The 118015-nt window shown below is 33.2% G+C and overlaps 9 protein-coding genes across 11 annotated transcripts; 7 read left to right on the top strand and 2 right to left on the bottom strand.

Annotated features, from left to right (window-relative positions):
- Positions 1–13496: 13496 nt before the first annotated feature.
- Positions 13497–17654, top strand: LOC125049663 (mannose-6-phosphate isomerase). Of its 2 annotated transcripts, XM_047649061.1 has the most exons (7): positions 13497–13752; positions 13883–14209; positions 14301–14442; positions 14851–15024; positions 15688–15855; positions 16607–16809; positions 17231–17654. In XM_047649061.1, the coding sequence occupies exons 2-7, from the start codon at positions 13892–13894 to the stop codon at positions 17432–17434; spliced, it is 1209 nt and encodes a 402-aa protein (XP_047505017.1). In that variant the 5' UTR covers positions 13497–13752; positions 13883–13891; the 3' UTR covers positions 17435–17654. The 2 variants fall into 2 exon arrangements, with proteins under 2 accessions (XP_047505017.1, XP_047505016.1); XM_047649060.1 differs by having other exon boundaries at positions 13497–14209.
- A 25968-nt stretch (positions 17655–43622) lies between these two features.
- On the top strand, positions 43623–68320 carry LOC125049291 (peroxidase). The gene is made up of 14 exons (XM_047648430.1): positions 43623–43756; positions 47252–47407; positions 50839–50915; positions 52701–52791; positions 56739–56930; positions 57242–57438; positions 57801–57974; positions 61002–61080; positions 61439–61584; positions 62871–63112; positions 64366–64498; positions 65681–66143; positions 66567–66713; positions 67108–68320. Exons 1-14 carry the CDS (start codon positions 43743–43745, stop codon positions 67238–67240), a joined length of 2244 nt encoding a protein of 747 aa, XP_047504386.1. The 5' UTR covers positions 43623–43742; the 3' UTR covers positions 67241–68320.
- On the top strand, positions 67534–71156 carry LOC125049701 (putative uncharacterized protein DDB_G0289963). The gene is made up of 2 exons (XM_047649123.1): positions 67534–67539; positions 68404–71156. Exons 1-2 carry the CDS (start codon positions 67534–67536, stop codon positions 70564–70566), a joined length of 2169 nt encoding a protein of 722 aa, XP_047505079.1. The 3' UTR covers positions 70567–71156.
- Positions 71157–71251: 95 nt separating this feature from the next.
- LOC125049294 (prefoldin subunit 6) lies at positions 71252–72046 on the top strand. Its single transcript, XM_047648435.1, has one exon. It carries the CDS (start codon positions 71361–71363, stop codon positions 71727–71729), a length of 369 nt encoding a protein of 122 aa, XP_047504391.1. The 5' UTR covers positions 71252–71360; the 3' UTR covers positions 71730–72046.
- On the bottom strand, positions 72040–77494 carry LOC125049292 (testin). 2 transcript variants are annotated; one of them, XM_047648431.1, is made up of 6 exons: positions 77273–77494; positions 76890–77019; positions 76339–76491; positions 75769–75848; positions 74762–74920; positions 72040–74300 (listed from the first exon to the last, which is right to left on the bottom strand). In XM_047648431.1, exons 2-6 carry the CDS (start codon positions 77017–77019, stop codon positions 72750–72752), a joined length of 2073 nt encoding a protein of 690 aa, XP_047504387.1. In that variant the 5' UTR covers positions 77273–77494; the 3' UTR covers positions 72040–72749. The 2 variants fall into 2 exon arrangements, with proteins under 2 accessions (XP_047504387.1, XP_047504388.1); XM_047648432.1 differs by lacking the exon at positions 77273–77494 and adding an exon at positions 76743–76763 and having other exon boundaries at positions 76890–77002.
- Positions 77495–77652: 158 nt separating this feature from the next.
- LOC125049293 (ras-related C3 botulinum toxin substrate 1) lies at positions 77653–80320 on the top strand. The gene is made up of 6 exons (XM_047648433.1): positions 77653–77812; positions 77910–78025; positions 78135–78284; positions 78604–78686; positions 78762–78922; positions 79149–80320. The coding sequence occupies exons 2-6, from the start codon at positions 77910–77912 to the stop codon at positions 79224–79226; spliced, it is 588 nt and encodes a 195-aa protein (XP_047504389.1). The 5' UTR covers positions 77653–77812; the 3' UTR covers positions 79227–80320.
- A 608-nt stretch (positions 80321–80928) lies between these two features.
- Positions 80929–84157, bottom strand: LOC125049564 (leucine-rich repeat protein soc-2 homolog). Its single transcript, XM_047648934.1, has one exon. It carries the CDS (start codon positions 83777–83779, stop codon positions 82085–82087), a length of 1695 nt encoding a protein of 564 aa, XP_047504890.1. The 5' UTR covers positions 83780–84157; the 3' UTR covers positions 80929–82084.
- Positions 84158–87711: 3554 nt separating this feature from the next.
- LOC125049768 (cleavage stimulation factor subunit 2 tau variant) lies at positions 87712–96661 on the top strand. The gene is made up of 10 exons (XM_047649214.1): positions 87712–87917; positions 87994–88262; positions 88550–88675; positions 88951–89058; positions 90596–90686; positions 91747–91800; positions 92819–92945; positions 94355–94458; positions 95696–95781; positions 96501–96661. The coding sequence occupies exons 1-10, from the start codon at positions 87854–87856 to the stop codon at positions 96618–96620; spliced, it is 1149 nt and encodes a 382-aa protein (XP_047505170.1). The 5' UTR covers positions 87712–87853; the 3' UTR covers positions 96621–96661.
- A 1597-nt stretch (positions 96662–98258) lies between these two features.
- On the top strand, positions 98259–117439 carry LOC125049850. Its single transcript, XM_047649321.1, has 4 exons — positions 98259–98486; positions 99346–99519; positions 113877–113987; positions 117160–117439. The coding sequence occupies exons 1-4, from the start codon at positions 98432–98434 to the stop codon at positions 117387–117389; spliced, it is 570 nt and encodes a 189-aa protein (XP_047505277.1). The 5' UTR covers positions 98259–98431; the 3' UTR covers positions 117390–117439.
- The last annotated feature ends 576 nt before the right edge of the window (positions 117440–118015 follow it).

A 118015-nucleotide genomic window follows, 5' to 3' on the forward strand; every position in this document is an offset into this window, starting at 1 on the left:
AATAAAAAAAGTCTTTTTTAATATTGGGTACTCATCTGTTATTAATGTATACACACAAATACTCTAATATACCTTGAAACAGTATTTCTCTTATAATTAACGTAACGTCTTTAAATTTTAGTGTCAGTTTTTTGAGTTTACAATCTGTAGGTTATATTTTGACTTTTAGTAAAAAAATATTTGACATGAATTTGTATTGACATAGTATTGGCAAGTAATGTATGACATATTTGTATCGAGGCTTACTTAAAATTATCAATATTAAATCGAAATCTATAAATTGGAATATGAATAAAAATATGTTCGGATCTACGGTGACATGGATGATGGTGCTTTTATTTTTTCATTTAACATTCAGTCATACCATTCCGTTAAATAGATATTTTTATCAGAATAACAAAAATGGTAACTATCAGTCATATTAAATAACGATTTTAATTAATCTAGTTAGCTACGTATTTATTACCACGTTGCATATTGTTACATGTTATGCAACACGTAAATAGGGTACTAAAATCACTACGTTTTTTACGCTAAGTACGATTTTGAATCTTACGCTGAGATTACAGTAGATAAAAGTGTAATCTCAGCTCAGCTAAATATCTAGGTTGTTTTTAGTAATCATACCTAGTTTCTCGTTTCAGGAAGTGGTAACATACGCGTATGCAAAGGTAGTATAATTGAAAGAAGCAAGAAAATGGTAGCCAACCTAGAAAGTGCAATCCGAAAAATAAAAGACACAACCCATGAGTTCGGTAAAAATATTTCAGCCAGATGCTTTTTAAACGATGAAGATCGTAAGCAATATGAACAATTAGTTATCAGGAAGAAGTATCCATACTTGGACTTTAAGGATTTAGAAATGAAATTAAACCCCACGAATAAACACGTTAGGCATAATGAAGCTGTTCACGAAATATCTTCTTTCAATGAGGCGAACGCTTGTGAAGCGAATGACGAATCAATTAGCGTGGAAATATTCAACAGAGGGCTTTCTGGAGTCTCCATACCTAACAAGAACACGGGACCTTTCGAATTCTCTATTAAAAACGTGAAGGAAGTAGAAAGTTTAAGCGGAAAAACCTCTGAGTCAGTTTTAGATACCTTGAAGATAGATATTGATGAATATTTAAAACGTAAAGGCTTTGATCTTACTTAGGGAATAAAACAAAATAGTTTATTTTTTTAAATTTGTTATGAATTTATAGATCTATATGCATAGTCGCTATGGAGAAAACTTAATACTTTTTTATTTATGCTACCTACCAGTACAGTGCATAAAAGTACAACAAGAAACAAAACATGACACTCTTGTTTATTAGACCAGTGCAGATAGCCTTTAAAATAAATAAAAAGTGAAAAAAATTACAGTAGGATGAAACCCATTAGAAAAGCAGGGGAATATGATCAAAATGAAAGGAAAAATAAATTACGGTCGATCTGAGGTCGGGAAGGGGTAGGGGGGGGAGTTTTAAGGGTAAAAAACGGTTTATCTCGATTTCCGGCAAAACTACAAGTCCTACCGAAGAAAGTTAAATGGCAAAGTTGTAGGTAATAAAAAGATCTAAAACTTTTGTATTCACACATTTTTCACATAACGTCAAAATTTATGTGAAAAATTCAAAAAACCAAGTTTTTGGTTTTTTATTTTTATCTTTAACAAAAATATATTTTTTTTTACGAAATTTGGTGAAAACTTACCTTTCTATGTCCCAAATACACTGTAATTTATTTGATTAAAAATATTTATTTGTTCACCTTATTTTGAATTAATATCGAAAAAACACCCTAATTTTCAATCGAAAATTCTGACGTCAAAATTTCAGCTTTTTTCAAAAAGTTGGTGTGCTTTCAGTTCGTTGAAATCTCTACTTTCCTATGGTAAAAAAATATATATATATTACCATAGTAAATCTTCTCAGAAAACGCAAAAAATCGTATGCAGTAACGCCCAGACTTGTCATCCCCTTCCCTACTTCTCTATAAATCTTCTTTAAATTATAATCAGATGCCTATTTATTACTATTTTAAGATAACTTATATATACCTGAGTGACCTAAAAAAAAATTTAGCCTTTAGATGGGCTAAAATTTTCGTATTTCATAGAGAAGTAAGGAAGGGGATGACAGGTCTGGGCGTTACTGCATACGATTTTTTGCGTTTTCTGAGAAGATTTACTATGGTAATATATATATATTTTTTTACCATAGGAAAGTAGAGATTTCAAGGAACTGAAAGCACACCAACTTTTTGAAAAAAGCTAAAATTTTGACGTCAGAATTTTCGATTGAAAATTAGGGTGTTTTTTCGATATTAATTCAAAATAAGGTGAACAAATAAATATTTTTAATCAAATAAATTACAGTGTATTTGGAACATAGAAAGGTAAGTTTTCACTAAATTTCGTAAAAAAAAATATATTTTTGTTAAAGATTTTTTTTTTTTTTTTTTTTATAAGTCTTTATCTTGCAATCAGTCAGCTAGACTATGAGCAGATGTGTTGAGAGCTGTTAGGCGTTCAAAGCAAAATCTCCATCGAGATTGCTCCTCTCTTTCAACCGTGTCTATCAAGACTTAGGATTTGTCGCCTTTTAAGCCTATTTATTAGGTCCGGTATGGTTAGTTGCGTGGCAAGCTTATTAGGATGCATTTCTAGCCTTTTTTTGTATTTCATACTCCAGGTCTTGATCTCCTCTTTGACAGTCCTGATTTTGAGGTGCTCATGAATTTCCGATGTTTTTATAAACCACGGACAGTTGGATATTTGTTTCAAAATGTAATTTTGAACCCTCTGTATGATACTTATGTTAGAGTCACACGCCGAACCCCATAGTTGAATCCCGTATGTCCAAATTGGTTTCAAGAGCATTTCGTAGATGAGTAGCTTATTATCTACTGACAGTTTGGAATTTCTGCCAAGAAGCCAGTAGAGTCCTCTGTATTTCAGGTTGATTTCTTCTCTCTTCTTCTGTATGTGTTGTTTCCATACGAGTCTCCTATCAAGGTGTATTCCCAAGTATTTTACACAGTTTTCTTGCGGAAGTTGTTGATTGCACAGAGTTACTGGTGGACAGTCTCCTCTACGGAGAGTGAAGGTTACATGAACAGATTTTGTCACACTAGTTTTTATTCTCCACTTTGAAAGCCAGGTTTCAATTTCTTGCAATCCAGTCTGTAGGAAGTCTGAAGCTTCGATTGGGCTATTACTACATGCCAGTACAGCAGTATCGTCTGCGAATGTTGCTAATGTGACGTGTTCGCTTTGTGGTAAGTCACATGTGTAAATGGTATATAAGACTGGGCCCAGGACAGACCCCTGCGGTACTCCAGCTTTGATTGAGTGAAATGGCGATGTACAATCTTCTTCTCTTACTTGAAATATTCTTTCTGTTAGATAAGATTTAATGATGGGGAAGAATGTACAGGGTAGAAGAGTTTTTACTTTATACAAGAGACCTTTGTGCCATACTCTATCAAACGCCTGCTGCACGTCTAGGAAGGCAGAGGAGCAGTACTCCTTTCTCTCTAGTGCCTTCCTTATTACAGAGCAGATTCTATGGACTTGTTCCACAGTGCCATGCTGCTGGCGAAAACCAAACTGGTGGTCCGGGATTATGGCTCTTTGATGAATCTCCTCCAATAATCTGTGCTGTAGGACTGACTCAAAAAGTTTTGAAGTTACGGTTAGCAGACTAATCGGCCTGTAAGAGCTAAGTTCGTTCACTGGCTTCCCTACTTTAGGTATCATAATTACTTGTGAGACTCTCCACAGCGATGGAAAGTGTCCAGTTCTTATTATGCCATTAAATAAGATGGTAAGAAAAACTATGCCTTTTTTGGGAAGTTCCTTCAAGACTTTTTTGTCTATTAAATCAAACCCGGGAGCCTTTTTGTCCTCCAATTTTGAGATTGTTGCGACGACTTCTTTCGGCGTTGTAGGCCTAATCGGCAAATCAAGCTGGAAGTCTTGACTTAAGACCGAATCTATGAAGGAATCATCAGTGTCTGGGTCAGCTTCATTAGGCGTGAATACTTTTGCTAAGTGAACAGCGAAGGCATCAGCTTTTTCTTGTTTTGTCTTTGCCCAAGTGTTATTCTGCAATCGTAACGGCGGTTTGGGATCTATCGGTCTATTATAGTTCTTACAAGCTCGCCATAGAGAGTAGTTTGTAGCATTTGTTGCAGTTAAGGAATCTAGATAACATTCCATAGTTTTGTCCCTTGCATTTTTTATGGCAAGTTTAAGATCCTTGACTGCTTTGTTAAGAGCTCTTTTATCTACTGAAAGCCTGCTAGTGTGCCATACTCTTCGCAGTCTTCTTTTGTTCAGAATCAGTTCTTTTATTTCAAACGATATCTTATTTTGCCGTGGCCTGTTATTCAAGTGCTCTGGAGAGGTTTTCCAGCAGGCAGCTTGAACTGTTGTGGTGAAATGCTTTGTAGCTTCTTCGATATCCTCTTCTGTTTTAAGTGCTATTTTTAGGCTTAGATCTGTGTCAACTATTTCCCGGAAGCTATCCCAGTCTGTGTATTTGTTGTACAATGTTTGCCGAGCTTCTTTCTTAAGAATTGTGGTGCTCACTGTCAATATTACAGGAACATGGTTAGATGAGCTATCGAGGCATGACTCAACATTGAAGAAAAGTCGAGACAGCCCTGTTGTGATGAAGAAGTCTAGAACGTCTGGCAGTCTGTTCTGGTCTGTGGGCCAGTGTGTTGGTTCCGGAGTTGAGACAGTAGTTAGGAACTGTTTGTCTACACTTTTCTTCAGCTCCCTTCCACGTGTAGTTATTAATCTAGAGCCCCAGTGCGAATGCTTCGCATTCCAGTCACCCCCAGCAATAAATCTGTATCCCAAGCTTACAAAGTAGTCGGAAAACTGTGCTTCACTTATTTTATGTTTTGGGGGACAATAAATTGATGATATATTAAAGTCTCCATTTCTGTCACTGACTGCTACTGTGGTAGCCTGGATATGTTCGGTACAGTAGTTTGGTAACACATGGTGTATAACAGTGGCTTTAATTATTACTGCTGTCCCGCCGTGAGCTGTACCGTCTGGATGATTTGTGGAATAGATCTTATATCCTTTAATTCTTATCGAGCTGCTGGTTGTCATATGTGTCTCTGAAATTAGGAGAATGTCTAGACTATGAAGACTGATCAATATTTCCACTTCATCGATGTTGGGTGCCAAGCCATTGATGTTCCATGTAGCTATTTTTAGTGCAGTCATTTTGTTAACTTAGTGACTAGTACTGCAATGAGTTCAAGTAATGTACTCATTTGCTGTAATACAGTATCAATCTTTTGGGATTGTTGTATAAACATTTGTTCAATGACTTTATAAGAGTCAGGTTGATGGATTGTATTATTTTGATATACCTTAGATCTGGCTGTATCGGCATACAATTTGTGCTCATGTGCTTTCCTCTGCTCCTGCAGCGGTTCATTTTCCTCTTTATTCTGATTAGCAGAGGTTTTATTATCAGTTTCTTCCTTATCTTTTTGAGGTTTATACTCAAATTGCTTATGTTTACGAGGTAAGTGTTGCGTGGTTTTCCTTGATAGGATTTCCTTGTAAACCTCACAGCCTTTATAATTTGCTGGGTGGGGTCCTAAACACAACGCACATAAAGCAGGTGTATTACGATCCACTTTTGTGCATTCCGAAGTTTTGTGCGGTCCAGCACACTTGACACAGCGATATGGTTTCATACAATAGTTTTTAGTATGTCCATATTGCTGACATCTTTGACATTGCACTACAGTGGACCTTTTTCTGGGTTCTTCAATAGTAACAGCTTGATGGTATATAAATCTAATATCCCTAGAGGCTCGATTATTAGGACCTTGAAGCAAATTTACAAAAAAGGTAGAAGTGGGTTTTTTGTCGGGACCAAATTTGGCATTAATAATCTCGCCTACTACTGTGTTGCCACTCTCTTCAATAGCCTCTTTGATAGCAGTAGTAGGAGTAGTGTGGTGAAGATTTCTTATAACGATCCTGTAGCATTTTTGGTCTTTTCTATTAAAAGTGTGTCCTATTAGTCCATGTTCTCGTATAACAGTTATTACCTTCTTGTATATCTCCAGGTTCACTGATAAAACTTTAAGTTGGTTTCTGCTAATAATCTTATAAGAGAAATTAGATCTATCTGTTGCAGTTTCTAGGAGTTCAGTGAGCTTATGAACATCCTCAATTCCGTACAAGATTATAGGGGGAGGTTTATTAGGTTTCTTGTCTTTTGCATCTCTCGCCCTATATTCCGGTTGATCTATGGGAAGTCCGCTAAAGCTATTTGTTGTTTTTATTAATTCGGGAGAAGGTGTGGAGGATAATTTTCTTTTTTTTGGATGGCGTAACATGGGTACTCTTTGCCAGTCTGGTGGTTTTGATATGTGGGAGCACTGGGTGACTATTTCTAAATCTGATTGCTGCATTTCAGCGTCCAGCTGAGAGGAGCTTTCTTTGGTGTGGGTGTTTGGTATGTTGCTCAGAGACATACTTTTTGCCTGGCCTTTGGTAAATAATCCTGGCTGAAAGGCCTGCTGCACTAGTTTCTTCTTGTTTCCATAATTATTCCTATCTTTGTGATATTAGATATGACTCCCAGATTAAAGACATTTTTTTTAAATATTATTATTATTATATTTTTTTTTTTTTAATATTATTATTATTAAGATAATTTGATAATTTTGTTAAAGATAAAAATAAAAAACCAAAAACTTGGTTTTTTGAATTTTTCACATAAATTTTGACGTTATGTGAAAAATGTGTGAATACAAAAGTTTTAGATATTTTTATTACCTACAACTTTGCCATTTAACTTTCTTCGGTAGGACTTGTAGTTTTGCCGGAAATCGAGATAAACCGTTTTTTACCCTTAAAACTCCCCCCCCTACCCCTTCCCGACCTCAGATCGGCCGTAATTTATTTTTCCTTTCATTTTGATCATATTCCCCTGCTTTTCTAATGGGTTTCATCCTACTTGTTGATGCCAACCCCCACGACACCTCAGAGACTCAGGCCTGCACAGGATTATACGTTTAGATGTTCGTTTGAGAACACCCGTGCAGTAACCAAAGTAACCTCGGCGCGGCTTTGAATACCGGTGGGGTTTGACTTCGTACGTACTACTGTTCTAGCCAATCCCGACGTCGCCTCAGAGACTCGGGCCTGCACGGGATTAGACGTTTAGATGTTCGTTTGAGAACACCCGTGCAGTAACCAAAGTAACCTCGGCGCGGCTTTGAATACCGGTGGGGTTTGACTTCGTACGTACTACTATTGTAGCCAATCCCGACGTCGCCTCAGAGACTCGGGCCTGCACGGGATTAGACGTTTAGATGTTCGTTTGAGAACACCCGTGCAGTAACCAAAGTAACCTCGGCGCGGCTTTGAATACCGGTGGGGTTTGACTACGTACGTTTTGTCGAGACGGTTTGACGTATCGCTGGCACCGCCTCAACCCACGCACCCCTGCTAGTGCGTAATTGTAGGATGTTGTCTTGAAATGAAACTGCGCCTTGTTCTTGTTTCTTGCTTCGCCGATTATTCTTGGGTCCCAGTTCGTTGCGGAGGAAAAAGAGGATTTTGCGTAGATCTCGCCGAGCTTAAGTACTTCGACAGTATACCGCGACGAGAGCTGCGCTTACAGCCATCTGTGCGCGTATACCGCGACGAGAGCTACGCGACCCTTTATTCGGCGAAGCATTTTATAATTTATTTAACTATATTTTTCTTTACATATTTTTACCTAACTTATTTATATATACTTTATTTCTACTTATGAGCTACTAACAATATTCCTATTTTTCTTATAGCTCATACCTACTTAATTTATACTGTATATATAGTCACTAACACTAACTTATAATAATCTATTCCTATTTATATATGAGTCGCCAACATTCTCCCCCTCGTGCGTAGCACCGTTATTCCTGCACGGCGACTTCGCAGGCACCATGATTACGATACTCGACGATGGTCTTCGCAGCATTCCTCCTTTGGTTGCGACGTCCACGATCCTGGTTCTTCCGTCGGGCCCGGGGTACGTGGTTTCGATGATTCCCCTCGGCCAAGTTCATGGTAACGTGCGATCCAAAATAAGAACCACGCCGCCTGGCTGCAGCTGCTCGCCTTCCCGTCGTTTTCCTGGGCAGAAGCGTGGGCAAGTTCTCCCGTAGCCATCTCCTCCAAAAGTGATCAGAGAGTCGTTGGACGGTCTTCCAATCTTCTCTGCCCACCAGCTTTGCGTCAGGAAAATGCCTTATGCGCGCAGCTCCACCGGATCGTCCAGTGAGAAAGTGATTAGGGGTAAGGTTACTGGTTAGCGCCTCCTCTTCCAAATTATAAGCTAGGTTCGTTATTAGTCTAGAATTGACTATGTGTTCTGCTTCCAACAAGGCTGCTTGTAGTTCAAGCCTTGGCATAGAGATATATACTTCGGCTGCATACGACGTCTCCTTCGCGTCAGTGAAAGTATGCAGCTCCCCCTCAGTGCAGAATGTTGTCATACATCGCGGCAGCTGGATGTCTTGTTTTCTATCGATTTGTTCTAGGTAGCTCTTCCGCGCTTCGGTGTCGTCTTCAACGATCTCTATTTTGTTCGACGCCCATCCTCGTAACTCGAAGTGTGCCTTCTTATGGATCAAGTCGACTTGCTGTATTACTCGTTGGTAATCGTCGCTGTGGCTGTGGAAGCTATGTAAATGATCATGCATATAGTGCTTCCGCTCTATTGCTTGCGCCGCTTCTTCATATTTATGTAAGTAGGTCTTTGCGTTCTTGTTTTTTATATAAATAGCGGTGCAAGGCGACGATGCAGCTCCAAATATCACTGATGTCATTCTATATTCCTTCACTGGCGCTTCCTTGTCTTTTCGACATAGGAACCTGAGACTGTCTCTATCTTCTTCGCGTATTTTCCCTTGCAGAAACATTTCTTTTATATCGGCCGCTATTGCTACAGGGCCTTGACGGAATCGCAGTAGCACTCCAAATATTGACTGTAGTAAGTCCGGGCAGGACAGCAGAACGTCGTTGAGGCTGACTCCGTTGTATTTGGCCGCAGCGTCGAAGACAATTCTCAGCTTCTTTTTCAGAGGGTGAACCACTGGGAAGTGAGGCAGGTACCATTTTTTGTTCGATGTGTAGTCGGCTGGTGCTTCTTGGGCGTAGTTGCTTTTCAACAGACCTATCGGCGCGCTATGTTCATTTTTTAATTTAGCGTCCTTACGTAGTTTTTCTTCTATTCTTTGCGATCTGTTGAAAGCTGCTGCGAAATTGTTCGAAGGTTGTATGTCTTCCTTTTTCCACAACAGTCCGACCTCGTATCTGCCGTCTTCCAACTGTCGGCTGGTTCTTTCCAATATGTCCAGTGCTCGCTGTTCGATATTCGTTGAAGGCTTCTTCGGCTGAACTATTGTATCTTCGACGACGCTTACGTGTGCACATGTGTTTACATAATTGATCGGAGACACGCCGCTGCTGTCGGAGCCGTGGAGAACCCACCCTAACTTTGTTCGTGACGCCACCGGCTGCCCTGGCTTTCCACGTCGTATTTGTAACGAGACAATATACTCCCAATTGTCTTGGCCAATGAGCAGCTTCGGCGCCTCAGCTTCGTAGCACACGTCTTGTAGTAAGCCCCGCAAGTGATGACACTTCTTTAGTCGGGTTTTATCAACGTGTTGTGGGGTCAATTTGAGCTCCTTGATCGTTCTTGCCCGCTTAAGTGTGCTCTTCTCGCTTTCGTTGATCCCTTTCAGTTCGATATCTAAAATCATGGAGTCGTGATTTTTCATTTGCCCTCCGCCGATAGTTTCTATATTCAGGGCTTCGCGAGGACCCTTGATGCCGATGCTCGAAGCCACGTTTTCGTCAAGCAGTGTCACCGTTGAGCCTTCATCTAGCAGCGCCAGTACTTGTTTGCTCCCAGCCGGTCCGTATATCTCGACCTTGAGCATCTTAAGAATAGCTTTCGGTGTGCTTATTGTATTGACCGTCGCTGTCTCGGGCGGTGCCTCTTCGTGACATTGTTCGCTCTCCGACGTCACATGTAGTAGGCTATGGTGCCATCTTCGACACAACTTGCACGGTGGTCTTCGGCATGTTTCTTTCCGGTGCTTCCCAGCGAGGCACTTGAAGCAGACCTTAAGCCTCTTAACTGTTTCCCATCTCTCGTTGACTGCCGCTTTTAGGAATCTTTGGCAGTCTTTCAGTTTATGTGTACCTTCACAGTCTGGGCACTTGATTTCTTCAGGTCTACTCCTTTCAGCGATATTATACGTAACTTGCTTCACTGGCCTTCTTATCGCTGCGCTCGGTCGTACGCTTTTGCTGTCTTCGAGTACCGCGAATGCGCCGCATTTGTCCGCTTCTAAATTGAGGAAGTTGCTTATCAATTGGATATCACTGAACGATTCCTCTTCCCTCGCAGCCGTGAAATCATACCATCTGAATCTGAGAATTGGAGGCATCTTCTCTATTATAAGTTTCACGATTTCAGGTGAGTAGAGGTATTGCGGTCTCTTCAATCCCTTTATGGCGGCCACGCTGTTATTTATTTGGCTAGCGAAGACGCATATGTCCCTGGGATTTTCCGTCGTTCTGGGAAGCGCCTTTAATTTCTCCAGTTCTGCTAGCACCAGCGCGTCGGGTCTACCAAATCTTCGGCGTAAAGCGTTAATAACTTCTTCTGGCATCGCCTCTGAGTACAAGAGGCTCTTAATGCTTTCTCTCGCTGTGCCTTTAATCGCTTTACGTAGCCGCGCCATATTCTGAATGCCAGAGAACATCGGAGATGTGTCTTCATATACGACTCGAAACGCCGTCCATTCGGAGCTGTCGCCTTCAAATATCGGCAGCTCTTGAATGTACTTCGGTTGCGGCGCTACATGTGTCGTCATGGCTTCCTTTATTGCGTCAGCTATTGCTCGAATGTCGCTCTTTGTTTCTATTTCTTCTGGCCTTTGTGCCGATGAGCGCATCCAGTTTGCTACCTTTTCTTCATGGTTATCATTGACGTCTTCTATAAAGGAGTCTTCCTCTTCCGTTTCTGCTTCTAATCGTAATCTGGCCAGGCGTGCTGCTGCCTGCGCTTCCCGCAGCTCGCAGCGAGCCAGCTCTTCTCTGGCCTCGGCTTGTCTTCTTGAGCTGGCTCTGGATACGGCTCTCGATGCGGCCCGCCGGGTGGAACCCGCTGGTGCCAGAGTCAATGCTTGATCTGGCTGGCTGGCTGCACTCGTCGACGTGGACTGCTCTATCGTTATCTCTTCGCCTGTGGTCCGGACTTCGGACGTAGTGGCGGAGGTAACAGTCGTCGTCGATTCCCCTCGCTGCATCCCGTTCTGTGACCTTGTGATTGGCATTTTCTTTTCGCAGTATTCACTTCTTGATGACAACCGTTGCAGGATCCGGCTCGAAGGACCACTGTTGATGCCGACCCCCACGACACCTCAGAGACTCAGGCCTGCACAGGATTATACGTTTAGATGTTCGTTTGAGAACACCCGTGCATTAACCAAAGTACCTCGGTGCGGCTTTGAATACCGGTGGGGTTTGACTACGTACGTTTTGTCGAGACGGTTTGACGTATCGCTGGCACCGCCTCAACCCACGCACCCCTGCTAGTGCGTAATTGTAGGATGTTGTCTTGAAATGAAACTGCGCCTTGTTCTTGTTTCTTGCTTCGCCGATTATTCTTGGGTCCCAGTTCGTTGCGGAGGAAAAAGAGGATTTTGCGTAGATCTCGCCGAGCTTAAGTACTTCGACAGTATACCGCGACGAGAGCTGCGCTTACAGCCATCTGTGCGCGTATACCGCGACGAGAGCTACGCGACCCTTTATTCGGCGAAGCATTTTATAATTTATTTAACTATATTTTTCTTTACATATTTTTACCTAACTTATTTATATATACTTTATTTCTACTTATGAGCTACTAACAATATTCCTATTTTTCTTATAGCTCATACCTACTTAATTTATACTGTATATATAGTCACTAACACTAACTTATAATAATCTATTCCTATTTATATATGAGTCGCCAACACTACTGTAATTTTTTTAGGTTTCAAAAATTATCGGCACTGGTCTATATCGACAAATACCAATTACAAAATCCAATGGTAGTATAATGTTTCTTCTTTTGGTGTTTCTCTACTACTGGAGGTTGGCCGTTAGTCTCGTGGAGCGTGTCTTGTCTGCAACTCTTCCGCAGTCACAATACCCGTCCACTCCCTAATGCTACCAAGCCATGACTTTTTCCTTCTAGCAACATGCCGCTTATCTTGGATTTTTTACCCATTATAATTAATTGATGGAGGTGGTAGCGGCCTTGACGTTTACGTGGCCCAGGTCCACAACTTTCCGGTGTTTGATGTTCTGCATAAGTTTTTTCAATATTGCTACTCGATTAAGAAATTTTTTGTTAGACCTTCTGGATCCAGCCTATTGAAGCATGTGACGATAACACCACATCTCAAATGCTTCTAAGCGCCAGCGGGTATCTTCTTTCATTATCCAAGGCTCACAGCCGTACAGAACAATTGGCTATATGTAACAAAGGAAAATTCGTATTCGGTATTCAAGTGACGACAGCACCAAACTTTCTTCATTTAGTTGAAAAATCTTTGGGCAATTTCAATTCAAGACCTAATTTTTTGATAAGGAAAATTCACTCGTTCGTAACCTAAGTTCCTAAATACTTGTATTGTCGCACCTGTTTTAACGTTTTTCCAACTACAGGTAGATTAGGCCTTAAAATGTCGTTTCGAGAAATGACCATCACCTTCGTCTCTACTGCATTAATTTTCAGACTGTCTCTTTCACTAGTTTCATGCACTCTTTAAACAATTATTTAGGGATCGTCCATTGATGAGGCTATTAAAACAGTGTCGTCTGCATAACGAATGTTGTTGATGATATTTCCGTTAACTTTTACTCCAACCTCTGACCCCTTAATGGCTTCTGATATAGTTGCTTCGGAATACACCTACATTAAATAGCAACGGAGGCAATATACAACCACCACGGAACACCACGGTAAATACTTATCTCATCGGTTTTCTTCTGATGTACTTTCAAGGTTACAGTTTTGGTCTTTGTACAGTATAATGCACAGCACGTTTATAATATATGGGGGTAAGCCCCGTTGTGTCGGTCGTAGCAGTGGTTTCTTCTTTCTAGAATTGTAGGTACCTATAAGGGCTCGTCTAAAAAACCATTACCAGTATAACACGTAGACCGTAGTCATATCTACAAATATTAATAGTATAAGAATAGTATTAACATACAAAGCACATTTTATTGTAAAATTTCTAAAAGCTTTTTTTTAGTAGATATTTGCCGTGAACACAATTTTAAATGAACGGGGTCTGGACATATTGCTGTCATTTTGACTTAACAGTAAGCATTTAATGTAAATACTTCACACTTCGACAGCCGACAGACTTGACAACAAAAAAAAATAATTCGAGCGCTCCGTTCGCTACTCGGGTGACGGGTCTCGGCTCAAAATTTAAATAAGTAGTCAAAGATATTTTCATTGTAAAATATAGCTAAACGTATTGTCACTAAGTTAAAACTCAAATAGCAAAGACATACATTGGAGATAAAAAGCAAGAACAGAGGATCAATTTAAACAATTAGGGTCATTCAAGAAATATCAGTGGTTGGTACATGACGTGACTATTATATTAATAGCTCAAGATTTTATTCATCTCTTTATTGAAATATTTATTGTAAGTATGTATAATAATTGGTACAATTCGAATCGCCAGGAATAATATTACAAATTGCATGCTGCTGAAAGTACTTCTATGTGTTTAAAGGTTTTCTAATACCCTATTTCAAAAAAAATATACGCTTCAGTTTGTAAAAATGGAGCTACAATGCAAAGTACAAAATTATGAATGGGGGAAGCTGGGACAGGATAGTACAGTAGCAAAGCTAGTTGCTAGCGCTGATTCTTCAGTATCTATTGATAATGCTAAACCCTATGCTGAGTTATGGATGGGTACACATCCAAATGGACCATCAATTATTATAGAAAGAGACATACCTTTGTCAGAGTATTTAAAGACCAATTTAGATGCTGTTGGTCCAGATGTAAGAAAGAAGTTTGATGTTTTGGTGCCTTTTCTGCTTAAAGTTCTATCAGTAAGAAAAGCATTATCTGTCCAAGCACATCCTACAAAGGTGAGCTTATATTTTGAATCTGAATGTATATGTAAAAAATACTTTAAATACTACATTACATGTTAACTGTTTTTATATGCAATTATTTCAGGAACATGCGGAGGAACTGCACAAAACCTTTCCAGATTTGTATAAAGATCCCAATCACAAACCGGAACTAGCTATTGCACTTACACCATTTGAGGGTCTATGTGGTTTCAGACCTATTTCTGAGATCAAGGATTTTATTATTAGTAAGTTAATGTGAAGAAATGCTCTCCACACATAGAAAATGTATTAGGTGTCACACAGAACTACTCTTAAACTATTTTAGAGATGATACATTAAGCTCTAACTCCAATAATAGCCATTAGCCAATTAGTAAAGATTTATATTATTTTACCATAGATTTGATAAGAAGCTAAAAAGGCCTTTCACTGGCCTGTTCTTCCTTAAATTCATTGTTCAGTAGGAGGTAAACATTGTAGCATGGCATTTTAAAGATATAATTGTAATTATTCATCTACCATTACATTTAATGGCTCTGTATGGCATTAGGTCTAATAGCTTACTGAATGTATTTTAATATATCAATAATAACATGCCATTATAAGACCAAAGATATTTTGGTATATAAATGTGTTGTGTTAACCATATTACAGATTTGCCAGAACTACAACAAATTTTGTCTCAAGGTGTTGTGAACCCAATACTTAACAGTGGAGATGGTGACTGTACAAAGTTGCTCAAAGATGCCTTCCATTCTTTAATGTCATGTGATAAGAACAAAATCGTAAATGGTCTCGAGTCTCTGCTGAATAGATTGCAAACAGAAGGTAAGTTGGACAAAGTAAAATTGCAACCATAATTTTCTGTATACAAAACTAAGAAAATTGTAAGTGCGAGGTAAATTAATAAAGCAATTATGTAGTAATTTTCTATGACCTTGCAAATTTATTTTATAGATTATTTGTATTACATTGTATGTATGTGTAAGCATACATAAAATATATTTTGTAAGTTTCTAATATTTTATTTAATATAAAATATTTTCATAGATTTAAGATATACATAATATATTGTTTATAGTTATGAAAAAAACTTGTATTAAAAATATTAATTTATCATAATATGTATATGTAGATGTGACCATTGCATTGTCGTCTCCAATATGCAAATCAAGCCCAATAAAACCTAATAAATCCCTAAGTGAATGGATTAACCATTGTAATTGATAAGCTATATAGAAGGACAAACAATTTTTAATGATTAAATGCTCATTACCTTAAGCCTTGCAATAAAGTTCCATATACCGCCTGAAACAGTCATAAATCTGTGTCTGTAACACTGATAATTTCCTTCATATGCAAACAACATTCAGCACATTATTTATTAAAATAATAATTTATTTACCTTCATATTTCTTTTTATTATTCAGTTACACTATATGTTACTTCTAAAGAATATAATTAACATAAAACTTTTAAATAAATTAACAGAATCATCAACTCAGACATCACTTCTTTATCCACTACTAAAACGGCTGCATTCAGATTATCCCGGAGATGTAGGATGTTGGGCTCCATATTTCATGAACTATATGCAACTGATTCCTGGCCAAGCAATATTTTTGAAACCCAACTTGCCCCATGCATATCTCAGTGGTGGTAAGTATTTTAGAATTTATTTTATGGCCTAAAACTGCTTTTATTACTCTTACAAATACAGGTTTAACTAATTACAACCTTTATTATACCCACTAGAATACTATTAGTTTTATGCATATAGTTGTCACCGTAAAATTGTAAACACCGTTAGATTGTAATCTATCTCGCGAGATTATAAACTGTCGAAAGATTGTGAACCTCAACGAACTGCTTACAATTTAACGTATTATTATTCGGTAGATTGTACAGTGGTAACTTGATATATGAGTGCCCTAATATATGAGTGTTTTGAGATATGAGCAGTCGAGCGAGCAATACTTTGCTTTAAGATGAGATCAAGATTTTTTTGTGATACAAGACAGACACTTCTCAAAATAAATGTTATATTATATAATGTGTTCTTCACAGCATATAAACTCATTAATTCCCAAATATATATATAATTTAATTTTATCTATTACCATCAAAAGTGAATATATTTTTAACTTAAGTTAAATTACTTTATTGAATTCTATTTAAGTTTTGTAATATGTATCCTGTTGAGAATGTAAAACGCAAGACGTTGCGTTTGATTCTGATTGGTCAAACGAACTTATTGACATGACGCATCATGTCGCGTGTCAACTGTCAACACGTATCTGACTAGAGATGCTATAGGAGGAGATAATAAATTCTATGTGTATTTTGTATGTTTTAAATACTGATTATAAGTGCCAAAAATTTCTGATCAGCCTCTAATATCTTTTTTCAGACTGCATAGAATGTATGGCTTGCTCAGACAATGTGGTTCGAGCTGGTCTCACCCCAAAGCACATTGATGTGGCAACACTAGTTGATATGTTGGACTACAACAGTTACCACCCGAGTGAAATGTTGTTCAATCCACAAATAGAAGACCCAAATAGTTGTATTTGGAGACCGCCTGTTCCAGATTTTGCTGTTGTTAAAATCAGGGTAAGCAACTATTTATTAATTCCTTTTTTATTCAGTTCCTTAATAACGTTTTTTTTAATTTTCTGTTAATACAACGCCTAGAAGAGTGTCTTAGCAATAAGGCTGACCATTGCCCTAATGATTTAAGTTTTGTATGCAAAAATAGCCGATATTGATGACGTCATTAAAATGTTGCCATATCAGCAAAATGGAACAGGATCTGTAAAAGCCAAATATTTTTTGAAACTAATGCTATGATTAAAATTACTACTTTTATACATAGGTTTTTTATCGGATTAAAGTTAAACTTATAATAAGCCGTGTCACGCTGTAAAGCACGCGAAACGTCGATTTTTTTTTTTAATTATGTAAAATAATTATAAGTTTACATAGTTTTTTTTATGATAACTGCTAATGTGACCATTGTTATATTTTTTTTCAGGTGGCACCCGGTGATTCCTACAACACAATAGTGCGACCTAGCCCTAGTATCATGATAATAATATCTGGATCAGGGGAAGCCTGTGACACGGAACCGATATTAATTCGCCCTGGAGTCGTTATATTCTTGAAGGCGAGCCGACAGCTGACTTTGACTTCCACTGAAAGCTATATTGAGGTGTATCAAGCTATTTGCAATGTTTGACAAAATTGTTCTAATTTTAAATTTGTTTTGTTTTTTATGTAGATCTACTGACACGAATATTATATACGATTTTTAAACTGTGGAACATAATATATTTTTTTAAAGATTAGACAAACTAATCCATTTTGTATCCAATGGCCATATATCCACGTTTAAAGTAATTTAAAAAAATGTTTGTTAGCAATTTTTATACGGAATAGATAAATATGGCTGGAAGGGCTTTTTGTCGATTTTATTTCAATCACCATTTCACACATATTAGCAAAATTTATGAAGATGTTTAATGATTGCAGCACGCTTGCCTACATAACCCTTCCATCCCTACTTAAATATTCCGTGAGTAATTTATTATGTTTAATTGTAAGTAAAACAAGTTGGCTGTGAAAACAAAGCCTTCACAATGTAGGTATAAAATTAGGTATTAAATATTAACTTAAATTTATATAAAAAAAACTGAATTCCTATTGATTTGATATCGTAAAACCTAATTTTCTCGAATCTTCCCAAACTAAAAATACAGACCAGATATTTTTTTTTAATATTTGACCTAGACTTATTTTAATATGCGTTTAATAGTTTTTCAAGACTCACCGTACAATGTGATTAAAATCTTAATACAATAATGAAATTTCTCTTATATAAATTTTTGTGAAAATTAGTATTTTACTACCCTAAGATGGTTTTTCATTGTGATAGGAACAATCTAGAACCTGACCAGGTTGATTTTATTCCGATAATTTTTTGTCTAAAAATTTTAGTAGATGTAAAATAAATAAAACGGAACATATTTAAATTCCTAGATAGTATTATTGTTATTTAGTTCCTATAATGTTTATTTTTATGTAATATCATTATTTTAATAAAAGTATTTACTTTGAAATATTTGTTTTATATCGTATTGACTATAACAGTTACCACTGTTGGGTGGGAACAGCGAGGAATGGTTTATATTACCTTTTCACGTCCCCATTGAACGTCTTCTTCGTAGTCTTCATTACTAAATGTTGTGCCTGTTGAAAAGCCCTTACGTCGACTTGCTGTCTCCACACCGCGTTATCCCCAGCTTGTCTGAGGGCATTAGGGATGCTAGGACCCATAATTGTCTTAATTTGGTCAGACCAACGTAGGCGATCGTCCCGACTTCTCTGGTCATCACTCCATCGACTGGTAATGGTAGGGCATTACCAGTTTGTCTGTACTATCCAGTTCTCTCCTGACAATATGGCCAAAGTCAAAAACCCGTCTGTAAATGATAGATGACAGTCTTGTTAAGAATGGACCTATTGGTTCTTTTTGCAGTCCATGGTTGAAACATTCTCCTCCAACACCACGTCTAGAATGCAATCTTTTTTCGGTCCGCTGCACGAATTGTCGAGGACTGATGCGTACAAAAGAATGGAAAATGGTACCAAAGTTCTGACGAGCCTGCTCTTAGTGGAGTATTCAATACGTTTTTGTTTTGCAACTGGCACACTAGTAGAAAAGGTGACGATGAATTATTTTAAGGAAGTAATTAAGATTGCACAGTTACTTCGAAATAAATGCTTACCGTGGCAACCTGCAACGTAAATATGCTTACGGGCCAGCCAGCTGTAAAGGTTGGTACGATCTTTTTTTGAAGTCAAAAATCATTAATTCATATAGGTAACACAATGTACACTTATGAACGTCAAAAAAGAAGACTCCTGCGAAAAAATCTTTACGGATAGGTACCACAAATAATGGTGCGCAGCAGAGAGTATCTAAAAAGCACTTTGTAGTGGAACGCCCGGCGTCGAGGTGATGATGATAGTATTTTCTAATTCATATAGAAATTTGGAGTTACCTAGGACCTTATAAAAAGTGCTTCTCATCCAGTTTGGGCAGTTTTACCAATTGACTCCGTATTCCGTCTGCCTATCGTTAACCTTGGACGTTCCCAAGTGTTGTGACAGGCGGTTTGATTTTATATGTTGAAAAAAATTACATTCATAACAAAATATTTGCTATTCGGCGTGTCAAAACTATTTAGATTACGTTTTGAGCAAGAGTTGTGGTTGTAATTAATATTCAAAGATATTACTTACGCGTAAGCACCAGAAAAGTTGTCAGTTAACAATGTTCTGAACCACACGATTGCGAAATGTAATCAATTAAAACCTTTAGAACTTAAGCAAGACCCTTACGCAAGTCCTAAGGGCTCAAAAATAATTTTTCGATTAGACCTTTTGTAGAAAAATTTCAAATACATTTTTTGGTATTGCATTCCAGTTAATTCGAAACTAAGTAGGTAGGTACCTATTAAGCGTGTTAATGTGTTTTAGAATATTTTCGGGTTTTGACATTAATCTCTATCAATGAGTTAATAATAATAATAATAAATCGTTTCTTTGCCAAGATAGTGGTACAATTAGATCAACTACGTAAAAAAACCGCACAATAAGCCATATATAAATAGGCATGCAAATGTCATAATAATAAGTTAAGTTATTTATAAATATATAATAAACTCTTTACTCTAGTAATCTATCATAGCAACACTCAACTTTTTTTTGTCTATGAAACTTCTTATTTATGGTTAGAGACGCTCTGATCAGTATTTTAATTTTATTCCTAAAAAATTCCTATCTTTGTTTATTGAAACAGAAAACCGGCCCGTCACACTGTTAGTAGCAATTTTAGTAAGAGATATATTATTATTAGTCCGGTCAATTTAGACCAAAAAATGAGAGTGAAGAACTACATAAAGTCCCAACAAGCTGAATTTCTGTGAAATTGTTCAAAACATAATTATAAACAATGTCTAGAAGTTCCCCATCATTCCCGTGTAAGGAAAAATTTTTATTCAGGGGCAAAGGTAAAAAAATGGGTTTTTGCGATTTTCAGCAAAACGGTAAGTTTTATCATGAAAGTACCTTCGACAAAAATTGTAGACCATAAAAAATGTATAAATACTTTTTTACTTACGAGCCACCGTTGCTGAGATATAACGATTCAAAAAGTTATAAAAGTTGTTATCGTCATAATATGCACACGTCCACGCCACCTATGAGGTAGTGTATTTAGCGCGTTTTTTGCATGCTATGAATACAGTTTGTGACAAATTAGAAGATATCGCTAATGTTAGGATGGATACGACCGAGCAGCATGTTGATGCAAGTGATTCACGAGTAAAAAAAGATGCTAGAGATATACGAAGACTTTTAGAGTGGTTCTCAACGCATGATCCTTTTCCAGAGGTTAACAAAATTGTTTCTATTGCGAGTGGTGTCGTTGGTGACGATAAAATTAATTGTTATAAAGCTCGTGAAGTTGGACTTGCTTCTATTGCAAAAATGACAGGACTGACATTCAATAATATTAAATTAAAACGCGGTGATATAGTTGTTCCTCTTAGCTATGACTATTTCCCTACAAGTTCATGAAGAAAAAGTACCTATTGACCCTGTATTATTGTTCCAACGCATGAGTATTACTGCAGCATTTCAAGATGAAATAGAAAAATATTTTGAATATGAATTATTAGCTCCCTACCCTTTATCGTTATTTGATGACATCGGGATGCGTAAAACACAGAAATCTACCATTTACGATTGTTTTGAAAAAGTAAATATTGATATTAAAACACTAATGCGACATACATCATTGACGGAGGATACTTACTACACCGCGTTGTGTGCATATTATGACGATAACAACTTTTATAACTTTTTGAATCGTTATATCTCAGAAACGGTGGCTCGTAAGAAAAATAGTATTGATACATTTTTTATGATCTTATGATCTACAATTTTTTTGTCCGAGGTACTTTTATGATAAAACTTACCGTTTTTTTTTTGAAAATCGCGAAAAACTCATTTTTTTTGACCTTTGCCCCTGAATAAAATTTTTTCCTTACGCGGGAATGATGGGGAACTTCTAGACATTGTTTATAATTATGTTTTGAACAATTTCACAGAAATTCTGCTTGTTGAGACTTTATGTAACTTCGAATGTCTAAATTGACCGGAGTATATTGAGACTAGCCGTTATTCACTTTATCAAAGCCAAGGTGAGTAGGCACAAATTGCAGCAAGCAAAACGACTTCAATACTATGCGTTCAAGCAGTTCTTTCAAAAATGTGGTTACGTGTTTTACATTAACATTAATTACCTATAGGTGTGATTATTTAAGATGTCAACGGTTTTGCTAAAGTAAACAACATATATCTTACATATTTAACTTAGAAACTTGTAAATCACTATTTTGCTAAGTAGTCAAACTAGAAAACCTAATATATTCGAATCGCCGCAAGGCAAGTCTGTTTGTCATTAAGGTGCAGCGGGTTTTCTCATATTTTGGACTTATAAAATAGCCAAAGCACTTTTAAGGACCTTTATTGAGTCATGAGTGTGGTAGTAAATTACGTGAAAATTATGAGCAATATTTTACTAATAAACATCAATAAAATACTTGCCTAGGTATTGATTTTGTTTTCAAGAATTTATCATGAACAGTTGTGTACTACTAGGACTTTAATATCCCTAGCATAGTAGTGAGCAAGCATTTATAAAGTAAAACTACTCTGCTAACGAGCCATTTGTTTAATATTTGTAGAGACATCATGTTTACCCACTCTGTATTGAAAAAACATCTCTACTTCAGCCACGGAGGCCTTTGGGTCGGTCAGCCCGGGGTGGGACTGGTCGAAAATTTCCTTTAGATTGGGGTAATGCGATGTATACCAATTAAATGGGGATAGTACCTACAATTTTCTAAACACGTAAAAAAATGACTGTAGCTTCTTGACTTGACCTTTAAGACCACATGTCGATCAAGACTTACATGTAAATAATTTTATGTAAAATAAAGCAACCCGTTAACCCTAAATGTAAAGATAGGGTTAGGGGGTTAGGGTTGGTGGACTCATTTCCGCAATTAGACACTTAATTGGTCCGTTGTGCGTTAAGTCCTGGCTAATTTAGCCAGCCTAGCTCCTTCCAGAAGCACAGAAAATAATGTAAAGATATAAAATTAAAAGTTAAAGTTATTAAAGGTTAAAGTTTTATATATTAAATTAAAAGTCTTTGAAAAAATTTAACATTTCAGACTTAGATTCAAACAGTTTCAATTTTGAATAAGCAGAACTCAAGGAATTCCTGAGTATTTCGGATAGTTGGATGGCGTTACTCAAATCTCCACAATATTCCCATATTATGAATCCCGCCCTACTTCAATACATATCTTAAACGAGTCGTTACAACATCTAATATGTTGATATAGTATTAACATTGTATAAGGCTATTGAAGCATTGCTTCATATTAAGCTAAATATTACAGCATCCGATCACGTACATCACGATGTAAAGCAGAGCGAATTCGTTTATGAAATACCAAGTGAAGGCTCAGTTGTACAATTATATTTAATTAATGTACTTAAGCGATATTTATGATATAATAACTAAAATTGAGTCGGCAATTATCAATTGCAGCAAAGCGGTTGATTTATTTTATTTTATTCAGTTTTCTTGTCTGTCGGGAGAGAATCAGACAGAGAGAACGCTAGTTTCTAGTTAAAAAACTTATAAAAAACTAGTTAAAAATATAATTTATTAATTTTTATAATTAATTAATATAATTTATTGAAGAGACAAAAATATGTCTGCCCACTGATGACTTAGTAAAATCAGTTACGATTTCACTATTCTAATTACGAGTCGTATAATCAATTACTCGTAGTCTTTACACATAGAAACAGAACTTGCTTTCTTAATTGGTAATTTTTGGCCTAGAATGCTTTTCTAGGTTATATGTATAGGTAATTAAGTATTCTTCGGAATACATGTTCATTAGTTTTAATTAAGCCATTAAATTTGTTATATGTAATTGATACGCAATGCTCAACGTAGGTCGAAGTTATGAAACTGCGTTTAACACACCCATATTGAAGCTTTTTAGTTGATATATTAAATACTGGTTACAAATTACTCGAATGATCGAATGGCCTCTGCAAAACGGATATACCTTTCGCCGACTAAAGCGACTACGTTTTAGGATCCGAGATACTTATTATAAGCATTTTAATAACATTTAAGTGATATTTCAAAATATATATTTCTATAATTTATTTCTCTCTCTTCTATCTCCGTCGATCATGCCTGCAAGTACCCTCTAAGTACCTCTACCTCTAACCGAACGGCGCATAGACAATTGTATCATGAGATTTAATAATGTAGAGTAATTAACGTTTCACATACATTTAGAGCCCAAGTTTTGTTTTATTAATAGTTCTACCAATATTCGAAAAAGTCAAATTATTTTATTCGTGATACAATATTAATACACTGTGGACTGCAGATTTTTTTTATTTAATTATTTATTTACTTACATACTGCCTTAAACTACTAACAAATTTCATTACTACTTCAAAAATTTAAACATATAATGCTTTTATACAACAATGACAGCTTTTTAAGTTCTCACAATTGTAAAATTTTTAATGCGATTCAGAAACAAACAGCCGACTAGGAGCTTTCATCAAAAACTGCACCTGAATCCGTTGACATAAATTTAACAAATTACCTACGAACGGAACAATAATTCCTCTTTTATCTGTATACAATACCTCCACCTTCAAAGAATTGCCTAATCATTGCTAAAAATTGGTTATATAATATGTATAAACTATTTAAACGTAACATTACGCGATCCCTCAAACATTACTAAAATTACGTACTTCATACATGTGTAGAAGAGATATTTCGCCATTGAATGAATTATAGCAAGCTGTTAATTACAATTTACAACTATAGTATATAAATAATTGGCAAATGATTTTCGAGTGTGTTGCGAATTACTAGAATGTTTCGGCCTTCATCGTCACATGACTGAGATTCATATTGATCCACTTTTCATATCTCAAATGCCCTACATTACTTATCATTCCGATCTTAGGAGGATTATTTGCTAATCTCGGTTCGCAATTTATTTAATTTGCGAAACTAGATGTTAATTACAGTGTAATAAATCTAAAGTCTGGTACAATGAAATCTTAACTATGTGTGAATGAGAATGAAGACGTAACCAGTATAGTTACTGTGAACTGAGCTTAATAATTATGCACTGAATTAAATATATCAAGAAAATCTACATCTACGTCTGTTATGATAACTAAAACAGAGTGAGCCTTCCATCCCAACAAATGTTATATTAATCAAACTAGGGAACTTCAAAATGTATTCCATATCATACCAAAGCCAAATGGCGGTTAAATCTCGAACTCAACCTATTTTATGAATGAAATTTAAATTTGTTTATTCATACATAACTACGAGAGTTCTGATGTAGTAAAATTTAATAGCAGTCGGTCATAAAGGTACATATTAAATCAATCATCAATAAATGTATAGTAAACAGATTTTCATAACATATTTAGATTTTTAGAGTCTATTAATCAAGAAGATAAAGATATTCACTATCAAGTTTATGAAAGCCTTTTTTTATTAAGTTAAGTGCTACCCTGCCCATTCACATTTCCAGAGGGCTCGCAAGTGCGTTGCAGGCCTTTAAAGTCCTTTGTAACAAACATTTATTAGCTTCCCGTTTTTAATCTCATCCATTATAGAAGGGCCAGAAGCACCCACAAAAGTAATCTTGTTTCATTTATTTTTCATTCGCGTTGCCTCCTAAGGCGAGTCTAGTTTTTGTTGAAATTGTGAAATTGAGTTCGCGATTTTCGCGGTAGGTCACGGTATTAGCAATTAGATGAAATATACTTGACACAAAATTCTTATAAGGAAGTGCAACGGTCTAACTAAGCCTCACTCATTCAATTATGTAATCTTGAGTTCGAATACTATGAAAAGATGAAAAATAGCTAGTCATTAAAAAGTACTCTAAGTTGCCGTAATAAATCAGTTCCATATTTCTAACTTATTAATTTGTAACACAGTTTTGTGTCTGTGTCATTGATATTTTTTTGTTTATAATAGTAGGTTAATATGCACACACCTCGATGTTAATGGAATTGATTGAAATGTACAATTAACTTATATGTTTTAGTAATAGTTTATATATTTTTTTCATATGATCCTAACAGCCATACAAACAGCTACTGCAGCCTATGGGCACCGATGTTAGTGGGTGTGTTGCCGGCCTGAAGTACAGTATTTTCGTAATTTTATTATGTGACTTTATGTCCGCTGCGTTAATAAGTATGTAAATAAAGTGTAGGTTTAAAAAGCAGAAATAAACGAACCATAATTATAAACATAGTATATCAAATTATTAATTGGCTACTAACGTGTCTCTATTAGTCTAGTCGACAAGTTGAAAATGGAACAAAATAGAGATACTACTCTTAAAATTATGTGCGATAGCTCATTGGATCCGGAATGACGTCTAGAAAAATGTGCTAAAAGCGTGTATTAGCACATAAAAAATTGCAAAAGTTATAGACAATTAAAGATGAAAAAAAAATGGCATTTAGTTTCTTGCCAATATTTAATAAACTTTTAATATTTAAGAAATTTCAAATAAAGATTCTGAAAGAAAAGGAAATTTCCAATAAAAAACTCCTGACTCCCGGAACTCTATCTCCATTATTTATAATGTTAATTTAACGCTGAAAATAGGTCTGCGGGTGACATTTTTAGGATTCACGCGTGGCGTCAAAAGCGTCTACGGCACATTAATTAATTTATTTAAGGTATTGAATATTTTTTTTTAAATTTGAAAAAATTATGGTGTGTTCTGAACACTATAATTAATTTATTCCCGTTGAAAATTTTACTTAAAGTTAATTTTTCAACAAGTTAAATAATTGTTAACTAACGAAATTTTCTCGAACGACCGTCTTAATTGTAAGTGAAAAAAAATGTTTTAATAATGGTCGTAAAAATATTTCGCTTCGTAGAGCCTTTCTTACATACATACTTAACAAGATCGTGCCATAAAAGTTAAAAAAATATTTATACTTTGTTTATAACAATTTTTTTACTTAAACAAAAACTTAAAAATCCATGTAATGTTGTTAAAAAAATTTTTTTTTTTCTAAATCATCATATAATCGTTTTTTTATTAATACAAGATATTTATTGATTTGCAAAAAAAAAATTCCCGCCATTTGTTGATAAATTTTTTTTAAACAGATTGATTAAATCAATGTTTTTTAAAAAAAATTTAACACAACTTTATTACATTAAAAATTTTATGATTTAAAAAAAAAAAATTCCTTAATAACAATTTTCAATTGTTTATAATCGTTTTTTTTAATTTTCTATTGTTTAAATAATTAGTTAAGAATTTTTTTTTTCTAAAAATCATAATTGATAGTCCTCTATAAAGTAACAGAAAAAAAATTTTTTTTTAATCAACAATTCTATTGTTTATTAACTTTAAAAAAAAAAATTTAATTTTAAATAAAAGTAATATTCATGATAATCAAAAAAATTTCAAAAATTTTTTTTCTATACTTTGTTATATATGGTTGTTTTTGTTAATTTTAGAAGTTTTAGAAAAAAAATAAAAGAAAGTTGAATATTTGTTTATAACAACTTGGTAAGTTAATAAACAATAGAATTGTTGATTAAAAAAAAAATTTTTTCTGTTACTTTATAGAGGACTATCAATTATGATTTTTAGAAAAAAAAAAATTCTTAACTAATTATTTAAACAATAGAAAATTAAAAAAAACGATTATAAACAATTGAAAATTGTTATTAAGGAAAAAATTTTTTTTAAAAAATCATAAAATTTTTAATGTAATAAAGTTGTGTTAAATTTTTTTTAAAAAACAATGATTTAATCAATCTGTTTAAAAAAAATTTATCAACAAATGGCGGGAATTTTTTTTTTTGCAAATCAATAAATATCTTGTATTAATAAAAAAACGATTATATGATGATTTAGAAAAAAAAATTTTTTTTAACAATATTACATGGATTTTTAAGTTTTTGTTTAAGTAAAAAAATTGTTATAAACAAAGTATAAATATTTTTTTAACTTTTATGGCACGATCTTGTTAAGTATGTATGTAAGAAAGGCTCTACGAAGCGAAATATTTTTACGACCATTATTAAAACATTTTTTTTCACTTACAATTAAGACGGTCGTTCGAGAAAATTTCGTTAGTTAACAATTATTTAACTTGTTGAAAAATTAACTTTAAGTAAAATTTTCAACGGGAATAAATTAATTATAGTGTTCAGAATACACCATAATTTTTTCAAATTTAAAAAAAAATATTCAATACCTTAAATAAATTAATTAATGTGCCGTAGTCGCTTTTGACGCCACGCGTGAATCCTAAAAATGTCACCCGCAGACCTATTTTCAGCGTTAAATTAACATTATAAATAATGGAGATAGAGTTCCGGGAGTCAGGAGTTTTTTATTGGAAATTTCCTTTTCTTTCAGAATCTTTATTTGAAATTTCTTAAATATTAAAAGTTTATTAAATATTGGCAAAAAACTAAATGCCATTTTTTTTTCATCTTTAATTGTCTATAACTTTTGCAATTTTTTATGTGCTAATACACGCTTTTAGCACATTTTTCTAGACGTCATTCCGGATCCAATGAGCTATCGCACATAATTTTAAGAGTAGTATCTCTATTTTGTTCCATTTTCAACTTGTCGACTAGACTATATATGGAATTGAAAAAATCTTTTCATATAAGCTATTTCTATGACCAAGTTAAGTCATCAATACATTGGCTCGTTATATTTTGTCACGTTTACAAATGCTTCACTAATTGTGGTTTTAATTATGGATTCAAGTAACAAATATTTCTTGATTAATACTGGGCTCACTTGCCGCCTATAAAATAACAAGTAAAAAAAACCGATCAACGATCGTTGTTCTATCTGTATTTACCGAGTTTTATAACGTAAAATATACAAAAACGGACATTTTTTTTACTTTTTAAAGAATTTATTTTGCCTAAAGTAAGAATTATTAGCTCCATTTACGTAACGAAATGCAAATCGGTGGACAATTTTCAAACTAGGTGACCACTTGCTGATATAAAATGAGTCTTATGTTGTTGGCACAAGGATAGAAATTCCTGTAAGTATATTTTTCTTCATGTCCAGACCTCCACACCTTTGTATGTAATAATTGTTCTCGGTTATAAGGAATGCAACTAGTTTTCTATTTCGACATACAGGCCCTTATAATAGACAAGCAACTAGAATTCATAGCTCACAGTTAATAATTATGGTTATAATGTACATATAAATGGTAGATTTAACCAATGCTAAGAAATCTCAAATATGGCCGGATGTAACTCATTAATACAAAATCATTGTACTACAACATTTACAATATAGAGCCCGAAGATGACAGCTTTCTCTAAATTGTCTTAAATCAAACGACTAGAGAAATGGACTGTTGGGCACAATCTGTCAGTTGCAAACAGGGGCTCCGAAGCTACATGCGTGCGAGCGAACGGAGAATCCATCGTAGACGTAACATTCGTAAGTTAACATCTGTCCCGCTGGGTCCAGGGCTGGGAAGTCCTAACGGGGGTTGAAACCCTATCAGATCACCGTTATATCCGGTTTCCGTACTCTCGCCCCGTCATCGTATCCGGAAATCAGCCCGAGTTTGTTAAAACTAGGCCCAACCTGGGCCCTTAGAAGCCTAGATAAGGAGCAAGCGGAACTAGCCATAACTGTTCAGGCTTGGTGCCCCAATCCAGAACCTATAAATACCGAGGACGAGGCAATGTGGTTTCGTGACGCTCTGACGTGCATATCCGACGCCGCAATGCAAAGAAGCCGCCCTGGACGTCGCCGACAAAGTGTATTCTGGTGGTTGGTGGAGCTCGCCGAGCTACGGGCTGTCTGCGTTACCACCCGTCGCCTTTACACTAGGGCTCGCAGACGACGTCCCCTATGTGCCGAAGAGGAAAGCCGAACCCACTGTGCATTCCGAGAGGCTAAACAGGCGCTAAGAATTGCGATTGCTGAAGCAAAAAAAAGGGCATGGCAGGAACTACTAGAGACGATAGAGCGGGATCCCTGGGGGCGCCCGTACCAGATAGTTACAAATAAACTGCGCCCCTGGGCCCCACCTCTTACAGTTACAATGGAGCCAGACCTGCTAAGCACGGTGGTGGCAAAACTTTTCCCCGAGCGGAGTACGCCAGATCTGCACCAAGGGACGCGCATCGAACACGTTGAAACCATCCCTGAGGTATCCTCTTCGGAATTAGAGACGGCAATAGAGCGGATGTCCACAAAGAAAACCGCGCCGGGGCCTGACGGCGTGCACGGGCGAATCCTGGCCCTCACCCTCACCGCTGGTCTTGGCGTGCGATATCAGTGCCTCCTCACAGAATGCTTGCGAAAAGGCCACTTCCCGTTGGCATGGAAGACTGGACGACTGGTGCTATTAAGAAAGGGCAAAAAGCCCCCAGAGTCACCCTCAGCGTATCGCCCAATAGTCCTGCTAGATGAAGCTGGCAAGCTGTTCGAGCGGATCATTGCCGGTCGTATTTACAAGCACCTAGAGTCTGTGGGCCCTAACATACACGAAGCGCAATTCGGGTTTAGAAAGAGGCGATCAACAATAGACGCTATCGCTCGACTTCGAGCAGTGTGCGAAGAGCAGCTGTCCCGCGGTGGTGTGGCCTTAGCAATATCGTTGGACGTCGCCAACGCTTTTAACACACTGCCCTGGAATAATATCGAGGCAGGCCTCAAATACCACGGGCTACCGGAGTACATACAAAAGTGTATAGCATCGTATCTTACAGGACGCCGAGTCGTTTACCCATCTAAACATGGTCTCAGGGAGCGACTTATCAAATGCGGTGTTCCACAGGGCTCCGTTCTTGGACCGTTGCTATGGAACATCGGCTACGACAAGGTACTCAGGGCGGAACTAGTCGCGGGAGTGACAACTATCTGCTATGCCGACGACACACTCGTGGTTGCTTGTGGGCAGGATTACAAGGAAGCGCGATTACGCGCAACTGCTGGAGTAGCCAGAGTTGTGTCCGAGATTAGAAAGCTTGGTCTCACAGTCGCCCTCGCCAAATCGGAGGCGATATGTTTCCACGGCCACCGCAGAGCGCCACCACAAGGTGAAAGCATTATAGTCGGCGGAGTATCTATCCTGATCGGCTCCACACTCAAATACCTGGGGCTTGTCCTAGATCCTCGGTGGACGTTCAAGGCGCACTTCACGACACTTGCCCCCAACCTTACTACCACAGCAGGTATGCTCTCACGCATAATGCCAAACCTAGGCGGGCCGGGTGGAGAGTGTCGCCGCCTATACGCTAATGTAGTGCGAGCGAAGGCATTGTACGGGTGCCCAATATGGGCGGATAAGCTGAATCGGTAGAACAAAACCATCCTCAGGCAGTCGCAGAGAGTAATCGCAATTAGGGTCGCGAGGGCGTACCGCACGGTTTCGTATGACGCAGCGTGTGTTATAGCCGGGCGTGAGGAGGCACCAACCTGCCACCATTGTGACGCTGGTGTTGTTGATGATGCGCTCCACACCTTAAAGGATTGCCTAGCATGGGAGGTGGAAAGGAGGCCTCTACTGGGCGTGCTACAGGGCGAGGACGCTACCCTCGATAACATTGTGAGAGTAGCAGTTACAAACTCGGACAGTGACGGCATGTGGGAAATCTTCCAGAGATTCTGTGAAGCCGTCATGCACCAAAAGGAAGAGGCGGAAAGGGCCAGGGAGGATGATCCTGCAGCCCACCCGCGTCGCCGTAGGAGACCACAGCGCCGCCGTTGCACCGTGCAACCCCGTGTGTAATCCTGGGCACGCAGTTGCTCCAGCGGGGGAACAGGGGTTCATGCGTCGAAAAGAAGGGATGCTGACGCATCCCTGCAAGCATCGTGCCCGACCTCCCCCAGCTTTATAAACAGGGTGAATTGGCCGATGTGAAAGGCCCTTGCTGTGCTAAGGTCCATTCCACATCGTTCGTGGCCGTAGAGGACCGTGATACTAACGGCTGATCGCGTGGCTGGATGCGGACAAGGCTACGCTGTTACCGTGTCCTGCCCCGGGCGATTGCTGGTGGCGCCGTGGGGTTTTAGTGGGTATGCACTGTTGTGCGAGTCCCACATAACCCTTCCTCACCAAGGTCAACCGTGCCGCGGGAGGGTATGCGTAAAGCATTTCCCCACGAAAAAAAAAAAAAAAAAAAAAACGACTATGCTTCTATAGATACATACGTTATTTAACTCTGAATTTAGGCCCTTGTGACAAGATTGAAAAGAGAAACCGTGTATATTAGTGAATTAGTATCAATGCAATTTCGTATTAAGTTTTACACAGTGGTAAGTGCAAAAACACAAGAACAGAGAGTCTTTCCTTTTATAGAGACTGTAAGTGTTATTAGACACTTTATGTTATATAATAGTAAATTACAATAGACTTATACACAGATTATAGTCAATGCCTCAATAAGAGACAATAAATAAAAAACTTTTAAAGCTTTAATTAAAAAAACGCCTGACAATTAAACAAAAATAGCCAAAAGCGTACTTCCGCTGTTTTTTTCTCACGTAATTTAAGTTATTCAAATTTCGCGTTACATAATTCGCGAATGCCACAATTACTCGAAAGTCAAATACAAAGCCAAACATGTTTATCTTAAGTACTAGCCTTGTTTCTTAATAGCTTTTGATGTGAAGCGATGCGCCTTCCGTAACATTTCTCCTTATTTGGAACAGTGAATTTCTATTCGTATTTATTTGTACAAATACTCACTTGCGGGCTTAAATCCAGATTATATAATACGGTTCTATAGTTAGTAGTCTATAGAACTAGTGCGATAGTTGATTCCAATTTTAAATTACCAACCACAGATAAAAAATTAAAGCAGGAACGAACGAAACTAACTAACACTGTTCGCTCATTTGATCAACATTCAATGTAAAAAAATTTTTTCGTCATTATGGTATCTTGATAATATGAAACATTAAGTGAAGTTACTTACTCAAGATTAAAGAAAGTTGTGTTATACTGTATATATATATATAGCTTAGTATGACGATTACAACTCTTTCAACTTTTTGAATCGTGATATCTCAAAAACGGTGGCTCTTAGGAAAAAAAGTATTTCGACATTTTTTATAGATAAATATCTGATCTACAATTTTTGTCTGAGCTAATTTTATGATAAAACTTACCATTTTGCTGAAAATCTCGAAAAACCCGTTTTTGTGACTTTTGATCCCGAGTAAATTTTTTTGCACGTGCCGGATCGATGAGGACATTTCCTTTATAATAGTGTATTGAACAATCCTACCAATTTTCATCCAAGTGGGAGTTTTTGTAACCTTACCCCTATTTTTTAGTCTAATTTGACCGGATTACTATCACAGGCCACGACAATACAAAAATGTTATGGTGGTACAATCTAAATAAATTGTTCGCATATTCTGCCACAAATAATGGCGTGCAAATTTGTCTGCATGCGAATTATATTATGTGTTATTACGAGCTAAAATTTTATAATTTACACGGTATTTAATTTCCAAATACTTACTTTTATTTCATATTTAGTACATAAACACTTACTTTTTAATCTGTACACAGAGACAATGTTTCAAACAAATGTAAAACATTTAGATAATTTCGTTGCGCAATCCATAGACCATAAATAGCTACATAATCCAAAGCATCAGTTTACTTAATCTATTACCAAACTTGGAAAATGGAAATACCAATAATGCATAACCCAACTGTCCCAATAATAAAAACAAAAAATAATTGAATTATTTGGTAAGAAGTATTGCTTTTAATTTACAGTTCACTGGCACCACTAACAACCGTGAAAATTGGCATCATGTCATCTTACTTTTATTTGACGACTAGTTTATACCCGCGATTTTAGTTCTATTAAGAAAAATATATACAGCTCTATAAGAGTCAGATATTCAAAGAGAATGCCTAAATATTCCACCGTGGTATTTTTGTTGTTGATAAAATAGTATTGCTAATTTCAATCTACGAAATTAAGGTATTTTATTGGGATTAACGGTGTCAAACAAAAATTTCTTCTAGGCCGGTTTATTAAGTCTTCATAATCATTTCATAGCAGCATTTGGCCTAGTGGCTCATTCCTGATGTCGTATGTTCGAATCACGGTTTAACAGCAATTAAGTTTTGTTTCATGCGCAATTAGCACTTATTAATTGTTAAAATTAATCCAACGGTGAAGGCAAACATCGAGAGGAAACCGGCATATCTCACACCCAGAAATCGATGGCATGTGTTAGATGTGTCTGACATATGTCATCGTGGAGGCAGAGGAGGAGAAGGAGGATCTAATAAAATAAAAATGTTCGGAGAATCGGATGCAATCTGCCAGGCTGTATACTGGATTATGATTGTTATATTTTGCCTTATACAATATACAAACACGTAGATGTAACTATTTTATTATATTGTATCAAAATTTTCGGTAATTACGGTAACGGTTTGAATAGAGTTTTGCAATGATCTTATCTCAACCTTATCAGATGTTTAATAGTGTTCTGCCATGCTTAAAAGTTGAAAGATATAACAATTATTGTTGTATAGGTACATAGTTAAATGTGTATTGTAATTCATGAACCGTAAGATTAGCTTTTAGTTATTAGTTTATTTTATTTTAGATTAATTTTGGTAATTGTATAATTTTTCACTTTTGTTATTTATTTTTTGTGGGTTGTGCAACTTGTTGCAATTACCCCAAGTATTTCTTTTTTAGTTTTTTTCTTACTTGGTTGCCTGGAAAAGATAGCTTGTTATCAATAAGGTCGCCCGCTCCGTGTCTAATAATTTATGTTACTTGTTTTTATTTGTAGGTAATGTAACGAAGTGTTAATAAAAATAAAATGAATATTGCGCTCGTGTTTTGTTTCTTTTATGTTGGCAATTGTGTTGCAGAAATCATTTTAACAATACTTCGAGGAAAATTTGATGAAATTTCTGGTAACGTATCTGTTATGTTGTATATTAAGGAAATGAACAATTTAAATTGAAATTTGGAGTAGACACACGTGGTCGTGGGTTCAAGTGCACAGACGCTAATTACAGATTTAAGGTGACGCTTGGTATATAGCACCGGTGACCACAGAGATGGTGATTTCCTCGCTCAACGAATAAGTATCGCAATACAGCGAGGAAATGCTGCTAGCAATAAATACTACCACAGGGAACAACTTTTTAAATTTGTTTAAGTTTTATTTTCATCTGTTTTTAATTTGTGTAATTATTATTAAAAAAAACTAATGTTTCGAATATTCAGAATAAATATTAAATTAACAAACATTTATATTTTAAAGATATCAAGACTTAGTCTTATTATACTAGCAATTCACTTTAAACTGACAAAAAAAACGTATTAGTTTATTTATCTTAATGCCATTTGATTGAATAATGTTACAAAGAAGAATTTTGTATCCCGAACGATATCCAAGACCACGTCAACTTCATACAGTGCTAATTCAAAAGGAATGTTCACTAACAAACAATTACGATTGTCTATATTTAGATCCGGGATTTACAATATGATCTGCGATTACCTACATGTAATTATTTAACTCTATTAAGCTCTCAAACAATATGTATAACAAATTACACATAAGCAGACACTAATCTCCAAGTACACATTATTAATTAAATCCTTTCTTATTAAACGACTCGTGTGACGTTTAAATCAAAACATGGCATTCAGTCAGTTTTAATTGGCTTATGAACCCACAGATTTCATAAGCCATTGCACGATTATGGTGCAATTTTAGCCTAAAATGTAGTCTCAGTATGATATGTCTAAATTGTCATGACGTAATTCTTATATTTTACATATCATGATGGCTCAGGGTATTTAAGTGTCTATGACCCTATCATGAGTTTGGCCAAGTATTAAACTTGGACACGTGCTAAACTATGGTATTTTATAGATAATATATTTAAATTGGATTATTAGTCTAAAACTTTAAAAGGTTCCGTTACTTTAAAAAAATTGACTAAAATTTTCTTTCTCTCCGCCAAGTTCAACATGGCTTTTACTACTTTTTTTTTCTTGTTTTTCATATCTATGTAAAACGGCTCACATTCTACTTAACGTTTGAACGTTTTCTACTAGTAGCAAATATCTTTATTATAATTAGAGCCGTATTTTGACTGACAACTGTCTGACGAAAAGTGTACGTAGGTACTCCCTTTTTATATTATTTATTTCAATATTCAATTTATTATTAATTTTTGGTTTTCAAGCCGTTTTAGTAAAATATCGAATGAAACTGCCAAGACACAATACATCAGTATAATTTCATTTATTGCATTTCATTGTACCTATTCAGCGTATTAAAAAAATGCTAAGCTTCTAGTAACTCTTTTGTTTACCGCTAATACCCCCCCGCCCCTGTTTACCACCATAATTTAAAAGTTCATTTACTTTATCTTTAAAAGGTATTGGAGGATTTTTGTTATACCGACGGCTGCAGGAAACCAAGACCCCTCAGGAATACGTAGCGAAGAAATTGCAAATGTATCACCATAAAAAATAAAATAACTATTATGGAATATAAGATATAGGTACCACTTATTCCACGTCATGTTCTATTCTAGTAAACTTATTGTATAACTTGAATACATACATAATATTTTCATAAATAGGTATATTGCGAGGGAAAGGTAAGTATATTCATTTCCTTGAATTTATCTCTCAGAGATTCCCTACATTTTTAATTATAGATTGCACGAATAGCCCTCTTCTGCAGAATGAAAATAGTATGACCCCATAATAATAAGCCATAAATCATTAAGCTGTGAAAGTAACCAAATTAAACAAGTCTAGCTGTATCGACATCAGTTAGTGAGCGAATCTTTTTAACCGCGTAAGCTACAGAACTAAGTCTCTTCGCCAATCCGTTAATATGAGGGGACCACTGAAGTTTTGGAGGATATACTATATTGAGGACAAAATAATATGTGTGCATAAGTATTACAATTATACCACGTATAATTTATACGTCTTACCGCGTGACTTAAGTTTTATATGAATCGACATAAATTAAACTCAATAGGCAATAACTAATGAATTTCATTACTTTAAAAAACAATGTCAATGCCGTTACACTTACACATGAAACACATTATAGGTAGAAATTTTATGTATCACAGTTTCTTATAATATTATAAAGGTAATATTTTGCGGTTTCTATATTATGACGGAAAACGAAGAAGAGGCCGACAACGCAGAAGATGGGAGGACGTACCAATTAACAGTAGGCTATAACTAAAGAAGAGTCGCAAAGGATAAAGCACAGTGGAAAGACCTATACCAAGAGGCACCACGAGCTCACGAGATATACTGTAGTAAAAATATATTAAAGATCACAGAGTTTCGCAACATAAAGGCTGTATTATTATGATTATTATATTAACCATAACATTAAAATTACACGTTAAGAAAATTAACAGTGAACCTCCCAATAAGACATCGGGAGTTTATGAGCAATATTCAAGGTCTAGGATGAAGTCCATTTCATTCATAGACTAGCAGTATTATCTATAATTGTCATTGCAATAGATTTCCCCAATGTTCTTTATTCAAAATACTTTTATGCCATAGATAGTATTAGACATTCGATCTTTTCTGCAGAATCTCAAAAAATTCTAAATTCAAACAACAATTACGATTTAATAACGAACGAGTGCTTGAACGATTTCGTTTGCACTAATCCATTCTCTATGAAATAAACGAAATTGATTAATGATACAAGACCCGTTCCCGAATGACGACATATCGATAAGACTCGATGTTAGCTGGCTAATACAGATCGACCTCGGTCTACATTCCGACAGCATCGTGTGTTACCCATTTGAATTTAATTTCCCAAGGCCATCTTATACCACCTAACAATGATTTACACCTATTTAAGCTAATTACATATTTAATCAGACAAACAAATATGTTATGGGGTTTTACTGAATAAATCATAATACAATAAAGTATTGAAAGATTTTGCACGACGCTAGGCCGGATATGATTATTAAAAATGTACGTGAACGCTTAGCTCTGTATTACTGAGGGATTAATTGTTGCTTCATTTGGCCGTAGAAAGCTATTCACTTAGCTTACATTTCATTGTAAAGTACTAGATTTTTTTTAAATTCTAACCCCTATCAAGTAGAGACTTATTGCCAAGTGTGGCACCCATATGTCAATAAATACGTTTTTTAGGTTTTACTTAGCGCTTGAAGCCTATTATGGATCGTTTAAGTAAAATAAAACAAAAAAGTAAATGCACATTTATTTAAGTACAAAGTAATAAAAATAACCAAACCTAAGTAAGTAAGGTAAGTTAACCTATTTTAATATTCAAAACTAAACTAAATCTTAGGAGAAGGTTTTGGGAACCATGGATTGGATTTTTGGATTATCGTACAAAATCCTTTAATTGAAGATTTTCACCAGATAAATGCATGTATGTATGATATGTGCTACAGATTTGTTGTGGTGCACCTTATATGGCTGTTTTCAGCAGCCAATACGACGTTACACAAATTCTAAAACCATAAAACTTAAGATAATTTCACAAAAAATCATAATTTATAACCCAGAACCATCTTCGCACAATCGCCTTAATATTATAAGACTATCTACTCTTAATCCCTTTTCTTTCTTATTATATTTTCGTTTAGAAATCTCATATTAAATGCGCTACATTTTTGTATTTCGAATCATCACACCCAGCCAGCTTTGCAGAGTTTCTTTAATCGTTTGCCTGTAAACCCCAAAAAAGAGTGTGTTTTTGTTTTTGTTTAAAATGGCGTGGAACTCTTAAAATAACGTGCAAGGGTTGAGTTTACACCTATGTTATGAACATTGATTTGTAGTCACATTGATCATAGTCATATGCAACAACGCCGAAGGTCACGAACAAATTAATATTTATATTTCCTCTGTATAAGATCAACTGTGTGCAGATATTTCGTAATACCAGTTTGTTTTGGTATTTGTCGCACTTTAATAAATATTAAAATTTGTAATAGTTTTCTTATGCGGTGTTTGAAAGGTGTAATCATTGAACGCTCCAAGCGTTTTCTCTCGAAAGAGGTCTTGCTTAAAATTAATTTATCGATGAAGTAATTTAAAGATTTGTTCACTAATTCTTTAATTTTAAAATAATAATTTGATGATAGGTTAAGAAAATTGTAAATACTGTATTTGTGTAAATAAAATTTAATAATCTAAACGCCATAAAAAACATATTAAATAAGTTCAGCACTCTAGACGCGGTGACATATATTGTGTTTAGAATCATGAGAAACAATATTGTACAAATTGACAGAGGCGGATCAAAATTTAATTTGATGATGAGTTTTCTTCAAGAATTCGGTTTTTTTGTACCTAGGGGATATATGCGAGGGCGAAGGCCAAGGTTGTTTGCGATACCAAGAACCAGTCTGTTGCACAGAGCCCCGTTAACAAAGACTTGCGCCTACTGATTGATGTTGCCGACACAATTGTGTATTTAATATTATGTATATATTTTATTTGTTCGACATTATCTTAGAGCTCATTTACACGATGCCGACGGCAGGAGTTCGCACCCGTTTCAATTTTATAAAATGATCTCCAGTGACTAGTAGTAGTAGACTACTTGTATTTGGAATTATAAACAAGAGTAAATAAAAAACAGAGCGCGAGCGGCTGTAAACAATGAACCAAAATGCATTGAACCCACAATGCACGTGTGTTTCTTTTTCGTTTTTGTCGAGGCCGACGGAGTAAAAGCAATAATAGTGTTTCTTCTTCTGAATTCATTTTGCAACTGGCTCCTGTACAAAGAGAGCCTCCGACGGCTGCCGTAGAGCTTCAATTTTGACATGTCGACGGCTGCCGCAGACGCGTTGACGGCAGTCAATTTTGTCGTGTCGACGGCTGCCGTCGACGAGTGCAGTTCCCCTGCCGTCGGCATCGTGCCGCCGTATTTGAGCCCTTACTGGCTTAGTACTGTAACAGTAACAGGGTAGTTTTATTTATTTACAAAAATACATACGTAGTGTATGTATTACATGCTGATTCGCCTCTGCTGTATATATCTAGGTAAACCTGACATATTATACTGCACTGACTACAGATGTTTGTGCACAAGTTCATTCTCTCTTCCATATCTTTCATAGCACCTACCAAACGAGCACCAAGCCAAACATATGACATGACCCACCTCAGTAGAAACTTTCATTGTGCGTAAAGTACGTTGTTATTCGACCTACTTTTACTTGAAATATAAGTTCAGTATGTTTAAAAATAATCATATGCTTAAGAAAACGACCTCATGAATGTACTCTTGTTACTTAATGACCAGACATAAATAACAACGAAATTATCAAGTATTTTAAAGGTCACATTTTTCATTAAAAATACGAGTATAGTACTTGTATATTCGAAATTTAAAAAAAATCTTGTCTTGTAAAATCCTCTGAGAGCATAAGGAATACATTTAAAAATAAATTGTTAAGTTCGTCTCTTAATAAATAAATATATTTTAAGTAATTTATACTTAAGTTGGGAACCCTGACACAGGTATTTCTTACTTAAAAGGGTTCTCAAATCTTACACATTGTAATGCATATACTTAAAATGAATAAACAGATTTTTATTATTTCATTTTTATAATAAAACAGTCTCACTGAAACATTTATAAAAAAAACCAGAAGTAAATATTTTTTAATTTGTATAATTTCATTACAGTCAGATTATAAATAAGTATTGGAATATGTACAAAAGCCAATTTATTATAATAACGAAATTTACTTATTTATTTCTGTATTGTTTGTATTGCGATACTTATTCGTTGAGCGAGGAAAGCGCCAGCTCTGGGGTCACCGGTACTATATACCAGGTGCCAACTTAAATATTTGATTAGCGCATGTGCACTTGAACCCGTGGCCCAAGAGTCTCTACTCCAAAGGAAATAAAATTTGGAGGAAAGACTCTTATATTTGAACCGTTTATTATTTTCTAATCCTCCAAGCTTTTTTGATTGTCCGAAGGAGGTGAGACGGAACAAACGTGTCCACACAAGTAGCATCACATACCAGCCCGTCCCATCTTCCAAGGGATCAAACACGGGATGTGTTTGTACAGCTGCTTGCCATCGCCTCTAGCGATGCCTGTTGGCTTCAAAATGGCGTATGATGTCGTAGAACGGGGCGTGGCGAGAAAAACGACCTGCACTCTTTTGGCAATGAAGGCCATGGTGTCCAAAGCTACTTACTTCAAAGCCACAGGGACACTTATGGGGAGTACATATGGGCAATGCGAAGTGATTCAGGGTCCAAGACTTCCCTAGACTCACCAACCTTGCGCGGTCTATTATTGAAGATTATATTTTTGCCAGCACTGCGAGTGGGTAATAATAATAATAATAAAGCCCGTTTTATTTCTAATCATGACAAAAACAAATTATAATACACAGCTTAGATAATTTTACATTTTTACATATATTTTTTTCTTTTGCTTGTTATCCTATATGTAAAGTATAAGTACCTACCGTCGATCGGAACCCCTTCACGGGTAAAGGCCTCCTCCAGCTTTTTCCAACTGACCACGTCTATGGCTCTCTTTCTCCATTCGTTTCCTGCTACCGCTTCTATTTCTTCTATGCACCCTTTTTTTCGAGTGGGTATCGTAATAAAAAATTGTAAATATAACAGTAAAATATGAAATGTTTGCTTTATAGTAGCTAATTCAGTGAAATATGAAGCCAAACCATACTGGTTTAGTATAAGTGTTAATAATTTTAGCTAACAATAAACCGAAATGTAAACATAGACAATATCGCGTCGTCAGGTTTAATTAGTAAGGACAACGACCTCTTGTCACTGTCAACAACAAATTCAACAAAATAATGAATGTGCGTTTCGCATAAATTTCTGTCTTTATGATATTTTTATTTAAAAACAATCAATTTTGGTTATGTTAGGTGAACTAACATATATTAAAACACGTCTTCTATTACAATTTATCTTTTGTATGCATATTTACACATGTTGTACATATAGTATTTTTAAATACATGTCTACGCAACAGAAACTGTTTTATCTTTTACTGATTTGATATTTTATTTAGTGTGTTAATCAAGCTTTTTCCTGTTTCTTTAAAATTTTAATTCATTAAAAATAATGAGTAATAAATTTAGCATGCCAACTATCAATAAATTTATTATATACGTAACTCAATGTAGAAATTATTAATTATTCATTTAATGTTTCTGGTATTTCTTAACGATCTATTGCGATTTTCGTTTATATGAAGTAATTGACAGGTTCGAGATATCATACTATTTGAATATTATAAAAATTTTATGTAACACTATTTAGTGCATGGAGCCGGTATGTAATAAGAATACTTTCTATTTTATTCAAAATTTTACGTTGCACTTCCTTCATCTAAATAATACGCAATAATTGAGTTTGTATTTAAATTAGATGACAGTTTTATTGACTAGCCTTTGAAATATTAGTTAGTTTTTAATTAATGTTTTATTTATATACTAATTAAGAAAGAAATTTAGACTAATTAATATTTAAAAGAAAGTGACAAATTCGCAAATTAATTTCATCTTTTTAAAAATTATCAACTTATTTTGATATAAATTGTACTTCTTTATTATTTTTCTACATTTATAATTATTTCTTTAGTATGCAGTGTGGGCCTTGACTATTCTGGCCGTGATATTTCGAAAACTAATCCTAAGTATGCTATGAAATAATATTCAATCCTTACATCTTATAAAATTAAGTCATTCCCCTAGCTTCTGTCAGATGGCGAAAAATTCAAAAACTACCGGACGGATTTTTGTACAGTTTTCACAAATGGATTCTGTGATTCATTAGAAAGGCTTAAGTGTAAAATCATGATAGTTTTATGTAAATTGACTGTAACAATCCTTGTTAAAGATATGATTGTTGATGTTGATGATTGTTTTTTTTAATTATATTTAAAAAAAACAATCGGCTTCCGGGTGCTTCGCGCTTAGTAAGCATTTTATAATAAACGTTATAACTAAAATACGATGCAATTTATTGCATTTCCTCGTAACTCTATTTAATCTGGTTTGCACAATTCGTTTGTAAATCGAGTGACAAATTATTCTCGATTCGCTCACATAATCAATTGTTATGTCAACGTCATGGTTCTCGATTCGATATTGATCTTATGAAATTTTGGCGCTAATGAACATAGATTTATCCTAGAATATTTTTGAATAAATGCATCGGAACTGGCACTTTCTATTGTTTGCGCAAGGAAAATCGCATTAATATTTTTTTCCGATTTCAATTGTAAAATTAATAGCAAAAGTGTTATAAAGATTTAATTTAAATGGTTGTGTAATGCTATTCGGCTTATCATATTATACATAATGTTCATGGATTTAACAGATAATAATTGTTCAGAATTTACAATATATGGTAGGACATTCATTAAATTTCAAATTATGTTCGTGTGACAATTCTTTTTTTATATAAAGATATTAAAAATCAAATGATAAATTCATATGTCGTTGGAACATTTTTCAAAAATAAATCTTTTAACCTTGTCATCGATTTCATTACAATAATAACTAAAACTCAAACATTTTATAACAATTACCATTAAAAACTCAGATATATAATATTCGTGTCTGTATAATATATAACAACTCGTTATACTTAATATTATATGTTTGGAACAATCCAAAAGCTATTCTTAAAACTTCCTAAGGTCCAATATAATGGAAAGGATTATATGAATCGTTGTAGACTTACTGTAGTACTTGGAAACAAGTTCAACTTCTCACTTTAAAATGTAAGATGTATTAACGTGGTCAGAATTTTAAATTCTGACAACCCGCCTTTTATAAAATAAAGTATAACTTGAACGACGCTTGCAAAAAAGGTGCGCCACATTTCACTTCAAAATGTGGTAAAAATGTAACCTTTCTGAGTTTCTTGGTTGTTATTCGATCAGCGTACTTTTCAATTGAGAATAATAAACAATTATAAATCATGTAAGCATTTTTGTTTTATTATGTTCATTATATAGAACTTATACCTACATCCGATGAACACACTTTACAGTATAAGTATACCCATGATGGAGCATTTGAAAGTAAATAGCATTTTAAAATAGCTTGCCGTATTAATTGGCGTTAAAGTTGGGGAAGATCACGTGTCTTAGACTTTCATGGAGGCTTCGTGGACCACGCCGCAGCCTCCGACAGCAGTGCTATCACCGGCGCTGCATTGAAAGCACGCCAAGAATGAAAATAACTGCCCTAATTCTGTGCATACATTGTGTTTAACTGTGCTGTGTCTGTGTTGTGTGAATGATGATTTCAAGGTAATTTTCTATTAGTTTATAATCTTTGATACATATGAAAACTGTTGAGTTGTGATATGAAAAATTATTTATTTGTTAAATTGGATATTAGAAGAGTTACAATTTGATTGATTAAAATCAGGCCATTTTTTTCAATATATTAATTAATGATATATGTGAGTGCCGTTTAAATCTTTTATATGACGGTTAGCTACGAATGATGTCTACATTCGTAGCGATTTGCGTTTGATGTTATAAATTTTAATATTTAGATATTGATTGCTAGAAAATTATCATTTTATTAGATAAAAATTATTTGCTTACAATTTTATTGACATTTTTTACATGATTTGGTACAATTACAATTTTTACATGTATCGCCAATTTTATTTAATAATTTTAGGCGGTTTTAGGTGAAATTTTTAAGAAAATATTTAACACCTGTTTTATAATAATTACCTTTTAATGAATTAAATAATTACCAAATGTTTGTTAAATCAATTATTAGGATTATTCATAATAATTTTACCATTTTAATTGCTTTTTAAATTTTAATACATTTAAAACTATGTTCTAAAAGTATCAAAATTCATTTGTGAACCTTGTATATAATGCGGTCAGAGTAACGGGTGGGCGATACTAAATAAATATGTACTTAACTTACACCGTCTAACCTAACCGACGTGAATTTCCCAATCAAATACCACATGTCTCAAATAGAGAGGAAACAAAACCAGAATATGTCCAATCACAAATATACCGCTATCTGATATTCGTAAAATCGGGTTAACCATAAAACTGTCATAATTAACAATATATATTCACAGATTAGCATAGTCAAAAAATTGAATTCAATTTTGCTGAAGAAAAAAAACCTATTTTGATTTAACAATATCAGAGTTAATTAAGTAAATGAATAGGATATTGCAAATTAATATTAATAGATTCATATAAAAAAAAATCTTTGGTATAATGTAAAACATTTCATTAAATAATTTGTGATTAAAGAAAAATTTAATATGATTAAATAGTAGGTAGAATTTATAAATGTAGTAGATTTCGTGGTTACTTTATCACAAGTTCCCTAAAACTAGGCCAGGCTTCACATTTCTCCTACAAGGCGATCGAATATTTAACTTACTTCGCAACAAGAATTATAAAATTATTTCTGACTGTCGAAATTCAAAAAAGTAATTCAAGGTCAAATTTTAAGGTTAATGTTTACCAAATAGTTCCAAAGCTGTTAACCCAAAATGCGATTCCGAACATTCTACCAGTACGGCACCAAAACGACTAGTTTTGTATAAGTCGCTTAGGACATTTTTACTCGTTTTGATGATTAACATTACTACAACCTTTTTCCATTAGCTATTTTGGCGAAGGCATGCGAATACATGGACCTTCTTAATTGAAATGATCGCCATGGTTCACATATTTAATCGATTATAATTACTTGTAATGTTTATATTAATATAAATATTCATTTAGACGTCGTAAAACAGTCATTGACGACTCATTGCTCTAGTGGTTAGTACCCCTGACTGCGAATCCATGGGTCCCGGGTTCGATCCCCGGCTGAGACGAACATCGATGTGATGAGCATTTGTTGTTGTGCTTAGGTCTTGGGTGTTTAAATATGTATTTATATGTCTATCTATCTATAATATGTATGTATATCCGTTGCCTAGTACCCATAACACAAGCTTCACCAGCTTAGCATGGGACTCGGTCAATTGGTGTGAATTGTCTTTTAAAAAAAAAAGTGTTTATGGGCCATCATTGTTAATATCCAAACATCAATGTTATTATTTCGAGACAAAAATTACTGAAATAACTAGAGAAACTACGAAAAATTAACCTAGATTTTTATGCATATGAAAGTTATTGTATTTAAAATTAAGTTAATGCGTCATATTTAGTACAATAATTGTAACAGTATCTTTTAAATACAAAGACGTAGTTTCCATATTTCATTCAACTTATTGTTACGGAAGTAGGTGATCACTGTGGATGACAGGTCGTTTCTCATCGCTGAGTTCTTACGGTTAGTGGGGCATAGACACGAATACATTTTATTATACAAGAGCTTTACCTTGATTGTTAAGTAATGTTTTGTTTGTTCGTAGACTGTTTTACATAACATACTAATGTTAAAAATATGTTCTAATATATTATTTTGATTTACACGACTCCCCTAAATTTATATTTTTATTGTAAACGCGTTTATAACGTATAAAGTTACTGTTGAGCTATGCAAATCATGTGTTAAATCCGATGGAGAGCTGTTAAGTTGAACCAGTGTTTCAAAAACCAAGGTCGATACTGCTTGGTTAATGGTAAATAGGGATCTGAGCGTAGTGGTGTCCCTCAGATTAATCTCATGGTAGTAGAATTTAAGAAGGAAATGTATAATTTGTTATAGATTTTCTATATATTTATTTGGTTAGAAATATGTAATTATAATTTTAACAGTTTTTCGAGCAATTCATTTTCAATTTAAGATTAGTTGAAGTATGTTCCAACGAAATAAATAAATTGAAATTATACAGTAAAACATTACTAACATATGGCGTAAGTCAAATAGATTTATTTCACGTAAGTCTGATTTATTAGAGGTTCAATAAAATCAAGTTATATCAGTTTTTGCTATCAATAAAATGGTAGCATAGATACATTATTATATACATGCCAGTATCTCTGCGATTTTAAATTGTATGTAGATAATAAATTCAATCTAAGAACTATTATTTTTAAAGTAAAAGACAATTGCTTAACACTGTTATTTATTGTAATTCTGCATATGTTTCATTAATTTTTGAACATATATATATATATAGCTTAACTATACCGCTGATAAAACAAAACTTTCACATGAGTGTAAACTATATAAGCTTGTGTTGTATAGATTTTTAAACATAAAAATAAAGTATGACAAGAATTTAATTTATTCGTTGTAATAATTTAAACATTTATGGTTAGGATCTAATTGATTCGCTCTTTTTACTTAACGTCGAGTTATAACATATATAAGAACTAAAGTAATTTGTGGAATTCTTGTAATAAAAATATCGAAGTAAAACAATGTTAGGTATGAAATATCAAATTTTATCACTCAATCGAAACCGTCTTTTGTTTCGACGATATTGAGTAAACATTGACGAATAATATCATGGGAATTCCTAATCCTATTTCCTCTTTTCGTTATTCTTTATTTACATTGCCCATTTATTTAAAATCCTACAAAATAAACATTAATTATAAATATTAGGATAAGGTATATTGGTCATTCTGCTGAGAGCAATTGCTTCCTGGCAACCCAATGGATTAAAAGCTCTTTGTAGAACACAAAAGAATAAAGACAATAATTTCAATATAAAATTAAATTGACAAATTTTATAACATTAATTTGAGGATCAACATTTTCTAAGTTATGGGTTTTATTAATTATATAATGGACTTTAGCTTAAGTATATTTTTATTTGGTATTACTTGGTAATAAGGCAAATATTTTTTCAGAGCGCTTATTATAGCGCTGTTTAGTGCATATGCTACGTCCCTGACGCCCATCGCCCCCATTGCAGCACCAGGGGATGATGACTGTGCGTTATATTTGACTGGACCTGGACGCTCCTCAGCATATGACTACAGCTTAAATCTTTTAAAAGGAAATTTGTAAGTACATATGATTAATTTATTATTTTTAGCACATAACACATGTTTTTTCTTTTAACTCCTTCACCTCTACTTAACCATTATTTAACATGGAGAGTGCTCCGAGGATTTCTTCGGATTAATACGTCTGAGTTTTCTCATAGGACGTCGAGGTAGAAATTCCACCCGTATCACCTCGACGTCCGTCGTTCCACAACTGTATTTGCCTTAAATGCCGCGCACCACCACTTTGTGATCCAGCCACCCACTGAAGTATTTCCGAACTTATTCAACTAAGGGTCCTTTAAAAATAGAGTACCGATTGTTAAAAGGCTGGCAATACATATTAATATAGTATAAAACAATGTTTATTCGAGCCGACTCTATGCTAAATCGATTTAAATAGGCTTTTATGCAAATGAAATCATGTGCACCAGCTTACTAATCTTTATTTGTATAACTACAATAGCAATACAATAGTATTTTCGTACTGTAGTTACGCTAACAATAGTTACAATAGGTTATAATTAAATATTTTTTTGGAATCAGACATTAAACATTAAATTATTAAAAAATCTATATAATTTGTCTGTTCATTACATACACATAATCAATTTAGTAGACAACAGTTTAAAGGAAACTCGTCGACTGGAAACAAACCGATGGCTGAAACTCTTCTACATTCCCTCTATGGAATCGGCTTCCAGTCGTCCAAATAAAAAACAGCATACTCCTCCCCAAAAGGCCGCAATGCACCCAGTAACATTAGTGGGATGCGCTAGTTGACTCTTATGGCTGTTCCGTAGTCACGATTAATATAAAAAAGTAATCGTATATTTTATTTATAATTTACTACTACTCTGTATAGAAGGTAATTTAATAGAATATAAAAGAAATTTCAGCTTTTTATCGCCATTATATACAAAAAGCATAGAAAAAGTTATGCATTATATGTAATACAACTTATACGTAACAATCATAAAGATGCTGTAATACCTGCTCATCAGTAAGTTTTGAGACAGTACGTTAGGTAACAAGCAGAACAACGTTCACTTTCAAAATCCTTTCGCTTATGATGACCGGTTTTGTGAATGTAAGTAAAAGGATCATCCGGATACTGTCTAGTAAAGGGCGTGTCTAATTAACTGTTCACTTCGATATTATACTTTAACTGGAACAACTGCCTGTCAGCTTATTTATTTATAAAAGCTTGGCAACGCTCGGCACACTGATACAAGAAGAAAGCAATTATAGGCAAAGATAACAAACACGAAGAGATAAAAAAAATTAAACCAAAAAATGATATTATAAAAACTAAAGTCAATTTCCATTTTAAATTTCAATTTTGCTTCCGCAACTATGGATATCAAGACCTAGCTCGTTTATCAGAATGCTCGATCTAGATATCGGCGAGTTTACATTAAGTAATGGCCCATAGGTATTTACCAAGCCGGGAGTCGTGTGCGTTGTTGACCTTTGTTTCGATAATAATATTATTTATTATGAAAAAAAAGAAAACACTAATATTGTAGCTTACACTTTACCCTAACCTTTTGTATTATTTATAATTTAGGCATCTAAAGGTGGCTTTTTAAGTTTTACCTAAACATATTCGTATATACATAAAATACAAAAGAAATTTACTATAATATTACAAATTCGAAACAAAGTTACGACAGAAAATAACTGTTAAAATATAAATATACCTACATAACAAGCGGATATCTATAAAATAAAATTAATACGCCGTAATTAATATTATATGTTCAAAAAACAACGCAATGACAAACAAGGCTCAAAGTTGTCAAGTGAAGTAACGGACTGACCTTCTCAAATAGTTTGTCCACGATATTCACAAATACATTAGAACTATAAATTACCGTTCGAGAAACCTACCATATAACGGAAACAAGTCAAATGTTATCGGTAGGAAGTTTAAAGTTGATATGTGAGCTTTCTATGGATCGACGCCCGTTTAGGCTTGTTTGTGGAATTAATTTATAGGCTGTTATGAATACAACAATGTTAAAGAAATAACTTGTTTAAGCGAGGAAAATAATTTTGCGTATGTTTAAAATAATAATAATAAAATAATTGATAATATTATCAATAAAACATTATACATTTTATACTTTCGTTTTTAAACTTATTTTTTTTATTTCAACCGAAATATATGACGTGTGGTATTGATGTTTAACGAAAATAATAACTATATCAGTATTGATACTTTTAGAAGTTTAAAATATATCTTAATTGTTTAACAGTATTTCACGTGCAAAACTGTAATAAATATAACTGAGAATTAAATTTCGGGATTTCATTGTGTATGCAAAAACAATTCATTGTCATGTTAATTATAAATAAAAGTTTTTATCAAGTAGTACATTAAATAATTACTGTGGAAGCCGCGAGTGCCAACATGATTAACGAGTTCAAGTACTTACGTAAAAGTCTAGACATTTTCTGCGAAACGGCGTACGATGTTCCTCGTAAATCGTGTGTTTTTCTTGATAATTTAAACTTGTATGCTAATGTTATGATTAGTATAAATTGATGATTTAGTTATTCATATTAAAATACGTTTATTTGGGAATAAATAATTATAATTAAATAATAATAATTCGAGAACTGTTAGCATAGTCACCAGTTGTACTGTTATTCACAAATTGGAAATCGCGCGTTCGAACACTGACTGTGTTTTGTTTTTTTCTATGTGTACATATTGGTATGCATCCAACTTAATGTGTGTCAAAATAAATGGCTAACCAAAATCTCTATTAAAAATATTCAATTCAATGAAAAGGATAAATAAATTCTTTAGACATACTAAAATACTAAAATGCCTGTTCGGTCATCTAGTATTTTTGTGATATCAGACACCGGAAACAAGATTAGAATAATGAGACGATTATATATTATTTGTAGGCCAATAGACTTTATATTAAATATTATTGTGCTCATGTATATTTATTTAACCTACTAAAAAGTGGATTGCCATTTAAAATGCTTAAAATTTACCGTTTAGTGCTTTGTTGTGGGTGTGGATAAAGTTAAGTTACCTCTAACTACCTTATTATTTACATAAACCACTTATAACTTTCTCGTAAACACCCGAAACCATTGACAGCATCTCTGTATACAAAAATGAGGCGCAACGTCGTTAAGCGAAAAGTTAGTAATAAAACAATTTTTCCGTAGTTAGGCTGATTATTGAAAACGAAAATCATGAAGTTGTTTCCATATAGCAGCGAAGCTTAGTCAAAAAAATAATAATTGACACAATTTTTTTTTATTACGGAATATAAGAGACAGGTATTACTTATTTCATGTCATTAAATTTGAAACGGTAGACATTAACTACTCATCGGCAATGAAGACAGAGACTCGTCCAACCATTCACACACAATTAGGTACAATTTACATCCATAGATTAACATATTTTATTGTTTCAGTGCATATGATGGCCAACACACATGTATTACTTACGAAGCGATAAACCAAGCTTATCTGGATGCGAGATCGAGAATATGTAAGTAATTTTGTTTTAATGAAATGCGAAAGCGAGTTTGTTACGCTTCCATAACCTTTGATGTCTAAAGAACGGATCTTGAAAATTTTGGGTGTAGGTTATGATGTTCTACTTTTAGTATAATGTTACTAATTTTATTTATTTAAAAAGGACGAAATTATCACTATCATGCAAACGCTAGTCCCCAGACTAGACCTGTGTTATGGCTAACCACATACTCATCTGTGTTTATATATACGTCCAACAAACAATACAAAACAATTAGTCATTTTAATATAAACAAAAATCTAACATGTAACACCTTATATCAACAAAAATTGAACTTGAAACTAGATTTGTTTTTGCGTGAATGTTATCCAACCCATATGAGATGGTATTAGATCCTTTGATCCTTAGACCCTGAATTATAGTTAATAGGGAAAGAAGCTTATGGCGTTTGAATGGACACTAAAAACTGAAAACTACTATTTTGCTACTTACGATGTAGGTATTTCTTAATATTTCTATGCAACGAGATAATTTTTAAAAAATAAAGTACTGATAACAAAAATCAAAGGTTCGTATTGTTCCTACGCTTTTAACATGAGATTGACAATTTAATCAATGCTATAGTTTGTGTTAATAGGCTACTTGGCCATATGAAAAATAAATGTTATTGAGCGTAGTCTGTATAATGCGAGGAGTAAAATTACTCAAAAATAATCATTAGGTTATTGTTACGTTTGTTTAAGTGGTACATCATAGTACTGGTGGGACTTTTCCTACGGAAGGGTTTTAGCGGGTTCTTGAAATTATGAATGTTTTAAATTAGAATTTTAAAATTCTTATTCAAAATACTCCGAATATCTAGGTTTTCTAGGCTATATACGCCTTAACGGAAAGAAAAAATAGCGAAAAATGTTTTTTTTTCCAAATATTATTATGTATTTAAACTCGAAGATTTTAAATACACTTTACGCAATATTAGTTGAACATAAAAACTGTACAAACTGGACCTTTTTATTATCATTTGACCTGGTAGCATTTTATTTATAATTACATTTTGACATGTTTGTAGTTTAATGATAAGCATATTAACGTTCCCTTAATTATACTTCAATATAAAAATTCAATATTAAACATTTTAATCATAAATTAAATTTAAGAAAAGTTTCGTTTTATGACCGTAGTATAACCATTTATAGCAATTATTGCGGTGTCTGGCCCGTTCTATTGATATTTTACCGTATCTTATTGTAAGTTATGTAGACTCACGTAGGAGTAAATTTTAGCTTTTAAATTGATATAAGAAATGTACGCTTTTTGAAGATAATAAGGACATATGTTCATAGCCACCAGTGTCTTAACAAATTGTTTAAGCCGGGTTTAAAAGAAAATAATAGTTCTATAGACTGTATTATGAATTGTTTATTGATAAAAGCTTTATTTACCCTATTCAGGACTCTTAAACATATATAGCTAACCGTCTTAATTTAATTGTTTTATAGATTTTATGGATGTCGCCAAAAATCTATACGATTTTGTACTCTTAAACTATCCAAATAGGATACAAACCACAGCGGTTTTCTAATATAACTTATTATGATTGTATTATATTTTTTTAAAAATAAAGAATATCATTGTATGATTATTTTTTAGTCATTTTATTCTTTTATATTTATTTACTCTTTATTGTATTATTAACAGTAATTACACATTGACAAGCGTTTGTACAAAGTAGCAATTTTGTACTTTACTTTTGTATTGATTCGTGATTTCATTGTCAGCTCTAATATTAATTTGCAGTGGTGTCTCAACCGAAAGGCGACTGGCACGCTGAAGACTTTGCCAGTGTGGGCGAGCTTATTCTTGACATTTCTATCAGTCTGGCGCGCACGTAAGTACTTTTACTTCTGTTTAATGTCTTTGTTGACTGTGAGTCAGATGACATTTAAACTAATGTAGAATAATAATAGAATAATGTTTAATTTTATAATAAAACTTATACAATTTGTATTATAATTACTGTTGTGATATGTCGCGTGATTAATATGGTCACGTGGTCAGGAATGTGAAGTTTTAATAACTGTAGGTATATTGTGACAATTAAACGTGCATTATAAAGATGCGCGTTTAACGTACCTATTATACTTAAAAATAATTATATTCATATGAGTTATAAGAAATTTAACGTAAAAATTATTTTCTATGATAATTTGAACTTGTTATGGTATGGTTTTGTTTGCATAATTAAAAATAGAGAGATAGAAATAGAAGATACTTAATTTTCATGTGACATTAAATACATTATTTGGTTGGGAACAATTTATCATATAACTCAAGTGAATATAATGATTATAAAGTATTCGATGTGGAAACGTAATAAAGGAATTTATTCAAAATAAAATTGAATTTTGCTTGCAAAAGGATGCTTCTAATAATTGAAGCAAAATACAATTTATTGTCGTATGTTCTGTTTTCATGCAAATTGTTTCACTTTTCTTATTGAAGAAAAAAAGGGGAATTAGGTAAATTAGGCATAAAAGGTCTCAGAGCTAATAAAGGCAAAATAAATTACATAATATGTAATAAAATAATTAATTTCATGATTACATTTCATCGCCACAGACTATTAAATAATTATTTGAATCGCGGTCTTGCTGACAGATGACATTTGCATATACGGCCTTTACTGAACATTGATTAATACGAATTTTGACCTTAAGCCTGTCTTCAATCTAGATCCGTGCTTTTGTCCAATGAATCTTGACCATGATGCCATCACGATGCGGAAACTACCAATTACAATTAACACATTTAACTGATAGATGACATCTATTTATCTCATTTTTTATTTTGTTAAGAACATTTCTGCGTATTTAAACCCGTATAGTTTTTTAGTTGGTTTGACAATCGCTGAAGTAGTTATCGTATTGGCTTCATCAATCCAAGTAAATTTTAATTCAATCAAAAACTAACTTCTTTTTAACTAGACATCCTTTTTATTTTGTGTTATAATTATGTGTTTCTTTCTTAAAATATACATTATACACTCTTTACGAAATTTATTTTTAAATTAGAAAATATCTATTACTAATGTTCGGATTGCGCCACAACAAATTAATTAATCTTGTATGACGTATCTTCATAATCTAAACGTTGTAATTATAAAGTCACTTGTGTAATTTCTTTCATCACCACAGGTGTAGGTACATGCCCTTTCGCCTTGTTCAAAAATTAACATCAAGGACAGACATTTAGATTAAGAAATTATATTTTTACTTGCCAGTTTTTGAAATAACTTTAAATGTTAAGTTTTTTATCTATGAGTAGAGGATAGTGTAAACATAAATAAAAAATAAATCTAATTTAAAAACTATATAATGTGTGCATATGCAGTGTGAATGAAGAAGAAGCGTAGAAGAAATGAAGCGTATTCTTTCCATATTTAGGTTTTTTTAGGTTAATCCAAAAAATTCAAAACACGCTTTAATCTACACCAGATTTTTGTTATATTTCATTAGTTTAACATACGTTTACTAAAGAATGGTTAACATAAAGATATCTCACTTTTTATTTACTAATCTTTTGCCAACATTTAATATAGCTCATAAAACACAATCGTAGTAGCACATTGTCCAAGTTTCATTTAACCGACATCTTGAAGGTGAACATAACGCCAGGGGCGATCGTTTGATTGACATAAGTGGGTCTGGATCTTATCTTGTATTGTTTCTAAATAATCAGATGTATTGAATGAAATATTGATAAGCAACACTTTCGTTATTGTGCAATGTTACTGGTTTGTTCAGAGGATATCCTTTGTGTCACAGATACTAAACGAATCATGACTATGGATTAATTATATAAACCACATATTGATATATAGGAATACTATCCAAAAATCAGATTTTAAAAAAGTCTTGCCCAAAAGTCGTATTTTTATTTATTTTTCGAAAATGTCGAATGTCACGAATACCGAGAGACTTTTAGTGCATAGTATATCTATGATCTAGCCCTCTAAAACATCTAATTTCTATGCCTATATTGTTAAGGTCTATTTTCGAATAAACACACATTTTGTTTGTTGGCGGAGTTTCTATGAAGTTTGCTTACAGTAGTTAATAAATAGTTTTAAATTTAGATATCAATATGAAATTTATTATGTCACTTTAACTGAAAATTCGTGGTTACGGTTCCCCTTGAGCTGGTTTAAATTTTTCATTGCCCTTGCTATACTCTTTCGTGTAATAACTTGCAATTACTGTTATACATTGCAGATATAATTGGTAATAAAGCAGTGTGGAGATATAATTTGCTTAAAATACGTATGAAGGTCATTGTGTATACTCGGTATTTTATATTTTAATCGTCTCGCATATTTCACATATCCCATATTATTAGTAGTAACCAACTGTTTTTTTTTTTTTTTTTTTTTTTTTTTTATGTAATAGGAGGCAAACGGGCAGGAGGCTCACCTGATGTTAAGTGATACCGCCGCCCATGGACACTCACAATGCCAGAAGGCTCGCAAGTGCGTTGCCGGCCTTTCAGGAATTGGTACGCTCTTTTCTTGAAGGACCCTAAGTCGAATTGGTTCGGAAATACTTCTGTGGGCAGCTGGTTCCACATAGTGGTGGTGCGCGGCAAAAACTGCCTTAGAAAACGCTCTGTTGTGGAATGACGGACGTCGAGGTGATACGGATGGTATTTTGTATTTTGCCTTGACGTCCGATGATGAAACTCAGCTGCAGGTATTAGACCGAACAACTCCTCTGAACACTCTCCATGGTAAATGCGGTAGAAGATGCAGAGAGATCCCACATCTCTACGCAACGCCAAGGGATCAAGCCGCACTGAAAGTGACTGGTCGTCGACGATTCGAACCGCTCTTCGTTGAATACGGTCAAGTGGAAGGAGCTGGTACTGGGGAGCTCCCGCCCAGAGGTGAGAGCAGTACTCCATATGGGGCCGAATTTGAGCTTTATATAGTTGCAAGCGGTGGCCCGGAGTGAAGTACCGTCTCGCCTTGCTGAGCACACCAAGCTTTTTGGAGGCTAATTTAGCCTTTCCTTCCAGATGACCGCGAAACTGAACGTTATTCGATATGTCAACGCCCAGTATTCCGATGCTAGCTGAGGCTTTAAGGAGAGTGTCTTCAAAGAGGGGAGTAGCGACAAAGGGAGTTTTTTTAGCGGAAAACGCGCATACTTGTGTCTTCTTGGGGTTAAATTGGACTAGGTTTTGTCTGCCCCAGTCTGAGACTCCACGTAGAAGAGTTTCGACTTCAGACACAAGTTTGTTCCGGTACTCATCGACAACAGCCCGAGAAATACCTGCCCGGCCAGTGTAAAAAGTATCCCCAGTGCTGTCGTCCGCATAGCAATGAATGTTGCTAAGCTGCAACATATCATTGATATGCAGAATAAACAGGGTCGGGGATAGGACACAGCCTTGTGGGACACCAGCATTCACAGGTTTCAGGTCGGAGCATGCTCCGTCGATGACGACTTTGATGCTCCGATCAGCGAGAAAGCTGGAAATCCAGTTGCATAATTTCTCAGGGAGCCCGTAGGCTGGAAGCTTCGAGAGCAGTGCTCTGTGCCACACCCGATCGAAGGCTTTCGCTATGTCCAAACTTACCGCCAGCGCCTCCCCCTTGGACTCAATTGCCTCTGCCCACCTATGTGTAAGGTATACTGAACTACAAATTCCTATGAAATAAAGATTTTACTGTACGTAAACTCCCCAGGTTGTCTCTGTTGAGGCAGACAACTTCCAATATCACTATTACTTAATTGTACATTATAAATTGCATATAATACAATAAATATTATTCCTCAGGTACGGTCTCACCTACGAAGAGATAGAGAAAGGTCTTCCTCTCATAGACACATCCCGAACTCTAATCAGAGAAGTTTGCCCACCAGTCTTCTCCCACGTCGAGTGTCGCGCTGGAAAATACCGAAGACTTGATGGTCTATGTAACAACCTTCAGCATCCAACATGGGGTGCTACTATGGCGCCATTCCAACGGTAAAAAATATTTTTATACATACGTATGTATGTACGTCTTGATATCCATCAATTGTCCACAAACATACACGCAACAATCGTACTTTTTAGAATAAAACTATATCATCATTTTTCAATTCAATATTTATGCATCATTTTCATACGTTGATAATCCTAAAGGCTTCAAAACTAAACCACTGAATGGAAAATAATGAGTTTAATTAAAGAGATAGAGTGAGAAAGAGACTCTTCTTCTTCCGCGCCTAACCTATACTGAATGAGGGGGCAATTTCTGTATGAAACATTATATTATATAAGGAAATCTTTTGCAGATTAATTGGTCCGTTATTCGCTGATGGCATTAACGCACCCCGTATTGCCCATACGGGGCGGGACCTACCGTTATCCCGGGTTGTCTCAAGAACCATGCACCCTGATGATGGCTTCCATGACCATGCTGGAACAGTAATGGTTATCGCGTGGGGACAATTCATGGATCACGATTACACTCTTACTGGAACACCTTTAGGTAATTCTAGTTTTACTATTTTCCACACAACAACTTCAACGTTTACCCTTCAAGTTTAATACGATTTCTTACAAATACAGCCTTGCGATTCTGTAACTCACTTTTCGCTAACAACAATAAACTACAAGCTCCCTCCTTATCAGAATGCCAAATCGTAAAATGACTGCTTTACGACTGATATGAGCGCGACCGCCGCTGTGAAAACCGCTGTGAGAGTTCGAAAAGTGAGTTACAGAATCGCAAGGCTGAACTTAAATTTGCGGAGTGAAAACATACGAATTCCCTGAAAATATACTCAATATTTCTCTTTTGTCTATAATCTTTCTCTTTAGAGCAAGAAACTAATTATTGTATTTCTATAGACCCGATTAACCGCAATGACCCTGAGGAATGCTGCAAGCGTCCTCCACACTTGAAACATCCCTACTGCAATGAGATCAGAATACCTGATGATGACTACTTCTACCGTCTGTTCGGTGTTAAGTGCATTGACTTTGTTAGAGGCTTTCCATCTCCTAGACCTGGATGTAAGCTTGGTAAGTTAAACAAATTATATTACAGTAGTAAGTTTCGTACAGGCCTTACCAGGCCAGACTACAAGCGATAAGTTGTGTCTAAGCTATTCAGTATTTCAAACAAATGCATAGAAATGGATCCCCAAATTTGTAAGTAAAAAGGTATATGGATTTTGACGTACTGAAGTACTGTAGTTCTGGTCTAAGTCTCGACTAATATTAAATTCAAGTCGAGAAGTGCGTAGAAAATTGTCGTTAAATTAAATCGGCATTGATACGAATGAAAATACCAGCCGCCATAGTTAGCTTTACTGCGTATTAAACGTTATAGCAATATTATAAAGCTCTTATATCTTGTATAAAATAAGCAATTTAATATTCTAAATAGATTCACTGTATTGATTATGCAAAGGTTTTTCTAAACTTCTAAATGTAAATAGTAAAAAACACATTACAAAATATTTTAATGACCTCGTAATTGTTCAAAGTTAGCTGTCAGCTGAAATAAAATTAATCACTTTCATCATACAGTGTCAAAACGTGGTTTTATTGAGGAGATGTTTTTCTTCAAAATCTTGTGAAAGATCGTAAAATAAACCTTGTTAATTAATAGAATTGTGGAAGTAAATGGTAATGCAAACAAGGGCGAATATATTAACAAATTCTAGTTTTGCTAAAATAACGTTAAACTATTGAGGACCGAATCGTACAATTTTGCTATTAATTTAAAAATAGTTTTCCTTTTTCGTCCTATTGCTATCTATTCTTTAGGTTTATGATTTCGACATTAACTATTATTGCTATTTATTTTATTCTAAAGACGCTTGTGTCTTGAAAAACTTTTCACAAGACTCGTCTAAAATCAATCTCCATAATAAAAATTCTAGAAAAAGAAAGAAAGAAAAACTTTATTACACATGGCTAAAAAGAAGGTACTATTTAACCAATTAAAATACAGAGGCTTACCTCGTTTATTATAGATCAAGGAACATGAATTTGTTACATTTATCCGTTGGTACAAAAGTGTACGTGGGCAGAAACATGACATGCAAACAATTTCTCAATTTTATCAATAGCCATCTGGCGTAAGCGGTTTCAACATTAAAATAGTAGTAGATATATGCATATTGAACAACCAAGTAGAAATCAATAGTAACTTATTTTAATATCTGGCACCGTAGTCTGAGTCGACGCTTGGATCATATAAACTCCTGGGAGTACCTAAGTTAGATTTCTACAGAAGGCCTATGATGACAAAAAATGTAGAGAAATAGATTTGTATCCAGGCACGGAATAGATTTTCGGCGTCAATTTGGTAGGTCAAGTAGAAGATGGACTTTATACTTCCTGAAATATTTTCCGGGAATCCATATCTTTCAATAAGTGATCGGGTATATTCGCCTTGTGCACTAAAATATGAAAGCAGTATTCGCATCTGGAATGTTTTATACTAAAAACATTCATTATGAAATGTTCGTCGCGCCAAACATTCACTTGAAGCAAAAGTACCATCAAAAACATTATTAATTTTCCGAAACGTAATCCGTTCAAATTGCGTGTTATTCAACAACATTCAGATCATTAAATGTTATATCATATTGTACAGTCACTAAATGTGACCGGTTCGGGAATCGCTTAGTGAAAGCAAACATAATGTAGTGCAAATTTTCGATTCTATATACATACTTATATCAGACGTAATATCGAGAGTGAAGATGAAGATCAGTTATACCAATTTCACTGCTAAACTGTTACAAAGATACGGTACGGTTAGAAAAAATACTGAATAAGAAAGTTCAGGCATATTGTATCTACTAATAGAAGGCAATATTTAAGGTTAAACGGTACACATTGTATAAACAATTTACTTTATAGAATTTAATTACATTACATTGTATAAAAGTAGGTTTATACCTCAATAAGAAAATAAATTATTGACACGTTGCTAATTATATTATTAATTTCTATCATGGTGTAGAATTAATAACCCATAAAAGACAATATTTGCTAAAATAAGCCTGTTCAATCCAGAGCTTTTTTTGAGAAAACAATAAATATTCAAACTACATATAAGTTGCATTACTTCACGTTGATAAAATATTACTACAGAATTACTTCTGAGTATATTATTCTTGATGATTCTGTCCTTGAAAAGCCACTTATAAATAGCAATCCCACTGTAAATTGTTAGCTAATGATGCGTGTCCAGCTTTATTGCAATAAGAAATATATAAAGCCAAAAATTACCATTAATAATATTAGGTAAATAACTGACACATGTAAATTATTACTATGTGTGGCAATACAGATTTGTTAACATAAATATTACCAAATTAGCAGCATATTTGGAATATTTTCTCGTGTGCGTTTGTATCACGATATTATGAACCGTTTTCGGTTATAATATGGGTGTATTGTATAGGTATTATTGATAGGTGTGATAAGCGTCTGTGTTTCCCAATTATTTGTAAAAGAATGTATGATCGCATTTGAACATTGTACTTTATTCAAATAAGGATAGATTTATAGACGTACGCAGAGTCGTTCATTTACTAAGTGCTAAATGGTTCACTAGAGATCAAATCGGAAGCTAAAAAATGTCTTTCAATTTTCTGTCTGCTATTCCTTAAATCAGGCGTTCACTAATCTAGCATTAAGTGTTGAGTTCCACTGTTGACAGATGACTCTGAGAGTGGCTGTAATGTTTACTTTTCACAAATGTATCTTAATAACTGTCTAAACAAGATAAATGCCAATTTATTACATTTCACATCACGCTTTTCAGAAATCGTTGTGAGCGAGAGACTGTCACATCAGGTTGTCAGATAACTATTAGATATTATGATTAGAACTTTGAAATGTTTTCATATAACGGGACCTACTGCAGCGCAGTCGCTTAATAATAGTTTCCTAATAAGATTACTTTGGTCACATACCACCCACATTCTAGTACCTATCCTTTCGAATAACATCTGAAGATCGTTTTATCGTACTGATGTGTACTTTGCAGTTACGAATGATTGAACTTCAATTTATTATGATTTATAGGTTCGCGAGTGCCGTTCAACACATTGACAGGAGCCATTGATGGTAACACTGTGTATGGTGTTACGGAAAAGTTTGCCAGGTAGTCATTTTAATTATTTAAGTATACTTAAGTAATAATAGAATAAGAGTTTACTTATTCTATTATCTGTATTGTATTGTAAAGACTTCGTTTGTGTCAAGTAATCTGTGGAACTACTGAAAAAGAACGAGATAAGTTCTTTGGCCTAAAGGTCTAGATACCAGGCCATAAACTCCAAAAAAAAAGAAAAAAAGAACGAGATAAGTTTCGCGCGGGAAAAGCATCTTCTGCAAATATATAATTTATTAATATAGTATTTAATAATAAAACAAGACGTATGTTTCTTTTATAAGCTAATGAGTCATTATTTTGCATCGTTGTATCTAACTAAAATTAAGAAACCTTTATTTGTGTATAGGAAATTGAGAACAGGCTACGGGGGTCTTTTAAGAATGAACCCGGTCTTCAAAGAATATGGACTAAAGGACTTGTTACCATTGAAACTCGACATCCCAGATGAAGGTTGTACAAGGCCAAACAAAAACATGTATTGCTTTGAAGCTGGTAAGCAACACTTTTTAATATTTAGTAGTGCATATGTATATATTAATCTCAGGCAGCAATTTCAGGTTTAAAACCTTACAAATCTTTTGTGTATAAATTTGTTGTATAAATTTAAGTGTAAAATCGGTGTTTTATAGTCAGGGCAGAGGTTCCTATTAGAACAAAAGTATATGGCTACTTGTATACTATATATAACAATAAAAAAACTTGAGAGGTGTCAAGGGACACCCGGATGGAACGAAGTTCCTTTCGATTAATTTATATTTTAAATGGTATCATAACAGTATGATAGATTTTCTCGACACCAATATTATATTTCATCGTCTATTAAAGTTTTAAGAGACCAGGAATCTAGAAGAGGAAGAAGTATGATGTCCTTGTGCTACGCTGGGATTAAATAGTAAAATAACCTAAATATAAAATTAAGTGGCACAATTAATAAGCATATTTCGTATTTCGTGGTTCAGATATTTTAATTCAGTCTCATCTGGTTCATCTCCTTGTATAAGGTGTTCTCGTTGTTGTATTAGTTCACTAAGTTTTGAATTCGCAGAATTACAATGAATATTTTTTAAAGGTATTGTATTTTGCAAGGAAACTAGGGACCCCGCATTTATTGTACAGGGATTCTGGTGTACGTTTACTACGACTAATTTAGTTAAGAGATTCCAAAAATAATTTTAATTTCTTGTCCCTACGAAAAGAAAAAAAAAGCCAACATCACGAGGTGTTTCCAGGCGGTCATTCATCCAAGTACTGACCTCGCCCGGCGTTGCTTAACTTTGGTGATCGGACGAGAACCGATGTATTACAATAGCAAATAGCAAAAAAGTGTCGTGACAACTTTTCGTAAGAATTTTTTCCGTCTAGCCCCCTTTCACATCGCGCGATAAGGAACTTCGTTCCAATAAAAAAATACTTACACCGCAGGGAGTAGCGATCCATAAAGAGCTTCCAATTTAAGAGCCTTAAAACATTGAAACGTGTAAAAGATTTAGGATAATTAAACCGATTAAAATACCTATCAATATTATTTGCTTTAATATTACTTTACTCTACGATACTCATAAATCAAAAACTACTAAACCGATTTTGATGAAACTTGGTATCAAAATCTAAAAAGCCTATAAAGATCAGTTAGATCGGATATCACATGCATACAGGTTATTCTCCTTCTTCGTAGTCGCTTAATAAAATAATAGCATTTTATTCAGGATAAATTGTAACCCCAACGTATAGCTTCAGGTATATAATTCATTTAAAGGAACCTTAAAAAATGTTTTCAGGCGAAATCCGTGTTAACGAGCAACTCGTACTGACTGTGATGCATACATTGATGGCCCGAGAACACAACAGAGTAGCCAAAGGTTTAGCAGCGGTTAATCCGCATTGGGACGACGAAACTCTATTCCAAGAAGCAAGAAGGATTAATATCGCCGAAATACAACATATTACATACAACGAATTCCTGCCTATACTCTTAGGAAAGGACGTGATGGAGAAATTCGGTTTGGTGCTTGAAAAAGAGGTAAGATTTCTAGGCAATATAAACGTTTTACGAAAATCATCGAGTTGTTTTGAGATCTGTGCACTAATAATAATAAGCTGCGCTTGCTTATTCCATTACAAGATATAATATTGTCTTTGGTTTACACACACTACTTCACTTTAAAAAAGCTTATGAAGTATTTATGCTTATATTAAAGTATTAAATTAATTCAACGTTTATTTATTTAACCGTATATTAGTAATCACTAGTTATTAGTTTATAATGATTTGCAGCGGTCAGCGCATGGCTTATGTGCAAGACTTATAAGTCACTAATTATTTTTGATTTATGTTCCTACGCAATTATTAAACGAATGTCCGATGTTAATCTTGCGAATTTAACAAAATCTTCCAAGAACTAGAACAAATTAGTTAGATTTGTATGCTATGCAGGAAAGTGGCGACTCGTTAACTCTCGCTTTTCTTCTAAGGGAATCATGTTACATGTCTTTCACCTTTCATACTAGAAATTAACTTTCAACAGCATCGCTAGGATTATGACAAGTCTAAATCATCAATAAGAGTAATAGATAGTTTAGTAATAAGTCCACACGTTGCTCTGTTAAGTAGGTATAACTAGACTGGGTCATACTATTTTAAACAGTTTTAAAAGAGCATTTGTATAAGATCCATTTTTATTATAGTGCGCACGCGAGCCGAACTTACCATGAGTTTGATAGGTTATAGGACTCGAATTTAAATGTTTGTAAATTTTAAGTTTGCACGTAACTTAATAGGGAACGAATGCCTATATTCATACATTAACTTACATACATTAATATAAGATAAATAATTATTTGTTACATTTGACAACCACTGTGTTTTGTAATAATGTAACCATAGCAGTCTTGTTTAGGAGCGCGACAAATGCATATAAATATAGTTCTTTTACTTACTTTTTAGTTGTTTAACCTTAGCCGAACTTGCGTTACAGCTCGGGTCTGTACGTCATGCTCAACTCGATTTTTATGTCACCTCTAAAAAAGTGCACGACTAGAAGACATTTATTACTTTTTATGTTGACAGTATTTTGCAGTGTTTAAACATTTCTCTATCTTCATTTTTACATGAGTCGAGCACATTTCTTGATACAACATATTTGAGGACTTAAATACGTACGGAATGAGTATTGTAGAAACGAACTAATAACATGAATTTGTATAAAAGCTCACTCATGTCTCAATTATTGTTCAATGTAATCTAAGAAAACTAATGTTAAATTTAACCTTTAAGGGTTACTGGAATGGATATGATCCAGAAGTAAATGCAGATGTGATCGATGCCTTTGCATCAGCTGCTTACCGATTCGGACATTCTTTGCTGCCCACAGCTGTAGAGAGATGGTCCAAAGCGCATAAGTTTATTGGTAAGTATTATTAATAATAATTAAATGATAAAACAATTGTGGATAAAATCAGTGGAGCAAATATTTTAAATATATGCTCCACCCCTGGCTTATTGGTTAACAATGAGATAGGTGTCACAGATAGCTATTACATGTTTGGAAATATACTATTTCTCTTCTCATTTTTGTAACACGTCTTAACCCAAATATGTAACTATGTATTACGCTACTCTGATAGATGCATTTTGGAAATTCCATCTTATAGTTCATCCTATGCAAGCTTTTTAGGATCTCCGCCATAAAGTTATGGAATACGCTCTCCGATCCAATACGATTAGCTACCTAATCTAACGCCTTTAAGTCATTTACATAAACACCTCTTAACCATACCCTTTCAATCAATTTAATCTTGACTATTGTAATAATTATATATATTTTTTTGAAGTCAAATTTCTTTGGCGCATGAGGGTAACATTTTTTACGCAATAATAATAATATTAGCGTCACGAAGATGTCCAGCGTTTTTGTCGAAGCAAAGGGAGAGAGCGAATGAGACCGATTGAGAGAGCGAGGAAGGGCGAACGTAGCATGAAGCAAATAGCCATGGAGCGAGAGTAGGGAGCAAGCAAGTGAGAATGATCGACAGAGAGAGTGAGATAGAGCGCACTTCTTATCAGGCACAGTACCATGGAGGAGAGAGCTATAGTGAGAAAGATTGAGAGAGAGAGTATTATAGTAATTATCACGTATACAGTGTGTAAACAGTGTGAATATAGATATACAAATACATGGAGTGATCATATACTGGTTGGGGCATTTACCTTAGTCATAATTAATTTACAAAGAAGTTTCACTTCTGACATGTGTACTTTGTACGCATGCACTTTTTTTATTGTATGTAATATATTATTTTGGTGTATTTTAGAAACTAGCATTGTTAATTGTTGACTCTTAACATTAGCTTTTCGCTTTTTTGTGTTTTAATTGTGTAAGTCTACATTGTTCTCTGTTATTTATGTATGCATTTTATTCACATTACTCTTAGTATTTCCTATTCTTTTTAATATGTACCAAATACTATGCCATACATACATATAAAGTGTTAATAAATTAAAACATTGTCTATACAGCAGCGAAATATTCCCCGCATAATAAACTACTGTAATGAAATTCTTATATAAATTAGAATTTTCCGTTTTCCAGCTTCAAAGCGCTTGTCAGATCTTATTCGTAGACCGTACGACCTCTACAGAGCTGGAGTACTCGACGAATACGTCATGGGACTGATGAACCAAGTTGCTCAAGCTATGGACGACTCTATCACCCAAGAGGTCACCAATCATCTTTTTAAGAAGGTCGGAGCCCGGTTTGGAATGGATTTGGTTTCCCTCAACATGCAGAGAGGACGGGAGTTTGGTATTCCCGGTTACATGGAGTTCAGGAAGTTCTGTGGCTTGTCAGATGCTAACACCTTCCAGGATTTGTTCGGGTCTATGCCAAATGAGACGTTAAGAAAGTACGAGACAATATTCGAGCATCCGATTGATATAGATCTGTGGTCGGGAGGAGTATCAGAGAGGCCCCTACGTGGTTCTATGTTGGGACCGACTTTCGCTTGTATTATTGCAACACAATTCTCTTATTCACGAAGGGGAGATAGATTCTGGTGAGATTTTATTACTGTAATTATAATAAAAATTCCGATAGAGTTTTATCAAAATAATGAAAATCGGTCTAGTAATTTTGAAGCCAATACGATCTCCATAAATAAAGCAATAATCAACTCTTGTTTACGTAAAAATCTGGCTACGAAAGGCTTTATCACAGGAGTTATTACATCAAAAAAATCAGAGGCGCTACAGGTACTACAAGTCTGGGCCTCAGATTCTGTATCTGTTTCATGATCATTTGTTAATCTAATAGGCAAGTTAGGTGATCAGCCTTTTGTGCCTGACACACGCCGTTGACTTTTTGAGTCTAAGGCAAACCGGTTTCCTCACAATGTTTTCCTTCGCCGTTCGAGCGAATGTTAAATGCGCACATTGAAAGTCCTTTGGTGCACATCCGACAAACAAAATTATGTATACAGGTTCGAGCTGCCAAACCAACCGTCATCTTTCACACCAGAGCAACTGACAGAAATTAAAAAGTCCCGTCTCGCACGAGTGATTTGTGACAACACTGACATCATTGACACAGTCCAGGTTTATCCCTTTGTCCTACCTGACCACGAATTGTAAGTACTATATTTCCTATGTAAATCTCTTTTTGATCGCTATGAAACGGCTCGACGGATTTTGATTAAATTTTTAACATATATTTAGTAGGAATAAGTTCGTAAAGTATATTTCATACCTCTAGGCGGTGGATCCAGGGCCTTAACTAGTAATAATATTTTTTTCTCACTTCCTACAATAACATAGTAATTTACGGGTAACAGTAAGATTTTCAAATTATTATATTACGAAATTTTTTTGCAAAGTCAATGTATAATTTGTCCCATAGAAATGTTAAAGTTTCTAAAGAGAGATTTTATTCACAAAAGACACAAATTGTTTCAAAATTTGGAAGTTTTCTGTTGCACGTCTTCCCGAGGTCACAAATTTATGGAAATGTTTTCATTATTTTAGGAACCCAAGAGTACCTTGCAGAAGTGGTATTCTACCATCTATGGACTTTTCTAAATGGGCAGAGCCGGTACCATTCGGTGCCGCAAAACAATACGTGAGTAGTTTCGGGTTTAATTCCTTTCACGGGAAGTAGTAAAATAGCACAGTAGTAATTTTGTAAGCATTGGATATTGTATTTGGTTTGAGAAATTAAATCTCTTAGTGACGACTGTTTGGTACCGAATTTTCGACTTTCGATTCGAGTTTATAAGTTTTAAAAAATTTCAAATATTGACTCGATTCTACTAATTCCTTAAGTTTAATTATATTTCCCCCCTTATTTTTTAAAAGTAAATCAGTCAATTCACTGTTTTAACTAAAGAAAAAAAAAGAAAATGAGACAGCACACTACAGAGATAGAGAAACATGAAACAATTAATTGGTCAAATGAGTGTAATTAGACGGATTCCGTTTATATGAATAAGGGGGTAATAAATCCATATTGAATATCCAATGCGTGTATTATATGACGTATACTAATGCGTAGTCAGTAGATTAAGGTAATGTAGTTATGGAAATTATTTAGAAAATGCTCAATGCATTCTTGCATACTGATTTGGTGATGTATGAAAATATAAAGTAAAAATGTACAAGTCCACGTCCGAATAAATTCAGTTATTTATTGGTAAGCACACTATTAATTGTTATTTAACTTTATGTGATTTCCATTTTTTTAACTCTATTATCTAATTCACCCACACATTTTATTTTGAACTGGTTACATTCTCTATTTTGTTATTTAAGCATATGAACGAAATTAAATGTTGCCATAAATAAATACCTGCAATTCATAGAGCGTAGATATTTTTGTAAATATTTATTATTAATATATTGCCCCCTTAAAAATAATATTTTAAATATTAATGTTAAATTCCTTTAATATTAAAGAACCTATGACAATCATTTTAACCCTTCCCTACAATTAGTACAGATTTATTTACGCATTACATTGTGTTGCTTTTGTTTTATCAAAAATGTATTAAAAAATTGTAGTTCACAGGGATATCATTTATAACTTGGTTTAACAAGCACTTAAAAAGAGAAATTATGAATTAGGAGTATTTAGCTTAGATATGTAGATGTTAAAGTATGTGCTAGTATGTTTTCTGTAGAGAATTACACAGTGTAAATAATAGAATAAGCTATTTAATTACTAATAAACATTGAAAGTAGATTTGTGTTTTATTTATCAATTGGTTGGATTCTATTTTGTCAATGCGAGTTGTCAACCAATCTATTTAATATGAATATTTACAGATTACGGATGCAATTGTAGTAAAAAACAATTCTCTCACTAAACAAGATAATGGGACAGAAAATATTACAAGCAATACTGCTGCTGACACTGGAACTCGAAATAATATAACACAAAGTTATGAAAACTCAACAGAATCTATAAATAAAAATGAGATTAAATCAAATACTCAACTTGATCATGTTAACATAAAGATAGGGAACGTTAGCCCTAAACCTTCCAAAATAGCAAACAGTAATAAGGAAGTAACCAAAAAGTCAACAGGGCACTACAAAAATACCTTAAGAAAAAGAAGATCAACACCACTTATTTACGATTACGTTACCCATCATGACCCAAAAAGTAATAGAAAATTGGAAAATGAAGACATTGTACTAAATTCGAATTTAGCCGACTTTCTAATAAAGACATCCCATGATAGATTAACACCTCGTGATACAATCGAAATCAATCAAAGTAAACAATCAGAAGAAGAGAACAACAATGAAAATGACAATTTTAAGCAAAATTCATATAAGCCGCAAAATAAGAAGAGTCAAGAAATAGACGAAAGTAGTGAAAGTTCTAGTGTATCAAAAGAAGATGAAGAGAGTAGAGAACTATCAAACCATAAACAAAATAATAATGATGATTCTAGGGAAAGTAAGTACAACGGTGATGTACGAGACGAAATATCGAATTCCGAAAACTACAACAGTCGTGAGGTCAATAGAGGATCATTCAACAAGGATAAATCTTATTTAAATGATGGTGAAAGTAATTCGAGAGAAAGTGAACATATCAGAAAAATTGATACCTCCCGTAAAGTAGAAGATGATCCCCGTTCAGAATCCAACAGCTCTGAAAGCGACGAAGAGAAATCTTCTAATTCAGAAGAAAACACATTAAGTGTAGACCGAGATAAAATACAATTTAAACTACCCGTAAAGAGTCACAATAGTGAGGAAGGTACAAGTGATAGTAATGAAAGTATAGAGTTGAAAATACCCAATAAACCATTAGTGTCTTCAAATAGTTATAGGAATGATAATAAAGATAATGGAGAAGATGAACTAAATAGTGAGAGTAACGAAAGTGAAGAAAAAAAAGATCAAGTGCGAAAGGTAAATAAATATAGCGATGATATCAAGCAAAGTGAGGAAATAGACAATGAGGAAGAAAATAATTTACGAGATGAAAACAACAGTAAATCTGAAAATTATGACTCTCCAACAGCTAAATTTAAAAACAACGATCCGAATTTGAATACCAACGTTAGTGACGAAAGTACTGAACAGTCAAACGATGACAACAGCAAAGAGTCGTTTATTTCTAAAACTATAGTTCCTGACGTAGGCGTTGATCTAGAAACTTTTGATGCTGGCTTGAATCATTCTTTACATAAAAATAATTCTAAACTTAGAAACATACATGATGATGAAGTCAAACCAGTCAAGGAACTTAATGAGGAGAGTAGTACTGAATCGAATGAAGAAAGTGAAGAATTACCACTTTTAGAAAATTTAAAAGACAGAGAAAATAAAAAAGATTTAAAATTAGACGTGGAACGAATTCCGTTAGATTATAAATATGTACAAACAATGCCTAATAGAAATGTCAAAAGTTCAAAGACTTATTCACCACAGTTAGATACCAATGGACAAACATCACCCAAGCCTCAAGATGACGAATTTGATGAAAACTTGAACATTAAATTCAGTGACATATCCATAAAATTACCTGAAATTAAACTACCTGATGATATTTTATCTTATAATTATGAAAAACCAGTTTATCCAAAGCAAAAAACAAGTAATTGGCACAATGATGAGTCTGGAGAAGATGAATCGGAGACGGAGAAAACTCCAAAGGAACATGACGACGATAATTACACGTACAGAGACACCTTTAGTAAGAATTACAATACGAACGGTAAACAAAGTTCTGGCAAAAAAGATGAAGATGATGAAGACGAAGATTTGTATGAAAAGTTTGTTCGGGAAAGATTTGGAAAGCGAAAATTAAATGAGGCGAAAAGTTCTAAGTATATAAAGCCTAATAAAGAGTTATTTAATACTATACAAAATGTATTAAGAAAGACTGAAAAAATACAGCAGGAAGCAGAAAAGAGCGGTGACCCTAAAGCTGGATACGCTTGGACGTTAGAATACGGTGAAAATCTGTAAATTACACAATAAGTTTAATAGTTATAGTAAAAATGAAAACAGATTTTTTTCAAATTTAAAAGAGTCTATAACTTTACCTTCTCATTCTTAACCTTAAAATATTGTGTTGAAAAGGGAACTATTTATTAGCTTTATGCTGGTTTTTAATAATAGGAAACATAATGGTACCCTATAACTTCAGCGCATCCTGGCTATTGCATTATATAGACCAAGAAATTATTCCTAAACTAAAAACTTAATCCTGATATTATAAAGAGAGCTATTAGAATAAAAAACGGCATGAATATTACTGTGAGATGTAAGCTCTTAGTAAGTGGCTTGAAAATTACTGGGCATTTTCAGCTATTGGAGGAAAGGGTAATTTATGTATACATATATATCTTATTTGTTCTGCGCAAATAAAAAGTAATTTAAAGTAATTGTTTGTTTTGCCACCATTAAGCAATATTTTATATTTATAGTCAATAACGTAAATCAATTGGTATCCCAATGAAGTTTACATGAACCATCAGGGATTGGTGTCGACTGGATGACAAAATACGTTGTCTTTTACATAAAATTAGTTTACTCTTTATAGCTATATACTGTAACTACACTGACAATTAACATTCAGAAACTGAGCAATATCTAACGCCATTAATTTGAGTACTACAAAAATATCAAAAGATTTGTCAATTGTCATCATCATCATTAATCCGTCAAAAACTAGACTAAAATACTAAATATAACCTCAAAGTTAAATCTACAAATTTCTCTTTAGTAGCTTTTTATATTTTAAAAGAATTTAAAACAATATGGCTGCAGAAATTCAAAAGAAATTGCAAAAGGAACTCGAAGTGTTTAATAGCCTTCAAAAGGAATATCAGAAGGCAGTTTCGCAAAAGCAGCAACTAGACGGTCAATTAAATGAAAACAAAGCTGTTAAAGAAGAGTTAGCGCTCTTAAAGAAAGATTCTGAGGTATATAAACTTATTGGGCCCGTATTAGTTAAACAAGAATTGGAAGACGCAAGACAAAATGTAGCTAAACGAATGGAATACATAAGCAAAGAAATTAAAAGAACAGATGTTCACATCTCCGCATTAGAGAACAAGCAAGAGGCAATCCAAGAAAATGTTAATAAGCTTAGAAATAATCTTGGCAATTTAAAAATTTCAGCTTAAATCAACATCTTATGATAAACTATAAAATTAAACTATAGAATTATATTGTATCTATTAATGTGGTATTCTCACGTCATTTTCCTTATTTGGAGTTCTAGGAAGTAGTAAAAAATAAGTTTCTTTCAAAATAATTATTATATAAAACCAGTCAAATCAAAGTGATCAATTCCTCTAATGACATAGTTGCAAAGAAACTTATAAAAAAAGGCATGTATTAACACAACTTACAAGATATTATATTGTTTTTCTGGTACAATTTATACCATTATTTGTCTAAAATTAATGTTAATAATTTAAATAAAACATTTAGTAAGTAATTTATTTGTTTTATTTTTTACTGTTTTATAAATATAAGTATAAATGCATTCAATGGCACAAGATAGAATGTCCTGTTATGTCTGATTAGTTATCACATATTATAATACTTTACATTACAACATAAATTAAAGTACATATAAATAACATATTTAGTATCATAATGGCCAAATTTTTAACTTATTTCAAGCTTAAAGATAAACCTTTTTCATAAATTAACAGTATTATGATTAAAAATTTTTTTTAAATATAAAATTTTCCCATCTATGATTATCACAACACACAATGTTCTATTATATATATTTGTAAAAATATAATACTTATCCTAAATTGTTGTTCCCATATTACCAATTGTCTTAGAGGTACTACATATTATGGTATCCTTATATATAATATCTTTATCTAAACCTATAAATCCATCTTTATATTACTATAATACTTATTAAATTACACAAATGGAATAGATTTGTTTGGGTTATCAAATTGTAAAGCATATTATGTATGATTTATTAAATTTAGAATCAGTACTTTATTATAAAAAAATGGACCGAATTATAAAAAAACTGGTTTAGTTTTTTTATAAACTATGTGAATTCGGTCCAACAAATAGATGCTAAGATATAAAATTATTATTTAAGTATACCTAGAATTATATATTGTATATTATGTAAATATAAAAACTGTTTATACAAAACTCTCTATATCTCACTTAATTTTACTTTGTACACATGGTACACTACAGAAAGGCATCTCCTGTTTCACAACAAAACGGCCGCTCAACAAACTTTTCCCACACATTCTTCCTGAACATATGAAGCAATTAGCGTGCCAATGCATGTTACCCCATGACACACCTTGTTGTTCTGGACCAATTACACCCCCACAGGCGCGGCATCTTTCGGCATAAAATTGATCATAACAGGTTAAACAAATTGGCAATCCTGTTTTATCATCTGGTACATATTTCTTTCCCCCCAAAGGGGCATCGCAGTGATAGCAACAAAAGTGCTGCACATGAAAAGCCCGTCCTTCGGCAGCCGTGTAAGGTCTAGTAAATATCAATTCATCACAACCGGCGCAACGTGGTATTTCAAGAACGTTCGCCAAGTCTCTAGCACAATATATCTCTCCTTTGTAGTAAAAGTACACTAGATCTGCCAAGAGTTCACCACATTTGCAGCAAGTGAAGCATTGTGGATGCCAGATGGCGTCTTGGCCTGCCCGTTCCGCTTTCACTGCTACCTCACCCGCGAACATAGGCTTTTCACAACGCTGGCAAGGCACTCCCTCATTATATAGTTTCCTGTTAAACTCAACTTCGGCTGGATTAAGTGACATATCAGCAAATTGAGTCATAATAGGATCAAGTTGCTCCATATAATTCCCAACTTGTATGGGCACATCTGAGTGCATGTCTGTGAAAGTATTAGGCATGTTTCCAGGGTGTGTATTGTAATTTGGCAGTGGTGGAGGTGCATCTTCTTCTGAGTGGCTCCTGACATATTCCCTCAAAGGAGCTGTTTGCTGTGGCTCTACTTGGTTCAAAGGTTTCATTGTTGTAGAGTACTGAGGACTTATTTTTGTAGAACAAAGAGTACCACTAAGTTCAGGTGTTGTTGGTTCTTGTTTCCAACTCCAAATTTCTCCATTTGGAGCAAAAATTGTTCCCTTTTGCAATCTACTATCAAGGAGTTTGGCTGTTCCCATTATATTGTTGTTTATGACTGATAAGTCAGGTATCATTTGAGCCCCCAGTGATTTTTGGGCAAACTCATTCACTTCCTCCTTGAATTCAGGGTTTCTATTATATTCATCTCGGAATAACTTGATAGGTTGCAAGTAGACATCATTTGTCACTGGCAAGTTAAGATCACTCAGGTTCTTCAAAAGCTTATCATATACAGGGCCATGTTCAACAGCGCTCTTAATTCTATCAGATTCAATTCGCATAATATGGAGTTTATCTTTGACAATACGGCTAAGTATGGGGCTTGACTTATAATCTGGCAAATTGGCGGCACTTACAACATTACCTTGGGAATCCAATACAAGTTTTTTATCAGATGCATTTTTGGGAACAATATTATACTTGACACCCCTAGATATGTTGGATATTTTTAATGGCAGGGCATAGGATTTCGGTGCAGTATGTACCTTGCTATTTTCAACTGAACATATTTCGGCGCTTTGTAAGGGGCCGACCCTGACGACGTTGCCCATGCCCACCACATGATCCTTGATACGGGTGATGTATTCCTAAAACAGAGAAATTGGATATTCACTTATGTACCATACATTATTAATTAAACTTTCACAATTATCTTATACATACTGAGTGTATATGCATAATAATAATGAAACGAAAATTTAATTAATAAATTTATAGGTTGGAAGTTGTTAGACACCTGGAAGAAATTACTTGAAACAAATTCTATTACAACAGTCCCAGTCAGAATATGACTAAACTGGAAATTGTTCCTGGAAACTAAGTATTAGCAGGAATAGGATTTAGTACAAAATATTTCACCAAATTAATAAAAGCGAAATCTGTCCAACAACAACAAATACAAATTTTAGATTTATAATAATAGTTTAATTATTATAAATCTAAAATTTGTATGTTAGGTGAAAGGTACTAATCTCAAAAACAAATGGTTCAAATTGAAAATTCTGTTTGTGTAAGATATACACAGTTCAGTATTACAATAAGTACATACAGTATGTTCAGATTTTTCCTGGTCACTTGCATGATGTCTAGCGGCTGGTGCCACATCGTGCGGTGGGAGTTGGGTCCGGAGTTGTGCTCGACGCTTACGAGCGGCATCACTGCCGGACACAGGGGCCAGTGGTCCAAGGCACGACATGTATTCTGACACCTAAGTCATAACAATCATAGAGACATTGAGTCTATAAGAGAATTATTGTTAAATTTTTTACACAGCTAGTATACATTTCATGTTTAGGTAAGTAGGTAGTTCTATGTTTCAGTACCTGCATTTATATTACCCTTTGCAAAACTCAAAATCTTTAATTTACTTTAGGCATCTTGTTGCTGTAGTATAAGGAAGTTTAATTGCCTCAAGATTCACATCATAATAACCAAAAATTTAATGAAGCTAAATACATATTATAATAAGGCAGTGGTGCTAAACCCCTATATGGGTTTTGGCCTCCAATTTCATTCTTGATTATAGAATTATTATAGAATTATTTTGGTCTTCTGTGCTTGACTTTCTTAGTTATTTTTAGGGGCAAGTACTAATTACAAACAAAAAGTTCAGTTTTCAGCTGTGAATTGAATGCTCAATCTTAGGGTTGAGAGTAAAAAGGTGGAGAATAATAACAATACTTTGATGATTACTATTAATTAACTAATAAATATAAAAACCTTGCATTTAAAAGACAATAATTATAAATAAATGTATGATTATGAAATTTAATAATGTACTTTCATACAATATTATCAGGATTCTGATAACTTATCTAATACTTATTGGAAATATCTATACATAACAAAATATCCATAGATAACAACAACAGAAAAAATTGTAACAAATCAAATGTGTATTGTGCAATAACAAAAACAGGGCAAGAGTTGTTGCTTTAAGATTTTATTAAACTCAAACTCAAACTCAAAATATCTTTATTCAAGTGGGTAACCAAGTACACTTTTGAATCGTCAAGTTAAATTAATCGTAAATTTACATTATTGAACCATACATACCAATTCAGTTGAAGCGTTAGGAGGAACCCAGTCAAGTTTAACAGGCTTGTCTGTGACTCCACGAATTTTTATTAGAGGCACTGGAAAGATTAGAAAATATTTTGAGAACAAAACCTATACTACCTAATATACCTGTTTATATTTATTAATCATTTTAAGAGTGGAAACTCTTAGGCAAAACTATGTGGAGCAAATTAATTATAACATGAAGGCTGCACAACCTTGCTTAACAATTGACATTAACCCATAAAGTAATCTAATAATCCTATAACATACTCAAAATACTTAGTGCTGTTACTACATACAGATCAAAAGTTTTGAAATATTAATTGTTATGTAAAAAAAAATATTTTCACTACAAATCTAAAGGCAAAAGAACTAATGAAGTAGTTATAATAGATTATAGTATTTAAGATCATTTAAGTGACATGGAAGAGCTTTAAGAGCTCATGTCCAACCCTTATGTGCAATGAGTACAGAAAATAGAAATTGAATTGACTTTCCTTTGATACTAAAGTTTGAGAGTTTGAGTTTCTAGTGCTTAGTAAAAGAGAAGTTCATAGAACTTACAGGAAGCCTTCTTAGGTTTAGCTGTACCAAGAAGTTCAAACTGGGCCCATCCAGATAAATCATCATCTTGAACATCATGTACATCCTTACTACAGTGACATGCTCGGCACACTTTTCTCCAGAAATGAAGATCTAATCCTGGACATGACGATCCTGAAAAATATAATAGTATATCTTATAGGTATAAATAGAATTATATAATTAATCTAGATAAACATTGATCACTTAGCAAGCACACATACTAAAGAACAACACAATATTTTAAATCTAACAAACTTAAATATTGGCGTGGAAAAACATAATGAGCTATTAACAAAAATCTACATAATGTAAGGTTTCTACATAAAATGTATTTAAGGCTGAATAAAAATGCTATTTCCGTATTATTGACTAAAGTTACTTACTAATCACTTAATTCCAGTAATCTAGACACACAAATGTAATGGTTAAATGTAAAAATTAAATTAATATTCATTCAAATTCAGTATGTATCATCCACAAAAAGAGGAATGGTATTTGGATTCAGTGGAGACAAAATGTTTAATAACTACCACAAGAATTGCATGGAGCTCCAGCACCACTGTCGTGTCCTAATCTAGCTTTACTTAGTTTTTCTCTCTGGCTCTCAAGCTTGGATAACCAAGCTGGTGCTTCAGGCGTTTCCACACATGATTCACTCATCTAATAATAATAAAAAAAATAGATAATTGTATCGTCAGTACGCAAGCTTAATAGATTCATAAAACTTGAAAGATGAACCGTGAACGACAGTTCAGTAAGGTTTCACCCATTCCGTTAAATGTAACGACAAATTTAATTATTGTTTAATCAATAACATCGATAGTTTTGTTGATAGTGTTTTTATCGCGATGCTTACGATAATGTTGGTTTTTGTATTACTCGATATTAAATTTACACAAAAATATAAACTTACGATTTAAAAAACCATAAAACAACAAAAAGAAAAAAATAATCACACAAATAATAAAAATATTTGTTTAAACTGGAAATAATGGAATGATCAATGATACACTAGTGGACATGGGAGAACGTTCAAGATTATGAACATTTATGATTATTCCCCCTATATTACTATACTCTATGATTATGAAGTTGCATAGAAATTAGAAATAGAATCAAAAATGCACACTGCGGTCTGCTACTGCAGTGAGCAGTCTGTAGTCTGACTAAGCCTTTGACAGTATGACTGTCAGTTTTAAAAACGAGATCAATAAACAGATAACCCTCAATCTTTAGTAGCACGATAAATTTTTTAGTCTGGCAAATTAGAAAATAATTTAATATTTTGCATCTGGTAATTAATTATTTATCTATCAATGTGTTTCCTCGGGATGGATATGGATTCTACGCTTTTTATTTGTTAGATTAGTTTAAGTCAATCCAAAATACCGCAGATATATAACACAAAATAGTTTGATAAAAGAAACAATTTATAACTAAGCTCAAATTTAAGGTGAAGCTTTTTGTTTGCTTAGACTCGACTTTGGTGCCCACTTTTAGTGAGTCATATTCTGGTTTTTATTTTTCACCATAAATTTACGTTCTTTCAGATGTCTTCTGGAAGACCTATTAAGTGTGTGGTGGTTGGTGATGGAACAGTGGGAAAGACCTGTATGCTAATATCTTACACGACTGACAGCTTTCCCGGAGAATATGTACCTACTGTGTAAGTCTACGAATATAAACATTCGGACTTAAATGTTTAAATTGCTGTCTTCGATCCCTATTAAGTACAAAATTAAGGTACCATGACTCAACATATGACGTTTTTGTAGATTTGACAACTATTCCGCTCCTATGGTGGTGGATGGTGTTGCTGTGTCGTTAGGGTTGTGGGATACAGCTGGTCAAGAAGACTACGATAGACTGCGCCCATTAAGTTATCCTCAGACAGATGTGTTTCTGATTTGTTTTAGTGTTACAAGGTATCTGTTTATATTTTTACTTATCATATATATTTATAGTATAAATAGTATATTTCTATTTAGTTAAAATTTTTTTACTCGTTGCATATTTCTTAATCCTTATTAATCATATTTCATAATTCAGGAATTCTTTTCAGTCAGCAAATTCTAAACTGAATTTTTTACCTATTTGAGTATGTATTATAAAATGGCACCTGACAAACAGATTCAATCTGTCTATCTGTAGAGACCCTATTTAGTACAATTGAACCGTTTTGTTGTTTGTACAATAAACACAATTAGCTAAACATTAGTGGTTTAAATGTTTTTCTTATTACAGTCCATCATCGTATGAGAATGTGACCTCAAAATGGTATCCAGAAATTAAACATCACTGTCCTGATGCCCCTATTATTTTAGTTGGTAAGTATTGACTATTTGTGTAAAATAAAATTTGCAGTAACACCCATTATACTTATAAAACATATTTTTTATTAGGTACAAAAATAGATCTAAGGGATGACCGTGAAACTTTGAGTTTGCTCTCAGAGCAAGGAATGTCACCGCTGAAAAGAGAACAAGGACAAAAGCTCGCAAATAAAATAAGAGCTGTAAAATATATGGAGTGCTCAGCATTGACTCAGCGTGGGCTTAAGCAGGTAATTTTTAATTTGAGACTATGATGAAAAATCAAATGAAAATGGACACCACCTGGTACTTATTTTATTAAATTCATATTATAAAGTTTTAAAATGTGTATATTGACATTAAAGCTGTTTTGTCTTTATACTACTGACAATGAAGGCAGTTAAAGTTTGAAAATTTTCACATAGAATTTAATTTGGTGTAAAGTTGTTTTTGAGATAAACATTTTTAACATTTCAGGTGTTTGACGAAGCTGTTCGTGCTGTATTAAGACCCGAGCCTCAGAAAAGACATCAAAGGAAGTGTCTGATCATGTAAATATGATGCACAAAAAGGCAAAATAATGTCACATTTATATGCAGGAATCTCAAGGTGACAGTAATAATGTGTTTCTATACCAATTTAAAAACATTAAGTAAAAAACCTTGATTTACAAATATTACAATGGAAATTATGTAGATATGATTTTTTTTTCTAATGTTATGTGCCATACTGTTTCCAGGTTTACAAAGTGATCATCACAATATGTACATCTCTAATACTTGTATACATATGTATATATTCATTTCTGTCTTAAATAGATATGCCAAAGATTTATGACTAGGTATAAGTTTGATTTGTAACTTAATGTTAGATAACTGGACCCATGGTTGGAAACAAATTGTTACTGTTGAATATTATTGAGTGACAATGTTATTTTTGTATAATTACACTTATGAACCTCAATGATGATATTCAAAGGTTTTTGAAAAATATTCATGATATTATGTATGTAATTTTTTAATAAGGACTGATAATAGATGCTAGTAAAATATTAATATTGTAAACAAACACAAATAGTAACCTTCATTAGTTGCATTAATGATTTCTTTACATGTAATCAAAATCAGCAGCATTTAATAGCATTTTTAAAGCTTTAAGTTTAGTGATTTAAAGGTGACACAAATTTTGGATATTTTATTAAAAAGACTTACAACTGATATACATCTTAAATTCCACTAAATAATGTGTAGTGCGACAAATTAAAACCATCAATAATTTAAGTTTTTGTAAGATGTATAGATTGTAAAGTTGGTTTAAACTTATATTTATTCTAGTATTTTTGTCTCATTTTCTCGAATTTTGTATTGAATTTATTCATATTGTCTAAGCAGGCAAATGATGTATTGTGTGTTTTATAGCGATTTATTAGGGTGAATATTTTTGTATGTAAGCTTAGGTTGAATAAGTGCGATAACTGCAACGCAACGATTATTGTTCTTTAGATATATTATAGATTGCTTTGTATTACAGGTGATGCTTCAAAATAATATATTTGTATATAACTTCAATTATTTATATTGTAAGAACAAATGCGCAATCTAACGATATTATAAACTTGTGTAACTGCACTTTATAAATTATTGAATTTACCTGTTGTTTTCTTGTATGCTGCAAAATGAAAGCCACAAAGGTAATTATTGCAATGTGTTAAAAATTATTAAACGAAATTTCTGGTATATATTTATTTATAACACATTGAAGAGTACATAAATCTTACACAGATGCAAATAAATTTTATAAATAATTATTAATAAGTGACAAATAGGCTGCAATATTGAAATACCAAACATGTAGTTTATTGTCAGCCAAAATTTTTAAATTGCATGCGCATGACTAATTGATATTAATTAAATAGCGGTTTATTAGAGCGCAATCAACAATTATATACGGTCATAGTTAAAACATTTAAAAATTCAAACCATTCTATGGAACAATCGCAATTATGTGCTAAACATTTTAATGACTCATTGGCCGACGACGTACTAATTTGGAGCGTATTTCTATCAAGCTTTGCTGGTTGTTCTTTCGCACAATATAAGGATGCGTCCACATCTGGCGAATGTGCAGCTCGTGAGCTGTGCGCGTGCATATTTGTTTAACCGCCGCCCGCGCGCAACCTAAGCGCCGTATTCGATCAGCATGCGCGCTGATCGAAAACGGCGCGCGTCTTCCTTCCGTCCACGCCACTAAACGGAACTGTAAGTGAGTGCGCGCACGCCTTATACGAGCCTTGCATGAGTTGAGCTAAAGAGGCGCACCTAACCACTGCCGTGACTGCACGCGCGCAGCTCGCAAACGGCTCGCGAGCTACACATTCGCCAGATGTGGACGCACCCTAACCTACTAACCTGGTACCTATGTATTGAAAAATTGTATAAAAATTAAAGACTATTTGTGAGCATAGAAGTTCATACTTACCTACAACAAAGTTTATATAAACATAAAAATAGTAAATGCAACATTTTTACAAACAACACTGATAATGACAAACATTCACGTTGAGGAGTAACATGGAAGATATAAAGTATAGATAATTATTAGTAACAGCTTAAAGATTTATAATTGTTTAAAATTTATATAATATATACTTTAACATTATATAAGTATGCCAATTATATAATTAATAGAAAAAAGCATTACATTGACCAATACTGTTAAGTAATGAGATCCTTTTGCCAAATTTTAAATCATACAGGATATGATTACACAATATTATGAATATTATTATCTAACAATAATAATAAAAGTTTATACATTTTCTAGTCATTAATTTCTAGAGGAGAAACAATGGGTGTATTAATAATATCCCTAAACTATAAATTTAGTACCTGTGAATATTAAAATTTACTGTGACTATTAGAAAATGTATATTTATTACAAGAGAAAAAATAATTTCATGGCATTTGTCTGTCACATATACATCTAACGATGTTTTATAATAAAAAAATACATTCAACACATTTACATCTTACACATTGACAAATACAGTTAAAACATTTAAACATTAGGTTACATTGAAGAATAAATATTATAATCTTATGTAATTATGAATAAAATAAAACCATTTATTTTGGCCACTGGATTAAATTGGATTAAAACAGAATTAAATAACTAGGGATTCAATACAATTTTGTAATACCGGCATTACACAAAACTTTAAGAGCACATATTGTAATACCCAATGCCTACTAACTTGTAGGTATTAAATAAAAGTAAGTTACTATTATCATTTATTCTGGCAGGAATAAGAGCCATTTATCAATTGGATTAAGACTTGACCTATGGCTACATACTGTTCAAAGTTAAGAAATTTCAGTGCCAGATGAAGAGGGCAAATATTCATCTTCCTCATATCACATGGCTCTGTATGGTCCTTGAGATTTCAAGTATTGAATAACTAAAGAGGGTCCAGAGGAAACAACTTCAGGTGGAATTGATGTCAACGGACAATTCTCAATACTCATAATTTGCAAACTAATACATAAAGCCAGTTCAAATGGCAAATTACACAAATTTGGATTATCATTTAAATACAGTGATTCAAGATTCTCTAGGGTGCCAATTTCCTCAGGCAAATACTGCAAATTATTTTCACCAACACTCAAAAAAGTAAGGTTTACCAAGTGACCAATAGATCTAGGTAAAGTTGTTAATTGGTTAGACTGAACTATCAACTTTTGCAAATCATGTAAGAATCCAATTTCATTTGGTAATACTTCTAATTTGTTCTCTTCCAAATCAAGGACTCTAAGCTTTCTCAAGTTTCCAATACTAGGTGGGACTCTCCTTAAAAGATTATTTGATAAAATTAATACTTCTAAATTTTGAAGACATTGTATATCATCAGGTAATTTTGTGAGATGGTTAGTGCCCAAATTTAATTCCACCATATTTGACCAAGTCCCAATATCAAGGGGAAGGGAGGTTAAAAGATTTTCTTTCATATTTAATTTAGTTAAATTTTTGGCTCTTGAAAATATACCATATGGTATTTTATCAATTTGATTGTGTTCTAAATTAATAGAAAAAACATTTGTAAATTGAGCTGGGCCCCCTGAGGGATAACTGGCAAACGAGTTCCTTGATAGAGTAATATTAGTAAGTTCTGTCAAGCTGCATAAAAGTCCATCTGGCAGTTGTGAAATAGAATTTCCTTCTACATTAAATTCATCCATGTGTACACAATTGCTCAAAGTTGATGGAATTGAGGTGAGTCTATTATATCTTAGGCCAAGACGGGTTAAGGATTGTAAATTACCAATAGTTTCTGGAATATCCAATAACTCATTGTGCTGCAGATCTAATGTGCTCAAGTTTATACAATTACCAATCTCTTTAGGTAAATGTTCCAGGTGATTATGTGAAACATCAAAAGTAACTAAATTGACCAAATTGCCAATTCCTGATGACAATTCCTTTATTTTATTTTCTCGTAAGCTTAACATGGTTAGATTAATCAAACTTTCTATGCCATCTCCAACAACTTTAATTCTGTTAAATCTCAAGAATAATGTTGTCAATGATGTCAATTTGTAGACTACCTCTGGAATATCATTTAACTTATTGTGCCTTAAATCAAGAACTTTTAATGATCGTAAGTTAGCGAGAGAATCAGGCAGACTTGTCAATGAGTTTTCATTTAATGCTAGCGTTTGTAAGTTAGTCAAGCAGCCAAATTCTGCAGGCAATGCAACTAACTTGTTACCATATAAATAAAACTCAACCAGATGAGTCAAATCTCTTACATTGGGTGGTAAAGAGGTAATAGATGATTTACTGAGATCAAGCCTTTTAAGCCCTTCATCACGACATCTGACAAACTCTTTAATTACGTCTAAATCAGCTTGAATAGGTTTATTTTTCTTGGCTGTTGGCTTAGGTTTATTTGATTCAGGGTGCTTCACTGTTACAACTTTAGGGCGGGCTCCTTCTGTACTCGGTACGGACATTTTTTTATCTTTCATTGCGTGATACTTTTCTCTGGGACTGACTGTGCTAATGGAGTCCAATGCTTCTGAATTCTCTCTCGATGAATTGTCAAGATTCATTCCGCACTTGTATTTTGCTACTGCCACTAGATTGTTTTACTTCATTTCACTGCGTAAACCACAAATTAATAATATCTGATATCAAATTCCCAATTACTATTATAAAAAATATCCTACGTTTAAATTTAAGATATCCGCCGACAGCAATGGGAAATCTCGCAAAATCGATTTTTTCCTCAAGAAGATTGTCTAAATAATTATGGTTACTGAATGATATTAAAACCATGAGATTAAGCTGTGATTAAGACGTAATCGTTATTTTTACGAATTATGCCAAGAGAGCTTTACAATAGAGAACTTGTAAAATTGATTGCAAAATGCAAATAAAAATACGTGAATATTGAAATTGCCATTTGCAGACTACACCACAGACTATACTGACTAAAGTAGACAATAGAAAAACAATTCTGACCTCCTGATATGTAGCTCTAGTGCGTTTTCCAATTACAGCACTAGAGCGCATTTGGCGGCATAATGCTCAACGTTGAGTGTTCCAACTACAGCAACGCTTCGCGCAATTGAGCACTCTCAAAACGAATGCTCTCGCGTGCTTCTCGCAAACAATACCAACACAGTGACAGAAAATTGACCAGTATGTTTCTTTAAGTTGGCATTTATCGAAATTTTCGTTAGTATTTACTTATTTATTGTTGAAAAATTTGTAAGGCTTTCGTTTCGTCGTAGATTTTGAAAATAATTAAAGTTATTTCAAACTGCTAAAAAAAATAAATATTAGTATGGATGAAGGTATAAATAGTTACTTTTTTTTATATTCCACATTTAAAATATGAATACAATTTTATTTTAAAATTCGGATCTGTAAACAAATTAATTTTACAGGATTATACTTTAGAAAAAATTGCAATGGTTTTGAAAAAGTATATATTTTTTTTAGAAATCATTAAAAAATATTACTCAAAACGTAAATGATGTAAACTTCTTACATGAAACTAAATATTTTACTGTTAATTTAGCTTGTTAAAACCTTATATTCTTTAAAGGTTTTCTATTATTTCAATAAAAAAAATGTTAATGAAATAATTTGATGATTAAAATAAGCGTAAAAAGTTTTCAACCAATTATTATTGTTTACCACATTATTTATACATTAATGAGGTTGCTAACTCAATTCATACAAATTCAACATTTTTTTTACAACACTGACTTAGCGCACTCTGCTGATGCATTTGAAAACTAATTCACGTTACAATTAAGCTTCAGCATTATGCGGCATTGTGCGGCACTGAGTCGCAGAATGCTCTGTAATTGGAAAACGCACCTAGATAATAAAGTTAGTCAGATCTCAGAGTATTTTACTCTCTGTATATGTATATTATGTATGTATAGTGCTTTTCATGAAAGAAGTCCCGCGGTGATTTTTGGAACTAAATTTGACAGGTCGGCAATGTTGTCATTCGTCGATGTTATCAAGTTCGTTAGTTGTGGTAGATTTTTGTTAATTTTTAACTAGCTTAGTGCATTTTAAAGATTGATTACAATGCCAAAAGTTGTAAAAAGTTCGGCTCGAGAAATTATATTAAAGGTGAAATAGTTTTGTGAAGCGGAACATAAGAATCAAGGTGTTTTAATGCCACTAAACAATGTTCGGAAGAGAGTTGCCGCCATAACAGGTACTTTTTAGAGTTGCCATTTAATAATTTTTTGCTGTATTGATGGGACTTTTATGATATAAATTCGTTTTTGCGACAAAATTTAACAAATACATAACGTGATGAAACTAGGTAACTGAAATTAAAACATATATTACATATTACATAAGCATTATAAACTTAAAGTTATTATTATTTTTAATTGTTCATAATTTAATTGCAGGTGTGTCAGAGAAAACTGTAACAAGAATTACAAACGAAGGTATAACAGCGGCGTGTACTTCGAAAAAAATTGTAACCCAACAATTATGCAATAAAACTCTGAATAAAAAATTGTATTGCTTTTCTTTACCATATTTTCTCATCTTTTCCCTGTAAGTAGGTAGAACACCGCTAATATAAGTAAATAAAAATATACTTTTTACGTAACAGAAATATTGTTTCATCGAAGTATGCAGAAAATAATATTATTTGATAAATTACATCTGCTAAATGTAAATAAAATAGGTAAATTTTTTACTCATAAATGGCAACATTACGTCATGCGATTGCAGCGCCGCGTCTGGGGGACTTCTTTCGTGAAAAGGACAATAGACCCTTTCTATACCATTTTGCTTCAAAAAGCTATATACATGTGCGTTTTCCAATTACAGCACTAGAGCGCATTTTGCGGCATAATGCTCAACGTTGAATGTTCCAACTACAGCAACGCTTCGCACAATTGAGCACTCTCAAAACGAATGCTCTCGCGTGCTTCTCGCAATAAATACCAACACAGTGACAGAAAATTGACCAGTGTTTTTCTTTAAGTAGGCATTTATCGAAATTTTCGTTAGTAAATATTATTTATTGTTGAAAAATTTGTTTCGTCGTAGATTTTGAAAATAATTAAAGTTATTTCAAACTGCTAAAAAAAATAAATATAAGTATGGATGAAGGTATAAATAGTTACTTTTTTATATTCAAATTTATTTTACAGGATTATACTCTTGTAAACATTGCAATGGTTTTGAAAAAGTATATAATTTTTTTAGAAATCATTTAAAAAAAAATTACTCAAAACGTAAATGATGTAAACTTCTTACATGAAACTATATATTTTACAGTTAATTTAGCTTGTTAAAACCTTATATTATTTAAAGGTTTTCTCTTATTTCAGTAAAAAAATGTTAATGAAATAATTTGATTATTAAATGTTTTCAACCAATTATTATTGCTAACCGCATTATTTATACATTAATGAGCTTGCTAACTCTATTCAGAACATTTTTTTTTTCAACACTGACTTAGCGCACTCCTGCTGATGCATTTGATAACAAATTCACGTTCCAATTAAGCTTCAGCATTGTGCGGCATTGTGCGGCACTGAGTCGCATAATGCTCTGTAATTGGAAAACGCATATATACAGCCAAAGTTTTGCTATGTTATCTATGGTTGAGATCAAAAGTCAAAACGAAATATCTTATGCCGGCCGATTGCCATTTGCCGCCTGCCGGCAGTGATGCCAACTTGGGGGTTTTCCCCCCAAATTTAGGGATAATCAAGGGGGGTCCAGGGGTTTTTTATAGGGTACATTTATTTAGGGGGATTATTAAGGGGGCACTTTACTCAAAAAATTTTTTTCTACAATCACACGATTCTATACAATTTATATATAATTTCATGTGTCAAATTTGTTCCTTCTGACCGTATGATCAAATCCTTTAACGGCAATATTTACGATTTCAAAAATATCAGCAACAGCAAAACGCAGCGCGATATCCAGGCCGATGCCTTCGACGAAGTATTAGAAGCTTATCCCAATTACATTTAATATATTGTGTTAGAAGGAAACAAAAACCAGGAAAGAAAACATTGAAGCAATTCGTTTTTTATTTTAATTCTGTCTCGTTTAATTGTAACAGAACCAATAAAAAAGAAAAGTACAAAAAGCTATAAAAATAATGTATTAAAAGAAAATGTAATTAAAACGCAATAAATTGTCTGCCAAGAAACGTTAAGAAAAACTGAATTCGAAGAAAGAGAAGTTAAGAAATAAAAAATCAGAATCGTCTAATCAATCATCTCATTGTTATTATCATTAATATTATTCGGTCATAAACATATAAAATATGTAAAATGTATTCACATAATATAAATTATACTACAGCTATTTTTTACTACTTCAACGTATTTTTAATTCATATTTTAAATTACCGCCTAAACCAAGTGTACTACAAAAACTTTAAGGGTTTTTGGTCGACATTTAGGGGTATTTGTAGTTGGTCCTAGGGGGAACATTTTGTAGGAGTTGGCATCACTGCCTGCCGGTCACATTTATGATTTAGCCTTTAGGTATCACTTTACTCTTAGTTGATCAACTAGTCTTTCTGTTTATAGTTTCTTGTTTGTGGATTAATTGAAAATACATCAGAATATTTCTACAAAAATTAGGTTTTAGTTGCTAAATCTTACAAACTAAAAATGGATAAAAGCAAGGAAAAGGAAGAGCAAAGCATAATGGATAAATCCATGAGATCAGTTTTTGGTGTGTTATTATTTACAAAACAATAGCAATACATGCTTAACAGTATTTTTATAAACAATGTTATCTTTGTTTTTAGTCGGGAATATACCATATGAGGCGACTGAGGAAAAATTAAAGGATATATTTAGTGAAGTTGGTCCAGTACTTTCTTTTAAATTGGTGTTCGATAGGGAGACTGGAAAGCCAAAAGGATATGGCTTTTGTGAATACAAAGATCAAGAGACGGCTCTAAGTGCCATGAGAAATTTGAATGGATATGAAATTGGTGGTAGATCATTGAGAGTAGATAATGCTTGTACTGAGAAGTCTAGAATGGAAATGCAGGCTTTGATGCAGGGTCCACAGGTCAGATTTTTTAAATACTTGCCAAATCCATATTCACAAAATACATACTATCCAATAGTCACAAAATACCTTTTTGCTAAAGATTTGTGAATTAACTTAAAATTTTTGCAGAAAACAGACTCCTAAGGGACTTATATTTTTAACCTAACCAACCTCAAGGGTAGGAATACTATTAGGGGTTATGAAAAATTTTAATAAATTCCTTGATTGTTAAATATATTTCAGAAATCATGCGATTTTGTACATATATTTAAAAGGACTTGATATTATATGAAATTTCTTTATAGGTAGAGAATCCATATGGTGACCCTTGTGACCCAGAGAAGGCACCTGAGGCAGTGAGCAAGGCTGTGGCGACATTACCTCCTGAGCAAATGTTTGAGCTTATGAAACAGATGAAACTTTGTATTCAAGTGAGTAAATAATCATTGAAAAGGTAGTTTTAACAATAATATAAAATTAAAGCTGCAGTGCAGTGGAGCAGTGTTGGCCTAGTGGCTTTGGCGTGTGACTCTCATCCCTGAGTTTGTAGGTTCGATCCCCGGCTGTGCACCAATTGACTTCTACTTCTATGTGCTTTCTAAAAAGGTTGTAGCGCAACTGATTTATTTTATGTTTTTATAAAATTAAAGCCCCATTAGATATCAAAATATTTCAGATACCTAACCAAAAATTTTGATGTTTTCAGAATAACCCAACAGAAGCAAGAAATATGTTGCTTCAAAACCCACAGTTGGCTTATGCCTTGTTACAAGCACAAGTTATTATGAGAATTGTAGATCCGGTTACAGCTGTAGTAAGAATTACTTTAATTATTTTACATACTACAATAAATTACTATAAAATATTTTCATGGTTTATTTGCCGAATTATTTTTTTACACAGACTGAAGATAAGATTTAGAGTTCAAACTAATTGCTTTGTATGACTACTGTATGTCAAAAATATATTTGAGGTATGGAAGCCATATTTAGTGCTAAGACTGTTTATGAATGTTTAACAGAATGCATCTACAGTGGTACCTCGATATATGAGTTAAATTTGTTCCCTTGCTCGTATGTCAAAATGCTTGTATCTCAAAGCAATTTTCGCTATTGAAATTAACTGAAATGCCATTAATCTGTTGCAGCCCCCAAAATACCACCTCAGTTGTTTTTGAATAGGAAAATGATTTCACGCTTTAATTCTATAGACATCATCTTCAGACCCATGGTTATAGAAATAAATGTGAGAATGTTTTGTAAATGTACAAAAAGCAAAAAATGCAAACCCAGCTCATCATAATGAGGGAAAAAACAGACTGAGGTGGGTGAACCTGTTAGTGAAGTGTGTAGTATGTGAGTCTTCGTATCTCGAATCTTGCTCTCATTGCAAAGCCAAATTTTGCTCGCTGTGCTAACTGTATCTCAAAACACTCATATATTGAGGTACCACTGTAGTACAGTTTACTTTTAGTTTTTAGTTTTAGTTTTTTTTCACTGTAGGAACAGTCAAAAAATTCAGAAACATTTATTTGTAATATTGATAACAATCTATTAACTAAACCAATGCATTTCTATAAAAAGGTGTATCATTTGAAATTTAAAAAAAGCATTTAATATATAACGGCTTACTTTAAAGTTAACGATTATCTAGTTGATAAAAGGGCCTGGGACTTGTGCTAGACTACTTCTAATTATTATTGTTGGATGATTTGATATTTTTAAAGAGAATCGAGAGTTTTCTATGCCGGCTTTTTCTCTCGGCCTACACCCTCTGTCTTCTTTGCTGATGAGTAGGTATGCCTGCAGATTCAAATTTAATGACGTGGAATAAGTGATACCTGTATCTTATGTTCCATAATAAACATATTATTTTTAAATTAATTTGGAAGTGTTTCATGCAGTCAGTAACTAGAATTTATACATAAGGCAAATGTATGGATCTAAATTCCCTTATATTCATAATTAACACTAATATATACTTGCATAGTTTAGTTAACATGAACAGGAAATACAGAAATAAATCAAAACAATACAAAAACTAAACAATCAAATAGAAACAATTTCATTTTTGTTTGCTATCATTTCTACAACTATGTACTTCAGATAATACATTAATTACTTAATTTACTAAAACATTATTAATACGCTCTTGCTTACCATTGTTGTTCTTGTTCTGTCTAAGCTTCTACAATGTCAACTGCCGGATAATATATTTTGCCCTCTTTTTATGTTGTTAACAATTCCATACAATACTGGTGGAAGAACAGAGTAACATAAATGAAATTGTAAAAAATCCTAACACTTTTATTAATAAAAATTTCTGAAATCAATTTGTGTGATCTTTTTCAGAGTATGTTACATCCAAGTAACCCATTACCACCACTAATGCAGCCGGGAGACAAACCGCAAAGTTATAACCCACCACCACAACAAATGCCAGGTACCTTCCCCTTATTACACAGCATACAGGAATCTTATAAATAAAAATATATATGATAAATTATTAATATTTCTCTCAAAATATTTTTTAAATATGTACATATACAAAATTTAGCCACCAAAACGGTTCCACAGCTATTATTGGTTTTTGACTCGGCAATGAAAGAAATAAAGAAAGAAAAAACTTTATTATTCATAATAAAAGAGGATGTTTACCAACTGTGAGCTGTGTTGGCCTAGTGGCTTCAGCGTGCGACTCTCATACCCGAGGTCGTAGGTTCGATCCCGGCTGTGCACCAATGGACTTTCTTTCTATGTGCGCATTTAACATTTGCTCGAACGGTGAAGGAAAACATCGTGAGGAAACTGACATGACTTAGACCCAAAAAGTCACCGGCGTGTCTCAGGCACAGGAGGCCGATCACCTTCTTGCCTATTAGATTTTCAAAAATGATCATGAAACAGATTCAGAAATCTGAGGCCAAGACCTAAAAAAGGTTGTAGCGCCACTGATTTATTTATTATTTATTTGTTTACCAACTGCATTACTGATAAAATATTCTTACACAAAGTAAAAAGTGGCTGTTTAGAAAGCTTACGTAGTGACAACTTAACATGAAAAGGCTAGTCTTTGAGTGTGTAGTAGTAGAAGTAGCTTGGTAGGATTAAATACTTTACTCGGTTAGAAAACTCATACAGTGAGTTCGTCGCCTTCGAATGCTTTTATTAATGACTATCGCATTATTAAAAGCAGTCATTTTATGATTTGGCATTCTGAAAAGGTGGGAGCTTGTAGTTTATTGTTTATCAGAATGCCAAATCATAAAATCACTGCTTCACGACTGATTTGAGAGCGACCGCCGATGCGAAAACCCCTGTGTGAGTTCGAAAAGTGAGTTACAGAATCGCAGGGCAGTAACGGAGTTAGGTAGAAACAGGACCGTCGTAGGATTTGAGGTCGCGGCAGTGCAACGTTTTTATGTCGATAATATAACGTCATTATAGATAGATGTATTCGGTGTTACCTTATTATATTATTTTTAATTTATTTACAATTTCAGTACAACAACCGCCACTTTTGAATACACCTGTGCCACCTCCCAATCAATATAACCGTAAGTGATAATTTTTTTACTTACATTTATATCTTAATACACCTGGCTTTGTTCGAACACTTATGAGTAGAGAACGGCTGGACCGATTTTAATGGTCACATTGAAAAATTTACGGGGAAAAAATAAAAGAAAGAAAACTTCAATACAAATGTTTGTGGATTTTTCTTAACTGTCAAAAATGTTATGTTCTACCCATTGATATGGTAAACTCTCCCCTAAAATTAAAGAACTTATTTAATAAAGGTTTCGAATTGACAAGATATATATTCGGATAATGGCGAATTTTAGTTTTTAAAATGTAAAATAATATAAGAAATGATATAATATATATTGGTCGTAAAATTTTTAAGCGAGCCTTCAGAAATTTATTTTGAGTAAACTTTGGAAAATATATGAATCATTAAGCGCATTGTAATGTTGATAGTATTAAACGTAGAATTGCAATTCGGTGTTAGAAGTGAACTTAATATTTCTTTTGTATTAATTATTATAAAGTCAGAAATTAAGTTCAGCTAATGTATAAAGACGACATTATTGAGTGTTAGGCGGTACCAAGCTTGGCAGAGCAACATTTGTCAGAATCCATCTTCGAATGAGTAGGAGTAGTAGTTATTAAAACAGCGTAACAGACTGATCACGTTAAAGTGCCGTGTTGGTAAGCTTAGCTTAGCCAAATATCCAAAGACCATTTTAGGATCAAACTGTCACCTGTCAAAATTCACATTGACATAAATTTATTAAATAAATGAGAATATATCATATGAAATCGTCGCAAATTTATCTAATATATATATAATTATATAATATAATTAATAAATAATTAATATAAATTATTGTCTAATATTGTTACAAACCTGCAACTAAAGAATCAGCCCATATTATAGAGGCACTGTGCCTTTAAAATCATGTTCCCTTGGCAGAACATTTTCAATTATACAATTTGGTACCTGAGATATACTTAGCATGACCAACACGTTTTTGGTAATTGATCAATCTCACCCTTACTTCACATGTGTAGCTCGTCCAAATATGGGTATGCCTCCGATGGGAATGGACGTGGATCTTCGAAGCTCTCGTGCCTTAGACCAGGACATGCGAAGTTTGCCACCAGTAATGCCTGGACCGGTTCCGCCGCCTGCGCAAGAGTCAGTATAAATATTATCATTAGCTTTGCGATTACTTACGCCAGGTTTCTGGATAAATGTTTAATCGTGAACCCGGAGTCAATAACAGGCTATTTGACAGTATGAAGGTGTTATTATGACGAATCTGTTTAAACATAGCTTTAATTACATACAACATAGCCTTGTGGAGTAAAATAAGTTGTATACCTAGTCTTGCCATAAATAGTAAAACACGGAACTTTTTTTTCTATTGCAAATAACATTTATTACTTTTGTGTGTTAGTTGTGTGTTACACGTTACACTCGTCTGGACCCGGCTTAATACATAAATATAAAACAATTTAAAATATAAAACCTTATTCGAAGTGGTCTCCATTGGCTGAAATACAGATAGGATTTCTTCGAATCCTTTCCCTTACTGCTTTGACCACCAGATCGCTCGATGCTTGGACGGTCAGATCTTTTTCTTGCACAAACAGAGGTGGTCTCATTGTACCTATTAATAGCCCGGTACACAAACATTTTACTAATACCAAGCGTATGGTTTTAAAAATTGCATTTGGATCCATACCCACTTTGTGTAATGCAATCACAGCGATTCGGTTGTCTTTATCACCGATTTTTGGCGATATTAAAATGGAGTGGATTTTAATATCGCCAAATATTGTACAATGTATTGGCGCCAACATGAGAAAACTCGATGAACAATCATATAAAAATGACAGATTCCAAATTCATATTCAAATTTTCAATTGTAATTGTTTTTATGGCGAGACTAAGTATAATCAATAATTTAAAATGTCTTGACAATGAATTTCCCGCGACCGAACTCATAAACTACCGAACGGATATTTGTAGGCTCTATTACGTACGTCGACTGAATTATAACGATTTATGTTAAACATATCGTCAAAAATTGTTGCCGCAATCCACGCGGAGCTGCGTAAGCTAGTACTGATACAATCTATATACTTATGTTTAAGACCTCCTCAAATTACGGAAAGTGCCTTGGAGAGGTAAGATCTATCTATAATAGATGTTTTATATTGCACCGTAGTTGTTATGCATACAAGTCAAACATGTTAGGAACTATTTGTGACCATTCAGACTCATTACACAATTTATACTATAAATTATGGATCTCTATAATTTTATCGCATATTTTTGCTTTTATTTCTTAAATAATTTCATACAATTTTATTGATTTCTCTTTAAGTCCATAAACAAGTTTGGCAGGTCACAGACTAGACTATTGACAAGTCTATGGTTTTAGTGTTGTCTGAAAATTGCATGTGCAACATTATGTGCCTATAGCGAATAGAACAGATTCAAAATTTACTCCATTAAGAGGGTATTGTCAAGACGATTTATATTGTATTTTAAGTATTTAAAACATGTTTAAACAACTAATGATACAATTGATTACATAGGATGTTCCCTCGGGATCCTCGTCTAGCAAACATGCAAAGTTTCAACTCGGACCCGCGAGTGAGATCCAACGATCCCAGAACACAGACCAAGATGCAACAACCACGTGAGTATATAAAAATATAATTGACGTATATATATAAAAATATGATTTAATTTTTTTGACTTTACTGACTCTGTCGTGTATTAAAACAATTATTGCTTTGAGGATGCCATTACAACTAAATTTGATTTCTCCTTCGTGCCTTCTCCATCTACACGACACTGGCGAAGAACCTTGTGCCCAGTTGGCACAAATAAAAGCCATTAAAAAAAAAGTTGGAAATTTGATTAACATGAAATTCGAAAAGATAAGATACATATGTGCATTTAATGATAGTAGCTTACTTTTACGTAATTATGTTTTCGCAAAATTTTGCTAAGTGGTCACGTATACATTCTAAATAAATCTATGGTAATCTTTATTCAATCAAAAACCTTGAATCTTTTTTTGTAAGGTATAGTTAAACCCTTTATAGGATTAGGTTTTTTAGTCTTGATAAAAAATCAAAAAACCTAGTTTTGTGTGTACGGAAGTCATTTTATAATAAAAGTCAACCAATTTTATCCAAAACATAATTTAAAAAATTAAAAATACAATTATAACATATACAAGACAATACAAGCACACAATAAAATAAAATAAAATTTATAGAAATTTGTTGGCACTTAAAGCATAAAAAAAAAGAAAAATCATCAGCAAAACAGCGAATTAGGTTCGAGAAAGGGACCCCACAATGCTTCCTCTAAAACCGATTTAAGTTAGAACACTTATTTAAGTTACATAATAAAACTTAATCTAATACATCATATGACTCTTTTTTGGTAATTAGCGTGTCCTGTGACACATAGGTTTCTTCCAGCTGCTTCCATTTTTTCTGATGTTAGCTCTTCTTGTCCAAGTTGTGCCTCCTATTCTCTTTATATCGTCTGCCCATCTCTTGCTCTGTCTTCCGCTTTACCTTTTTCCATCGCGTTGTTGCCTTTATCAATTTCAACCTGCTATCTCTCGTCATGTGCCCGTTTTTTATTTTAGTTTAGCTTTTATTAGTAGGTACATATATTTCGAGATTTTTATGTTATTTTGTTGAAGTTTTATGCACTTGTACTTTACCCTCAGTAGGTATTTATTTTTTTCGTTTCCTATGTTTGGAAGAAATCGCTTGATATCCATAAAGCCGCCCATTGCCTCATAACTTATGTAATATGGGTTTTTTATGTTTAAGGTAACGACATAAATAAGGGATCAGAAACAAATGCACAACTATGTCTGCCTATGATCCGTATGGTTATGTTATTTTCAGCTCCCCAAATGCCGCCGGGAATGCCCAGTGCCGCGCAAGCGAGAACTATCCAAGGAATACCTTCTGGGGCCTCTGACCAAGAGAAGGTTAGGACTTAATAACATTTTACTAGCATTGTCTACGACTTTACATCACAATCATTAATGCTTTCTAGCGTTGGCTTTGAGAGACCAACTATGTCTTAAAAACCCTAAGTAAAATGATAAAAGCCTTAAAAGTGCCTAGTGTTTTAAATCTCACGAACATTCTCGCCAGTAACTTGGTCTTAGGGAGCGTTCAAGTATTATGTAACGAATTTTGGAGAGGGGTAGTCTTTTTGTAAAACGTTACGATACGGGGCGGGGATTGAATTACGCGGTATTGTTAATATTATTTTCGACTTTCCAGTACTTTACACATAATGGTAACTTTTAGGTATAAAGACAAAGAGTCTCTAGATGGACACGAAACGTTTTACGTTAAACGTTAAACGTATACTTGGGTACAGAAAAACGTACTGTACTTCGGCACAGAAAAACGTTACGGCGCGTTACATGGGTAGGGGGGTCCATAATCTTCAAAAATTGCGTGACGTAATACTGGAACGCTCCCTTACACTAAAAAATCAACACATCTCGGACACAAAAGGCTGAGGTGATCAGATTGTAAGCAAGTAGGATTATAAGTTAAAGAAAAAATTAAGAAACATGTAATCCAAACCCCATGACGGGTTGTAGCGCCCGTATTACTATTACTTCGTTGGTAACTCAAACTTTACCTATAGGAATATAACTATGAATGTCTTACTATAATAATATTGTTTCAGGCTGCATTGATTATGCAAGTACTGCAGCTGTCAGATGAACAAATCGCTCTACTTCCGCCGGAACAGCGCTCCAGTATTTTGATGCTTAAGGAACAGATTGCTAAGAGTACTCAACGTTAAAATTGTGGTTATTAAATGAGTAATAAAATGGTTATAATGAATCGTGTTTTTTTTGGAAGTTGTAGTCTATTATTAATGGGTATATATCATTGATATACAAAAAACCCAAGATGCACACTCAACGTCAAAAAAACGTCCTCAAAAAATAAGCGCAACATTCTAAATTGTGCGCTCATTTCAAATAGTCTCGCGTCTAATAAGTGGAGTCTATGTTATTTATTTGTGTTTTTTTTATAAATAAATTTATGTACTTTTGAACTTTTTTGTGTGTAGTTTTTGACAAATATATTTACGCTATATAAAGTGTAGGTCAGGAGGTAGCCAATTTAACATTTTTTTTTAATTTAAAGAAAAAACTTTTTAACCGGATTAAAGTTATGTATTATTATAAATTTACAACTATTTAACATCCAACACCTTTTGTCTTCAGTCACCGTGACCACGCACGCTGTAAAGCACCCGAAAAGTCGGATAAATTTAAAATTATGTTAAATAGTTGTAATTAAAAAAGTCATGTTCGACTCCACTCAATACCTTGTCCTACCGACCACGGTCGGTCGTAAAATTTTATTACTTTAAGTACGTATACACTGCGTTGTAATAACAACTTTAAGAAATTCGCGTAAGGTTGATTTTGCAATAATATATGCTTGTAACATATACTGTTATAGAAAGGGAAAGAAATAGTGTTTCGGGACACTTTCGAGCGTTACTTTTATTCGAGACTGTGCATCTTGGGTTTTTTGTATATCAATGGTATATATGTAACTATTTTTGATATACGACGTGTGTTGAAATATAGATTTAAATAATATGTATTTTTTTTATTAAATTTCTTATTACAACTGCATGATGGCATTGCTAAACTACGAAAAAGCAAGAATTGTAGTACATAATACTTATAACATATCTCAATAATACTTATCTGTGACGGATGGTGAAAAAAATGGCGGGCTGAGTAGCTTGTCCTTTTAATATATTATTAGATAATTATAGTTGACCCATAAGATTTTACTACAGAAAACTTAGTACATAAAATAAGAATGTGTATTTAAAAATAATTATTAAAAAACATGAGGCGAAGTCCCGTTACAGAATAGGCGTGCGTGTTGTGTTAGTTTTTGGCGCCAATCGTCTTACGGGGTAGAAATCTGTGACACATTTTTTTCATTTGCTGAATTCTGGACACGGAAATGACTCGCAATTTATTATTAGGTAAATATAATTTTCGTATTATTATTCGTATTCATTTTTCTTCTTTCACATTGAGCATAAAATCGAATGTTTTGGCAAAGTTGGCTGGTATGGTGCGTGCTATAACTAAATATGGCTTGGTTAGCGTGTCATCGATGAATTCGTGGCTTTTCAGTTCATTAATAAAAAAGATTTCACGGCGCTGTGAACATTTGGGATATCCATAATCTTATGATGCAGAGATTAAAAATAGAATTTAACAGATTGAAAATTAAGTTTATACTTATTGAATTTGCATTTGTAGATCTTCCTAATTAGGTAGGTACTTAGGTACCTACTTATTTTTCATAGCTACATGAATTTAATATTATGTGTTTAATAAGCTTTAGAGGCCACAGTAATTATATCGCGGAGCTTTTAGTTGTTGAATCTGGTTAGCGCGTGTCGAGTGAAGACTCAAGACATTGCGCGGGTGTCAGTCCTCCACACTACACGCCAGTTACGTAAATCTTTGCAACCGCGGTTAAGACTCGAAGTGTTTTAACATCAAGTACTCAATGTCAAAGAAAATTATTTATTTTATTTCGTATTAGTGTCTGTTGATCTTTAACATCACAATGATCACCAGAAAACTTTGTTTCTTATTTTTGGCGGCTATTGTTTCTCTATCCGGTAAGTACTGGTTGGTATAATAATAAAAATTGTATTTCAGGGTTTTGTTATATTATTATTTTTTTAACACTTACTACATTATTTATGTTACTCAACTCGATATCCGTTAAAAAAATGTTTTATTTAAATATGTAGTACGCAAACCAATGACAATATACTTATATATTAATTGTCTATTAGTACATTACACAATTCCTGTGCTACGTTGTTTTTTTTAAGAAACTATTTTCTCTGGGAGAGTCCCCTTATTAGCGACAGAGTAGATTTCTGTCTGTATTTTTTTATTTTCTTCATAGGTTAAATAAATCGGTAAAGTTAATATATTAACAAAACAAATTTAAAAAAAAATTGTCGTATGTAATAAGAGTAATAGAAATACCTAAAACACAAGTTACGCAAATTTGAATGTTTCGTTGTATGATTTATGCTAAAGACTGTGCATGGGAATTGTCGAGTTTTTCTAGTTTCTAATTCAATTTCAAATAACATGCGTTGAAATCTTTTTATCACTACTTTCTAACTTCTCTCCTTCAAACACAAATTTTAATATAAGGACTACGATGTACACATAAGGTCCGTCTAAATCACCTAACGTGGCATCAAACTGAAACTATCAGTATCAGTTGTCGAACAAAAGTTGGTCGAAGTCTATTTGCCATATTAATATGAACAATTTTAAAAACACATTAATAACAGAAACTTTAACTTTGTCAATCAATAAACAGCATTCGTGTTTCATACATATTTGATTAGAGTAAATAACACAAATTTTTAGTTTTAGTGTCTAAAAACTAGTTTAGCATAAGCTAGCATTATTATCTACAAAAATACCCACTAGTTAAGATAAACCTTCTTGTAGGATGTTCTGAAGATGGTTCTAGAAGGAAACGCGTGCGTGCAGACAGTGCTGTCGTGAGAGAGCCGGCTCAAGCCTTAGATGCTCCCGAGCCAGAAGTCAAAACCTCATCGGCACCTAGTTCTTTTCTCAGCCCCTCGGTTAAAGAGTACCTTGAACTTGGAATGGCCATACCTGGTAAGTTGTTCGACAACTATGAGTTAAGGTCGTCTAGATTTTTATTTTTCATGTATAACCCTTATCAAGTTTACACCGGATACCTAAAATGTTAAGAACCACCTAAATTGGTAATTTTATAACCATAAACGAGTTTTATAGATTATATTACTTCCTGGTTCACATTAAGATAGTCTAACATTTAGAATTTTGATATTTTCCATTAAATTGATGACCTCGTCTGATTTATTGATACAGGATTTATAAACATTCATGAATGCATATATGGAAATGATTATTAAGTCTTGATTGCGTGAAAAAACATCTTCATAAGATATTTATTTATTTTTTAACACTTCGTTGCATATACATAAATATAGTACAATTGACATAATTAAATAAAAAGGAGAGCAACTGGCGGATATTTTGAATACATTTGATTATTTTGTGTAATCATTTTATAATTTATAATCATAACTATAATTTTAATGGTACATATGGCTTAGGGAGCTAAGTATGAAGTCACGCAATTTTTGGAGATTCCCCCATGTACGGCGCCGTAATGTTTTTCTGTAATAGTAAAACGTTTTGTGACCACCCAGTGACTCTTTATACCTAAAAGTTAACATTATGTGGTGTAAAGTACTGGAAAGTCGAAAATAATATTAACAAGAACGCGTAATTCCGCCTCGCATCGTAACGTTTTACAAGAGGAACCAAACCCCCCCCCCCCCATTTTCGTTACATAATACTTGAACACTCCCTTAGGTGAGAAAGGTGTACATTTTCGGTACCTATTTATTTATTTTAAGAATTGCAGTATTTTAACAAAAAGTAAATTATGATTACAATAAAATAAAATCGGTACTAATTACAATTCTACACCTATAGATATTCCATAATTACCTTAGGGAGATAAGAAGAATAAACTTTAACAATTATTATTATTGATAGAAATTAAGTATGAAAAATATATTGTATACTACTTGTGCCTCATCCGCAGTAGTTCGGTCGTGACGTGATCGTGTGACCTTTATTTATTAAATTCATTTTCATTAAATTTATTTTTAAAATTTTTCAATCCAAATTAGTTCCTGATAATATCTCGTTCTTAATAAACTGTTATGATTTATTTAGGTTGTATAATATTAGAAAATACCCCACTGAATCCAGAGGTTAATAACCGAGGATTGCTGTAGCCATTACTCTTGGAGGTTCTTAGCATAATGTTTACTCGACCATTTGTAATTCAGAGTTTAGGGGTTTAGTAGGTAGGAATAACATTATAACAAGTTCTCTGCGCATTTTCCGCATTAAAATTAGATAATAATTAGTACAGATTGCATACTTATCAGCTTAATGGCGAATAAAACAATTGAAGTATTGATTATATTTACAAGGAACGTGCATTATTTCATACGTTTTATCTTGGATAAAAGTAATTTCTAACAACAGCTCGAAGTATAAATAATCAAATGTTAAAGAAACTCATGTACCACTACACATACATTAGCCTACTTTAAGAAATTACCACATACGTGGTATCTTAAGCGGTGATATAATTAACATCATAACTGAATCACGTTTAAGGATTGCGACCTTACCATAGTTAAACGCGCATCTCGATTTATATGACCTTCGCTTAAGAGCGGCTGGGTTTTGTCATAGACAATTGTTGTTTGACAAGAAAATAAGAAATTCATAGTTTTTTGGTTACTAGAGTCAATTATACCATCAAGAACCTTACCACAATTTCGTTGAGCATTAGTCAATATTATAGTGTACTATACGAACGTATTTTCCATACAATTTGTAGAGTAATCATGAAGTCTTCAAACGATGTATGTTTACATATATTTCCTTACTTACTTAATTTCTTTATAATTTACTACTTTTCGTTACTGTTCGTTACGTAAACTATGTAATTCTATGTATTGTTTATGCTTTGGCGTAACAAGATAAAAATCTTCTACGTTACGTCTACGTTTGTAGAAAAAAACGACACTAACAATAGAAACAAAATTACTCTTATAATTTTTCCCTAACGCGACAAAAGAAGTATTACTTCAAAAATACTAAATGTTGACTTTAGCTAACTTCAGGGCGTCGCGTCGGTTTGCAACGGTGTGCGCGCGCATCTTAAAAATTTACTCTCATCATTTTTCCCTAACGCGCCAAAAGAAGTACAACTTCAATAAACATACAATAATGTTAGTCTTATAAATACCATTAATCTATTGATAATGCAAAAACGTTTTTAATCTTCCGTTAACCTACTTATAACCTTATCAATGCGAACCTTTGACTTTGCATCGCCTTACGTGCCTTAGGCGGTATAACCTTTACACTGTTTGCACATAGAATATATTATTTGTATCCACCGCACCCACGAATTTGCAGCCTTGAGCTAGGTATCTTGGCTGAAGCTTAATTGAGCTTACAATCTTGCCCGATCTACAACCATTGTAATTTAATAGTACGCTATGTCAGTGTCACTAAGCACATGTTGCAATCATTTGTACTTGAGCCCTCATTTGACGACTCATTGGACTAGTGATCCCCCTCACTGCGAATCCATGGGTCCCGGGTTCGATCCCCGGCTGAGACGAACACCGATGTGATGAGCATTTGGTGTTGTGCTTAGGTATTGGGTGTTTAAATATTTATATGTCTATCTATAATATGTATATATATCCGTTGCTTAGTACCCATAACACAAGGGACTAGGTCAATTGATGTAAATTGTCTTAAAAAAAATATATATATATTGCTACGGGCTGTCGTACTTCCAAGTGCTTTTGTCTTTCCAACACAAACAACGTTATTAAGAAAACCGGATTCGTTTTGATATTGTTATCAAAACACATCGTGTTTTTCAATATTTTATATTCAATTTTACACGAATAACAAGTTTTATACGTTTCAAAACGTTGAAATCCTTACATAGACAAAATCTCTCTGTTTTGATTGTTTTTGTTCAGGAAACTACTTTACAGCCATTTCATTATAATATATACTGACATATTACCTTTTTTAATTGTTTTTGTTCAGAAAACTACTTTATAACTTTAATTATAATATAATATACTAACTAACATATTACCTTTACCTTATTACTTCTAAAAAAACTAAAACTTCTTACATTCGTCTTTTAGTCTTCTCAGACAATGATAGTACTACACAATAATTATGAACCCACCACGCATCAAAATAAAAATAAATTCTAAATATTTGAATATACGTAGAACTATACATAAGCGTAGGGTGATCGTTGGCAATAAACATTTAGTTCACGTTATGGGCGCTACTGTGGCGTATATTTCAAAGAATATTAACCAGTACTGTTGCAAAACTATTTCAAGTTCATTGCAGAATTGCACATCTTGCGTTCAGTAACACGGTATGCGTGCTGAAATTAAGAAATCTGATTATTGGCGAGTAATAGATAAATGTTTATCAATGGCTATGTGTGTCAGTGACAAGTGTTGAATAATTTTTCCAGTTATTTAATTGTTTAAAACCTGCGTCGATAATAATATATATATATATAATTATAGGTAAAAGAAACAGAATTAATTATAATCTAAATGGTGCAACTCACAAAAAATATTAGTTATCGACTGCTATAAGAACGTTTCTGATTGAATTGGTGGTCAACTTTTTCAATATTTACTTAATGGTGTATGATACTGAAAGAATTTGCGTTGTAAGAGTTCAAACGATGCCTAAAGTAGTTTCATTTGGAACGCATTTTTTTTTAAAGAATAAAATATTTTCATCCGAAACTAAGTAATACGTAATTAATATTATCTAACAAATAATCTATTAACAATTATTGTAATATCAATAAATTATACGCCGTGTCGATTTATTGCGACGTAAGTGTATTTTTACGAAAATAAATCGATATTTTATTAGTCCATTTTGTGCATTTTTATTTATATAATTTAAATTATGTTAGTCTTAAGTAAACTGCCGTGACATTCTGACTGCACTCGGGGTCAAAATGACGAAGCGAATGACTAATTAGTCATCGTATGTTATCGATGAGTAAAGATTTATTTAAGTCTAGATGAAATAACAAAAATAACAGGTAGGTACAAAAATAATTCGCTGCTCTGTTCGAAGACTCGTAATATCAGCTTATAAACATAAGTTCGTCATTTGAATTTGGAATACTTAAATAGGTACATGCAGTCGCTTTAATCCTTTAACTTCACATTATAGATTTTTGGGAATAAGACTTCACAATAACCACTAAGCTGCCTGCTGCAAATGTAAGAAATAAAAGTTAAAAACTGTTCATAGAACCATCGTTTGTAAATATTTAATGTATGGTTATAACATATAAAGTATGGATAATTACCATACTTCTCGTTGCTAGTAATAAGTATTGTTAAAAGGTCCTAAAATCAATTTTTATGTATATTTCAAACATTTGCTATTAGCATGAAGCGTTAGATATTTAATAATGCGACGTTGCCGAACTTACACGCGGTACGACATACTCTTTAATGGGTTGAATAAATAACACCCCATTTATTTGTTGATATTCGATTTTTAAATTTGAGGTAGTATTTTTTGTTGGGCATTATTTACGATAATGATTCTTATTCATTATTCTAGAAGAGCTATTCGTATGGTTGTACTAACAAAATTCTCACTTTTTATAATAGATAACAACGTAGGTGTCAAGTCTATAAAATACATTATTAAATGATTTTTCCAAGTTCCGTAGGCGTGAGAAGATGATATTTCATTATCGGTATCTGCAAGTGACTCATACATTCAATATATTAATTTATATTATTAAAGAATATTTATATTAAAGTGAGTAAAATATTCTAATTTTTAATTCGGAATGAGTTTAGGTTTCATAAATATTGTAAAAATAATTTGTTTTAAAAACAGTTGACTCATACAACAAGTAAATGTTTGTATGTATACGTACCATAGGACAAGCTCAGTTCAAGGTTTAATTTTCAACGCATAGTACGTAAATTATTAACGCTTTTATCTTTAATCACATTTAATCCAGAGTAACAATGATGTCCTCCAGAGCGATAACGCAGGATTATTACACACAAGTGTACTCTGTAATTAATCTTACTGAACAAACAATAATTATATTAAATTCTTAAACTACTAGCGCGAAGTTCACACATTTACCGCTCGAACTCGCTATCCTTACGGAATACGCATTGCGATTTTTCTTTGTTTTTTATTTCTATTAACAAGGTCACTAACCTTGTAACTATTTAGCGCGCCTATCCTAACTATTTCCTATATAATTTGCCGGAAACAAAGTGACTCAAAACCATTCCTGAAGTATAGACATATTTATGTGTGTTATTCTTCTGCCTTATGTAATAATACATTGTTTGCTTGGAAAAGATTTAATTTAGAACACAGTATTAAAAGCACGGGCACTGCCCATATGTTTAAACATACACACTAGATTTTAATCTGTGATATAAGAACGGATCTAGTACCGATTCAACCATTGCATCGAATTTTATCAATTCTCTTCTAAATCCCGGAAATAATAGATTAAAAATGTCTATCGAATACGTGAATTGATTCTTTCGTAATCAAGTATTACCTAAGATTACTCGTATCGTGTTTTTGTATGATGACAATGTGATCTAACAGCTACATATGTAAGACGTATTGTTTTATTAAACGGTTTTATTTAGCTTACCCCGTTTGTTTTATTTATTCTTGGGTCAAATTTAGTAATTCAAATTTCACCCTCTTCCTGTCAACCGATTAATCTGAAATTTTGTATACACTTTGGATTTTGGTGACAATACAATAAACTAAATAAATAAAATAAAAATAAATAAATATTATATAATATATAAATATATATTATATATATATAACATTATATTAAAAACTGTATCTATTTTATTAATTAAATATATATTATATTTATATTATAGAATTGATTTATTTATATAAACTAACGGGCAAGGAACCTTGCAATAACGAAGCACTAAATGAATTAAACAGAATGCGAAACAAAAACTAAAAACTAGAAAATAAAAATAGGTAAAAAAACTTTTTAAGTTAAACGGTTTTATGTTAAACATACATTGCAATGTTTAAGATAAATGTACTAAAAACCAAAAAATAATAAAATAGATACAGTCGTGGGAATTATAAACATATGCATAGACTAGACTAAAATAAAACCGTAGGGCACGTCAATTGTCTACAAATTATGGATTTAATGTGCGATAGAAGAATCGTTTAATTCGTCGTTAAAATAGGCAGTTGGCCCGCAGACGGTCAGGAAATTACTTACTATTTTCTTACTGACGTGCCCCACGGTTTTATTTTAGTCTAGTCTATGCATATGTTTATAATTCCCACGACTGTATCTATTTTATTATTTTTTGGTTTTTAGTACATTTATCTTAAACATTGCAATGTATGTTTAACATAAAACCGTTTAACTTAAAAAGTTTTTTTACCTATTTTTATTTTTACTTAAATTACTGATAAGGAAATATCGTTATGATAGTATTAACTAATAAACTCGTAACAGAGGGTTAGATTTACTGTAAACAATTATTTTTTCGCTTGAGTAGAAGGCACATATTTGCAATATCCACGAGAAAAATATCCCAATGGTAACACGTTTTGAGCATGGAACAGTCGACTTTGAAGAGTTTTTCGTGATTGAAATAAAATATTTACTAACTACATTACAATATACTTCTAGAATAAACATTTAAATACATATATGCAGTATCTTGTAACATATTTAATAAATTTTGTAAATAACAGAATATTTATTTAATATCTTAACAGGCTATGAAACCGAGAAACTTACGCATCAAGAATTACAGATTGTAAATTATGAATAAAGCAATGAAAATTTAAATTTAATATGAATCCTTAAGCTGTCCTTCAAAAAAGCTCTGCCTCATCTTAAAAACATTCGTGATACATGATTTCTTATATTTGAACGGCCTATACTCGTTAAGTAACTAATTAAAAAGCATGACTATATAATTCTACTTAACACGTATAAAAGAAAGTCTATTATATAAAGATTTAATTAAATTAACATACTGATTTTATTTTATTATTCTGTAAAGGAACATGTTTGCATTTGTTTGCATCATAGTTTACATACCTAGTGCGTAGTTGCGAAACTTTAACTAATATCTATATTATATTATTGAATGGCTCTGTGAAACTGTTGTCTATGTTCTTGGTAATATTTCTAGAAGATACGAAACGTCTTGGTGGGGAAATAGAAAAAAGATCGGAGAGTTTTTATAGATCTTCTTAACATATACAGTGGTACGTTACTGACGTAACGTTACGATGGGATAACTTATGGAAGATCCTTAGAGAGATGGATGTTGAACTGATTTCCAGCCTAAATGAGAAGGAGAGTCAATAGTCAGGGTAAACGACGTAGAGTCTGCGTCTTTCAAACCGCCAAGAGGGGTTCGACAGGGTTGCATCCTGTCTCCCCTTCTGTTCAATATTTGTGGTAAATATATTATGAGGGTGGCGCTGGAAGATAGGGACGGAGATATTTCTATTGGAGGAAACAAAATTAGCAACCTCCAATACGCAGATGATTAGTATCTATGTCGTAGCCATCGTTTTCAATATAAGCTCAAAGCTATGTTTTATGACATCACCCGTTCATCTTCCGTAAGATGCATGTGAACCTCTTGAATCGAACACAATCAAGATCCTATTGATATATAGTAGAAATTGCCGTGTACTTAATTATTCTATACTGATTAAATAAAATTTAAATTTTAAAAATGTTTTCTGTATAATCCGGTCTAGCTGGTTGAAGATGGCCGTACCTGTTATTGTTTTGAAAACACGTTTCTGCAATAATCTTTAAATACTTGATACAACTAAGTAAGGTTGGGTTGGGAAGGATATATTCGGATGTTGCGTTTTAAGTAATATTCTAATATATTATAGATATTTATGTTGTAAAACAATCTATTGTGTGACGGACATATTTCTGTTTCTGTTCCATTAACTTTTGAGATGAGATCAGCCATCTATGCCACGTTAATAATTTATAAGTTTAATGTACATACATAGATGCTTTCATCTAAATTATTATCAATACTAAAAAGTTGAAATTACATTTTCCGCTAAAAGTGTTGCGATCATTCAGAAGCCGGTTCTTCGATGCCCTTGTGTCTTCGTTAAAACCCCTGTCAAGCAATAAAACATTTGTTTTATTTGTTAAATTTATTGCACAAAAATAATTCATAAAATAACAAAAGAGCAGAAACCATTTAGAATAAAAATACAAAAGAAAACAATGGTAAGAATGTGCAAAAAGTGCGGAAAATTTAAACATCAAAATTTATATGTTAAACAAAAGTATACAATGACTAAAAATATATGATGTATATTATCACAACTAGAATTTACCTTTCCTTATAATCATGTTAACTGGCATTCTCGAAAAACAGTGTTTATTAAAGAATTTCGTAATGCATAGCTCGCGCAGCAAGTGAGAGATTATGCAATGGTTAAACATGGACATGACAAGGTTATTGACGTGATGTAAAATGCAGGTTTATGTTTTTTCTGTTCCTTCTTAAAAAACTCGAAAATGCGCGTCAAATAAGAGTATATAGTACAAATTGTTTACTTTTGTATAAAGTACTGTTCTATAAACCAAATTTTTTGTTTGTACCAATAATCAGCATGTGTATAAAACGGCTCAAATGGTCATCGTTTATAAAATACTGTCGACTTAAAACCTCCTTCGGCTTTTTATTGATTAAAAATAAAAACCTTCGATTTTTAAATTCGTGCAACAAATTAGTCTATTTCATTGTCAATGTGAACAATTTAGTATGAATTACGATGCCATCTCAAATTATTACATAAACGTGTCGGTGATGACCTTGTTTGCTAACCTTAGCGTTTGTATTGTTGGATCATTTTTATTATACTTTTGACAATCTATTATTATAGAAGGTATATTATTCTCACGAAATTATATGGTAGATGTTAATGATTTGTTATTTAAAATATTAGAACTGGTTAGAATAAAATATTATACTATTCATAGAAATCTAAATCAGTCCAATTGCACCGTTTAAGCTACAGAACTCAGCCGACTCTTTTTATCGCAGCGTAAAGAGAATCTGACAGAAATATTTATTTAATTTTGTTTAGTTTTTTGTAATTAGAATTTTTTCTTTGATAAGTAATTGTTTTGTTTTTTTTTTGTTTTGTAATGTTTGTTTTGTTTAATAATATCTATATGATCTCTATCGGCCAAAACCAATACGCAATCTTAATCCAATTTTAGCTGTCATAGACTGACAATTCAATCCATATCTAAAGAAAAGTATGCCAATATTCAATACATGGACTGAGATACCAATCTAATTATTCAACCAATCGTTCAGAGGGCGGATAAGAGATTGAAGATTGCCCTCTGTATGAAAATGAATGTTTACTCATGCCAACAACCTATCTGTCCATTTTGACAGTGCTTCGATTGGCCAAATCAATCTCGGATTGCTATCGGTGAAACTCGTATGATTTGGGTTTGGGATTGCGACCTAACTTAATATTCATTGGGAAAATTTATTCATCTTCGTCATCTTCCAGTTCTAGTGATAGTGATTTGGAAGTTTAAATGCCTGATTGAAATAGTAATTCTGAAGCTGGAAGAAGACAACGTACTTCTGTGCGAAGACATAAGAAGACAAGAATTTATTATATCCAGAGCCTGAATGACGCCGAATTCACATTTAGATTTAGGTTAACAAAAGAAGCTTTGGAGACACTTTTACACAAAGTGATGTCTATCATATATGACTTCTTGCAGGTTTCATCTTTTCATCAACTTTTGTATTTTTTTTTTAAATATTAGCTACAACCAAAAATATTTGTTACTATAGATACTACCTACTAACTCCACTTCAAAACCTCAAGACCAGCAGAACATCTTTATAACGAATAAGAATACGAAGCAGAAATGTGGTGGAAAGGACATAATATGGTGTTTGGATAAAATCGGTTCCCCAAAATCGGTTTGTCAAAAAAGGTTTTGCTTCAAGTATCTCGTGTACAAGCCGTGATAGTGGCATGTGCAGTGTTGCACAATATTGCTATTGATATGCGAGATGAACATTTTGAATTACTGCAACAAGTAGATGAACCAGCTGATGATATTGATCAAAGCGCAATTGACAACGTGGGAAATGCAAGTGTGCGAAGTAATCTTATAAGTGATTATTTTGCTTTATTACTATAATATTTTATAAATTACAACATTTTTGAGATAAATTGCTTTTAATAAGCTTTTACAATGCTTTTATTTAAATAAAAATACAAATTTTTAATACAATACATCCTCGCTCCAGGCACAAAATCTATTATTTTTCTAATTTATTTAACAATATATTTTTTTCTATGGCCCATATTTCTCTTTTATGCTCTCTTTCTTCCTCTTCAAATGCCCATTGCTTTCTCTTATTTAGATGCTCTTCCTTTCAATTGACTTTCATTTCCTTCGACAGACAACAATATCATGTCTTTGACTTTTTCCTCGTAAGACGAGTAGCAGCACTAGGGCCACCTCCTGTACGATATGTTTCAGCATGTATCAAGGCAGACTTTTTTCTTGTAGCCCTCTTTAAGCTTTAGCACTGCGAAAGTTTACCCTACTTGTGCTATTAAACAGCGCCTCCAGCGTCTTCCAGCACTGCTCTTTCTCCTGCCAGGTGACTGAGTCACTCTTTTTATTTTCTAATATATTTTTATGGTCAGCAACAAGCGAAGTTAGAAGGTCAACTTCTTCCCGGCTGAAATTGACGCTTCTTTCACGTTTTTGCGTAAACATTTTTTTTAGTTAAAGAACCAACCTCGAATCACAAAAACAACATACACAAACTACTCAGAGAAAATTTATATTTGTAATAATATGTACTAAAATACTCAATAACAAACAAAAATACCATATGAAAATGACAGCCCGTTTCGTTACAAGTAATATTAAATGACCAACAAAAAGGTTAAGGTTCTATGTTTTTCTATAGAATTTTGTAACTTTATTTGTTCGTAACAAAAAAACAAACAAAACGTTGCATAGCTATTTGCTACTTTATCCATACATTGTGAAACAGACCCTAAGTCTTACTTATTTTATTTCGTTCCAAAAACAGCAAACTTTTGGTATGCTTGAACACAACATATTGCATTGAACGAAACGCGGTCGAGAGGCAAGGATCACGCAAAAGATTGCTGTCAATCTTTTGTCAAATAAACAATCGGATAGCAGAAATGTTTATTGGCATGCAGATTGGAGATCGGTCTTTAGATATGAATCAGTCCAAGATTGGTTATAATCATAGATTGAGGATACATTATTAATTTTGGCCGTATATGTATGTCATGTTTGCCTATAAGTGCTTGTCACATTAAAAATTGTATTTTGTGTTTGTTTTTACCAATGTCTCAGTGTGCCAAGCGTTGGCAAGCTTTTTCTCAATAAAAAAGAGACGAAAGGGTACGAATAATAATCAATAATTATTTGCAAAAAAGTGGTACATTTAAATCGATTAATTATAAAAATCCGCATGCAAATGTCATATTAATTTTCATAATGTCATATAATAAGAAAATTAACATAATGTCATAATAATAAGTTGAGTTATTTATAATTTTTATGAATAAGGGGTCGGCTTTTAAACCAAAATCTTCAATATATACACTTCGAGATTAGAATAAATTCGAAAATCAAATGTGTTAGACGTCTTTACATATTGAAATCCCTCTAATGTTCAAAAAACTATTTATATCACAATTATTATTCAGTATCTTCATATACCAAACAATAGACACTTACATCCTTCAAGTAAATTAAGTAAATATAACAGCATTGTTGCAAAACATTTAATTAAAATCGCCAATTATTTTACACAATATTGTACGTTGCGACATTTATATTTTATTGATTGTATATCAATAGAACGGAGAGGATACCAGCAATAGCAACGTTACGAAAATTATTTTGCCACAAGACGATTTCGTATTTGCATCATGATACATATAGTACGAGCTAATAAAAATAATTGAATAAATACAGTGTTAACTCTTTATAACGAATTTCAAGGGAGCATTTTATTCGTTATAGAGGGTTATCATTATAGGGAATGAATTACGGTGTGGCTATTGGGTTAAACCAAATAAATTTACCTCCTTTTTAACGCTATAGAGAGTTTTTGGTTATAACGAATGACGTTATAAAGAGTTTACACTGTACAATAAAAGCGTTATATTTTTTGATTTAGTCAAAGTCTTGTACGATTAAAGGCCATGACCAATTTTCTGTTATATTTATTTTAGCAAGGTCATTTTTAAATAAGAAAAACATTTGCGAAAGAAAAGCATTATATTAGTTAAAATACAAATAATGGCTAATATTGCTTGTGTAATGCTGTCCATTTAGGTAGGTCATTTCCGCCCGTAGGTCAAAGGTTACGTGAACTTTCTTCAATTCACTGCAAGCAAAATTTCACTAACATAATGTTGTACATATCGTATACAAATTTCCTACTATGATAATAATTTTCTAGTATGTATACTAGAAAATAACTATGCATTACTATGGGTTTTGTATTATAAATGTCTTGCATATTAACTATTTTAGTACTGTAACTATACTATACTGATACGTTTAGAAAATGTTAGACCATAAAGACAAAAGTTATTGGAGACTAGTAGTAGTAGGGTGGACTCAGTGTCCGCACTTAATTCCGTTCTGGCTAATTGAGCTAGCCTAGCTCCTTCCAGAAGCTTCCGCTCTCATCTCACTGCTCCAAGTAGTTCTTCTCGTTGAGAAGCCACAGCTACTCCAGGACTACGTGGGTGACTGATTCCTCTGCGTATTGACTATTAAACGCTTTGTAAATTTTGAAACAGTTCCTATTTAACTTTATTCAAATAATTTAAACACACATACACACACACACAAACACACACACACACACCAAATTTATTTTTAAGACTCCGTTTGCAATGTTTTCTTTTAGCACTTAATACTTATTTTCTTCTATTGTATCTTATGACAATGACATGATTGTACGTGTTCCGGTTCGGTGGTGGAGAGGCTGGTTATCTGTCACTCAGGTCTCCTGTTACAGAGACCAGTCTCTCACATACACTTCCTAATGTTATAATCTTAGTTTAATCATAAAAACCTTGTATGTATATGTGAGAGAAGAAAATAAAGATTATTATTATTATATATCTTTCGAATTTTGTACCAGTGTCGTTTGATTCTCAACATTTAGATTCACATGTAGTCAAAATCAATAAATCGTGTTTGTTTAATCATACTGTAGACTTTTTGTCATTTATAACTACTTCTTACAGCCGATGTTGTAATTCCTTTTGTTTGAATCGCTGTGGTACGGGTGCAGCTTATATCTAACATTTAAGCGGTCAGTCAAGTGAAAGTAGCTCTGAATGAACTTTCCATATCATCGCAGAGCCTTAGAATTACAAGTAAACTTTAAGATAACGTAGTTATTTGTATAGTCAAAATATTATTATTAGTGCTTATAATACATTTAATAAACCCAAATAAATTGAGCACGTACAATTATGAAATAAATAGTAAATAAAACGACCTATTTTTTTTAAATAATGTATTCTCAAATATTTTCCGGTAGTATCCATAGAAGCTACATATTTTTCTTATTAAAAACGGAAGTATTTTTACAATAACAAGATGAAATTAGAGGATTTAATAAATAATTTGCGTACCTATGCATGTACCTACCTATTTAACCAGAAATTTAATTTGAAAATTAAACACGATAAACAAAAAGATAATGATTTATGGTGAAACTACAAGTGACTCATACTAAAGACATCAACGCGCTATAGGTCTACGATTGAATACAGTTGAGTATTGGAGAATTTGATAATGCATAGTTATATGCAATGAAGGATAAAATATGCCTTTTTCTTGTATAATTGAATATATGAAGACTAATATATATATATATATATATATATAATATATATATATAGGTATATAATTAAGAAATATTTAAAGTATAGGAACATATAATGCACGAATTCCATTTGTCTACGTATACTTGTACTTCATGACCTCAAAAATGTAAATACATATATAAATATAATACTTTTTTTTCTTTGTTTATGTTATTGCTACAGACTACAGTGGGTTGAGATATATCTTTAAGGTATTGGTATTTTTTTTAATTTGAAGTTCTTCACTTATAGCACAGCAAAAGCAAATACAAATTATCTGTCTCTGCCTCAAGTCCTACGTTCCAGCTAATAATAATGTGCGAGATCTTTAAGAAATTGGTCATATGTTTCAGGAAAACCGGGAATTGATTATCCGTTGCTAGGCGCAGTGCCGTATACAAACTTCTATTGTGATGAACAAGCATACCCCGGATTCTTTGCTGATATGGATACACGGTGCCAAGGTGGGTACAATCAAAAGGTTTTATCGGTATATCAACTTCTTAATTATACATGAAATCTTATGTATATTAGTTGTTTCTATGAGGCATGTAGTAGATTCATTCCTTAGTGAGCGATGAGTTCTACGTATCGTGAAACAATTAATCCAATACTAGACCTCCATAAGCTTTTATCGTACAACGTGGACTAGAGTTAGTACCGTGTTTGTAACCATGGTTACCATTTTTTCCACGAAATTATACATGTTTAAAATAAGGTCCAATGTGAACTTATAAAAATTCAAACAGTGTTATGACTTCATGATTTTGAAGTTCGAAATAATGATATTATATTTTAAGTAATAAAAATAACTTCCATACAACTTATACTCTATACAATACGTAACGAAACACTGTGAGAATAATTTTCAGTGTGACCTTGACATTTCTTAATGGTTAAGTTAGATTACGTTCAGAACCGAATCAAAACGGTAACGCCTATACGTAACATGATTAATTACGTTTTTAGTAATTGCTAATGGGATTTTGTATATGGCCTCGTAGTAGCAAAAATATGACGTGAAAGGAAATTATCAATAAAAAATATTTGAGTGGACTTTATTGGAGCTATTTACAGTTTTTAATAAGTATGAGTGAGCAACGATTTTTAAAATGCGATCGTCAAAAGATATTAAAAAATTTAATATCTTATTGTAATTGATTATTTAGTTAGTAAACTTGATGAATGTACGAGAAAAGTGTTCTTTAGCTAGCTAGCTTTTATTTATTCTTAGTTTTTTAACGAATAATCATGTACATTATGAACTATTTTAACCAAAATGACCCAGAAACGAGAGTTGATCTTAATTCGTAAATAAATGCAATCATTATTTACGGATCAATATATTTTTGTAAAACAAATGGGTTAATATACTATATTATAGAAGGGCCCCGGTCACCTGTATGAATCGATACGGATTTTATACTGTTTTCAGAAAAGAGATTATTTAAGGTTTAGGTATATTTATTATGGTTTTATATAAATTGACAACAAATATTGTTAAACAGGTCGGGAAATCTCACTAAAATACAATTCTGACAATATTGATTTTAATTTTGACCTCGTTCGTACTCATAATAGGATGCTTTAAGATCATCTAATTATATTTAACAAAAAATTAACAATAGTTGCATGTCGTGATATCCTGGTTGTCATAATTTTCAAACTTTATAAAAAGCCATTAATCGATTTTTTATATTAAAGCTTGTCTGCATATTATATAAAATTAAAATTGATAATCTTCGTCTAAATACTTAATAATTGTCCTATATTGATATTTTTTCTTCAAAGGATGATCGTCTTCTTGCCTATTAAGAACAATAAATTATCACGAAACAGATGCATCTGAGGTCCAGACCTAAATAGAAGGTTGCTAAATTACACAAGTTGTAAAATTTGGGTCTAAGGTTTTCCGGTGTCCTTACGAAGTTGTTTACCGTACTAAATAAAAAAAAAATCGGTGGTGCTACAACCTTTTTAGGTCTGGGCCTCTGATTTTTTTATCTGTTTCATGATCATTTATGAATCTAATGGGCAAGAAGGTGATGAGCCTCCTGTTTCTGACACACGCCGTTGACTTTTTGGGTCTCGTATGGTTTTGGGCAAGCCGGTTTCTTTACGACGTTTTCCTTCACCGTTCGAGCGAACGTTAAATGCGCACCTAGCCAGGGATTGAACCTACGACTCAGGGATGTGAGTCACACTCTGAAACCACTAAGTCAACACTGCTCTAGCTAACACCGTACTAGCTTGTGTTATTTGGGCATATAAAAAGATCTGTTGCTGCTCCCTGAACATACATTTTCCACTAGGCTTAAAAATGGTTATAAAATACTGATCAAATGTAAGAGAAGAAATATCAACGAACTCAACAAAATGTTCTAATACTTTAAAGATCTAAGACAGAGTTACTAAATCTCATGGAGTATTTACCACATTAATTAGTAACAATTTTAATGTAGGTTAAATTCCATAAAACCATGTAATATTATTTTTTACAAACATTTTTCTATTTAGCAATAGATCTAGTTAAATGAGAACACTTATGTGTATATTATATGGCAAATAATCAATTATATTTTATCTTTTATAGCGTTATAGGCGATTTAGTTAATTAGACTTCCTGTTTGAGATGTCGATTGGATTTTTGATATTCGTGAAATTTACCATGATAATTGCTCAAGGTTATTACAACATTTAGATTATTAACATCTTTAACCTTCATATTGAATATTCGATGTTAATATAAAATTGACTCTGATGCGTTTGAAAAAATTGTTTTATAAGAAATCGTTAGTAATTACTGATATTTGTAGGTTTAAGAATATATTTATTTCTCATAAGAATTGCATACATAATTCACTTACTGAGAAACAATATTTAAAACTAAGATTAAAAATTAGAAATTAGAGCGCACAGATGTAGGTACATATATAAAATAACAAAACAAAACAGCAACAAAAATGTGGGTAGACATAATAAACTTGATCAGTCAACCAAGCAAAACACAGATGTTCGAATTTGATTTTTTACTAGATGTGGCATTGACGGCATAGTCTGTATTTATATTGATTATTTTTCATGACACTATTTTATTTTTAGTTTATTCTTATATTTATATATTTACATGTACTTACTGTTAACCCGTTCACTATTAATTAAACTATTTAATTTGCAAATTAATGATTAATTTCATTTAACGCCGAAAAATTTACGTCTGTTATTTTCTAGGTGTTCTAATAACGTCAATTCAGGCTATAAGTTCTAACAATATTTTGAAAAACAATTTTCCGGGGTAACACCCTATCACCCGATTTCGGCTTCATCTTTATTAATGGGACACCTGTATATTTTAGCATCCAGTTTATCTATACAACTCTATTCGTTCTTGGTAGGATTTTTACTAAGCGAGATAAATAGGATCTTGTTATGTAGTAATTTGGACCTTTAAATCATGCGGATAAAATCGACTAACATTGCAAAGATTTTATTTTTAGGAACTCGACAGGCCTGCATTTTTCTTACAAATAAATTTGAAAGATGACCCTTGGTTTTCTATAAAATATTCAGAGTTGATTTTCCGTTGTTTTAAGTGTAATTTTTTAAATATTTAAAATGTATAATTTATATTCACAGCGTGGCACTATTGCGATATAGATGGGCGGCAGGCATCCTTCCTCTGTCCCAACGGGACGGTGTTTTCACAAGGTGTCGCATCTTGTGATTGGTGGTTCAACGTGAGATGTGCCCTCTCTCCAGCCCTGTACCCTCTCAATGCCCGACTCTACAGACGCAGGAAAAAGCAAAGAAAACCTAAACCGCACAGAGTGATCGACAAGAAGCTTATTGACGAAATATTTTTATAAGTCTAGTCATAGTTCATTTAGTTGAAACAAATTGAATAGATACTAATTAATCTGGTGTTTTATTTGAAAAATTACCTTTACGATGCTGAGCTCGATATTAGAATTTTGCGTTGTGGTGGTACAATTCTTGCATGTATTTGTATAAGAAAAACCTAATAAAAACGCTCTCTGGTACCTGAATAGCTCTGAAATGTAAGAATATAAACCGGTAGCATCGTTGCGTTCGTCTATGATTTGCCAAATGGATGAAATAAAATAACATAATATGTCGCGTTTCGGACTAAAAATACTGTTGGCCAATCACATTCGAACGTTCCCTCTTTAAATTCAAACTCCTGAGGCCTTTAGGCTGGGAACGATACTAAACAAATCCCTTAAAGTAAATCGTCCTTATTATAAAAGAAGCATTAAAGTTAGTATGGCTTTCTTACCATTCATTTTGTAAAGAAACAACATCGTAACCATAATAAAAATACGGTAATTTAGTCCACGTTGATAAGGTCGAATAAGTTTTATTACACTTATTCATCTAAGAAGAAATTCAATATTAAGTTCCGAAATAATACTATTAAGTTTTCGTACAATTCACGTACACTCACTCACTCACTCACTTCTTCGCTAACATG

The sequence above is a fragment of the Pieris napi genome, chromosome 5 (genome assembly GCF_905475465.1).
Source record: "Pieris napi chromosome 5, ilPieNapi1.2, whole genome shotgun sequence".
NCBI lineage: Eukaryota > Metazoa > Arthropoda > Insecta > Lepidoptera > Pieridae > Pieris > Pieris napi.

Excerpts from the sequence above, each read along its gene's own strand:
- LOC125049663 (XM_047649060.1), top strand. The coding sequence starts at position 13,892 with ATGGAGCTACAATGCAAAGTACAAAATTATGAATGGGGGAAGCTGGGA. Across the intron at positions 14,210-14,300 it reads TCCAAGCACATCCTACAAAG|GAACATGCGGAGGAACTGCA; the intron begins GTGAGCTTATAT and ends CAATTATTTCAG. Across the intron at positions 14,443-14,850 it reads GATCAAGGATTTTATTATTA|ATTTGCCAGAACTACAACAA; the intron begins GTAAGTTAATGT and ends ACCATATTACAG.
- LOC125049291 (XM_047648430.1), top strand. Across the intron at positions 61,081-61,438 it reads GTTACGGAAAAGTTTGCCAG|GAAATTGAGAACAGGCTACG; the intron begins GTAGTCATTTTA and ends ATTTGTGTATAG. Across the intron at positions 61,585-62,870 it reads CATGTATTGCTTTGAAGCTG|GCGAAATCCGTGTTAACGAG; the intron begins GTAAGCAACACT and ends AAATGTTTTCAG.
- LOC125049294 (XM_047648435.1), top strand. The coding sequence starts at position 71,361 with ATGGCTGCAGAAATTCAAAAGAAATTGCAAAAGGAACTCGAAGTGTTT.
- LOC125049292 (XM_047648431.1), bottom strand. The coding sequence starts at position 77,019 with ATGAGTGAATCATGTGTGGAAACGCCTGAAGCACCAGCTTGGTTATCC. Across the intron at positions 75,849-76,338 it reads TAAACCTAAGAAGGCTTCCT|TGCCTCTAATAAAAATTCGT; the intron begins GTAAGTTCTATG and ends TAATCTTTCCAG. Across the intron at positions 74,301-74,761 it reads AGGAAAAATCTGAACATACT|GAATACATCACCCGTATCAA; the intron begins GTATGTACTTAT and ends TCTCTGTTTTAG.
- LOC125049293 (XM_047648433.1), top strand. The coding sequence starts at position 77,910 with ATGTCTTCTGGAAGACCTATTAAGTGTGTGGTGGTTGGTGATGGAACA. Across the intron at positions 78,026-78,134 it reads GGAGAATATGTACCTACTGT|ATTTGACAACTATTCCGCTC; the intron begins GTAAGTCTACGA and ends ACGTTTTTGTAG. Across the intron at positions 78,687-78,761 it reads TGCCCCTATTATTTTAGTTG|GTACAAAAATAGATCTAAGG; the intron begins GTAAGTATTGAC and ends ATTTTTTATTAG.
- LOC125049564 (XM_047648934.1), bottom strand. The coding sequence starts at position 83,779 with ATGAATCTTGACAATTCATCGAGAGAGAATTCAGAAGCATTGGACTCC.
- LOC125049768 (XM_047649214.1), top strand. The coding sequence starts at position 87,854 with ATGGATAAAAGCAAGGAAAAGGAAGAGCAAAGCATAATGGATAAATCC. Across the intron at positions 88,263-88,549 it reads CTTTGATGCAGGGTCCACAG|GTAGAGAATCCATATGGTGA; the intron begins GTCAGATTTTTT and ends ATTTCTTTATAG. Across the intron at positions 94,459-95,695 it reads GACCAAGATGCAACAACCAC|CTCCCCAAATGCCGCCGGGA; the intron begins GTGAGTATATAA and ends TGTTATTTTCAG.
- LOC125049850 (XM_047649321.1), top strand. The coding sequence starts at position 98,432 with ATGATCACCAGAAAACTTTGTTTCTTATTTTTGGCGGCTATTGTTTCT. Across the intron at positions 98,487-99,345 it reads GGCTATTGTTTCTCTATCCG|GATGTTCTGAAGATGGTTCT; the intron begins GTAAGTACTGGT and ends ACCTTCTTGTAG. Across the intron at positions 113,988-117,159 it reads TATGGATACACGGTGCCAAG|CGTGGCACTATTGCGATATA; the intron begins GTGGGTACAATC and ends TTATATTCACAG.